The sequence below is a fragment of the Manacus candei genome, unplaced genomic scaffold (genome assembly GCF_025592945.1).
Source record: "Manacus candei isolate 608988 ecotype Guabito, Panama unplaced genomic scaffold, ASM2559294v1 h1tg000028l, whole genome shotgun sequence".
Taxonomy (NCBI): Eukaryota; Metazoa; Chordata; class Aves; order Passeriformes; family Pipridae; genus Manacus; species Manacus candei.
In genome coordinates, this window is record NW_026138076.1 from 34,656,821 (window position 1) to 34,800,999 (window position 144,179).

The 144,179-nt window shown below is 39.3% G+C and overlaps 1 long non-coding RNA gene across 1 annotated transcript; it reads right to left on the bottom strand.

Annotated features, from left to right (window-relative positions):
* Positions 1–23,934: 23,934 nt before the first annotated feature.
* Positions 23,935–115,144, bottom strand: LOC127472120 (uncharacterized). Its single transcript, XR_007904879.1, has 4 exons — positions 115,027–115,144; positions 114,345–114,494; positions 25,447–25,518; positions 23,935–24,485 (listed from the first exon to the last, which is right to left on the bottom strand). It is a non-coding gene; the product is annotated as an uncharacterized LOC127472120 (long non-coding RNA).
* Positions 115,145–144,179: the final 29,035 nt, after the last annotated feature.

Consider the following 144,179-nt stretch of genomic DNA (forward strand, 5'->3'; position numbering starts at 1 on the left):
GTATGTTCTGTTTAACAATCCCACTTTGTGCTTATTTTGTCTTCGCATTTAGTCCTTATCAGCTTCCAGCTTCCAACAACCCTGCTTCACGTGTGGCTTTATCAATTTTCCCAAAACGTTGTCACTGGAAATCTTTGAAGACCTATATCTTCCAAGTTCTCTGCATCCATGTTTTGTTACCCTATTAAAACAAATCTAGTTTCTGTCACAGCAACATAGCCCTTTTAGAAAAGCAGTCAAAAGTTCCAGAAGATAGGCTGAAATCAATGATTACAACAGAAAAGAATTCAATAGTGTTTATGTGATTAATAGCACCATGTGAAATATGGTAACCTAGATAGGGGAGTAAGAAGGCAGATAATTTGAGCATTAGAAACAGCACATCAAAACAGTGAAGTCCAGAGAGGTTACATTCAGGGACCTGTTAGCTCCAGTCAGGCCTGTAGATATCGGAATTTTTTTAACGTCAACTTTGGTGGCATTTATACTGGTATAAAATTGTGTAAGGGAAATATTCAGTGTCTGGTTTCTAGAGATTAAAGGAAATATACTATACAGTAGTCTCCTGTGCCATTTCTAAATGCAGGTCTAGCATGTGCACTGCTCCAAATATCCACAACTGAGCTCACACACATACAACTTGGGAGGGTGGGAGGTCACCCTTTTTGCAAAGCCTCTTACTGAGGGGATCTCGTTAATCCTAATAGCCTGGTTCAAACTAATTAGGATGGATATGGACACTGTAAAGAGAAAAATAGACCGCCCGTCCTTGAGAAATCCCTGGGGACATGGAAGTGGAGAGAGAGCTGTGCGATTGCTGACTCTGAGGTAAGATCTGCAACAGACTGCACAGAGCATTGTTTCTGGCACCTTCTGGCATACCTGATGAAAAGCAATGGCTCTCGACTTTTAGAGGTGAACTGCAAGAGCAAAACAAAAATTAAACCTAATTAAGCACTGGTTTCTCTGCTGAGCTCTTCCTCTGAAGAGGCAATATGGGACAGACAGAAGAGAAAGGTATGATAAGCCCTTTATTTGAAACTTTTTTGATGCCCTTCTGTGGCTTCTGCTTGCTTCCCTAACAGGTGTATTCAACAACATTAGTACAGTTTTGGGCTTCGTTTTAAATTTCAGTGAGTATGGACAGTAATCTTGATTTTTTAATTTTTTTCAAAAATAAATTTATCTTTTTTTTTTTTTCCACTTAGGAAGAGGAAAGGAGACACTGCAGTTTATCTAGTTTATCTTTCCCTGAATTCTTCTGAGCAGAGGAGAGTTTGATCCAAGATTTTCAATATGAAAGGAAAATTTAATGAAACTTGTATAATTCTCTGAGGGAAGAGGTATTTTCCATAGTTCCTAAGCTCTCATTAGCCAGTTCTTGATGATGTGGTCTTGCAAAGAAAACTAAAAAATCCCTAATACCTCAAAGCCACACCTCAATATAAAAAAGAAAATAGAGAATACCTGCACTCTCTAAATCACTCTAAACATGGGTCTACAGGGTAAAATACACAACTTTTTTTCTTCATTTGTTTTTGGTTTTGTTTCTGATGGTTTTGTTTGTTTGTTTTTTAATGGGACCATGTCTAAGCAGCTTTTGAATATCCCCAGAAAGGGAGATTCTAGAACCTCTCCGGGCAACCTGTCTCAGGTCACCCTGAAAGTGAAAAAGAGTTTCATGATGTTCAGAGGGAACCTCTGAGAGGTGGTAGATGCTCAACTCCTGGAAACATTTAAACATCCTGTGTTTCAGTTTGAGCCCACTGCCCCTTGTCCTGTCAATTCAAAAGGGTGTCATAGTCTACAGTGAACAAAGCAAATGAAAATTAGTGTATGCATTTTGTTCTAGTGACAAACAGAAGTTTGTAGCATGAGACTGTCCCTGGGAATATCTTTGGTTCAATTCTGAGAAAACCAGATGTGAGTCTGGCAGTCCATGTTGAAACATCTTCAGCACTGGTAGCCACTTGTGGATAGAGAGTTTGGCACTGGACATGTCTCTTATTCCAAAGATGTGAAATATTACCTTCAGTCAACTCAAAAAGCATTTTTCTTCCTGAATTTAGCCTTCAAGCCCACAAATCTCAACAGCAAGTACCATGCAAATATTTAAAACTAGGCAGTGAGTAGGATCTGTTGCTTTTAATTCCCTTTTAACCACTGCTGAGCTGCTGTTCTTTAAATTGCTGCTCCGACTATTTAACTTGCAGGCTCAGTATTATCAGTTACTGGGTGTTATTCTCCCCTTTTAACTTTTTTTTTCCTCTTTTTCTCTTTCTTCTTCTTATTTTTTTTAAATTTTTTTGTTTGTTTCTTCTCATTCGGGCAGCAGAAGATAACAGCTGTGTCACACCAGTGCAGCACTGACAGCCCTTATGATGTGTTAGAGAGGGCTGCTGACAGTTTCTAGTACTAGCTCTGATCATGTTGTTGGCTATGTCACAGGAGGCTGGTGGCAGGATGGATGTCCTTGGCCCAGGATGAATGTCTCCTGGCTGTCAGGGAGATGTGGGATGGACATCCTTGATCTGAGGCTAGGAGAGTTTTGTTTCCCCCGGTTTTGTCAGCCTCAGCTCTGGACAAGGACACAACCAGATCATGGCATGCTCCTGTTCTCACCCATCTCCACCACTCAGCCAGAGAGTGTCGCAGCTTTCTACAGGGATATTGACCTAAGGATAAGAAAACACACATAGCCCCACTCTGTACCATGCCACAGTCCTACAGGCACCTGGAACATCCCCACGTTCCAGTTGTGAACAAAGGAAGCTCCACACCACCCACCTTCTCTGCAGCCTGTCAGTGTTTCATGAAATAAACAAACAAAAAAAATCTCAACTGGGAAAGAAAACTGTACAATTCAAATGAAATTGATATTTTAAGTTTTTCACTTTTGTGCAAAGAGTGACCTGGCTTTCTAAGGCTGCACAGAGGTATATTAAATATTCTGAGTGGTTCAGCACTTTTCTGAAGTTCGGGGCCTTATGCTGTGTTGCTGATGAGAAACATAAATTCATTGGTCACCTTTGGAAATCGTGGTTGAAACCTGAAGAACTTTTAAAAAGGGTTATAACTTGAAATTTATTTTCTTCTTTTATAGTTCTGTCCTTCCTTATGTTAGTATTTCCCTTAAGAAGTACTTCAAAGAACATGAGAAAAGATGCGTGGGGAATCATGCAAATCACCCCTGCAGGTTACAGGTATAAATTTTTTCTGAACCACCTTCACCTGCCCTTTGGGCTCCTCCATTGCTCTAATCTCAGTAGCCCTGGTGAATCCATGCTGTCTTGACCCCCAAGTGATATAATTTTCATAAGTCCTTTAAACTCATTGCCATTATATGTTGTTTGGGCCATAAGGGCTTGTGAGCAAGTTATCCAGTGACACTCTCACAAGTTGTCTTTTAGTCACTAATGTATAGGAGCTAATTATTATGTGAGTGCAGATCATTTGATCAATGCCATGGTGCTATGTAGTAGCAGTCAATAAAACCAGTGTACCAAAGATCAGCACAAACCAAAAGAAATGAAGAAGGCTAGTTTTGCAGAAATAATGCTTTTCATATGCAAAGTAGCACATGTTGTCTAATAAAAGCTCAGACAGAGACAAGGAGTGGAAGAATATTAGATTTATACATTTTATATCCAGATGAGTATGTAGGAAATGTGACTTCATATGAGATTTTTCTTCAAAATCTTACAAGTAATTATTCTGTGTTTTACATAAGCAAATTCTTGGATATTATGCAAAATGCCACTGCTCATCTTTGCTGAAGTGTTGATGAAATGCAAACACAACAATGTGATTTGAAATCTGAAGTACAAACAGATGTTTCTTTTGAATGAGCTTCCATTGCTTAACCACTGGCTCTAGTTATTGCCATCTAAAGAGGAAGATGAAGCAACTTCACATGCTGTGGATGCCGGCTGTAAATGTTCAGCATGCAAATGAAATTGTAGCTAATCCCTAAAAGGCAGTGCCTCTAAACACAATGGGTGGGCTCAATTTTTAAATGCAATTTGGCTGCATAGGATATTATACCAACTTCGCATGCTAAAAACAAAAAACATAAGGGGGGATATATACTTTAACACAGCTCACTGTTGTACTGTGATTTCTTGATATAACTGCCCCAGAAATAATACATTTCTTTGCCCATACTGTTTCCTTATTACCAGATAGAGCCCTGCACTTGCATTGCTCTTACACATGCCTGCAGCTGGCCAGGGCAGTTTGGCCGTGCAACAAGACTGTGGTGGGTTGACCTCGGGTTGAGGTGAGGACAGGGAGGGATCACTCACCAGTTACTGTCATGAGCAAAATAAACTTGACCTGGGGAAAATTGAATGAGTATATTGTCAATCAAATTGGAGTAGGATAATAGGAAGTAAACCCAAATCTTAAAAACACCTTCTTCCCACCTCTCCCTCCTTCCTGAGCTTTACTTAATTCCTAGTTCTCTACCTCCTCTCCCCCACTGGCACAGGAAGACAGGGATTGGAGGTTACAGTCAGCTCATTACATGTTGTTTCTGCCTCTGCTTCCTCCTAAGGGAGAGAAGTCCTTCCCCTTTTTCAACATGATGTTCCTCCCATGGGATAAAATCCTCTATGAACTTCTCTAATGTGAGTCCTTCCCATGAGCTACAGCTCTTCACAAACTGCTCCAGCACGGGTCCCTTTCCCAGGGTGCAGTCCTTCAGGAACAGATTGCTCCAGTGTGAGTCCCCATGGGGTCACAAGGCCTGGAAGCAAACCTGTTCCAGCATGGGCTCCTCTCCCATGGATCCACATGTCCTGCTGGGACCCTGCTCCAGCATGGGCTTCCCACGTAGTCACAGCCTCCTTCAGGACGTCTATGAAGGTCCTCCACCATGGACCTCTATGGACTGCAGGGGTATAGCTTGCCTCACCATCATCTTCACCACAGACAGCAGGGAAATCTCTGCTCTGGCACCTGGAGCACCTCTTCTCCCTCCCTCTCCACTGACCTTGGTGTCTGCAGTGTTTTTCCTCTCACATATTCTCACTCCTCACTTCTCTGGCTGCAATTTGCTTCTGTGCAATACTATCATTTTTTTCTTCTTAAGTACATTATCCCAGAGGAACTGCCACCATTGCTGATGGGCTTGGCCTTGGCCAGTGACAGGTCTGTCTTGGAACCAGCTAGCATTGCCTCTAATGGACATGAGGAAGCTCCTACCAGCTTCTCACAGAAGTCAGCCCTGTAGCCCTCCCACTACCAGAAGTTTTGATTTGCCACACAAACCAAATAGAAAGCCCTAATTCAGAAAGTGTAAAAGTACATGGTGAGAAGATGGAGTGGCTTGAGTGCTGCTGAAATGGCAAAATCTTTGCTTAGAGTAATTGTTTTCTGAAGGCTGTTGCAGACATATCTAAAACTTTAAATTATGCCGAGATGTGGGAGCTCTCAAAGATTACTTTAAGCTGACTTTTTCCTTATTTTACTGCCCTTCTACTGTGTCAGCAGATCTGGGGTGTAACCAGTCATCTGACCTAAAGTACTTTTTTGTAATTAGGTGTCAAAATAAAATGATAACAGCAGTCTAATTCCAGTGGGTCTGTGTACCTGAAATGCAAATCTCTCTCCATTTGAGTAATTAAGTAATTTAGAGTGCTCAAGGTTTTGATGTTTCGAAGTAATTAGCAATATGGGGAAAGATACTGTTTTCTGCAAGTACCAACAGCTGATTTGTAATAAAATCAATGTACTTGCTTTTCTGTTATTAACGAAGTTGTATTATTCATTATTTACCAGTGTTTTCCCAGCTGCCAGCATTTGTAAAAATGTTTGTATGGCCCAAATGCACTGGAAAGATGAGCACAAACTCTTCAAGTCATTAATTACCATTTACATGAATGTAGCGTGTAGGAATTGATAGTTGTCATGCAACAGAGCCCTATCATGCAGGAAGCTGTACAAACCAAAACAAAATTTTTACAAGTTTAATAGCAGGCAGTACTGAAAAATGAAAAAAACCCAAATATTCAGTAAATAATTTTAAATGTTAAATACTCTATTTGTATTTTTATGGGACTACTGTGTTAAAATGCTGCCTGTTTAGAATCATATGAAGACTTGCATACACTCAGTGACTGCTAGGTAATTTAGAAGCTGTTGTACATTGTATTTCTGGCCTCATGCACAAAGCATTTGGGGGAAACACATTGGTTTCCTTCACTGGACATTGAAGTGGTAGACAGGGTCTGCTGAATACTAGGCAGAGAGAAAGGGAGCAGAGGTGGTGAGTCTGGAATGAGAGCATGTCCAGATTTGGGGGCATCATGGTTTGTAGTGAATAAGATACAGGAGAGGATTAACCCAGATGCAGGATTGTGTTCCTTGTTGGGAGTTTTACATTTAAATGCTTTGCATAAAAAATATGCCTTTATCCAGAACAAGTGATCTCTGTGTTGTGTTTTTTCAGGTGCCTCTGGCAATGATGAGGATCTGTGAGCAGCCACATGCACTATCCCTACAGCTCCAATGTGTGCTCCAGCAGGGGTCTTTGAAAGATTTTTCATCATACCAGCTGGACTGGTGTGCTTAATGCTCATGTGGGGTTGTGGGAACTGCTGGTTTAACCTCAGACTTGCCACACTTTCATCTGGAGATCTTCTACAAGCTCATCTGGAAAACTAACTCGCCTGAGAACATACATTTCTTACTTGTGTTTTCATTCACTTAAATTATTTGTTGCTCGTGAAAGTAGAAATATTTCATTGAATTGGTTGTATCTTTTTATTATTCTGATTATTTTATAAGCAGCTTCCAGCAATCACAGGCTGTTAGCAGTCTGCAGGGTAACAAGGGAGCAATACCAAGTTCAGTTCAGCTCTTGCAAAGGCAGCATGTCAGCCATCCCTGCCTGGTCTTTGTCTGGTCTTAAAATCCTGCAAAAACAGACCTTCCACATCTTCTCTGGGGGACCTGTCTGGTATTTAGCTACTGCCATAAACTGAGGATAGTAGGCTTATGTAAATGCTGAACAAAAACCAAACTATTGTAACCACCAGAGGGTGGTTGGGCACAGTAACAGGCTCCCTGGGGAAGTGGTCACATCACCAGAGTTCAAGAAGCATTTGGACAACACTCCCAGGTACATAGTGTGACTCTTGGAGGGGTCCCATGCAGGGCCAGGAGTTGGACTTTGATGATCCTTGTGGGTCCCTTCCAACTTGGGATATTCTCTGATTCTATGAAAATATTTGGCAAGGTTACTGAGGAGTGAAAAGCACTGTTATTTTATCAGTATTATGAAATTATAAACCAATTTGAAAAGAGGTTTAAAAGTATTCTGAGCTGTTTACCACATGTTTAAGCTTTGTTGTGATTGATCAGTCGTATTTCACTGGCCCAAATCCCTATCTAAACATTCTCCTTTCAGTATGATCCACAGGAGCATCAACATTCAACTTAATTAATTTACAAAACACAACAAAGCTTAAACTTGTTTGTGAAAAAGACGAATTGAGGCTGTTTATAATTTTTATTCATAAATGCTAGGTATGGATCAGATTTAAGTCACTTTTACAACAACTTATGTACCTTATATATTATGCACTTTTTTGCATTATTATCAGAAAATTCCAGTTTCGCAGTTTCTCTAGTAGAAATGGTATTTTAATTAGCAGTCTAGTGAACTGATTCTGGGGCTAGCATCTGCCCTTTTAGTGTGGATAGGTAGGTTTGAGGGATAAGGGAGTACTGTTTACAGCACAGATCTTTCTAGAGATCACATGGTCCTTACTGTGAGCATGAAAGATGGCTGATGGTGATGTCAAATGCTTAAGTCAAGCAGGTGTACAAATCTTTCAACATCTGTAAATCTAATGGATCAAAATATTCTCTATTAGAGTATTTCAATCCTGAAATATCTGCAGAATACCATGATACATTTTTGATATCATACATCATGTGCATACAACACCACTGTGAGATACAAATGGTGCTGGCACTGCACTGTTACAGTACTAGTTACCTTGTGGGATTGCTGGTAACATGGATGGGAACAGAATAACAGGCTTGGAGATGCTTCATAGGATGACATATAATGAGAAAAGTTTAGAGGGAAGTTTCTGGATGATAACTAAATCACAATTCCTTAACTTCCTCCCCCTTCTCTGTACCCCAGGGTCAAGCTTTTTTTAGAGTTTTTTTCACGGGGGTTTTTTGTTTGTTTGTTTGTCTGTTTTTAATTAAAATAACACATTCATACATAGGCAAAGGTATTGCACACCTGAAACAGTGTTTCTGATTATACCTGCAGGTGCAACATTAGTGCATAAAGATGGCTATTTGCATACCCAGCTCCAGAGATACAGATGCAAATTAAGCTCAATTTATTTGCACACATTCAATTATCTTCCTTATTTCATTATCCTCCTTCAGTTCATGGACCAGGCTCTGTAAACACTATGACATCTACAGTACTCACTCCTCTGGTGGTTTCTTCCAAGCTGAATGTCTGTCTCCCTGGTACATGTGATTGGAGCACAATGAAATTCCAAAAGAATCAAACCAGTTCGAGAACTGCTGATGAGATACTGGAGGCAAATAACAACCTTTCATATGATATTTTGCTGCCATTGAGGTGAGATTTAATTAGTTTACTTTTGCAACAAAACGAGTTTTTTCTTTTCTGTCCAAAACCAAAGCTGCTATCTATGCTGTGGGCAAAGCTCTTGCATGTAGTCTGAGTTTATTTTCAGAGTTGTAAATCTATGGTTTAGATGGGTGATGTGTTAAAAGATACTAGGTGGCCCATGAATCCTCCAAGTAGGGAGGAGGCACTTGAGAGGTTTTAAACTCCTAGATGATAAAGAAGATGTATAAATAGTGGCTTGTAGTAGTATTAAAAAGCTTCACCTACATAGGAACTGGAGCAATATTTACTGCAAGTAATAAATATTTGTAATTGTTATGTGGTGCTTTTCAAATGATATTTCATGTCTAGTTTTATTTTGAGTTATTTTTTAAAACTTCAGTTCCTCATGAAAACAAGTTGTATAGCTTAGGGTATTACTTCAGCAAAATGATTTCCATAAATACAGCAAGAGGCAATAGTAGGGAACATATATAAAGATTAATGCATCAGACTTTTAGGCCTACACTGACTAACAATAATTTCTGAGACTAAAGTTATTGGGAAGGAAATCTCTCATATGGAAACAGGCAACAAATCCAAAACTACCTGAGCAGCATAGGCAATTTACTTTCCTTCCACTTAAAGAATTGTGTTTTTATAGCCATTTTCCCCGAGCTTATTGATTTTGTATGCAATTTTCTCCAAAGACAGAAAGCAGCTAGATTTAGCACACAAATGGATGTAGACAGCAATTAATGCTTGTGCTGTTTGTCAGCCTAATGCATCTGGTGAGTACTGCTGAGGGCTTCCCTGTACAGTACAGGAAGGGGAGTGCTCCTCTACCACAAACCTGCTTGGAGAGGTGACCAGGAAGCTGTGGAGTGGGGGCACTGGGGGGGGCAATGGCAGATCATAGAACCATGTCAAGATAAGAGGTGCATCTGCAAAGACAGACCATTAATATTTCCTTCTTTAAAAAGAGAAAGTCACAGTCAGATGCAACTGGAAAATTATACCTTACCTTCTGTTGCTTTCATATTAATTTCCACTGAATTCAGTGTAGAACAAATAAGCGAAGCAAATGTCAGAGAATGTAAAGTCAATTTGCTAATTAAAGGCAGTTAACAACCTTGCCATTAAGTCCTAGATGCTGAGGGAAAAAAAAAAGCAAAAAGCAACCAAAAAATCTAACATAGGCTGATTTCCAATTAACATCTGTAGGATGTAGATACTAAATACCATCAGTTTCTTTTAGAAATTTCAGTTTCATTTCTTAATATGGTGAAAATGACAACACTGTTCATTAGGAATCATGTCAGACTTGCTTTAGATAGAAATACATGCAGAATAGGGCCCTAAATTATGAATGTATTGTTAGGTCATACTCGAATAATGTAAAGATCACAGAATAATAATCTATAATAATATCAGAAAAACAAAATTAAAACATTCATTAGAATCTTTCTGTAAAAACCAAGAAAAACATTGATTCAGGTCTTGGAAAAATGTACCTCAATTTTTATTTGATTTGAGCTTACTTTTGTTACAAAAGTTTTAAACAACCTGTAAAGGAAGATTTGATGCGTTTGAAAGGTACTGACAGTTAATGAACTGATGGAGTTTTATCATCTAAGGTGCATGTTATCAGTAGAGCGGATCTAGAAAATGCTTTGCTACAAACTCATTACATATGATACAAACTATAAATTGCTGAGATTCTGTTACTGTACCTAGAATAACAAAGATGTCAATGCTATAGTTCTGCAGAGTGGAAAATGCTAATTATTTAATGACATCCAGTGACAGGGTATGAGCCAGTAATGATCATTCTCTTTTGTTTTCCATCTAAAAACATATTTGGTATAGTTGGAAATCATCAAAACAAGAAAGAATCAAAACTGACATCTCAAACTTCCAGTTATGAACAATTACACACATTTTAAAGCAGCTGTCTGGAAATACTGGACACCAGGTGCAACCTTTCACCCTTCTGATCTACCTACTTTAAATCCTTTCTTGATTTCTGCTGCTTTGCCATTTCCTCTGTCACTGTATGGTTATATCTTTCAACAGGTAATAATCCAGTGTATTGTATCTCACAGGCTAAAGAATCATAGTAGGTTGGATATGTAAAGTTGCCACACCAAATACCTTATTAACTTCAAATGAAACCAACAGGGCAAATTGATGATCAGAAATCCTTACCATAGTGCCTGATTAGAAATATACCATGAAGGAGGATCAGAAAATTCAGCTATTCACTGTGAATTTCAACACTGTAAAAACACACAAATTCAGAACTGATGGGGAAGATGCCTTGACATTCTCAGGAACCTGATATAATTTTTGCTCTCTTTATTTCTGCCACAGCTGCTTTGTATCTTCTGTTATTTTGCAGCGAGGTCTTTGGGTTTATTTTTTTTTTTTCCGAAGGATTTCCGGAAGCCTTCATCTGTGGCTCACATCTTGTACAGCCTCTGTTTACAATTTGCAGGTGAAAACATCACCATTTTTCAGCACAGAACTTTGGTTCATATTGCCTTACAACAAAAACACTCTGTACAGTGCGTAATGACACCATCAGCTTTGGCTGGCACATGGCGTCACAGAGCACCGTTCTACAGGCAGCCGAGTGCCTGCTCTGAGCCACTGAATCCCTGAGCACGTTGCAGAACTCAGCCTCTAATGAGGCTTGCCTTTTGCACACTTCTTCAGAGTAAATTACTGTTTGCAAAGCATAAGGCAGGATTCAGACATGGTGCAATTAGAGAACATTTTTGAAACGTGTGTCTTGTGTTGCGAGCAGTTCTTTCCAGAAAGTACAGCACTCCAAGCTCTGACTTTTACAGGGCATCAGTGCAAGGGGCAGAGTGCGGGTAGCTCTTGCTGCTTGAACTGCCTCTAGGTGCCCTAAGGCTCTTCTAATTTATTCAAGGCTCTGTGCTGCTAGCTCTGCCTTCTTGTGCCCCTTCCACACACTCAGGAACCCACAGTTCCCGAAATGATTAAAGTCTCTGTATGTGGAAGGTGACTCTTTGGCCTTGCACCTGCCCAGAATTGCCAAAGCAGCACTGGTGAGCAGCTCTATGAGACAGAGCATGTGCCAGCAAAAATCGCAGCAATGAGGGAATGCAACAGCTCTGAAGCAAGGCACAGGAAGGTTTTAGTTTGCAGTGGAGTCTGGCAGAGAAAAGCATTCTTCTGGCATGGACTAAAGAGGCAATTCCTGTTATGGGCCAGTGGGTACACTTGATAGAAAATGCCTTGTCTAGCAAGGCAACAATATACAGTGTTTCCTGCAAAAACTAGGACTTCTATGAGAAAACATTACTAGATTTGGGACTTCCTTGTATAGAAATATCAAAACCAGTTTGAGTGAAGGGTTTTTGTTCTCATCTGGATGGGGATATGAAAAGAGAGAGTGTTTTTAATTTGAACTCGTATCTAATACTGCTGTTTCAATATTTCATATTTGTGTATATGCAGTTTTCTTCTAATGAAGGAAACTAAATATATATTGACTCTTTGAAATGCATGTTGCCCTGATATGAAGGCTCTTGTAACTATGCTAAAGGATGCTTGAAATACTTCACATGTGATGTCTATCAGAATAATAAATTCTGAGGTTTTAATACCCACAATCCTTTTCTAGAAGAAATCGGAGAGCTTTTGCAATTTTTCTGTGATAAAGCTCATCAATCATACTGGTATCAACTGTTTAATCTCTCATTATTGCATTGTGAATTTATTTCCTATAGCTCCATTGCTTCTTAGTGTTCTGCACATGCACTCTCTGTCCCTAAAAGATTTATGCACTTTGGTCTTGACCTTCACAGTAGTTTAATAGGTATTTAAATAAAATTATTTTAAGTAAACAATAGCAGTCACTATGTGCCATTTATCGATTGTGAGTCAGAAAAGGCAAGAGTTCAAGGGTTGTAAATTGTACATATGAGCAGTTCACCTATGTGAGCATCAGACAAATCCCCTGACCAAGTAGGAGAAGAGCATACCTGTGCTATGTCTTACAGTTAGGGTTAGCAAAAATTAGGATTCTTCACAAATTCTGGCTTCTTTTAGGCCCAGTTTCACTTCTTTGTTCCCACTTTTCTACCTTCCCCTAGCCAACAGCACAGTGAGATGTACAATGGGCAGTTGTGGTCAGCCCCGGATAGTTCCTTTTCGCTGATGCTTCCTCGTCACACTGTTCCTCTTCTCTGGCTTGGGTCCTCAATGGGCAGCGATCCTTCAGGATAAACCTGCTCCAGCATGGGCTTTTTCTTTTCAGGGAATACTCACCTGGGTACTCCTTGGTCAGCAGTGTGGATATCTGCTCCAGTATGGTTTCTGCTGCGGTTGCAAGGGAATCTCTGATGCAGAGATTTATGTTATTGGGAGCTGCACTTTTACACAGGGTTTCACAGGAGACGTGGAAGGAGTCACTGTACCTTTTCAGGGATCGTCATGGCAGAGCCGTGGGAGCTCAGGTGCATAAGGATGTATTTCAGGATCACTCCTGCCTCAGTAGAGGTTGATGTTTCTCTGCCTACAGCACATTCTTTCCAGTTACTTGTTCAAGTTAATTTTGCTACTGCTGCTGAGCTGTTTTCAGATTGGCTTGTGGGGCTATGTTGGACACCCTACCATAAACAGCCTTGCCTTAAAGCTCATTGCAAACATTACCAGCCTGTCTAAAAATGTGTTCAGCCCTCATGCACAAATCCATTGTGCTGGTCAAAAGGCTGCTTTTGGCATTAGTGTCTGTTTTTTTCCTCTTCCTTTTTCATGTCCTCTTAAGTCACTTTACCCCAAAGTACTCCTTCATCCTCAGTGATGCCATCTTTAATTAAAAGCAATTATTGATGTACTTTTGAACTCTGTAGTTCAGATGATTAAGTAGCATATTCCTAAACTCACGTTTCCCTTACAAGGCAGCGGTGTTTATACTTGCTTACGGACAAAGGGCCAGATATGGAAACCCTCTCTATGAAGCCATATATCTTTATTTGTAGACAGTTTGTAAGATTAAATTACATATCAATATTTTCTTACTCTGCCACTTGATTAATGCATTGCAAGCAGATTTAGAATCTTATTTTGTATAGGTTTTTCAAGAGCTGCTTAATATGTTTACTTTTGGAAGTACTTGCCCATTAGATTGAATGTATACAAAATAAATCATCCAAACAGTGATTAAAAATAAAACCTATTTGACCATCATATCGTTTTATTAAGACCAAATATTTCTGTAGAACTGCTGGACTATGGCAGATGAAAAGAGAAATTCCTACCTTAACAGCTCACCAAAGTGCAATCACTGCAGTGAAAGATCAGATGGATATCACGTAGGTAATGTGCCTTGTCAGTAGCTGTGATGTACTGTGTAATGGAGGTGGTTTCAAGAGGTTCTCAATCTTTTTATGCTACTACAAATGCATTGAAGTGATCCTTTCTCAGAAATGATGAAGGGACACCTAAAACCAGCCTGCTGCTGAGTAGCTCTTCATGGTTCCCAAGGACATTACATATAGTGGGACATACCAAGATCTTGATAGGTTTACATGCAAGATTCAGGGAGAATAAACTTTTCTGGATGAAAATATCCTGAATGTGTCTGCCTTGTAGATCAGAATATCAGTAGTCTTTGAGAAATGCTCATTTGTTCCCTGGTGCTCTAATGACAGAGTCCCAAAAAATTTTGCAATTTTTCTTCAATTTTCTTCTTTCCCTTACTTCATGGCTTTCACTGTTTATTTTTCACGCCATATTCTCTGTTGCTTACAATTTTTTGAAGGTGTTTTGTATCTGTAAGTCAACTAAAAAATGGTCAACCTATATAACTTTTGAACCTAGTTCTGTGAAGACAGCATTTCAACTCATTTTTGTGTGATCTGAGGTAGGTTGTGAAACTTATTTGATATTTCTGTCAATGTGTAGGCCTACATTATGCCTCAGCCCCTGCAGAGGACTTTTGCCCTCCTAAGTCATACTGACCTGCTGGAGAAGAAGGGCTATGTTTAGATCTTAATTGACTGAAGGGATAAATATAAATTACTTTAATTCTTCCTAGCCTAATAAATTACAATAAACCTTCAAGAACTACATCAAGTTGAAAATCATATTCTCCCACCTACCTCCTATATGATATCTCTCTTTTTTTGTACAGTAAGTGGCCAACATTGGACAACTGAAGAATTGGCATTACCTTTAACCAAATAAATCACAGGTAATAATTAATAATATTTCTGTGTATCCATTTTACTTTATCCTCTCTTTCTGCAGCTGCCCTGAAGGCTTCTCTGTGAGAATTAGGAACAACGCATGGCTCTTGCTTCTTCTTTTCAGATGAGTCCTTGGTAATTACTTGTAATGACTGGTGTGCCAGGGTTTTGCTGGCATAGTGCAAGATGGTAGCAATGGACCAAGTGCTGGGATCACAGAGCAAGAAGATTTCAGTTTAGATGGGATAAACAGGAAAATTTATAGATGTAATGAATGGACAGTGCTCTGCAAATAGAGCCTTAAGGTGGCATCCACAGATGGTTCACATCCTTTTTTCTCCATTCATTATACTTCACCCTTTCAGTTCTTTCTCCAAAATAAATATATTCAGTGTCCAACTTGAAAAGTAACTTTATCTATCTATCTATCTATCTATCTATCTATCTATCTATCTATCTATCTATCTATCTCCTCTGTATATACCTGAAATAGTAGGGCTCTATAAATAATAACCTATGTCTCTACCTCAGCATTTCAGTTCATTTAATGAAACACGTGTAACAGTCCCACATGCTTTACAGAGCATGTCAGCTCAGCAAAAGTATCTGCGTCTTCCAGCATATGAGCCTGCTCGGCCTGGCAGTATTTCAAAGACTGGAACCTGGGAAAAGATTGTGCTTCTAAACAAAACACACCTGAAACAATCACCTCTTTTGAGGTTCTCTTGAGTCATGTTGTACTGTCACATCAAGCTACTGACAAAACTTGTTACATCAAATAACATCTGATATGACTGAAAAACAACCTTACATGACATATGCTAACAGAAATGGATTCAGAGGGTTTTTTCTTTTCTTTTTTTTTTTTTTTTCCCCAAAAAGAATGTGCGGTCTTCAAGACTGCTGTGTGCTTACTTGCCTAGCCTTCATTTATCTGTAAAACACTGACTCAGAGTAGTCACACATTCTCAAGGATGCTGGCCTTCTGTTTTGTTTATTTATCCTTTCATTTTGAGCATCTACTCTTGTTTTCTTTTCTTTTTTTTCTTTTTAAAGCTTTTATTAAGTAGCAGTATCAAAGACCTATGGCTGAAAGATGACAAATCCTCTGAGAATGTACGAGACAGCTATTGTAAGGTATTTGCAGCGTGAAGCTGACAGAGTATCTCTCCAGCATGCATTGTGAATGGCACATAGGGCTGGCACTCATATTCTGTGGGGATTTTTTAAAGTTGGGGAAGAACAATGACAGGCATCTAATTCCACTGTTTGCACAACACAATTCAAAACACCTTTAATATTTTCATATCCAAAAGTCTGAATAAACTTTTTTTTCCATTGTAAATATTTGTGCAACTTAAAGACTCCAAGTAATGGAGCAACACATCTATACACTCTATTCCTATGTACCTCTCATATTCATTTAAAACTATTGTGCATTTAATTCCCAGTTTAATATCCCCATTGCCAACATCATGCATAAACAAGGTGTGGATATATTTTCATTCTTATTCTATACTTTAGACTTCAGTGTTCATAGTTTAAATGTGTTTTGTGTGCAGCCACTGAGGGATAGAAATCAATTTTATTTTTTTTAGTGGAAACATTGATGCTAGGAATGAAATAATTACAGCAGTTGGAGGCTTTATAAAAAATCCCTAAATCATGAGACATTAAAGGTGAAAATAATCACATCAATTAAAGTCACTGAAATTTATGTAGCTTCTGTTCCCATACACTGGTAACATCTTGCAGTGTCTTCTTTTGTTAGCTTGACGAAACGCCTGGTGTTCATTTTTTTTTCCTCCCTCTAAGTATTCTTAAAACCGAATGAATCATTTTGTAATCTTCTTTGGATAAACTAACTAAATCCAGGATCTCTGATTTCTAGACTTGTCACTTGGCTGGTATTAAGCAGTAGCTGCATTCAGAATCACTGTAAAGCTCTTGTGTGTGTGCAATTGCCCCAGCAGTCCCAGGAAACACAAGGACAAATGCAATGACACCCAAACTGCACGGGCACAGGAACTCAACACTTCCTGGCTGCCCTCACCTGCCTCAGGTCACTTGGACAGGGCTAGTAACTTGGCAACACCCTGTTTCGACAGATTTTAGAGAAACTCTTCACATGATCTGGCAAGATAAAGTACAGCCCAATGAGCAGCCCATTTTATGATTCATCTGTTATGGGTGTTAACCACAAGCAGCCTAGCTCCTTTCTTGCTGAGGGAGCCATCACTTCCTGTAAAGTAAGTACACTTTTAATGAAACCCAGCACAGTACATTCAGTAGTTTTAGTAGTCTTTCATGTAATTCATCAGTCTTTCATGTAATCCATTAGGTTCAGTTGAATTTATCATACCAGGTGTCTTGCACAGGATTCTAGTTTCAGTGTGAAAGCATTCTTTCAGCATGGGATAAAATTTTGCTATGCTTCAAAATTCTGTTGCAACAGTGGGTAATCATGTAATCATTTTGTGCCTTAGGTCTTCATCTGTAAGATGGTAATAATTTTGCTGCTACGGGATGGGAGGGAGCACTGTGAGGATAAACCCATAAGTACTTGGAATGTAAAGGGATATTGCAATTAGAAATGGTAAGAAAGTGTAGAATTCTTGCTGGAGATGCAAAAATTAGAAGGTCTGAATTCAGATTTTAACAGGACAATGCATAACAGCTTTGAAAAGTAGCATGTTTTTTTGTTTCTTTCTGCTGTGAAAAACTGCATACACTGTAAGGAATGAATGGGTCATAGCAATGTTGTGCACTTCTATCTCTTTAGACACTGAGCTTGGACAAGGCAGTTTAAGGCAGCAAGCACAGCTTTAGCCTATGTTAAAATTTTGAATAATGCACAGATTTGTTGAAAGTTTCAATGAATTTGTTTCTTTACTAAATTTTTCATTAGTTAAATCAATAGATCAAATCACAAATGCAGTTTGTGCAGTACGTCAGTGAGACTTGTGCCTGGTTGTATGGCAGAATTGTCAAATTCATGTTATAAGAAGGTTCCAGATTAGCAATGGCAGACATTAAAAGAAATTGCAGTAAAATATCCTGTACTAGGAAAAGTGAAATAAAATGTTCTGGTTCAGGATTTAGCCAGGATGGAATGCACCACATTTGTCAGTAAATTATATATGAGGCAGAGTTGAAATGTCCCAAATATATTTTATTACTCTTTGAAACTGTCTTTGTTTAAAGTTTCTAATATGTGCATAAATGTTTTGTTTCAGAGAGAAAATGAGAAGATGGGAAATGATGTGACAGGATTAATTATATTTAAGAGAATACAGAGGAGATCAAAGCCAAAGAGATAAAAGCTGCAACTACTGTATGGGCTGGAAATTTCTTCTGAATTGTAAACACCCTTAAGTGTAGTGCTTCAGACGCAGCCACCCTGAATCCAGGACAGAGTCACAGCTGAAATGGAAATTACAGTGTTTTATGACCTGTATTGGCTGCTGGTGGCGAGCCCTGTACTTACACAGGCACCAAAATGTCTGGGAGCATTCACGAGAAAACAGTAAACCAAACAGTGCCACCTAAGTCAGCGGCTCTAAAATAACCCCCCCATGGGTTGTGTTGCTGTGAGCTGTTTGCAGAGATGGCAGTTGAATGTGGGCCAAGAAAAATCAATCTTGTATCAACAGATGTAATCAGAACCCCTATGGTGGTAATGACTCTGTCACAGTTTTCATTAGCTGGGAATGCTTTAGCTTTTGGAGGAATGGGCTTCTCCCACCACTATCTTTTTATTGGTGCTGTATGATCTATTACTGAACCAAAGTTATCAAGCTGCCGCATCTCCTTTCTGAAAGCAAATACTTAATAAAGGGACTCAAGCCAAAGCAAGGTGCTGTCGATATTTTAAGCAAAGGTGCATCTCTGCAGTTTTTGCTTCTGTTGGTTTACTCTAAATCCACTAATCCTATGCTCTGCTTTCCTCAAAACAATGCTGCTGTATCCACCATCTTCAGAGAAAAAATTCCAGAACCCCCATGCTGCTTCCTGGGAAACTGCTCACCTCCCTGTTCCCCTGGCCTCTGCAGCCTGATCCTCTAGACCCAAAACTCCCCCAGATCCTGCACCTCCAACTCAAGTTTCTAATGAAAATTCATTCTCTTATTGAAGAAGGGCATGGCATGGCATGGTGGTCTCTGCTTCAGAAAAAAGGCATTAAGTTGCCTTAGACTTGGGGGCATTTGATTGAATGGAAAGAGCAAGTCCTTCTTGGAGAGTAGAAGTCAGGTACCCAGTGTGATCTTTTTGCTTTTAGAGGAGGTGGTATCTATTGTTGGTGCATGTGAGTGAGTAAAGCTGCTGTTAGAAACAAGGTAGTATTCAACATTGCGGAAGGATTGCTGGAAGTAACTCACCTCTGAGCTCCTCTCCAGGATATTTCTCTTCTCCTCTTCCATTTTTCAGACATGGGGTAATAAATAGCTTAGCCATTTCTCTGCACATCTCAAAAGCCCAATCAAGAGGATGAAATAGAAATGCTCATAATTCTCTTAGTTCAGTCCCAAACTTCTAAAAGTCAACACACTAGAAAGCAGGGGCGCATGTATTTTATTTTTCTCTCTGTTCCTGCAGATGTTTATACATATATATGTAGACAATGATTAGAAGGATGGAACACCTTTTCTATGAGAAAAGGCTGAAAGTGTTGAGGTTGTTCAGCCTGGAGAAGAGAAGGCTTTGGAGTGACCTAACTGCAGCCTTCCAGTGCCTGAAGGAAGCCTAAAAGAAAGCTGGAGAGGGACTGTTTACAAGAGTGTACAGTGATAGAACAAGGAGGAATGGCTTAAAACTGAAAGAGGGCAGGTTTAGATTGGATATTGGGAAGAAATTCCTTACTGTGAGGGTGGTGAGACACTGGAACAGGTTGCCCAGAGACACTGTGGATACCCCATCCCTGAAAGTGTTTAAAGCCAAGTTGGATGGGACCCTGACCAGCCTGGTCTGCTGGAAGATGTTCCTGCCTGTGGTGAGGGTTAGTTGGAACTAGGTGACCTTTAAGGTGTCTTCCAAATCAAACCATTATGTGATTCTATGATAATGTAAGTGTTCATGTCTGGTAAGTGATACCACCATGTCCATACTGTTCACGCAGTCACTTGAAATCTACACACCAAGACTTAATGTCTTTTCTTTTCGAACAGCAGGCTACACTCAACAGGAGTAATGGCATTGCTGCTGAAGGTATTCTTTATCCCTTACTGGGCACTGGGGACTTGTAACTAGCCGTTTAAAAATTCTGGATGCTTCTTGGAATTATTTGCATGCATGGGCAGTAAGAAAAGAGTGTCAGACACACGGAGCACACCAGTGCACAGAGGTACACCAGCTCACATAAACTGCCACATCAAGGCTACTGCACGTAGGATTATTGATCTGTTATTACAGATTAGAACAGCTCATCTGAAGTGTAATGAAACTGTGTTGCCTTGAAGGATAAGGTTGCAAATACATTCATAGTGGTGCCACTGGGGTCTGTGTCAGAATCCACCTCCTGTCTGCTCAGAAAGCAGTAAACCAACTTCATCACAAACTGGCTAGGGAAAACCCTGGGTAGACTAGATGACCATAGGTGTTATGATCTTGCACTCTTTTCACATAGGAGAGAGTGATTTAATAGGTATAAATTTTGGTTAAGATTTGTCTAACTCCCTGCAGAATTTGGTGCTCATACATAGTGTTCTATGCTGCTTCTCAAAGGTTTTTTTGCTATTCATGTTTATGCCCAGGGGAACTATCTAATCATTTGAACATAGACAACTTGGCAGAAAAAAGGGATCAATCTATGTGATGTATTTAGTAGTACTTATTTACTGCAGTCATCCTAGAGATAGGTGGTTATATGGTATATCAATACCACTAGTAGTGAAGAATGTGAAGGTGTGTGAAAACGAAATATAGGAATTTTATGAAGTAGAACTGATAGGGATCACTTCCAGTATCAGACAATAACATTTTTTACACATGATATTGGAAAACATTGAAAAGATCTTCAGAAGCCTGTGGTACTTTTAATGTAGCTTTTTCACACACTACTAGATAAAAAGTTGTGTGCCCACACTATAGGAGGCAAAATATATACTGCAATCATATCATAGATAAAAAGTGTGTGTGTGTAAACAAACTCAATATATCAAACCACTTTGTTTTCACAGGGAGATTGCCCACATATATTTAAGAGGATTTTTTTTTTGATTACTTGTATCTGATCAACTGAAAAAAGCAGACAGTCTTATGAATAGCGTAGAGCACACTTCAGACACTCAGCATACTTTGCTGTGTACATCTAGATCATACACATTGAATAACTTCTGCAGCTCCAAATTTACACAGCAATGTTACTAAAGCCATTAGACATGGCTTACAACTTCAAACCAACATTTTAACATCTCTGAAGCACACACAATTTTTCTTAAAGCTGTGTGAAAACCTGCATTTTCACAGTCCCTTTGGGGTTAACCTTCTGTAATCAATACAAGCTTTTTCCCTGCTTCTCTACTCACTGACAGCACCAAGAAGGCTAAGGCTTTGGCTTTGTGTCAAATTTAGGAAAGACTTATTCTTTTTTTTTTTTTTTCCAGAAGGTGTCAGAGGAGGTAAAACGATATTTCCAAGTTTTTTTCAGTGCCAGAAATTCCCTTTCTCATCTGCCTTACTGGCCACAGAGTGGGAGATAAGAGAAAGCCTGGAGTGTGGGGCTTCAGAGTAAGTGCCAGCAGAAGGCTCCATGGGACTGCCTGTGATCGGCATTTGTCGTTCCGAAGTCCACCGGGGCATATAGCCCAGTATTAAATCTAAAGCCCTTAAACCTCCTTAAGACTGCCCAGCTGTTTTGCAGGCATAGTCTCAAAGACTTAAAAGTCATGGTGTACACTGGGGATTTTACAGCAAAACTGAGATCCACGCCAAGCCTTTGGTGACTTGAATGCATGGATATGCTACAGGAGATTTCTAAGAAGCAACACATGCTGCAGAAAACTCTCCTGAATACCAGCAGATAGGAATTAAATCTGTGCATTGTTGCATACTTTTTCACATCCATTATAAGGGATCCATCAATCACGCTTCCTAAAACCAAAGGGAGCACATAGATTTATTATTTCCTCATAAAGGCAAGAACTTCTGAAATAAAGTGTCACAGCCACAGTCCATTTACTGCCAGTGGTAAAAATTCTAGTAAACCTTTTTCTTTCACTCTATCCTCCCATTTTACATAATGGAGCCCTAGTCCTAATTGTTTAAAATTCATACTCCAAAGGAGCTGAACAAATGAATGTCTGGAAGTGTTAAAAATACTTTTTTTCCACATAAAACAATGGTGTAAAAAAGGTATTATATATTTAAGAAAATTATTTTCATTCAATGGCATTTATCACAAAAAATTTTTTTAATAAAAATTTCCCAGTCACTGCAAAGAATAGGTGAATTCTTAAATAAAAGGGCGACTCCTCCAATTAACCAGTGGAATTAACATTAAAGCAAGAAAACCTTTCTTTAAATAATGCTGTCAGAGCAAAAGATCATCACCTATAAACCACAGTACCTTTTTATTTGCAAAGTTTTCTACTAGGTGAAGGGGATGGTGTGTGTGTGTAGGAAAGACAATACCAGCTTCAGGACTAAATCAAAAAACCTACAGATTTTATATAAAAAATATATATATATATATATGATAGATGCATAATTTTCAGAAGAGAATGAAATGGTAGTACAGCATCAGATCATCACCTTTATGCAGATTGGAAGGTGCAGTTATAGCAATGCTGTGAATTCTTGGCTAGGTAATGTAATGTAATGTCATGCAGAAATACCATAGATTTTGTTATTGGCGGTGAATGGTGCTACATCCAGTTGGTAGCTGGTCATCAGTGGGGTTCCCCAGGCTCAGTATTGTAACCAGTCCTGTTTAATATCTTTATTGATGTGCAGGGATACCCATCACATGGACAAAACTACAATTCCCTGGTGGTTAATGAGGGTGTAAGGATTGATGTGTAGTCCTCTTATAAGCAAATGTCCAGCACACCATGTATCTTAAATTTTGCTATTGGAAATAATCACTTCTGGTACTTGTAGTGTGCAAGCACTGAGGCAGAGATGCTGGTTTATGTTGACAGCCATGCTCTCTGCTCTACTTGATTATGGAGTTTCGGAGTAGTAACTCTTACAGTCACACGTAGGTTCACTCAGAGATAACACTTGTGCTAGTAAACAGTGTAAATGATAGATGTGCCCCTTGATGACTTTTTGGCAACTATATTAATGCCAGTTTAACAAAGAAAAAATGACAAAACCAGAATGCAGCGCAGAGCAAGAAGCTATTTACTACCTTTCCCAGGAAAATGAGCTTTATCCTGCATGCTCTGTTGGAACTTTGAGAAACTACACAAAGCACTCCTGGTAAATCCCGACAAGCTTGTTTAGGCTTTTGAAAGGTCTCTTTCTCCAATCAGGAAGCCAACAGTTATCACAGTTCTGATGTGTGTATAGCACAGAAGAAAAAGAGTCTTTGCTGTACCTAAGGTCCTTCAGATAAAAAGTATTTGCAGAAATCACAGAAAAATGAAGTCTGGCAGCAAGCAGACTATTTGTGGCTTTTTCAGAGTGATTGGGGTCCCTTCTTTAGATGCTTAGAGCATCTGGGCAGCTTTAGGAATACATACTAGTTAAGACAGAGGGTAGCCACTGCAGGCTACTGAATAATATTAATTCTGTTTTAAAATACTGGTGTTTTTATCATGTGAGCCAAACATTTAGAACTGCTGCTAGACTAGGAACGATACATTAGTGACTGCATGAGGTGGGTCATGACTGAGGGGACAGTATATGTTTGGGGCATTTCAACACCGTGCTGCATTCCAAGTGCACTGTATATAAGCTGAACATCTATCTAAAGCAAATTATCCATTATCAGGGTATCATGATTTTAATGAAATACTTAAATCTTCTTTGTACGATTATAGTAAAGCATTATTCATTACAAACACACATAATAGATTCACAGATTTATTTGTGAATGTCAGAATTTTCTTTTTTTTTCTTTAGAAATCTCTTCTTTGACAGTCCTAACATCCTCCATGGTTTAATTTTTAAGGCAATTCTCTCTGTAGTTCTCCTGTTGTAGCTGTAACAATGCAAAGTAGTGATTAAACATACATCTCCTGCTGGCTAAGACTCCTCTGTGATATGTTCTGGATTGAATGCCATTCTATTTTTAAATGTTGGGCAATTACATAGCAATAAGTTAAATCTGAGAAATGAAGTAATGCTAAAATGAAAAAAAATACAATTTTTTCACCGAAGTAGAACAGGTAAAGCAAAAGGGAATTTTTGCACTGTGCAGCAAAAAATTCATGGTGTTTAATATGAGAGAAAAATAATGGATTTTGAAGCAGATGATAAGAATCTACAGTTAGGTTTTTGTAGTGGACACAGAAAGACACCTTTGTGATATTATTCATAGTTCTAGAAATTTCCTTGAAAAATGTTTTATTTCTTTAGCTATTTTTAAAGCAATATTGTTAAAAGAGTGAATCACTACTTGCACAAAAATGTCTGTAGGAATAGCTGATAAACCCAGTTATCTCATTAGCAGTCAGATAACAGTTCCAGATGAAGAGGAGGCACTGGAGCTACAACAAGAACAAAAATTATTATTTATAAGAACATGTCACAAAGTAATCCTTAAAAGTGCTGAAAATTCAGAAAACTTCTAGACATATATGACCTAGAAGTATCAGCCATGTTACAAATGTATGTAAGTTTTGGATAATACGATGGGAGATTTGACTGTTGAGTCAGCCCTAACAAAGATGTAAAACATATTCAGGGGGCCCTTCACTTCTCCTAGTGCTGCTGATGTGTCATCTTGGCAGGTTTGCATTGACAAGAAATATTAGGTTTCTTATTTCATGTCCCAGCATTGCTAGAATGAGAAAATTTATCTGTGTACATCTGTTTATACAGAAAAATATATAAATATATATAAAAGAATTAACTCCCTGGAAGAAAATAATATTAGAGTTTTTTGCTCTCACAGTGTTACCCAAGTAATCAGATAGTTCAGTAGCAATACTGAAATTTCTTTCACCTCATCATTAGCCCTTCTCATTTGACATCCCCAGCAATTAACCTCTGTGCCCTGAGACAAAGTGTCACAGTGGGTAACAGAGACATTGCTGCCAGCCCTAAAGCTACTTCTGCCAAAGACTGGGGTCTGAACATCGTGATGGTCAGGGCTCAGGATCCTGGCTCTGTTGTTAACCTGTAATATGATGGTTCTGCTTCCTGTACTGCCCTCACCTTTCCCACTTGTGTCTGCCTTGTCCATGACAGCTGGTTTGTTCATGGACACACTCATCTTGCTGTATCAGCAGGTAGGCACTCTACTATACTACTACACTATCCTCCTATCCTCCTTCCTTGTCAGGACCTGCAGCTGGTAATGCAACATGAAGAAAGAAGTCATGACACCCTTTTCTGAGCTCTACTTTCATCTTCTGAATTATTTAAATTTAGTTATACATCTGTAAATAGAGGAACATCTAGAATACAATGCAATAAAGAAGAAAGAAGTGAATTGTTCACTGATACCTGAAGCTTGGTTGTTCTCCAGGCTGGGCAGCTAGCACCTTCCAGCTAGTGCTGGTGCAGTTGGGCACTTCCCTGGGTAGTTAGACAAGGAGAGGTATGTTGTTCATTAATTCGTGAAAAGTGTTTGCTTGTTAGTTTCACAACTTGGGAAGCAAGCATTTAAAGAATCTGCAACTAAGGATTTGTGAAGGACATGTACTCAACACATACTCAAGCTCAATTTGAATGTTGTAGCGAGGTCTAGGGACAATTAGGCAAGGTTTCTCTGTTGTCACAACAGCAACTTGAGCGTGGTCAGAGACAGCAGCAGATGTTCAGCCTTCTCTGCTTACTGATGTGCATGGCAAAGCCTCATTCAGTCCTGTAATATGCCTGCTGCAGTGCTTCCAAAGAAAGTACTGTCTCAGAGAACTATTCCTAATGTTTTGCCTTCCCAAGAACCTTACTTTGATTTGTTATAGTTAGATTTTATGTTATTATTTAATTATTTTTATAAGAGCTCACTGGCTTAAAGGTTGGTAAATAAGAAGATTACAGATAATGGGAAAATAATTGCTTTTTCACCTGATTACCATGAAGGTAAATAAACTGAATGCAGACTATGAAGTACCTGGAATACTGACTCTGATTTTTCATCTCGTGCCCATTAATGCCAACAACAAGTGAAGGCTTAGAACTTGCTCTGGGGCAGCAATGCTAATAATACAAATTACCTCATATTAGTAAAGAGCACAACTAATGAAAGTTAGCCATGGTTACTGTTGTTTTGTTAGTGAGCTTTCTTCATTTACAATTCATTTACAATTCTTCATTTACAATTCTTCATTTATTTTCTGCTTTCAGTTACATTGTGAACTTGCGTTTTCCTTTTTTTTAATAGATATTCCTGTATTTGTAGTGTTCTAAGGACTCCCACTGATAAATGCTTACATTATTTCTCATAAAGTTCTTAAAACAGAGTGCCCTTTTCTGTTTGACTTTTAACAAGGTTGAATGTCAATTTAGTTTTTCCTCTGTTTCATAAATACATCCCATTTTATTGAAGGTTCCTGGCAAAAAAGAGAAACTCAAGCCAAAGTCTTTAGTGAATGTTGCATTCCTCAGATGCAGATTTTGCTTGGTTAACTGTGACAAATTTGCCATGCTAAGCTATTGCTCTCTACCTTAATGCACAATAGGCAAGATTAAAACAAAGTAAAATAATGTAAGATAAAGTAAAAAAGTTTGCAACATTGACAAATTTTAGCACTGCTTAACAGAATCATTTTGGTTTTGTGAGGTTTTACTGCACTGTGGGGAAAGTTGCCTACTTGAACCCTGAGCATATAAATTATCATCATTAAGCCTACCTTAGACATTCACATTGAGGTTAAGGCATTAAAGGGATGGACAGCCACAAAGATGTGGCTGCTCTTACACTTTTTCTGTTTTTACTGACCTTGAATTTGATTGTCTTTTAGGGCATCTGAAACCCTTAATGGGAAGGTTTTTGCCACTATTCATATTCTCAGCAAAATGGCAGAAATGTATAAGCAGGTCCAGATGGATATGTAATTATCCATGACAATCCAGAATGTATTTCTGATACTTGAGCCCATTATCACTAAACAACATGATAGAAGGCAGAGCAGTGACTCATAACAGTGGCAAACTGCATCCTCATACTGAAGAGGTGGTTTGGTTAGAAACAGAACTCACTCTTTGGTCCAGTATGTCCTCTGAACCTGTCGTGCAATTTCTCCCTGGAGGAGAAGGAATAAAGTGCTTGTTCTTTTTTGGAGGGCTTTTTATTGCCTTTTGCTGAATGGTTTGAGGATAGCTAATAGTTTGCAAACATGTGGGATCTAGGTTTTAGGAGTGACAACTAATTTTGTGGAGCAGCCTTCTAGTGACGAGAGAAGAAAGCTAAGACGTAGTGAGTGTTAAAATGATTCTTGATGCATTTATGCATGTTATATATATCTAGTTGTGTTAGGAGAGACCTGGGTTCAAGCAGAAAATTGTTGAGTTTTTGTATTGAAATTGTTTCCTTGACCATAAATTTTGTATATTTTCACTGTTATTTCTCTGCCGTACTTTTTGATAAGAAGTAGAAGGAGGAACATAAGGACATACAGGCTAAGTTGTTATCAATTACAATTTCAAATTAAAGTACGGATACCTGAAAGTTCAGGACATTTACTGATGCAGGAATATAGCTAAATCTCACCACCTAAAGCTCACAGGAAAAAACTATTCTCAGAACCTTAACATAAGCCATATCCTTCAGATTTGCATCTCTTCTCAAAGAAAATTCATACGACATTTGGAACATCTTTTAAGCTTTTGGAGTATTATCTGACATGAGGGTTGGAATGAGCTGAGAAATAGGAGTCACGAATCTTTTCCCTGCCCTTGCACTGACTTGTTGTATGACCTTGAGCAAGTGGCTCAGGCAAACACTTTAGGAGTTCTCTCAGATTTTATGTTCTCTGACTGGTATTTGTTCACTGGTTTATTTAGAAAATTTGCTTTTCAGGTCTAAGTTACAAAAGGAAAGGACAAGGAAACCATTGGAGTTTAACATCATTGGCAGCCAAAAGGCATGGTACTCCAACCAGCATTATTTTAAAAGTGTTGCATTAAATTCTGTGCCTCAGTTATGCCATCTCTGAAAGTGGAAAAATAAGGTGGATAATAAACTGCTCATGGTTTGAAAAAACATCACCACAGTAATGCAAAACACTATTTTATTTTAGGGTTTCTGACTGCTGTGCATAACTCAGGGAATCTTCACATTCTCCTGAACGAAAAAAATCTATCTTCTATTTTGCCTCCTACAAAAGGGAAAACTTTGGCATGCTCAAGTATGCCTTAAAGGCAATGCTGCCTTTGGGATCTCACATTAACATAATGATAAATGTGCTGCGTATTGCTTGAAAATGCTATGTGCCAACGTGTCAGAATATGTTTTCCCTGCACACCTCTCGATTAGCATCCTATTTACATACTGGCAGGAAAGGGATTATGAGAAAGACCTACGAAATAAAGTATGTGTTAATATGGTCTTCTCTAAGGCCACAGTATTAGTTCCAAAATCAGCTCTCTGGTGGCATGTCCTTCCAAGCTAGTGGGAATGTGTTACATGTTTTGAAGTACCAAATCCATGTGTGTTTTGGCAAGTAGTAGTAGTGGTGACACGCTTTTCCATCTTATACTAGTGCTGTATTTACCGTATAATTAAGACTCAATACATACCTTGGACAAAACCACTTTCCCACATTCCCTGGTGTATCACAGGACAAAATATCTAACTTCAGTGGAATTTTCACTGGTTTCATCCATTCGAGTATTATGGAAATAAGGAAGAAAATAGTGGAAGCATCTGATATCATTAGTAATTTGTTTTTTGTTGCTTTTGCTTATGTCTTTGTATATTGATTATTCTTTGCTTTGGTTTTATTTGTGTGTTTGTTTTAAAATAATTTCCTGAATTTCCAGTAACTCACACTATTCAGAAGCCCTAAGCTCTAGATACCTATTGTAGCAGGGGCAAACATGAAAATACATATGCAGTAAAAAAACTCACTGAAAAGATAGTTGCTATTCCTTCTTTGTAAATTAAAGATACTGTTGACATTGTAATTTATACTTATGCAGTGCTTATAAATCCTTTTTATTAGAAAACCTTCAGGTTAGGGACTTTATGGGCGTATCACTCTATCCTATTGAATTGAGTCAAAATTAATTTCAAGACACAATTTACAAATAATATAAACATGTAGGAATCTGCAAAGAATACGTGGCCAAAATTTGTATGAAAATCATACCACATTAACAGACTAAACAATTTTGTAGCATCATGGCAAAATGAGCGTATATTTACACCTCTGAGAATAGATGTGAAAGAATTAATGAAGTAGCCTTAGCAAGATGCCTTTCAGGAAGTAGCCTTTCAGGAAGATGCTGTTTATGTAAGATATCCTTTATCAAATCCAGCGAAAAGAATGTTGTAACTCTTGAGATGTGAAATGATCAGAGCAGGTGAGCCATTTAGGGAAGCAACAAACATCTTATTTTAGAGCTGCTATTGTGGTTTAGGGACAAAAAAAATCCTAAACCCTTCTCTGAAGCAGACATAGCCTGGATGCCATGCATGGAGATGCCAGAGTGGAAAAGTTCATGAGAGGAAGGAGAGAGGTATCAGTCACCATCTCCTGGAAAGGGCATAGCAGAGTTTGAAGAAGAAGATTAGATAATCCAATTTGTTCTTTCTGACTTTTATATGAAAACTATAAAAAAGTGAGGTCAGTGGCACAAATTGAAATTGCAATTTAGAGGAAAGATAGCTCAAAAAAGGAGATACAGATTTATGAATATTTAGAATAGAGTTAGTAGATTAATTCATGCTTTCATTGACTTTTACAAATGGCTCTGAGCAAAGAATTGGTTCAGGCTATGATAAATATTATTTTGAATGTTACAATAGAATGCACAGTAAACTAATATCCCCTCAAGCAACAAATGTAAATACAGTTGTTGGTATTATATTTCCAGAGGTTATGTTATTTTAATCAGCTCTAGAGAGGACTATCTCTGGGAAGTGCTGCTCTGATGTTGAATGTTACTGGCTCCTACTGGTGACCATGATGTCTGAAACTAGAATAGTAAAGCTCAGAAAATCTGGAGAGCTGCCAGATCCAGCTGAACTCAGTGGATCAAATTCTGATGGTTTTACACATGTGCAGCTGTGTTGACTTCATTAGGGTCTCGTGCGTATAACAAAATACTTTCTTCTAATATGATTATATCAGGAAGCTGGGATTCAGCTGTATCTGATTTATTATTGCATTAGATATCAGTTTGCCCACATCATATTTGTCAATAACATGTCAAATGAAAAAAAAAGAAGTAATAACACCTGGAAAGAATATAACTTTAGTAGATGGTTTTAGAAAATGAAATAGATTAAATAGACAAAAGAAGAAAAAACTGATAAAACTGTCAAAGCAAAGAACCAAGGCCAGACAGTGTGGCTTAACATCTCTGCTGCCCTCTCAATGATGGCCTGACTTAACAGCATGCTGAAGAATTTAAAATGCAGTAATAGCTGAAACAGGGTCATTACAGACAGTGGGTGGGATTTTTCAAGCACAAGTTGAGCACTCTCTCAAGTCCTTGATGTTTTAGCTTTGGTTTTTAGTAGGTGCACAGGTGGGCCGACCCTTGTATTTCTGAACTGACTCTCAGAAGCTGAAGCTGGATGTATGTTCAAGCCACAAAGATGTGTTTTCTACCTCATGTTGTGCTTCTGTAGTTTTCAGGCAAGCTTACTTTAGACAGCCAGTCTACATAGATGGATTCTCATCTTGCATGATTAACAGGGCTGAGAACTCAACTTCAAGGAGTTCTTGAGAGAGCTGTTTTAAATTGATTATTTTGCTGTTCAGAGGCTCTAGTTACATAGCACTCATTAGTGACAACTAAGGCACTGAATAAAGCAGACCTGTCAGACGTCCTGCCTTTGAAAAGACAGATAAATTAGTCTGGGCAGAGTGCCACACTGGTCTGGTTATATTACTTGCAGTAGCTGAACTAGCTCAGAGAGAGCTAGCTCAGGTATCCCTTCACAAGAGGATAGTGTGCTGTCTGGATGCCACTCATGCAGACAAACAGTTAATACCATTTTGAATAGGCTTGCCTGCTCTGTTTCAGTTAAAGTATTCAGGTAACTCAAAATAATAGGCTAAAAGTGACAAGTTTTGCTTTTTTGAGGGGGACTGTGCTCTAAGGGAGACCAGTGGTGTTAACCTACTGTGTTACAAATGGTGGGTGGCCTTTCACCTTTCCAGCTCACTCTGCTATCACTCAGTCAGGTTCCTCTCAAGATGCTCTCATTTGTCTTCTGGCCCTGGGGGCTAGTGCGAGTGCAGTGCTGTCTCAGGGGAGCTCAGGCTGGGGGCTGTGGACCCAGCCTGTGTCAGCTAATGCAGAGCATGACATTGAGGTAAGAGGAGAAAGGGCAGAGTTTTTTTGCTGCCCTCTCTCTCTGTGCCAGACTACAGCTGGACTCAGAAAGGGACCATCGAGTTGAGTTGATGTAAAAGCCGTATGATGCTCATGAGCATTTGCTCATCTTTTCAATGATGCTGTATCTCCAGAAATGTTATAAAAATGTAAGCAACAGGTTAGTCATCATTTATTAATTCACCTAGATAACTCTAAGACAACCAAGTGAAATTTGAACTGGAAATACAGTTTCTCAGAAATTGTTTTCCCTTCCCATCTGTACTTTATTATATATTTTGTCATATCCAATGTCAAGACACAATCAAAAGATTTCACAGTGATATCTTCTCTTACTCCCTCCTCCTCCCAAATATGAGTCAAAAAAGAATCAGAAAGAAGGACAGACTGCCTAGGAACTCCAGTAAATTCAGCCAGTGGTTTGGATCAGCACAAATTTGCACCAAGGCAGATAAATAACAGCTACTTTATACAGGGCAGAACATCCCCAAAAGGAGAGACCTGTTCCCTTCATAGGCAGTCAGACAGGAGTCTGGCTTTGAAAGCTTAGGCTCAGTCCAATAGTAGGAGAACTTGAAAATTTGTTTCCCATTTCTCAAGAAAATGCTCATCCTGTGCATGTGTTTCAGCTGATCAGCTGGCATTTTCTGGCAATGACTGACGGTCATGGTTTAACCCCAGCCAGCAATCAAGTCCCACACAGCCACTCACTCACCCACCAGAGAGAATGGGAAGTGAATCAGAGGGGAAAAGCCAGAAAACTCATGGATTGAGATAGAGACAGTTTAATGGGGAAAGCAAAAACTGCATGCACAGGCAAAGCAAGGAATTAATTCAGTTCCCCACGGGCAGGCAGGTGCTCAGCCATCTCCAGGAGAGCAGGGCCTCATCACGCATAACAGTTACTTGGGAAGACAAACACCATCACTTCAAACATCGTGCCCCTTCTTCCTTCTTCACCCCACTTTATGTACTTAGCATAGTGTCATATGGTGTGGAATATCCCTTTGGTCAGTTTAGGCCACCTGTCCCAGCTGTGTGTCCTCCCAACTTCCCATGCATCCCCAACTTCCTTGCCAGTGTGGCAGTATGAAAAGGTTTGGCTCTGTGTAAGTTCTGCTGAGCAATAACAAAAACATCTCTATATTATCAACCCTGTGTTCAGCACAAATCCTAAACACACTCCCATACCAGCCACTGGGAAGAAAATTAACTCAATCCCAGCTGAAACCAGCACACTGACATGTTTGGAAATACCTCAGTGAAGCTATAGGAAGCATGACAAAACATCATCCAGTAACCTTTTACTCTTGATATACATAAGTAATGTGCACACCACTGGAGAAATAAATGAAGAAGCATAGGTAAAATTGACATTAGCCCTCTGTAGCTTCCTGGATTGCTGGTCAAACTGGCCTGTACCAAACAATGTTTAAGGCACACATTTGACCTCACTGATAATCAGTGAAGCAAGTTTAGGGGCTTCTGGTAAACACTGATTTAACAGAATAAAACAAAATTCTGTCATATTTAAGTATCCAGCTATTTTAGTTTGTAGATAAAGCTGGAGAATTTTAGAAAGTTGGGCAATTTTGCCCAGGAGTCCTTGACCAGGTACTCACATGGCTGCTCTGTGTGGTTGGAGAAGAAGGGTGTTAGAGAACACAGCAGGGTTAATGCAACCTCTCACAACAATATTCACCCAAGAAGGAATCAAAAGTCAACTCTCAGTTAAAGCGGACTCTTTACACTCCTAATGACTCAGTGGAGACTTGCAAGACTCTTACCAAATGCTGTTAAATAAAATTTTCCACTTCAGCAACTTATTCAACCAGAGGGAATTCTGTCTGCAGTACAATTGAAAGTATTCTTGTTCGGAAAATAGACATCACTGATTACCCTGCATTTGTGAAGGCATTGTTCTTGATGCTACCCATTGGTCTGTGCTTTGAATAATCCTTCATGATTGCTACTGAATAAGTCAATGTTTTTAGAGCATCAAACCGGGAATGGATTATTATTATTATAATAACCATTTTGTCAGATGCAGTTGTTGCCACAAAGGCTGGCTAGAAACAACTAAGACTCCCTTTTAAAATTATACCATGTGCATTGATCTAGAAATTGGGGGGATTAACTAGTCAGCATTTGGGGTGCTCTTAATAAGCAATACATTCCCATTTATGAGTGATATGTATAAAGACAGAAAAAACCTCAGTAAAGGAAAAAATACTCAAGGACAGCTTATAAAAACACTTGACAATATATCTGTGAAAGGAAAAAAACAACCCTCTGTTTCAGGACAAACTAATGTTTCAACACAGTGCAAATATCCAAATGTTCCATCACCACTGTCCTGATCCTTCCTCCCTTTCAGAAAATCCTTCCATGTTTCAGTTTCAGTGGACAGCATGACCCCATAATGGAGGCATCCCTTCAGCACCTGGTCCCATCTGTTTGCTCATTCTGCTATAGGTATTTTAGGTAGTAAGGTCCCATCATATTTTATTCTGCTTATCTTCCATGATGCAAGGTTATCTGCAATGGCTTTTTTCTGGGAAATACTCTGTCAATATCACCTCACACAGTGAAGTTCACAGCATAGTATTCCTGTTATTTGTATTGCCATAGCTCTTTCGAGCCCCAGAAAGGGTCTCCACAAACATCCCTTGAGTATTTTCTTTATTACAGAATAAGTATCCTTCCCCTGGCTGCCATTTCGTTCATGGCAGAGAGAATTTTAAGTTCACATACGTTAAGTTTGGTCCTAAAGCATCATTGAGAAATTCTAAATAGAAAGCTTCCGCCAATTAAGTTTTTTCTATCACTAAATTCCCCATGGCCCCTAACACCTGAGTGGCTCCTTCATCTCCATTTATCTGTAACTATTTCATGCATGCAGCTAAAGAAGCTGTGACCATTCCTTGCTCTCGTTACCTTAGGAAGGATCAAACAACTTCTTACCTTCTCAGAGTCTTATGTTATTATTCTTATTTACATTACAGCCTTATCTAGACCCTCAGGTCAATAAGGCACTATTGGCCAAAGCATTAGGCAAATACAATGCCCCACCCTGAAAAAACTATAGCCCAGGACGTGTGACATAGAGAAGGAGGGAAGACAAGGCTGAAGTCAAAGTCATTATACATGTTATACTAATTTAAAACTTTTCTGCACGCTATAAATTCACAGAAAAAGTGTTGAAACTCGCCATCTGTGCCTTAAGCTATTAGACAGGGTCTGAGGATATATCTGTAAGGTGGCTGGTGATTGTGGTTGTCCTCTGCTTTCAGAATATTCCTGGAAGACTTTACAGAGAAGGCAAAGGCAGATGTAGCCTGAAAAAACTCAGCCTTCCTCAAAATATTCAGGTAAGAATTCAGTTTTGAAAAGGTTATCTGAAGAGAAGCCTCAGAGTTTCTCTGACTAGCTTCTGTCCAATAATATACATGTATTTTTTTCAGTTTGTCTTCAAAGAATGTGTTGTTCTTACAGAGAGGATTTCAGCACAAAGACAAAAGAGATCAAGGTATCACAGCCTGATACTCTCCCTTCCAAATGAAAGCTTTTTTGCTAGGGAGGTGGACGTCTAAGACAGGTACATAGCAAAATATTGCAAGCACTGCAATTCAGTCTTAAGATAGTCACACATTCAACAATAGGTGGTTTAACAATTGCATGAAATTAGATGTCCCTGTTAGGTTTTTTTACTGTAATTCGCAGAAGCTGCACTGAACAAGACAGAACAAAGCACAAGCTAAGAGATTAAAATGCCGTAATGTACAAAGATCCCACTTCATGCCATTTTTATGCTGGTGTTACATATTATGCTGGATGGTGTTGTATGTCATGCTGGATGCCATGCAGTGTGTCTAACTGTTGTTATCTACCCTATAACTTAAAATAATGGTTCAGTGTTAGTCTCAAAAATGGTAGGCTAATCAAGGGCCTTTTATTTTGCAGTCTGTTGTCTCACAGCAGTTCTCATTTTTACTCTTAGTAGCAAATACATTCTGCCTCAGAGGATCTGCAACTACTAAGTGGCAAAAATGGTAAGCTTGGTTGTAAATGAAACGTGGGATACACTGTCAATACAAGCTGTACAAAACATAATGAGAGCATTTAAATATTTTATGATTTTTTCCAATGTTCTATCAGAGATTGAACACTGGAATGAGTCTTAAGTGAGAGCAACTTACCAGATGAAGAGCATAGAATGCTCTTCATAAATGAATGTCTTTCATAAAAATTAATATTTAAACAATGTAGTTAGTTGTATTATAATTGTTCAACCTCAGTACAATCATGATGTTTCACTACTATTTCCTCTAGTATAACTCTGATCTGAATATTGTATACATAAACTGCACTGAATAGGAATTCATCAGGCATGGAATCATCTCTTAGAAATGCAACTCTTTGGTTGACTAGGATGGTTAATGCAGCCTCATTTTGAAGATACTGAATGTGCGTGTGTGTATACACATACATATGTGTGTGTATGTGTTTTAATCTAATTTACTATAATAAAATAACATATATGTGTTTTAGTCCCAAATCCACAGAAATCAGTGTAAAACTCCTATTTCCTTCAGTGAACATTGGCTCTTATGCCCCCAAGACATTTTACAAGAATGAAAGAATGCTGACTCTTTTGAGAGCTGAATATTACTATCACCCTACCTTGGCTGAATATTTTAACACAGACAAGATTTTGCATACTAAGCCAATAGAGCAGTAAGAAACTGTTGAGGCAAACTTATCAAGAGGATATTATCAGTAGGCTACTCCAGCATGGACCTGTACCTGCTCTTTCCTTCAAGCTCCCGCCCCATTTCACTAATGAAAAAAAATCACATTCAGTGAATGTGGTCATGCAAATCCATACATACACATGCATACACTTATGGAAAGTCTGTTGCAGGCAATAGAAACACTGATACGAACTTCAGTGAAGACGGACTGGGGAAGTAAATCGGTGTGTAAGGTCATCTGGAACATTTAGCAGCAAATTTAGTAACCAAAACACTCCTTTTGAGTATCAGCTGCCTTCCTGTTCCCATTCTGCAAAACTTTTGCAGTCATTTGTTAGACCAGCAGCATATTTATCCTCCTGTATTGTATTAACTCTTTTTTTGAGGACCACCTCGTTCAAACAGTTTTTGCAGTTAGCGGTCTCAGTGCTTGAGTCAGAAGGCAGCTCCGAAATCTGTGTTTGTGCATGGTAAGTGTGAATCCTCTCTGTATGCAGGAAGGATACCAATGTGGGATACCCCTCCAATCGGTGTGGAAGGCCAAATGAGTGGGAATAGAGCAACTATGTCAGAAACTGCTGTTCTGACCACCAGAAGAAATACAGTAGCTCAGTACATCTGGGCTCCTCCACCTCCTACCTGCCCAGAAGGGAACAATCATCACAATATCCTTAACTGTATCATGAGATATCATTAAGTTTATAATGAGATTTAACATTTTGAATGCAGAAATACACTGGACACTATATCTGTCCAGTGTTGGTTAGCAAGGCATATTGAGGGAGATGGATGAAAAAAACAGAATGGAATTTTTTTTTGATAAGGCTTCATTTCATTTGCATGAAGTAATCTAAGCAAGTTTTTGGAAGGAAGATAGAGTAGGATTTTCTTATTTTGAAGCTGGTTAGTTTTGAAAGAATTCTATTGCACTTGATCCACATTTACTAGAAGCATGCTGCATGTCCTTGAAACCTCTCCTATATTTCCCTCTCTACATTTTCAAGATTTTAATGTAATTTAAAGGATTACAATTTCCCTCTGCATTAGCACATGAATTTCTCATTTGGTGAATGCAGAAGTAGGTGGGGAGAGGAACACACAAGTGGAACACTTAGATTAACTGAAACACATCTAAAAATATGTAAGCCAGTCAAGACAAAAAAATATACAAAATCCCCCTAGTCTATCAGATTTTCTTCTCGGAAAATCTTTACTGCAATGAAATCTCTGCAAGCACTAATCCTTGGTAGATGGCATTTTATTTCATTTAATTGATTTTCTTTATTGCAGCCAAGTAGATAAAAGATTGAAAATCTTCTATTGTACGTGTGTAAATACCTTAGGAATCCTTTTTAATATGCACACCAATTAGCTTATTAGCAAATTCAGACTAGGAATCACACTTTGAGATGCAATTCCAGCTATTTGCATAACAACTAATCACCTCAACCCATGTGCTGAAGAAAGGGGCAAGATTATTGGCACATCTGTGTACATTTGTAGTGCTTCTACTGCCATGGTTATGTGTAATTTAGTTTTATTTATGACTGAACAAGAGAGCATTTCCATTGCTGTAGCATGGCATCAGAGAAACTAGCAAAATCTAGGTCTCTCTAGAGAATTTTCCATTTTTATCTCTTAACTGCTGTGTTGCCAAGGTTCTTCCTATGTTTACAATGGTTTTGCCTTGAACAAGGCAGCATCATAAAACCTGGGGGCCCCTACGAGGCAAGAGTAACGTTTCATAAAGTCATTCTTATGAAATACTCTTTGGCTTCTCCATAAATTTCATTATGTGCTCCTGCAGAGCATTCAGAGCCTTTCAGCTTCCTGTAGCCTCAGCGAAGGATGAGAATTTCTCAGCTCTCAGAAGGATTATGCTCATGTGGACCCTGCATTCAGGAAACTCCTCTGCTTCACTAGTGCATTTAATTGCCCCCAGACATAGTTTTTACTCTCTGCCATGAATACAGTCCCTCAAATGCATTTGACAGCAGGCAGCGAGAAAAGCCTTTTTTATTCCCATGCATTAAAAGTGACTGAGTGAGTAACACATGATTGGAAGAATGAAGCATTACCGTGTGTAAACAGTGAGGAGATATACAGCAAAAAGCAAGAGTGAATTTTGGGACAGATTGAAAGAGAGATGTGATCAAGATAAGTAGTGTCAAGAGAGAACAGAGGTGGAAAGTTAAAGGACATAATAGAATCTCTACAAAAAACACTCAATGGAAACTGAAGTACATGCCTAAAGGAGCTAACAGATGAGAAAAAAATGACCATCTGCAACCATCAACGGAACACCAAACAGGCAGCTACAGAAATCCCTGTAGGCAGGACACCTAGGATGAATGAAGGACGGCTGCAGCAATTATAATATGAATTTATTATTGATTTATGAAGTTGTATATATGTAGCTGTGAGTAAAGCTTTTGATTAGATCCTTATCTTGTAAAGGTAAATATACTCAATTTTAGCCAAGGACATTCTTCTCTACTTTCTCTTATATTATCTAAGGTAGAGACAGCCCGAAAGCATGCTAAATAAATAAAAGAGTTATTTTTTTCAGATACTGTAATTACTTGTCTGCTTGAGTAGATCAAGTTAGAATTCACTAGATAGTAGAAACAAATTCTTGTTGGGTTCACATTTAACACTTCAAGTCTGATTCTTCCACCTGAATTCTTACAGAATGTAATTTTGGACTTGAACTAACTGCTTTTACATTCCCAAGTCCTCCAGCTCTTGTTTCACTGAATAGTTCTTACTGTCTAGTCATATTGACAATAATTTTAATAACCATCCTTTTCATCTATAGTATCAAAGTTGCATTTTCATGTCAAATTACCTTATTTCATCAAGGAATTAAGATTTACAATTACTTATGTAACATGGGTCTTAATTTTTTACTGTTTCTACAGGTTTTATTTTTATAGATATTTGGATTTATACTTGAGTCAAATCCTCAGTAAATGTAGGCTGCTATGGGTCCAGGGAAGCTACAGGGATGAATGAATTTAAACCACTTAAGAATCTGGCCTTTATTTCTGTGTTTTAACATAATTGGCTTCACTAGCATACATCAGCTAACACACACACACACACAGACACACACACAAACAAATACTTCGTGTGTGTTCACAGTGCAAGGCTGATGTGCTCTAACAGAATAATTCTTAAGAATTACACACATGTAACTGTGGCTCAAATCCAGCCCTGTCCCTGCTCCTGTTTGAAATCTCAGGATTTTTTATCTTTGGTATAACCTACAGGACTAGTGACAACAAAGCATGAGGAAGAGCTTAACAAACAAACAATTAAAAACCACACCAAGAACCAGCATGTGCACAAATACCAAAAGAATAATTAATTTAAAGGGACTCTGTGTCTATTTTGACAGCCATATCCACTAGCATTTGGGGATGAGGAGTTCAAATTTCAACAGATGCCCTGAAAAGCAGGGAGACCAAGATATTATTTGAATTTAAAGTACAGCAACAGGATGCGGTTGTACTAAATAGCCATCAAGGTAACTTATTACAAAGTGAGCTGCAAGGCACAAACAACTTTCAAGTGTTATGAGAGACAGATATCAGAGAAACACCTCCGTGTCACGGACATCTTCTTCTACCACCCTCAATGGCCCTTCTAAGTACACCTCCAGACCTAAAACGGGTCAGTGTCAGGCAGTGACACCTCTCTTCATCTGAGTGCAAAGTTGTTCATAGTCTGTATTTGTGCTACATAGTCTGTATTGGTCCCCCAAATTATGTGGCACACCTGGCCTAGCTAACATCAGAACAGGTCTTCCAGTGCAAGCCTACAATTCAGGAAAAATCACTCCTTTAATTCCAAATGCAGTTCAAGGGTAAAGGCAAAGGATTACCTTCCCGGGGCCCAAGAGACAGGACCAATTAATTTTACTTTTGATGTCTGAAAACAGAACTGACGCAAGCAATCTGATACAAGTATGACTGTGTCATATTACCCTGAGTGACAATATCCACACACAGGTAGCATTTCTGTACACATACACCTGCAGCATACTCTGACCACGAAACTGAGTTTTGTAGGTTTGGTCATATGATGAATCTTACCATGATTCTTTATGGCCCCATCAAATAGGCAAAGCAGGATCATGTTTGTATTGCATCTGTATAGCTCATTTTATACCAACTTTATTAAGACTATGCTACCATATCTTCTCTTTTTTTTTTTGCCTGCTGTCACCTAACAGTACCAGTTTCCATAATCATAAATTCAAACCAACAAACTACTTAAAAACTTTTAGAAGATAAAAGCAGAGAAGCAGGCATAAAGCCTGGCACTTATTTTTTTCCCAATATTATTTGCCTATGTTTTCAGAAAACCTGACTAAAAGGTTTCCTTAAGAATGCACTTGAATTTACAAATCAACACCAGAGTCTATCCTGTAAGTTTAAAAATGGAGCCTACTATATTACTGTCTGCACAAATCTGTACATTACAGTGTGTACAAAACATGCAATCCCTTGGCACGTTTCCAATGCAGACCTTGATGCCACTTTTTGGAAACGTGCTGTATGCGTGTTTGAGAGTGCAGGAGCCAGCTGTGGACGCAGATCCACTCCCACCTAGGAGTCACCTGCTGGGCCTTATGTCTTGTTACTCCCCCAAATAAAACGTCCTGCAATATGCTACCAAGGAGCATCATCACTAACGTGTAGACAGCGCTTGCCTAATTGCCTGTTTTCTACATATTTTGTTTTTTCTGCTCATACAGGAGAAGTAATTGCAGCAGTTTTGGTGGTATAGGATGAGGTGCAGGAATGAGACCCTCTCTCCAGAGTCATTCGTGCTGGTTACTGAATAGACATCAGAAGGCAACATCATTTGGCTATTTCAGACCTGCTATTTACAACCCTTTTTATGCCATTATTCATCTCCTGAGCCATCTGGCCCCTGTTGCAGGATACCTGCAGATGTATTAATAAACCCATCTAATAGAGCTGTACATATTAAATATACAGCAGAAGCAGCTGGTTGGTGTTTGTTGTGAGCTTTCTATTTTTCCCTAATGTTTCAGCCACTGTAATTTAAAGTCCTAAGCCAGCTCCTTCAAGGAAAAGAACAGGGTTTTTTCCTTATCTTCCCAGGAAACAAAATAAATTTATCTTTCATAAAAGAAGCTTGTCATTGAAAAGCAGCATAAATATAATTTTTCTCCCTGGACTAGAAACTTTAGGTTTAGCCTTTGAACAGTATTGTCAGTTCATCTAATATACCCCCCTGACAGCTCTCATATTAATTGCACCAGATTGCCTGCAGTGTGCTCATTTGTTTGTTTGTTTATTCTTAGCTAAGAATGACTTTCAGAAAACTTTACTTCCTTTCAGATACAGGTGGGGTTAGAGGGAAACAAAACCGTCTTAAAAGACTTCAAATTGTAGACTATTAATTTTAATGATCAAACTAGTGTTCTTTGGGATAGTGCTTATAAATTTCTCAAAATGGGCCTACAGATGTAAAGCTATGTAAAACAACAGACAACAAAATATATTTATACACAAATAAATAGAATAAACAATATTTTTTTCTACCATTAAAAAAAAAAACAGCACTACCCTTAGGGTACACCTGAAAAGTATCTTTGTGGAAAAAAAAGGGAAAGAAAAAACCCAACACATCATACAACCCCCTCAGCTAGGTTTTTTTCATCTTGATTAAATGGCTTGTTTCAACTTTCCTCACCTGGTAGCTACTGATCTAATTATGACAGCATTCAAAACACAATTTAAAGATTAGGAGAAAAGGGCAGATGTGGGATCAAAAAAAAAAGTGAGAGTGAATTGCTAACACCAGCAATTAAAGTCTGAAAAGCTGAAACCCAAGTATGCCAGTTGTGGTAATTCAGGGTGTTAGAGTGGGAAATAAAAACTCTCTGTGGAAAAAAACAAAAGAAAAAGAAAAAAAAAAAGAAAAAACCTCTAAATGAAAGCTAAAATGCTACCTCGGGCAGGTAGCAAGTATTTGAAGATATTTAAAGCAGAAAAATATCACCCCCCTCTCCCTTTATATGTTCAACTGCACTTCTTTAAGTTCACAGAACATGAACTTAGTTTTCAAAATGACTTCCAGAAGTGTCTCAACTGGACCTACATAAAGGTACTAGAAAAAAACCCTAAAGTACTTGGATTGGACCACTTTACTTTTTGCTAAAACCCATGAAAGATCATAAAGAACTGGTAGATGAGTTGTGGAGTAAACAGCAATAATTCTACATGTCCAAGGAAACCCTGTTTATCACAGCCATTAGTGTTCGTGCTTTGAACATTCCCCATAAATTTTCAGGGTGAAAACCTGCAGCTGTCCCAAGAGCCCCAAGTATATCAAAGATCTCCTTTTTTGCTCCCTCCATCTCAGTTCTGAACTCCTTTTTCTCTTTTGAAGTACCTTTAATTTAAATTAATCAGAATCCACACTGTGATCCTCAGAAGCAACACAGAGAAAAGAATGTGTAGGGTCAGTACAATCCCCTTTGACTTCAGATGTTGCAATGTGGGACAGGAAGCCCTGTACCTACCCACTGCTCCATGTTCCTCTGAAAATATGTGCCAGCCCAATTGGTGAGTTTTCTGAAAACCTGCTTATTTCTTCTTCTTTCTTGTACGCATACTGGTGTCCCCCTGAAAAATGTGCTCAATGTGGTTTCTATTACTGATGTATATTTTGTCTTCTATATCTAGTGAGTTCAAATTGCTACAAACCATCCTCATAACTGTTCAGATTTATGCCCACCCAAGCCTCATCTCCATCTGCTTCAGTGATTGCACTTAAGAGGGTTGAGTTGGATGTGAGCCATTATCCCAGAGGTGGAAAACCAAGGCTTTACACACTAAATCTATTATCATCTCCATCCCAATGTAGTGGACAAAAGGATACAAGCCAGACAATTGTAAGAAGTATTCCCTAGAGATATGTAGGATCCTATTTGGTAAATAGGTGAATTGCACTTTTGATACCTGCCAATAATGGGACGTATCCATCTAGTGAAATGAATTTTTATTTTTATCAAACAAGAAAAGCACTTCAAACTAACTTCTGAAGTGTACAAGGATGAAGTGAAAAAGTAAAACCTATAATATAATCTGTATACATATTAAAGAGACATGAATGATGTAAAGAAGTGCCTCTCTTCTCTGACAGAGGTAACAAGGATACACCTTTACTGAACAGTACAGTTGTTATGAACTTTATTTTTTTTCAGTCTAAACCATTGTAGAATTGTCTGTCCAGTTCTGGAAAAAAAAGAGACAGAGAAGAGCCACGGCTGGACACCGACAGGAGAATGCCCTCCACTGTATGCAGATGTATCCCCTTTTCTGCATGAAACAAGCCCTTAAGCATTTGTTGGTAATGAAATACAAATTAGTTGTCTAGCAGCCAGTGTAGAAAAGCATTATTATCTCTTATCTGTAGGGAGAAACTACCCATAGGTAATGATTTGTTCAGGTTCATCAACTAACCAGGGGCTGAACCTCAGAGAGGAGGGTGCTCTTCCAGTCCTGGGCTATTGCATGTAAGCTTCTCCATCACAGCTGCCTAGTCAAGAAGTGTTATTGAGAAAGAGAAAAGTAAAAGGCCAAAAGGCCACTGGATATGAAAAAGAAATCAATCTTTTTTCTGCTGTCACAACTAGAGAACTATTGAGTTTTGTGTTCTTTTTTCCATGCATGTATGACCTATATGCACTGGAACTCATTAATGGCAATTGAGTTAAGCCAATTTGTTATGCAAATAATGCTTAAGTAACAGTGTCCTAAAAATTAAAATGCATCCTGCTGCTCCAGTGCATCTTTGGAAACCAGCTGAGGAGAGATATTGCAATATACAACTTTCTCCTGAGGGGAAGAGGAGGGGCAGGCACTGATCTCTTCTCTGTGGTGACCAGAGACAGCACCAGAGGGAATGGCCTGAAGTTGTATCAGAACAGATTTAGGTTAGATATTAGAAAAAGATTCTTCACCCAGAGGGCAGTTGGGCACATGGAACAGGCTCCCCAGGGAAGTGGTCACAGCACCAAGCCTGACAGAGTTCAAGGAGTGTTTGGATGATAATCTCAGGCACATGGTGTGACTCTTGGGTATGGTCCTGTGGAGGGCCAGAAGCTGAACTCAGTGATCCTTGTGGGTCCCTTTCAACTCGGTATATTCTGTGATTCTGTGATTCCTCCCCAGTAGTGCTACTAGAGGTGGACACAAACACTTCACAAAGCAAGGTACAATTACCTTTTTGTTCTTAGTAACACAGGGGATATGAGCTGACAGACCATTTGATGTGCTTCCAAGGTCATGTCAGAGAATTAGGAGAAGCCTGTGTGGGGATGGGGCATATCGAGCAAGTGGCTCCTTAATATGGCACATTCCATTAGTATTTAACAGTTGATTGAAGTCGATACCATTGGTATTCCTTGGATCAATTTTCTTTTCTATTGGACATCATTGCATTTTATACGTATATTACCATGAAATGTTTCAAAGAAGATAAGCAGTGTAGAAAGGAAATATAATTTGCATTTCTCTTCAGATCAATTCAATCACTGATTCAAATTTTCTAGAAACTGTAGATGTTTACCAAAAGTAAGTTTCCCATGATTTTTTGTTTAACTATTTCAAAGCACTTTAACATGGAAGGCAAAGATTCCTTTCTTTAGTTAGCAAAAGTCTGAGAAACCTAGATATCAGCTTCCCCATGATCACAGTCTTCCAAGCTGAAGGAAATCTTGGAATGTAAGGAAGTAGCTTAGTTTGAAGGTTATGAAATAATTTTATTTTTTTTTTGGTATCCCAATACAGCTTAGAAAGTCCATCAAAGCCCTTGAAAGTCAAGGCCAAAGCCAGTGTTACAAGTAACCTAGAAACACTAGAGTTCACTAGTTCACTAAAGTGAACTTTTCGCCAGAAGCAAATATCAATTTTGAAATGTGGATTGTTATTAAGAAACTGTCTCCCACAGAACCATATGTACACAGTACTTGCATCTTTGCTGATAAAGGACACTTCAGGTTTTTTTCCCCCTTTTTCTCCCCAGTATGAAAGATTGAGCTCTGCAAAACTGAAGCACAGATGCAAGCCCCTCTCACCCATGCAAACAAATTCAGCCTGGGGTTTCTAAATCAAGCCTGTGGCAAGAGGAGTCTGGCTTTGAGTCACAGTATGAATATGATAAAACTCTCTGGAGAAATGTTATCGGCTCTGACCCCGAAACCTAAACTTTCATCGTATTTGTGTCATTGAAATTCAAGGCCAACAAAACCAGCATATTCTGAAAAATCATTAACCTTAATTTAATTGCTTGCCTGTACTAATTTGCATTGTTCTCCTTCACAGGATTACAATGTAAACAGTCAGTGCAATCTTATACGTGCTGAAATTCTGTCCTATGAGTAAAATTTTTTAAAACAACAATTCATTTGGGTTTTTTTTTTGAATCAGGGATTAATAACACACTGTAGCACAGTCCACTCCAACTGATGTGATTACAGAAAAGTCAAGTTCCTTATCCTCACTCTGTGTTTAGTGTTACTCATAGTCCTGATCAGAAAAAAAATCTAGTAACATTTAAATTTGATTTTAAAAGACAGAAGTTCAAACACCTCCAAAAATTTGAGGAAACATGGAGCTGCATTGGATCTAGGCATTCCATCTCATAAGCAGCACTGAGGTTAATATTTCTTATCAGAAGTGCCATGCAGGTCTAAACCTAAACAGAGATGCCATTAGATTATTTACACAATGGGTTTCTTTGTTAACACTTCAAATGGCTGAAAAGAATATTAGGTATGAGCAGTACATTTTCTTTATCATTGAGCAAACAGAGGCCAAGATATGCACACAACCTCACTTAGACCTGTGTTCAAAGTGTTACATAGCTCTGTTATGCCATAATCCATGAGTTACCTACCTCTGAAGCAATAATTACTATTTCAAGTTCCAAAATTGCCATTTTAAGTTCCAAAATGTTCTTGCACTGAAAGTCACTCACAGCATTGCAGTTAAAGAGATAATTGACTATTTCTTTGTTATTGCAATTCAGGATAAGAAAGACCACCTAACCATTAGAGAAAAAATAAATCCTGAAATATATACGGTTGAATTATTTTTGTTTTGTTTCTCTATGAACATCTGATACATTAGCATTGAACATCTTGGAAGAGGTTTCTTTCCCTCATAAGTTTTCTTGGAAATGAAATGCAGTCAGAAGGACAGATGGTTGTGTGCGTGTACGTCTGCATGTATGTTAGAGGAAAGTGTGTGGAGGTTAATGGATAGCAAAGGAGTGGAAAGGAATAGGACATGGCTTGTCTCCTAGTCTTTGATTTGAGCCTTGTTCATCCAATGGATCAGTGGTCCACAGCAAGCAGCCGCAGCCGGCACTGCTTGGCAGCACGCGCCCTGCAGGCGCTGGCTCAGCAGGGCTTCTGAGCCACTTGCCTTTGTCTAGTCACTCACTCTACACACTTAACACCTACTGTCACTCATTCCCCTTTCTCTTATTTAAACAAGTGTTTTTATTACAGATACAAGCATAATCATAAATATATATTCTCTCACATATGCACATTTACACAGCGGAGGAAATCAGCGGGACCAAACTCATCCTTGATGGAAGTCTGCTTATTCAAAGCATTTAGTCCCATAGACACACAGTGGTAAAAGAGACCTGGCTATCCTTAGTAAGTTTATTCAGATGAATTGAAAAAAATCCCCTAGTCTAAAATAGAGATCTTCTATAACTCTCTTACAAGTAAGTTATCCTTGTCTGCTCAGCCACAGTGGCAAAAAGAAAGAAACAAATCAATATTTGGGAGGGTCTGGAGAACATAATTCCACAATCTGTTTTCACTTCGAAAGAAAATTACTAAACTAACCAGAATTAGTTGACTTTCAATGCCACTTTGGATTTAGTAAAGTCACAAAAAGTATAAATGTCCCAGAGATACTATGAGTGCTTGGTACAGTGTGAGAGCAAGTGAGGTGTACCTATGTCTCTTCTTAGTCTTGATCAACAGGAGGCAAAGTGCAAGACAACAGGAGAACCTGTACTTGCAGAAAGACTAAAACAATTGATGCTTATTTATTTAAAAGTCCCTTACACACACATTATAAACAAGAAGTTAGCATTCACAGTTAATATTCACGGTAAGTAATTACAAAAGATACACAGCCACAAAGTGTCAGACCCAGCAGCAGAGGGTGGTTTAAGTGGTTTAGGAATCAGTACAACAGACTGAAGGGAGGAAGCCACATCCCTGGGCTTCCAGCTGTTCATGTTGTCCCCAGCACAAGGCTGGCAAGAATAGCAGGTGCTCAAAGAAGCAAACCTGCTTCAATATCTACACTAGACTGCTGCAAAGACATGCAACTACAGAGTTGCAGGTCTGCCTTACTTACAGTGCTTGGGTTTTTTGTTGTTTTTTTTTTTTTTCCTTATTGGCATTCAGAAAAGCAAGATAAAACCACAGAATGAGCTGAACTCATCACTGGCTTGTTGATAGGCTTGTCCTGATTAGTTTCTCTAAAGCACCAAATGACCTCACCAGCATAACCTTGTTTAGTCTACACAAAGTATACTGGTTAGAAAAGGCAAATCCTAAAATATGCCTGTTCTGTCATTTCCTTTTCCTCGATATTTTGAGTTGTGTTCTCTCTACTGCTCTCAACCTTTGGCCTTTCCACTCAAGGAGCTACTAAAAATGCAATTTAGCCCTGGGTACACAACATACCTACAGCTAGTAGCAGATGCCTTTCTTTGTCTTAAGTCCCCAGAGAACATTGAAGAAGAAAATATGAAAGGATTTATTAAACCTGAAAGCAGAGCATCACTTTTTTAAGAAAGAGTAATATGTAGTACTATGGCTTGCTTCCTTAGCCATTGGTGACATACAAGACTTGGTCAGAGCAGTAACCACAGCCCTTTCTATCCTTCTTGCTTCAATATCCTCTGAGGTATCTGAGATGGGAGAAAGAGAGCAAGAGATGTAGAGATCTTTGTGGCCATTTGCCTTACCCAAACTCTCAGTAACTTTGTGGAGATAACTCCCTTACCCCTCTCTCCTAGCTATGAAGGGATCAGAAGCCACCAGGGTCTTAGGGCACTAGTTTGGTGTCTAATGGCAAGACAGATGAAAGTCAGCCATATAAAACTTTCTGAACTTGAAATAAACCAGTTTTTTATTTGAGTGCTTTTATCTTAGCTTTTGTCATAGAACTCAAGTTTCTGTTATTTTTCAATACAAAGCTTCAAATCCATAATAATCACAACTGAGCTGAAAGGTGGACAATAGGGAGCAGATAAAATTCACCCCAGAGAAGAAAAAGATCGTATTCCTGGGTATAAGAAAATATTTCAAAGAATTTGGATTCAAGGTTCCTCTTCATAGTGAACACCAACCACTTATTAATTTGGTTTGTGCCTATTTCGAAGCTAAATTGTCACACGGTAACCTTTGTGAATGATGATTTCTATCTCTGGTTGGCACAGGACTCCTATCTGATCAATAACAACATGGCTTCAGTTATTTCTTCCTTGATCATCACTCAAGTTGGATTAGAACCATACAATATACCCTTAGCACACAAACTGCTTCAAGCACATCAAGCTTTTCTTCTCTATAAAATTTTGAATCACTATATCTTGATCTTTATCTGAAATCAATATATAATAACATTTCATTCATATAACTCCCACAAAGAATTAAAAAAAAAAACAACAAATGCCCTTAAACCTTCCTGTAAACACTCCACTGTCTATACTTTTCCTCTCAGAAGACACAAAGCATCCTATAACAAATGGCTTCAAACTGAAAAAGGGTAGATTTAGACTAGATATTAGGAAGGAAATCTGCACTGTGAGGGTGGTGAGACACTGTAACTGGTTGTCCACAGAAGTTGTGGATGCCTCACTCCAGGGAGTGTTCAAGGCCCCATTGGATGGGGTTTTGAGCAACATGGTTTAGCGGAAGGTATCTCTGCCTGTGGCTGGGGGGGTGAAACTAGATGATCTCTAAAGTCCCTTTCAACCCAACCCATTGTATGATTCTGTGATTCTGTTAGGTGTTTAGACATGTTTCTTTATACTGTGCTCTTCCAATTAAGCATTATGAACAAAATTTTAAAAAACAAATCAAAATCTCTCTGCATTCTACAGCATCAGACTGATGAAGGCTCAGAGATTTAAAAAATGTACAGCATTTAAGGGCTCACTTATAAAGCCTGAAGGCTGAGGTAGAAACCCAAGAGGCTCTTTTTTTCTCTAATGTTAAACATACAAGGCTTGTGTCCTTCATTCCTCAGATAATATATGCTGATGGATTTTACTCGTGAACTATCTCTGCTTTGCAGAGGTGAGAAGGCAAGGAGAAGCAGGAGCTCAGTGGAGGCTTTTCTTGTGTTCAGAAACAGGTAGTATTGTTGTCACTGTGCAGCTACTGCAAATAAGTCACTTGTGATGAGCCAAGGGAATGATTTTCATGGTTTTGCACCAAGGAGGTCTCAGCATGGCATTGAATTCACTCATGACTTGTCACAAAAGTCTATCAGCAAATTGCTGACAATGATTTCTGAATAAGACACTTTCAATAACCTGTGGGATAATTCATGCTGGATGCACAGACCTGTGCAGCCACCCATCAGCCCTCCTCCTCCACCCTCAGGAACCAGCAACTCTCTTATTTTCTTCCTTTGCAAAGAATGAGAAGAAACAGCAGAGGTGTTAACATCGCAAATTCACACAAAATAGTAATAAAAATACATCAACATATCACAACTTTTGGACTCCTTTGAAAAGTTGTGTGTATGTACAGAATTGTGTACAGCTGTGCTGTTGTGCCAGAGCCATAGATCTCAGTTGCATACTGGGAGCTCACATGTTCCATGTCAGCAGTGGTGACTGCAAAAGGGTTGCCTGCGTGTGGCACAGTAAGCTTTGCTTCCCCATGTTGTGACATCAAGCGTGAAAGCCAATGCAACAACAGAAGATGACAGTGGGTAGTCAGAGATAAGGCCAGTCAACCTGCTGCTCTGCGAATTCTTACCCAAAAAATCACTATGGCAGAGGAACTGAATGGCCCAAGTGAGGGGTGGTAGGATACAGTTACTATTTTCTCCTTCACTAAAAATCTATTTGAAAGTCAGTAAAAAAATTTTTTAAAAGTCAAAATACTTTTGTCTTCAAGTGGACCACTTGCCATAATTGAGAATACAATATTTAAAAAAAAAAAAAAATCAAACCAAACTGCAAATGGTGAAATGAAAAGCTTAAAATATCTTCTTAATCAAATGGTATCTGATTATGACTCCTAGCCAGGTTGGCTGTTTTCTTCCTTTTTTATTAAGAAGTTTTATCTTTTGGAAACAGTGTATGTTTTTACTCAATCATGTATTAACACTGAAAATCATAAAAGTTTCCTTGAGTTATTTTGTGCGAAATGAGTTGAAATTCACTGGAGGAATATTATGGAATGTTGTAGAAAAGGTTTACAGATTAAGTCTATTGAGTCCTTACAGACCTTTGAGTCATAAAATATATTGGCTGAACCATAGCCTATGATCTGAGAAGAGTTGCTTACCACTGGTTCAGTATTGCAGGAGTAAATCAATCATAGGCTGACTTATTTTCTCTCTTTTTTTTTTTCCCCTGCATATAACTTTCAAACCTATTAGAAAGGCATACAAACTGACCTTTAAAGTAATTAGTTTTTTTCTCTAAAACTTCAAAAGTAATTTCTGTTTAAAAAATGAGGAGAAAAAAAGGAAAAAAAATTTAAAATCTCAAGGGCTGTTTTGAATAGGGACTGCAGTCCTCCAGCCATCTCTATTATGCACTAAACAAAGGAATATAGCTTGCTCTGCCATACCTATATTGATTTTGCAACTAGAAAAATATAAAAACATGATTCAAACAGATAAACTCTATGTAGAAAAAAGGATTAAATAATACCACAACATCTAGGATGCTGACTGTAGGTGTACTTTAAATTCAAAATCACCAATAAGAATTTACAAGTAAAAAAAATGCTAAGAAATTAATTAAGAACTTATAAACAATGAAATTTCTGCTGTACTGGATATTGAGGGACTGCTAGAGAACCCACCACTTATTGATGTTACTTTACTAGTGCAATATTCGACATACAGGACCCTCAAGTCCCTCATTCCCCTTTCCACTCCTTTATTTTTTCCCCCTTACTGCTAAGATACAATGCACAAACAGGCAGTCATCCAAATGGCAGTGGTTATAAAATGGAAATACACACATATATATAATTGTTAATTAGCTCTATAACTAGAACACATCTGTATGCCTGCATGGCTACCTGGGGCATCATGAGTTCCCTAAAGCTATGCAGGAGGAAGGAGGTATTTGAGACATATTTTACTTTTGGAGAATTCTCCAATTGGTTTATGCTCTCACGTATTTTGTCGTTGTACACAGCTGGGGATCTGCTTCTGAGAAAGCAGAGTCATCACACTGGGGTGGCAGAGGAGCAGATCAAAAGCAGAGTGGGGTTATCCAGAGCTTCAAAGTTCTGAGGAAACCAGGGTAAAAATGATCCAGCTTGTGATTTACAAGACTTTTTAAACTGCCTTTTTCCTTACAAATTGAGTTTTCCATAAATTGCCCTCCCCCATCCCTAGTCCTGCTGTTCATTAAGTCAGATGCTGATGAACAAAGGACCAGTCCCTATAGAAAAGAGCTTTGCTCTTGCTGGGAATACCATACAGCCTGAGTCATTGACACTCTCCAAATTGGAAGGTTGGAAGGGACCACAGTCCAACCTCCCTGGTCAAGCAGGGTCATCCTAGAGCACATGGTACAGGATTGCATTCAGACAGTTCTTGAATATCCCCAGTGAGGCAGACTCCACAACCTCTCTGGGCAATCTGTTCAGTGCTCAGTCACCTACACAGTAAAGAAGTTCTTCCTTATACTTAGGTGGAACTTTCTTTGCCTCTTATCCTATTGCTTGGCACCATTGAGAAGAGCCTGGCTCCATGCTCTTGACACCCTCCCTTCAGAAACTTACACATACTGATGAGATCTCCTCTTACTTGTCCCTTCTGGAGGCTGAACAGAACCAACTCTCTCAGCCTGTCCTTGTAAGAGATGCTCCAGTCCCTTAATAAATTTTTTTGTCCTCCACTAGACCCACTCCAGGAGCTCCATGTCTCTCTTGCACTGAGGAGCCCAGAACTGCACACAGCACTCCAGATATGACCTCACTGGGACTGAGCAGAGTGGCAGGATCATCCCCCTATAACAAACATAACAGAAAAGTCTAATGCAAATTACAGGACACAAGTCCAAATTTTGGATTTAAAATTTTTCAGATAAATGAAACTTATGCTACTTTACAGCCATAGTGCCAACACTAGCTGTCGAGTTTTCAGAGAATATGTAAGCCAGCGAACATGTGTGGCTCATGTAATGTACCCACCATTTTTATGAGGCCATTATTTCTTTTTTCCTTGCAGACCATTCTACCTTTCTGCAAACAAACAGGGACTGGCCACTTAACTACTCAATTTTTAGTATTGTTTCTTTTTTGTAGAAAGTCCATGCCAAATAACAAAAAGTGATCAGGTGCACTGCTTAGCACAGTTAACCTAGGAAAAAATTTTAGTCTACAGCCACCCAAAGCTTATATACTCATCAGCCTCAGATTACAGTTCTACTAAAATAATTCTAGTGCAAATACTTAAATAATGCATGCAAGTGGCAAGAGTGAGACTGCTGATGTATTACAGTAACAGACTGCTGTCTCTGTCAGCCAGCCAATCTCGATTCCTATCTGTTAAAAAATTTCAATGGAAATAAAAGGTAATGATGCCACTACTGCATGAGAAATTTTTAATTATTTCCAATACTTAGCCATCTTTTACAAGGTTCATGTTATGTTTGAATATGTGAATCTGCATTTGTGAATGTCAAGCAAGACTTGGGACCCAGTCTTGCAGAAGACTAGGGAGAATGAGGAACTTTTCACTCACAAGTTTTTGAAAATCTTGTCTGGAAAACTGTGTGCTGGTGGTGCCTTCAGTTTAGGTTTGTCAATCTGTTATAGACCAGACATGTGGGATCAAAGGTTACAGAAGACTGATGGCAGAACGATCAATAGTATGAAGGTGACACTAATGAGAGTATCTTCTGCAAGTATGCAGTAGTTCTTTTATGCCCATGGGTGACCAAAAATAAAGGAGAGGTAATTAATCTCTACATTAACTAGCAATTGTTTACAACACACAGAGAAGCAAAGGGGCGTCTTGTCAGCAGGAAATCATTTGCTGAGAATAATGGACTGTGATGCTGGAGATCTGGTCAGGATTGCTTGGCTAGTGTGCCCAGACCACACAGGGAGGCTTTTTAAAGTTTTGATCTCTTTGGAGAACTATTTTTCTCTCCAGTGTTGTGATGAAAAGCCTCTTCGGCTGTACTGGCTGTGAAGCTTGATTTGAAGTCTGACACGGATCCAAAGCCACACAAAGAAAGCAGGGCCAACCTTTCAACTCTCACGGTAGCTAGGAGGGAATCAAATGCCCTGGTCTTGCACCGAAAGAGAGCTGTTAGGTTGAAGGTTGAAAGCTATAGGTTGGAGGTTTTAAACTCTTGTTCTGACTGATACGCTCCTGTCTTGCCAGAAAAGACATTGTTAAATTTCTGGTGTCTGTGAATAAAAAGAATTCACATGAATAAAAAGAATTTCAGGAACAAAAAGTACATCAGTTTGTTTTATAAATGTGAAATAGATTTCAGAAGACAAGGAGGAAAAAGCGTTTCTTCATGCAAGCAAGACACATTAAAAACTGTCCTCTGAACATTAAAACTCTATATTATGCATCAACGAATCTAAATTATTAGAAGAAAATTCTGAACCCATATTCATTTTCTAAGCATGTGACCCGATTTTAAAGATATTTAGCCATTTTATTAATGTCTCTAAAAAAATTGCAGAAGTTCCAGATGGTAGTACTTGCACATCAAAAAAAGTAGTTTTCACATTCAAATAATGCATACCTGGTCTTCTGATTTTAAATATTGTTTTTTTTCAATAGCACAATTCATCACTAAAACTTTATTGAAGTATTTACAGCTGATCTCTTGTCAGACACTAAAAAGTCTGTGCTGCATTAATTTAATATTTTTTAATAGAGGTCCATGGACTGGAAAAAAAAAAAAGGTTCTTTTTTTTTCCATTCCCAGCCCACTTTTTATCAGGTTGTATATGTTTTTTGAGTAGTAATTTAGAAAATTAGTGCACACAGGCTCAACCAAAAATCCAGTCAAACTATATGAAAGATGTAGGATAGACAACCTTTTACAAAACATGGTTTCCAACTCAGTGTTTCATATGTCTGCAATGAAGAGTGGTAAGAAATATAACACTGGTCCTAAAGGTAGAATAGCTGTACTGTGAAAGGACTTGACTTTCAGAAAACTTTAAAGAGACCTAAAATTAGCTCCTTCTTTGTAACTCACAAATTCTAAGAAGGTCTTGCAAAGAATGTAAGATCCCAGCAGCCTAGTGGCTTAACAGCTCCTCCATCTTTCACTTCCTATTATAATGTTTTCCCTTTCCATGTAAGCTGTCAGTCCTGGCTTTATGCCAGGCACAAACTAGACACCTAAGGATGATTGACTTCTATACATTTGGCCATAAGTAGTTAGATGCTATTTACAGAACATATACACCTTCCTTGAAGGAAGGTGCCCAAATACTCAAGTCCATCACCCAGCTTAGGTATTCAGCCCCTGATTGCCCATGATATATAAAGTCTTATTTACAAACAATCTCAATAGCATTTACATATCTAAGTATCACTTCATTTACACCTCAAGTATCTTCTCAGTGAAACTGCATTAGCAGGTCTCAGATCACAGCCCAACCGTCTACCAGCAAGCTGGTATTGTGTCTCTTCAACTGCAACTAAAGGCATTTTCCTTTACCTAAGCTGCACATTTGACCTGAGTATTAAAGACTACTCAACCTGCAGCAGTCCAGCAGCACTGAACAGTGACTTGGTTTGTCTGGAACCGCAACAGTTTCTAAAAGATTGCCTAACCTTAAGTGACATTCTACTCTCACAACCTACAACTCACAACAATGTCAGTGCTACAACAGTCAACAACATGAAAGCCATATGGAAAATGTTGTGGGCAATCCTTCTTTAGTTGCAGTCTTTCCCTCAACTACGTAAAAAGTAGCAAATTTAAATTACAATTTTTAAAATGAGATTACTTTGAAATGTTTGTAAATATTCAGGATACCAAGATCACCAACCATACAAAATTTGAAGCATATATATTTCTATGATGCCTTTGGCAAGGACTAGTTTAAGATGACGGTAACATGAAATACATGAAGTGTATGTGTGTCTGTGACCATGGCAACACAAACTGAAGTATAAGTTTGTGAAATTTTTAAACTGTTTGACTGATTAGAAATGTCTCCCTCATTGCTACCCAGCATTCCCCTCCTGACAGCTCTTGCATCATACAACAATTACAACCCAGAAGCGTCTGAGAAGCACTCACAGGACAAAGACAGCAATTTTATCTGCCATTGCCAGCCATCAAAAACACGCTCATTTCATCAGAAGTGGCTGGGCACCAAAGAAGAGCTCACTGGTTCACTTAAAGATTGCAAGGAAAATGCTGAACACCACAAGGCAAATACCAGCCACTGAATGAGAGACAAATGTGGCACCTGTTGGGATGAGAAGGCTGGACTATAGGATGTCAGATCACCTCTCTACCATTGGTAGCAGCACCACGAGGAATACACAGCTATCCATAATCATCATGGTCTAATGGATGCCAAGAAATAAAACACAGAAAAAAACGCCTGGAAACACATGTATAGACAAAATTAAGTATCAGACATGATGCATTTTGTGTAAAAGGTGACAATTTTGACAACTACATGTTGCAGTTTTGTAAAGAAATGGAAAGCGAGGTCTTAGGTGGGATGCAGAACAGACAGGACAGATGGGACAGTGAGGCATTTGGACACCTATGCTTGTCCTTCACATATCAGGTGTCTGAAGCAGTGCATAATAACAAAAGTAGCCTGCATCAACACAGTCTACCAACTAGTCCTGAAGGCTAAGGATATGGACTCTCTGAGCAGCTTCCCTGACTGAGAAAACACTTCTGGAAATCTGAGCCCATGTGCACATTTTGTGAGTAAAGTTGCATATATGCTGTTTATTGCTCCTAGTAAAATAATTTTGTTTGCCCTTAAACAATGTACGGTGCACCACTTTTCCATTTGAAAAAGAAAAACCTCACATTACAAATGACTACTGCTTCTACACTCTTCTCAGATTTAGAGTCCATTGGCAATAATTATTAATAATAAATATTATTATCAACTATTCTTACTCTGTCTTCCTCTTCATCACACTAATACAAGCCATTTTGTCATCAGAAAATATGAATCTAGAAATGCCTAAGGAAGCATTTAAATTGCAGCTTTAAAACATATACAACATTGATTGCTATTAAGAAGGCTTCCAGCATATTGAAGAGCTACTTGTAGACTTTGGGCACTTTAACTTATAAATGAGCAGAAAAGGTGTATAAAACCAGTTAATATTAGATTAATGGTAGTAAGATTTGGAAATTTATCTGACAAAGCTTGGAAATCCATTTTAATCAAAGTTATTAATTATTACAAAGGAACGGCAAATTTGGGAAATTCTGGTTCTTGCCAAAAAGGGCATAAAGGGAGGATCAAGTGATCAGCTCCATGTAGCTGTCTTTCAAAGTGGGTCATTATGCATTTTCTGAATTAAAAATTAAAAGTAACATTTTCAGACTGTTACATACCATATAGCTGAAGCTTCTACACCTTCTGCAGCTTCATACTTCCTATTTTGTAAAAAGAGAGTTTCCAAAAATTGGCAAACATATAAAGTCTTTACTCACAGCTTGTGATGAAGTGAGAAGAAGTGACAGAATTTAGGCTTTTGAAAGCAGGTAGCTTTTCCCTTGGAGAAATGGAAAGAGTTCTTAGCTGATATAACATGGGATATCAAATTAGCATGTCACATGTAAAATAAGAATAGTAACATCAGGTTACCTATGATGTCTGAAGATTAATTAGTGAATGTTTGCACTCTTCATTGAAGATATAGGACACTGTATATGTGTTAAGCATTACTACAAAGACGAATTTTCAGGTCTTGGTAAGTTCAGTTTACATAGTAGAAATGACTTCATAGTTCTGCTAAATAATTCTCCAGTACTTTTACCAGTGTTTGCCATCATTTACCTGCAACAAATAAAACCTTAGCTATCCTAAAGGTAGGAAGTTGATGATATTTTGCAAACTATCAATAATAATGTATCACAAGGCAGAACAGCCCAAGAAAATATTAATACCTAATAATCATGATAAGGGCTCTAATTGTGTTACATTCTCTTAAACACAATTCATGCTTTTTAAGGCTTTTTAGCCATGGGAAAAACAAAAAATAAAGAGGAAAAAGAACTAAAATTTATGTTAATTTCTCTCTTTCTAAAAATCAAATAAAGGAAGTTCTGGAAAAACCTAAGCCTGATGCGTCCAGCCCTAATTCCATTTAAGTCAGAACCAAATCTCTACTGACAGCAGAGCAGAAGGGTTTCACCCAGCGCATTAAATTCTTTTTTAGCACAATTTAGTTAGTTATGCTAGACAACTGCTCACAGGCAATTTGAAAAACAGCACAAACACTGAGGTGACAGCACTGCTGATGCTCATTTGCCCAAAGTAGTAAAAAAGGAAAGCAGATTTATAAAAGTGCAGAAAGACCTCTGGCACTGACTGGAGATGAAAGGACTGGAGACACTGAATGTAGATAAAGGTAGTACCATACATGAGGGAAAACAATTCCATAGATAAAAAAAATGAGCTTGGTCCTAACAGCTCACTGTCTAGGAAAGAGATGTTGCCATTAGATAGTTCTAGGACATACCACTTGAGGGACAAAAATAAGCTGCTACAAGACGAAAAAGGACCAGAGAACACTGCATGCCCTGATACCAGCTTTAGCTCACCTGACTCCTGACAGCTTTGCCACTGGTGCTGACTACCTCCTCCACTGAAACACACAGAGGAAATGAACCAAACCAAAAGAGCAATAAGGATGCTAAGAGACATGGATCTGTATAAGAATCTAATAGAACCCCTCAGCCTAGAAAAATTCAATTCTGGAGATCACGATCATCATGGCTAGGCTTCACGAACGAAGATTTGGGAAGGCTCTATCCACATTTGCTACAGGCACGCTAGTGGCTTATGAGGCCAATACGTGACAGATATATCCCATTACATAAGGCACAGCAGAAAGACTCCTTAGATGGTGTATTCTGCAATACACGGTTCTTTCTGCGTTGCCTTTTTTCCTCGAGAGTGATCCTGTGGGTGTTCTCGAAGGAGACAGCTGCATTATAGATGGCGTGTCTCCAGGCCTCCCGATTTGAGGCCAGAGTAGACCAGTTATGGTGATCAATATGGCCAAGGTTGAGATGTTGTTTCATGATAAAAGTGTAAAAACTGCTGAGAGTCATTAGCTGCATACATGAGGAACAGAGATTCAGGAATAAATTTAATACAGCGACTGGTGGCACCAAAATTATTTAGCAGGTAAGCAGACGGCAGGGGATGCTGCTTCACATGCCACATAACCAGGCAGTGGCGTGCATTCCCACAGTCCGTCACACACATTGGTTTAAAGAGTAATAATAAGAAGGTCCATTGAGGGATGTTATAGAAAAATACTAACTTCTGGTTGAGGGAGTCCTGAGCTGCATATGTGTCTTGCTGAATTGCTTATGCATGTTTAATGGGGCAAGTACGTGTGTGTGGATGTTTATGGTGCAGCAGCACCTGCATGCCCTGGTTTGCCCCAACCCAGATGCCAGGGTGACATCAGAGTTGCCTTGACGGCACTGCCTCACTTTGAGGAAAAGAGGAGAAATACCACAAAGGGTTGCTCCTGGACAATCTGGAGGAAATGGGAATGATTGACTTAGCAGGGAATTTAGGGACACAGGTCATGAATATCAGGGAGTCCTCTAGTGGGAGGAAAAAAGGACCCACACCATCTACCCTTGTCGTGTGAATCGTCACTTACTGGCACATGTTATTCTGCTTGGGTTGCCACAAGCAGGGCTGAGAGAGGCAAGCTGTTAGAAAGGGAAAGCTGGGGATGCAAGTGGGCCCATTTCCCCACTGACCTGTCCCAGCAGGGGGGTGAGGAGCTGCAGCAAAGAGCCCCAAGGACATCCTGGTTTGCACCTCCTGCCTCTAATGCACTGTGTAGGGGCTGCTCCTTTGGGTCAGAGTGGGTCACACTAGGCCACAGTGGTTCTGGGTGTTGCTGCAACCCACAGAGGTCACAACTGGGAGCTGCTGAAGCACAAGGACTGCCTCCTGTCCAGCTGTGTTCCCTCTAAGGCTGCAAAGAAAGCCCCTACTGCTGGGTATGTTCCCAAAGAGCCACCTAGAAGGGGCAGCCTGAATTGCCAGGGCTCGCACCTCCTCATTGGGGCACGTAACTCCTGTAAGCCCCAAGGCAACCTGCAGCACATTTCCTACTCTGTACAGCCCTGCGAAAGAAGTCACAAACAGAAATCCCTCCACTGTGAATGTGGTTATCATAACAGCGCAAAGCACAGACTGCATGCTGAGGCAAAACACTTCAGTTCAGGCCCAGTAGTCTATTGAAAATGGATCATTAACTACAGCCCTGCAAGGTCTTTTCACAAGCTAACACATACCAAGATTAGGGGCACCTATATTTGAAATGATAAAAAACATATTTTGTTCCCAAATCATTATTATTTTTTCCCCTTTACTGAGTACCTAAGAAACTTCAATGAAAAGCTAAAGAGAGAGATGTGCCTAAAAATACTAGACTTGGGGCCTTCCTCTTTTATTGGAAAGGACAGAGAGGAAGGAGATACTTCTGTGGTCCTATGGTGCAGGGCCCTGTGACCTCAGGCACTATTCCAAAATAAATAAAATCCTTTTTTTTTTCTTTCTTTGTTTTTCTTTTTCCAGGACCTAACAGAGATGCTAAACTTTTCAGATTCTGGTATGTTTTACCTTACGTCTTTTCCAATACATCTTGAGTGTTTCTGCTGAGAACAGTAGAAACAATCACAGTACCAAAAAGAAAAGCCTTGGTTTAGGAATGAACAGAACTCCATAAATATGCACATATATCCTGCTGCATCACTAACTGCTTGCTTTTACTTGGACCAGTTATTAAAAAAAAATTAATGAAAAATTGGTCTGAATCTCCCTTGTGTTGGAGGATGACTGCATTATTTTCACACAGACCTTTTGTTCCATTTCTCTTTTCCTGCTGACAGGATGCCCCATTTGCAGGAAGGCAATCTGCTTTTCCACTGCTGCTCTCCTTGGAGGAGGTATGGCATGGTGGCTGTGAGGTGACCTCCTTGTGTGTCTGCAGCTGTCCACAGGAATCACCAATGTATGGTGGAGCACAAAAGGGAGAGGGAGAATTGTAGGTGAATTTCTGGTTTCCTTCTGCCTAATTGTGTTTTAATGATTTGACGAGTAGTTGTCTTGCCCATCAACTGCCCTCCACAGCAAAACAGGCCCCATGAATCAGGCACATCATCTCAGCAGGGCACGGTTGTTTATTAAACTGAAATACGTAATTTAATAATACTTCAGGCCAGATCCTCAGCTGATGTGGACATGGATAGTCTCATTGAAGTCAGTCAGTCTATTCTGATTGGCTTTGGGCAAGGCTATCTGTTCACAAGCATTGTAGAAAAGAGTCTTAATTCATACACTATGTAAGGGCAGGAAAATCCCACACTCCACTGCACTGTCTCACCGCACGCCAGAGTTTCTCAGAGCTCTGAGCTAATTTGAGAAAACACGATTAGAGAGAGTGTCAGAGCTGCCAAAGGGTCTGTAATTCATCACCTGCAAAACAAGGGTAGTCAACACTGAAAAATGCATGAACTTTTCTGAGTTTTTGAGCCACTGGAGTAGCAGATCACAGCAGCATGCATCCCAGCTCTCTTCCCTTTCTCCCAGGTTAGCAGAACCAGGCTGTGAGCAGAACTCTTTCTCTGCAGAGACTCTGCATCCTTTCTGAATCCTTCACGCAATAGCAAAGTTTTCCCAGCAATCTTAATGGAACCTATTTACAGTATTTTAATGTCCAGGTCAGTAGCTTGAAAGGTGACACATGGAGGTGTTTATAATCATTGTGCAGGAAATACACTGGACTAGGATCACCATCTTCCTGATTTGGTAATTCCTAGTTCCAGTCTCCCCTCAGAAGCCTTTGAAGGCTACTCACTCAACTGAGTCAATCAATCCACAGGCACACTTGGGCCCTTCCTACTAGGATGAGCTCCACAGGGACTAAAGTCTGCAAACCAGCTCATTTGCACACACCATTGGTGCTGCAAGTGAGAGTCTGGCCTAGATTGCTGAGACAATGCCTAGAAGCAAACTCAGGCACACAAGGAACTGCAAAGTGCAAAACCAAGTCCCTCCTCAGATGCCCAAATGCTCCAGACGCCAACTGAGCAAACAGACCTCAGGATAACAATTAAGACATAGGTTTCAAAATCCATTTTTTGGTTTTTTTTTGACAATGGAAATTATTAGTAGTTTAGACCTGAATCATTACATATGTTTAGATGCCCAGCTCTGGAAATTTTTTCTAAACTCAACCTATTCTTAGAACTACATATTCTAAGCACTTTTAACCTGTTTTTTTGTTGCTAAGCTAACAGTATGGCAGAAAGCCTACATGAGAATAGTTTCTGAGCAGGTACTTCAAAATGAGATAATGCCATGTCGGCTGCAATTGCTGTAAGAAAGAGACTTTGGGGAGAAGTTATTAACTGAGAAGAAGCACACCTGTGACATTAGGGCTTTTGTGTTAGGTTTGGGGTTTTTTGGTCTTTGGACAGGTTATGCTGTCATCATTTCAAGCGTGTGTTCAAAGCAGGGATTACATTTTTAAGCAGAATAAGTCAAAACCAAGGAGAAAGTGGGTTGCAGGAAATACTATGTGCTCTAATGCCATCTCCTTGGACTTACTGCAGTACAGCAAGCCGTGCTGTCAGTTAATGGGATCAATGTGACAGTGTGCCCTGGGGCATGCCACATCTGGTGGGTGTTCTGAGGACAATCTGATTCTCTCTCAGTATTGTGTATGGCTCCACAGATCTGCTTATGAAAGCTCAAGGCTCAGTTTATTACATTATTAAACCCCAAAATATCTTCTTACATGTGGCATGCACAAAACACTGTGAGAGAAAGCTTAGGAAATAATCAATGAGGAAAGAGCTCAAAGCAGAAACCCTACAAATCAACAACAGTCAAAATCTCCCAAGCCCTGGCAATACAGAGGAAAGAATCTGAAGAGAAAATAAGGTTGCATGTTCCTTGACGACCGTAGAAGTGATGCATTTCTTAGGTTGGATATACATGACAGGTGATGTGGTAATGAGACAAATGCATCCTGTTTTAAGAAACGTGATTGGTATAGATGGTGAACATGAGCCGGCAATTATAAGTAGTGAAGGTTTTTTTCTTCTGGTGTAAGTTTGAAGAGATTTTGAGAGAAAGCTTTCACCACCACATTAATATGTACACCATTAGATTCAATTGAGTTGACTTGACTTGGGGCAGCAGCTGTGAGAGTCAGAAGAAACATGTCCTGAATCAATGTAGTAGGAAAGTTGAACCTGGTAGTCAATGTGAGGTGTTGGATGAAACTACATGTACTCAGAAACACTTTTTATGGTACTGATAGTACCTCTTTTGAACCACAGCTTAGCTGACGTTTGAAGTAAAGCTAATGACACCTTTCTGACATAAGGAAGTATCTATGTCAGTGATGCTGCATCTATTTTTGTCAATATTAATAGGTAAACATGAAAGCTTTCCAGCTTTTAAAGATGATTTTGATTTAACACAGATTTTTCACTAGTGTCTAGAAAGGTGTTAAAACAGTCCTAAGTGTTCTCATTTTTAAAGTAGGTATTTTGTGGTAAGCAGTCCCATTTAAATGAAAGCCATAAATTGTGCATGTGCTCCTGCTGGCTATTAGCTTCTAGTTAGTAGACTCTGAATTACCTTCCCAGAGTGAAATGCTTATGTGAGCCGGAGTTCATAATATTGCTTATTCAGCTACACCTCTGTAATTTGAACTAATTGAGTTAAGTAATAGTGTCACAGGACTTCAGTGCAGACAGTTTCTGCTCTGGCTGTAGCTCCTTATCATCAATTATCAACTCACACTAATCACTATTACTGTCAAAACTGACATGGTAGTATTTATCTTACTCCTGGTTCTTGTTCCAGAAGGTTCATTTAAATATAGCATCTATTATCTGCATTTATACCTTATTCCCACTATTTGCAATGTTCTCACCCACCGCCCGCATTTTATCCTTTCTTCTTTCCTTTATTAGCCATAGCCCTTTTTCATTATTATTTTTTAATTTATAGTATCAATCCCATTATTTTCAGCACTGAACCATAAATGTGGGCTCTCTAGCTGTCTGCTTTCCTGTCCTCCTTCTAATTAGTCATAATCATAAACAGGCTTCTTGTTGTTCTGATTGCCAACTTTGCATATTTTTCCAAAGAAGGTGCTGGAGAGTCTCAAGAGCCCTCAGCAGAGGAGCACTGATCTGCTGAAGTCCAAGGGATCAGCAATGGCTGATTGTGACATTGCCTTGCACTACTCTGCTGAAGCCTTTAAATTTACTTGCAGTTGCTGCTGATGATACTGTATTGGAGAAGATTTTACAGTACAAGTTTATTGATGCCATAAATAAGATCAAACACTATTCCTGTTAACAGTGAGGCTTAATAAGGAGGGAAACATAAAAAAATCTTTCAAATCCCTATAGTGTTTCTACAGTTTGTTTATTCTCTTACTTTCAACAGCTCTCTTCAATATTTCGTTTCTCTTATTATTCTTTGTTATGACTTTGATTCACTTAGATATCTGGCTTTCTTCTAGGCCTTATTTTGTTTCAGACTTAAGTTTCTCCTTCCCATGCCATATTAACGTTATTAGTTTTCTCATCCCTTTCCTGTTCTTTATTCTTTCAACATCTTGTTTTTTTCTGCTTCTGCCTTGCTGCACGTCCCTCTAAAGATGTATGATTCTTGCTTCCTTCTAGTGCCTGCTTATCTGTTTTTCTTCCTTTGCATTTCTCTTCCCAGCCTTCATTCTACTCCTAGCTCTTTTTGCTCCAAATGTCTTTTCCTTATTGATTTGTTCAACCTATGATAATTTACTAACTCTATTATTATTATTAGACCTTTGTGCTAAGCAAAATAATTTATACTGATATTTAAGTAGAATACAGATTGAGATCCAGGTGCAAAACCAAACATATTTTCTACAAGATTAACAAGGTTACACTGCATTTGGCATTGCTGTGACTGCTTCACTACATGCCAGTACAAGCACGTAGTATTTTTCTGTTACTGAAGGCCATCCAAGTTCTCATACTAAATCAGTGCAAAATTTTTTGCTTACTTTTACACAAATTAGGCTTCCTTGTGAAAGTTCCAGGAGAACTTTATTGAGTTTAACCTTTCTGTTAAAAGCCACTGCAGATATTATGTAAACAGTTTGATTTATTTGGAAAATATGCCATCACTTTAGGAAGTGTTGTAAGAGGAATATTCATCAATGCTTATTTTCACAATGCAAAAGAGAGGAAGCAGTAATAAGTCCCAGAATTTTCACTTTGAAGGTAAACTTTCTGGTTCTGTCAAACAGAAGGGCACAGCTACAAAAAGATGGCATATTGGGGGGAAAATTGCACTGATAGGGAAAAGCAAACATAATATGTTATTTCAGAGCTGAGAGCTGACTTCACATGTTTGGGTCCTTCCTACGCAAGGTTTTCCTGTATTTCATTTAGATTACTTATTTCAAACACATGCATAATAACCATAACTTAAACTTCCCTCTCATGAGGATTTCATAAGGGGCAAGAATTTGTTTGACTGAATTTAGAGAAGACAATTAGTTAGCCCTATTATGCAGAGATAAAATACAATCAAAAAAAATTAAGAATTATTTAAAGACGAAGATCATCAGATATGTCACCTGGACTGCCATTGTCTTCCATCCGAGATGCAATGCATGTTATCACAGCACTCACTGAAGAGACAGGTGCTTTGCATCTCTTGAACATCTCATTTTCATTTTACTGAAGGGCATGCCCTAAAACACTGCAGTTCATATTTTCAGGTCTGGCTTGCATCCTACACTACCGCACACCTTCACAGAAGACAGCATCTTTCCCTCCAGTCTTCCCAGTGGGCTTGGGAGGCACTCCTTCCAGCTGAACCATTTGCAATACACAAGGAGGGTCTGCTGTTGATAGGATTTTACTGTATGTGCAGAAATTTTGAGGCTTGACCTTTGCACTGGCACCTGGCTGAACTCACCCCTCCTCAGAGCCTCTGCCTGCAGGGCAGGGCAGCTCCTGAGAGCTTTTTCTCCTCCCTGCAGCAGCTGGGTAGCAACAGAAGATGCTATGGTGGTCACAAAGCACTGAAATCCTGCTTTCTGCCTGGGATTTTCAGAAGCAGGGACAGCTGAGGTATACACTAAGTATTTCACAGTGTGCTGTGAAGTTGGAAAAATAAGCTTGCAGTCAATCATGTCCTGCCTGTAACAAAGCAACTGCCTGGAACACTCACTGGCCTCCCAGCAGTATTCCCAATTTCCTTCCATACATCAATAATTCACCAGCACCCCAAAACCCATGCTGCTCCCACAAAGAGCCCCCTTGCCCTTACACAGCTTCTGCCAGACAACCTGACAGCACAGGTCTGAACTTTTCCCTACAACAGAGAAAACGTTGCCTATTCAAGCACTGCATGAAGCACCTGGCTGTGTGGTTTCCTCCCAATGCTACTCCTCCCCAGTCCCTCACAGGGAATTGCTACAAATACTATTGTTCTAGTTTCTTACCTACTTCTTGATCTTTGATTTTCTATTGTGGTGCTTTCGCAAGCAGTCAGTTTGCGAGAAACACCACTGACAGACCTCACATCAGTTCTCTCTGCGTATTGTGATTTAGAAAGCCTAGACAGAGCTGAAAGACTCAACAATAAACCATACAGTCCTGGGCACCAGACAGGGTTAGCTCTGAACTTTCCTACTATATATATATATATATAGTCAGCACTGGAAGAGGCAAACAACTTACTTTTGATATACTGAAATGCAAGAATTTTGTCCCAGTTTTCTCCAAATAAAGTAGTTACATTACACATACCAATAATTTTGTCTTTCAAAATGACCTTTACGTATCCAGCACAGCTGAGTGAAAAGGAGAGAAAATAACTTGCAACACAGATTGAAAAAAGGCTCTGGAGATTTAGCACACAGCTTCCAGTGTAAAGTGTCCTTTAGCAGCAAATCTGCCTTAAAATACTGTTGGTTTTATCACCCTTGCAGCTTGGTCCTGCATCTGTATTTCACCTAGACTGCCTCCTCCTCACTGAATTAATGCAACTTTAAGGGGCATGGTCTGAAATAATTCAGATTAGAAAAACCTTTGCAATGGGAAGTGGGCTTGAGGTGGAGAAGGCATCAAGAAAACTAGTGCAAAAATTTCATTTAGTGACTTTTTTCATTTAGTATCCTCTCTTTCTAGGGGATTATGACATGCAATTCTTGTTATTATTTAAGGATTCTGCTTGTTAAAGATTATTGTTGAGACTTAAATTCTGTGCAGACAGGTTTTTGTAAATGACTTGAGAGTTGCATGACTACTGTAAATAGGTATTCCTATTTACAGTGCATTTCCCCATATGCACACAGGGAAAAAGAGGTAATTAGGAAAGTCTCTGAACATAACAGTAGGAAGCTGTGTTGGCCTTAAGTTTTGAACTCCAGAACACACTGAATGTCACATTTGTCTTCACACCACAAGCCTGCATTTCTGTCAATTTATTTGGAAGTCCTGGAATTTCTGTCAGTCACTCAGCTCACTCCCCCGTTCACCTTCTCCTTAGATAGCTTCAGATTATACACTTTGGGCCTACCTGCCTGTTTTCCTGCTCTGTAATGAGATATAGAGACACTACTGAAACTTTCAAGCTCCTTCTCATAAGAAAAACAGCTTGCAGAAATTTGAAACATTTGTGAAATGTTTAGCAAGTGCCAAATCATTCTCTCTGGAAACAGAGGTCTCAAGGGCAAGCCTGTTATCAGTATATTGCAAAATGTTTTCATATATACTTAATAGATTTTGGCAATTTGACCAAGTGTCAGATAATTAGGACCAGTGATACAAAAAATGTTGCAGCTATAGAAGAATGTTGGTGATTTTTTTAGCAAGTTGAATGTAGAAGATTAGGCAATGTAGAACATTTTTTCCCTGTAATTACCCTTTCCTTCACTACAGCTTTATCACAACTTTATATGGCATTAGAAGGATGCTTTATTATCTGTTTCCTGTCACATACTGAACCTTGACTTACTTAAAATGTCTCTCTTCTAGAAGTGGGGAGGAGAAAAGGGTCTGCTGGAGGTTTTATAAAGATCCAGGCTGACAAGCTAGACAGAGGAAAAATAGCACCTGACTGCTAAGATTTAGGCTGCAGGAGCCTAGAGAGAGGCCATCTCAGGGAAAAAAGTGAGACACAGCACAAACACAAAACCTGTGCAAGGCAGTGAGTGACAGATAGCATTGTCAGCCTAGTCCCACATAACAGGAACAAATATTGCCACGAGGACTTTCCATGGACTTGCAGCAGCCACAGCCATGCCCATGTCTGATGGAAGTTTTTGCTTATCAAGCCTGCTATCCATTTTGTTTTTCCAGGGTGACCTCCACAGCACAGATGGTTCCAGCCTAGGCTTGAAACCATAGTTTTGATACAAAGACCTGTATAGTTAAATGACACACCATAAAAGAAGGTAATTTATAAGTGTGTAATACAAGAGAGGATTATGGATCACCATACTTCAACAGGAAATTCATGGATATACTTTCCTGACATATCAATTTGGAACCAATGCCTCCAGATGACTTTTTCCCTCCCTGTTTTTCCTCCAAGCATGTATGTCCTTTAAAGGAAGCTGTAATAAAACTAATTTCTATCATCACCAAGGGCACTGCAGATGAAAAATGAGAATACAAGTTGAAATGAACATAAATATTAGATGCTAAAATATATCACTGTTCTGAATGCAGTAGGGACTGAGCATTCTGCAGTCCTGCATATATTCTGCAGCTTGTGACAAAGTCATTTCTGTTTCTTTCAGGAAGATAAATAGGTCATAGAGTTCAACTATATAATCTGTTAACATGTATAGGGTACTGGAGAGAGTAGCATTTTCTCCTCTTAGATCAATCTTTATGGAAAAAAAATAAAGCATAAGACTTTCCAAACAATGAAATGCAAAATGAGCTCTATCTAACACCAGAATGAGCATTTAGAAACAAAGCCAACAAAATTATGTTACTAAAAAAAAAAAAGAAAGAAAACTGAAGAATAAATTTAAGAACTTGATTTTCATAATGATTCAGTATCTATAGCATGAAGTGAAGCCTTGTCAAGTTGTTATTTAGCACCTGTGAGCCTGGAGAGTCTTACAATTGCATGCAATGTGAAATGATGTCTATCAGGATTTGGTTGCTTTGGATCTAAAAATAAGGCCTATTCTTCATATTATTTTCAATTAACATTTAAGTCTGTCTATGGCAGGTATATGGGATTAGGTTCCAAAAAAACTCCAAATATAAAAAATATTGAGCTGTAATATATTAAAATGTGATACATATATATATATTAAAATATATGTATATTTTTTGCCAAGAAATATGTATATAAATTATCTAAAAGGAAAAAAATGTGCTTTTAGTCTATCTTACTGAACTCTCTGTTGCAAGTATTCTTCTTTGTCTTTTCATAACATAATTTGGAAAGAACAATGAAGAGCATAAAAAGAACATCTAAACCTACTATTTGACTCATAATGGATCATATTAGTTTTTTATTATTTAAATTTACTTAATGTTTTCTGTAGTATAGCAACATACACAAGAGATTAGAAAAACGAAAGTTTGGAATAAGGATAAGAATAGCAAAAATTTCCCATTACCAAATTCACTACAGCATGAAGAAAAATATTATATTTTTTATTTGTTTATATAAAGTTACTCTGGTAACTTTCTCATGTAGGAGAAAATACAAGGATAAATATGTTTAGAATGAAGAATACAGAATTTGCAGTATCATTTTCCTTGTAATTAATTTAGTTCATTTCACTATCACTGAAAAGTTCTAGAAAAGGAAAGGGAGCTGAAGATCTGTGCCTGCATCCTCAGATTATCGTAGGAAAAAAAATGTGGGGGGTAACACACTTAGAGGAGTGGTCATGCAGTTCAGTAAGACTAGTGATGGGTCTGCCTTAGGGCAGATTTTTTGAATGTATCTGGACTCAGAAACAGGCCCAAGTCCTTAGGTTTTAGTGGTCTGAATCCTTTGGTAATAAACATATTTAAGAAATCTAGTCTTTTGCATGAAGCAACTAAACTCTGTCACTCTTTCCTGTGCTGGGTAGCACTTCATATATTTTGGAAGTAGAGAGAATTATCAGAATAAAGAGTATAACTTAGAACAGTCATAGTAGTGTGAAAAAAGGTGCAGATTCTGGCCCATATTTATATTTTTAATAAGACTGCATGACACATTCAGATGAAATAGGAGCTGACAAACCTTCACTCAAAATTTGTTCTGCTGCCTTGTGCACCTTTGCTTGTGTAGGTGATGACTGCAGCCTCAGACCCTGTCAAGCTCTGCCAGGTCCAAAATTCTTTAAAAATTAGAAGCCTACTTGAGCAGAAATTGAGCAAAATGTTTTTAACTTCTTTTATCTGTAAAAGATTTTCTGAACCAAATTGTCTAACCCTACTCTCCAGGGAGCGTGAGAACCAGAGGGAAAAAAGTGTTCAGTAAGGCCTGGGTGAGCCCACTTTCACACAAAGTAACACCCAGTGTTAAAAGTAGAAATGGTAAATTAGGCTAAAAGCGAAATGTGGTAATGGACAATGATAAATTATGTGACAAAATATAACTATAAATGTGCATAAATTTAGGCGTGTAAAATAAACCAACCTTAAACCCCTGACATTTTGCTGAAAACTTCATTGAATCAATTAATGGATAGTATGTGAACCTGATCTTTCAGTTTTTAAACCTGTTCCTCACTGTAACAAAAATGTATCACAAGACTTAAATGGAAAAATGACTCATATGCTGGTAGTCCATAAGGGAATTTAAATGGAGTGTGGTTTGCGAAGGTAAATTATATGTTGTTTGACTTTTTATAGCAAGAAGAATTCAATTAAATTAATAAGTACCCTCAAATTTCTTTTGAATGGAGGAAATACATTTTGTCATAACAAGTCATAACAAATTGTACTCACAATATGTATAGCAAGTTGTTCTTGGAAACATATGCTGCAGCTATGGCAGATGATAAAAAAACTTCATTATTGCTATTCATCTATAAACAAATAACAGCCAGCTCCCTTGAAATAAAGAAGTATTTAGAATTCATCATTCTTCACTAACTCTCATCAATCCAGGTGACTGATAACTGAGATTATCTCTAACTGTGTCCAAGGTATAATTACTTGTAAGGTCTTGAGCTGTGATAGTGCCTTGCTCTTCAAATAACCTCATAAAATGGCAATTTAAACTGGGCTTGGGAGCGGAAAGAGCTCCAGGCACAGCAACAGTCTTTGTGGGCATAGATAGGGAACAAATGAGTGTGTTCATACCTCTGAATCCAAAGTCTAAGCAGCAATCTCCAAGTATCAGCCAAATAGGGTTGCAGGAGTATGGAGGGAAACTCTTGAGGAGTTCTGCTGCCTGTTTTCTGGGTGCCCTCATTGAGCCTCACCAGGTCACAGCTGTGGCATTTCTCAGGTGGCTGCAGACACAAATTCACATTGACACTGGGATACCCCAGCAGGGTATCCTGACAGGAACATAACAACAAAGAAAACCATGACTTTTACACCTCGGTTCAATAATAAAGATGCTATCTATGCTTCCTTCAGCCTTCCCCTTTATTGCAATAACATGAAAAATTTAGCATTCTTGCTCTACATCCATGGATGTTTTTCAGCTCACATTGTCAAAGCAGAGACTAAACAGTAACAAAGGATGTTTGCATAATTAATAACAATAATAATAAAATCTAGATCAAGCTGTACTGCAGATTTCATATAGGCATTGCAAATCCCTCTTGCTCAAAAACTGTCAGGGGTTGGAAATAGGACTAAAATGAAAAATAGGATGCAAAAGGAAGGTCGCTGGCTACCACTATATCTCCCTAAAAAAAAAATCAAACAACCAAAAAACCAATACTGATGTGTGTGAGAGTGGATATCATGAGAGTTGTAACTGAATTATAGTTGCGGGTAAGAGAAGGGAGAGAGGTCCTCAGGACCAAGGTAATTTGCATACAACATGAATACTGAAACACAATGTTTTCCTCTTGATGCTACTCACATATTGCTCACACTGTTTTCCCTTCAAGCACCTGAACCTTATCAAGCAAATATTTATCAGTATTGACTGATAAGTGGCTCTAAGTAAGAAGCACTTGTATTTTTGAAGACCAACCCTTGGAGTACATTTTCATATCATTCAATCTTTGTGTAAGAGCAATGAATGTTGAGAGTACCCTGGTACTCAGGAGGTCTAAGGTATGAAAAAACCCACAGCAAACTGGCATCTGGGAAAAATTATCTTTTGGTAACTCAAGCAAAGGGACACACAGGAAATACACAGATTTTCAGAGTAGTACAGATTTTCAGAGTCCTCATTTACAACTTAGGCTGTCAAGACTTCTCAGTTTTGAATAGTTAGGATTTTTGCCAAAACTTTAACAAAGACTGAAAACCAATTATTTATATTCTGTTGTGTGTTTAGATATATCCATTTTACTGACACAGATGCCTTCAGCTTGTTATGCAAGTAATATGCAAATTAATTTGCCATTGTTTGGATTTACAATAATTTCTTTGCACTAAATGGTGTGAGGAATAGAAGAATATAGCATAACACATTTCTCATGCCTGCAACAACATGTCAATGTGACAATGTCACTCATTCACATACACAGTAATTGGTTTGTATATTCCTAAGTTAACTACTTTCATATCTAACTAGAATTTTAATTTGTATATTTGTTTATTATTTTTATTATCTCTATTTTTAGGACACTCTCCCATCATATGTTACAGAGTTTTATTATGTTAATTTAAAAAAAAAAAATTAAACTTTGTATTTTTAGTCTGCCACTAAAAGAATCACAGTTGTTCTACATATGAGACTCACAGGGTTGCAATGGAAAATACAACAGAAGAGAAATAAATTGATTATTTATATTCAGGACGTCACACAAAAAGAAATTCTTTAGAAGAAAGTAATTTGGTTGTCTTTTTAAAGCTCTACTTAACTCTTCTTCACAAGACCTTACTGAAAAATTTACAGGTTCACTGTATTTCAGAAACCAACTAGTTTTCTAACCAACCACATCAGACAAGGTAAACACATTATTACTATTTACAATCCAGTATTCTTGAGAGTCTCAATCTTGATGAGTCCTTCAGTCTGCACTTCCTATCTGGGTAGTAATAGTTCATCAACAGAAGAGTGACTGATATAAATAAATAAGACAGAAAAAAATGTGCCTAAAAAGAGGGTCCATTCTCTCAGTCTTGAATCTGTGAGAACTGAGTGATAGAGAGGTGGACACAACTAAAGATCTAGCATTGCAAGGACAGGTTACAAAGGGCACTTGTCTCTCAGTCCAAAACTGCAATTCAAAACCAGGCACCAGCTACCACTTCAACCTGAAGGTCCCTATGCTGTCCTGAACCTTGAATCCCCTAAGCATCGAGGCTCACACCAGTGTGCATCTGCTGCTGCTGCTCTCCTCAAACAGAGTAGTGAACCCTGCTCAGTCCTTCATTACCAAAAGAGGAAACAAAAAAAAGATTTTGGTGGTATCCTTCAGGCTGTGGACCCCAGCTGGACAAAGGTGCCTCTGCAATCCCAGGTGGATCTCCAAACCAACAGAGTACTTATCCACCACTGATGGGGTTTTTCCTCACCCCCTCCATAGCAGATCTCCCTGTTTACAGTTTAGCTGGTTAGGATTCAACTCTGAGTTGCCCCACTCCTCTCACACTTTCTTCAGGAAGTCAAGGCACTCAGCGTATGATTCTTCCCTCAGAATCAAGACCTGAAAATGTTGAAGTCAAGGGCGTTTTTTAATCCTTAAAACAAAACCCCACGTTGGATGCAATTTCCAAATTCCTAATAAGATTTTTTATTAGTATCTTCTTCATAATATGACCTTCTTTTATCTCAGGTCATTTTAAGCCTGCTTTTTTTGCTGAAAACCTTGGGAATGGTTAGTTTTTAGTAAGAGAGATGCTTAAAATATTTTTTTAACAGCAACATTATTTTTCAAGAATTTTCTGCTCACCTCCATCCAGCTTTACGTGTTGTTCTGAGCAAAAAATACAAGGACAAAGATGGAATCCATTCTTGATTTAATTTAGGTAATAAATCATTTTATCACAGTTAAACAGTGAGAACATGCAGGGTGAGAAGGCAGTACAGTCGTATTTTAATAAAATAAAAGTCCTATTTTTGAGTTCCTGCCAGGGCTCAGAAACAAGGTGAACATCAGAGTCTTGTTCCCATGTCTTCCATGCTACTGGTAGTCTCATATTTCAGAGTTTGTGCATGGTTACAGTACACAGAGAAATTATTTGCTCTAGTAGCATCTTCCCTGAGTGCAGCAGTTACAGAAGTAAGAGTGTCATCGATAAGACAGGAGAGACATATGTCCAAGGACTGGACTGAAGCTGAAAAGCGAACTTGTGTCCTTGGCTGGGCACGGAGTGATTTCCCAGAGGACAGGTACTGCAGCATAATAAAAATAACAGTTTCATGAGGGATCCTTAAACTCAGGAAAAAAATTATTGGCAAGACAAAAAAAAAGATGGAAACAATATTGAAATTATACCTGTGGTAAGAGGACTAATTTTGAATTCATTACATGACAGTGGATGGTGCCCTGTGGCCTGGCCTGTTTTGAAGCAAATAGAGCACTGTTTTACCTGCTGTTCTAAGCTCGCTCTGATGACATCTACCCACTTGCAAGAGTCAAGTGGCTCTGCTTGTCCTTCAGGCAGCAAACAGTATGCATGCTATTCAGAGATCAGACATTGCTGAAATCCAATGAATTAACAGTTTAATTCTGCCAAACTGCCCTTGAAGAGACTTTCATTTCACGGAGGAATTTAAAAGGGGTTTGCTGCTTTTGAAATATTTTGTTTGGTTAAGAAAAAAGCACTTGCTTTTAAACATGCTTTGCAGTACCAGGACACTTAGCAGCTTTTCCAGTGGGTCTTTACCCTCTGTCCAGAAATCATATAGCTATCAAACTTTAATGTTTTTGTTTTGTTTGTATTGAATTTTTGGCTTACACTGAGCACTGTTGTATGCTGTAACAACAGTCATTTTGAACTAAGTATTACTGCAGTTCATTACATATATATACAGTGTTCTCTCCTGTTTTCTTTAAAGCAAATTAAAATATTTCATTCCAATTGAAATATGTATTTTCTTTTCACTCTTCAAGGGAAAAAAATATAGCTCTATGATAGCCTTCCATTTACAATAAATTAATTTATTTTGTGGTGCAATATGTGTCTGAATCATGGTGTCATGGTTTAACCTGATGGAGTGGCATTAAACTGCATCAGGGAAGGTTTAGGTTGAATATTAGGAAAAGGTTTTTCACCTTGAGGGCAGTCAGGCACTGGAAAAGGCTCCCTAAGGAAGTTGTCACAGCACCAAGCCTGCCAGAGCTCAAGAAGTGTTTGGACAACATTCTTAGGTACATGGTGTGACTTTTGGGGGATGATCCTGTGCAGGGCTAGGAGTTGGACTTTGATGATGTTTGTGGGTCCCTTCCAACTCAGGATATTCTATGATTCTGTGATAACCCCAGCTGGCAACTAAGCTCACTCACTCCCTCCACAGTGAGATGGGGGAGAGAATCGAAAAAGTGAAAAAACTCATGGATTGGGATAAAGACAGCTTGACAAGTACAGCAAAAGCCACACACACAAGCCAAACAGAACAAGGAGTTCACTCATCACTTCTTATGGGCAGGCAGGTGTTCAGCCACCCCCAGAAAAGTAGGGCTTCATCATGTATAATGGTGACTTGGGAAGACAAACCCCATCACTCCAGTTAATTTTCATGCAAAGAAGACTCATTACAATGTCTAGGCAGATTGAACTTGAAAAGTAGTACTCTGAAGCTTTCTGAAAAAGTATTTAATTTATGTCATTGCTCTTCTGCTTCACAGAGAGGTAGATGAGCCCATAAACAGAAATTTTTAAAAAGAACCAAACCAAAACATGGTCTGGAGGATGGACTTCTAGAATACAGGTGACTTGCAGCCTGTAAAGCCATCTAGGCAGCCTGCAAAACTACTTTTCAAACGTTCTTGTGCTCCTGGCCATCAGTATTGCAACAGGTATAAACCACAGCACAGTGTCCACCCCAGAAGCAGCCTTTCCTCAACAAATTTTGAGCACAAAAGCTGAGGAGGAACTGAGAGCTAATCTCAAAAGCAAAGGCTACTTTTCACCACGGGTAGAGAGTTAGAGGAGAATTGTCAGGCAAAAACCAGTTCAATTCAGAGCAAAAGAGTTTTGCCAGATTGACTTACCAGATCTGTGAGGCATACAACAACTATCTTAGAGAAATATGGGGCATTTATGCAATTTGCATATACATGCAGAAATCTTAATTCCTGTCAAGATGAATTCAAATTAAACAAGTCCTAACAAACGCAGACACATGGCAGCTATAGCTCACAACACTACATCAAAATGGGAAATGGGGGCCTGATTTTCCTAGGTTTTGGACAGTTATTAATGCTGTTATATATTTATATAGTATTTAATATAAGCCCACTATGATCCTAGAGTCAAGCATGATTGATTATTGTGAATTATGTATTAATAATGATTAATTGCAATGATTAACTACTGCTGCTCAAGTCAGTGACAACTACAGTTGTCATTGTTATGTTAATTTGCAACAGTGTAAAAATGATGATGAATTAAATTGACTTCATTTACTTTAACATAACCTATACTCTGTTTTAATTATTGTAAAATCTGTTCAAACAGTTCTATAAATACCTCACTGGAAATCATGTCAGACCCCATTCTCCTTATTCCCATATTACTAGTAGAGCGTATTTAAATCAAGGTCAAAAAATACGTATTTCTAAGATAATTTATACATAACAATATATTACCCTGCTTTTCTATAATTTAGGAGGTTGAAAGGAAACACAGTTTAATTCAAAATCCTTGAATAGGCCCATCACCAGGAATTACTCATATTACCTGCCTGGATGAGAACTACCCATGCTTGCAACCCAGAGGGAGTGTGATGACTCCTGTAAAAGTCAGGTGCAAGAGCAAATGAGCCAGTTACCAAAAACTTGAAGGTCTCACTCTGGTAGATGGTTGCCATTTAGACAAACAAAATCATGCATCTTACCTGTATCTGCTGAAGGATTCAGAAGGTCCTGGGGCATTAAGGAAAGGGCTCATGCACATAGAAGTAGAGTGCTTGGGGACAGGGAGCACTAGTGGTGGGAGGTTAAATAGTATTGTGTCACCTTATGTTTCTGTAAGCCTTCACCTGCAGAGTGGGCAAGATACTTAGTTTATCTGCAGAGTAGGCATTTCCTGGGAGCAGGAGTGGAACACTGATCATCCCTGCTCTCCTCCAAATCATCTGTCTCTCATGGTCCCATACCCTGTTCCCCAGTCACAGTGGTGGCACTGGAGGTGACCCTGGCTGCACTGATGTATTGCATCTTCCTCCTAGAGTCTGCCATGGTAGCACCTTGTCCCAGGGCCACTGCAGATCCAACCCATAGCTTATTTAATGGAAAAGGGGCTGCTCCTACTGTGTAAGGGTGCTCAATCTGAAGCACAACCTCTCCTTCCCTCAGCTCCCAGTCTGAAAAATGAGATGGACCTGTTTCCCTGCTTTGCTGGATAGTGAGGGGAAGCACCACACAGGTGCTGAGTGTCTGGTCAGAGGGGCTGTGTGAGCGCTCTGGCTCCCACTGGCCTCGACAGCTGCTTGCATCTGATCAGCCTTTTCTTACTACACTGACCTATTTCACCTTTTATGTTTTTTTGTCCCCAAATTATACCAATTGCTCTGATGGAAATAAGAGCTGAGGTCTCTCAAAAACCCAATACAGAGCGCAGCAATGAAATTTAGAGATATAGAACAATCATTAAAAAAAACAAACAAACCTCTCAGCAGTTAGAAAGTTAAAAAAAAATAATTTCTAAATAACATTCAGTAAGAAAACAAGAATGAAAGAATGACAGTAATTCCTTCTATTAGCTTTTGTTTATTATGCACCTAGAGTTTGGACTGCAGCAACATATCTCATTAGCTAAAATCAAAATAATTAAGGACCATCTGAAGATTCATTTCCCAATAACTACAAACTGAAAAATAAAATGTAATCATAGAGCTATAAATTAAAAATATAGGCCTATTAACCATATGTTTCAAAACTGTTAGGTTTCTGCCCTTCTGATTTGTACTTAGAAGAGAGATCTATGGTCTGATTTAAATACCCCTAGCTATATGACTGTAAAAAGCCAACTTTAATATTCCATATACAACTAATCACAGGTAAAATAAAATAAAAATATTAAGTTATTCACATTCCTTGAAAATCATAACCCACATTCAACATTTGGCTGGTTACAAAATGTAGCTTTTATGGATTTCACCGTATTTCCTAATTACAATCAATTCAGTGAAGGTCACCAACAAAATTTGAGAATACTGCAATTACACTTTCCAAAGACATTTTTTAAAAATGTGATTGTATGTGTCCCAAACACTGATCAACCAATTTTAGTGGAGGTTTTATTACATGCATGTAACACGACTGATTGTTAGTTTTCAGTGGGAATGGGTGGATTCATAGCTTTTTTCCACATTAGGAAAGGTCATGTGTGGTCATATGTAAAAGTGTCAGATGCTTTGTGTAGCCAGGGCTATTAGACCACACAGTCACCCTTTCAAAATTGGAATATAGAAAATGCAGAAACTTCTGTTTGCTCCCAAACAGCCCAAAGCAATGAGGTCAGCTGTCCAGCCCAGTGTCAAGCCTACAGGCCTACAGCTTACTTCTCATATTTCTTTGATGCCCCAAATTTGGATCTTTCTTTGTAAAGGAATTATTTTTTTCCTATTGTGCCTTCAGGAGGAAACTGCACAGTTCTCAGCTATAATATCTAGCACTTTTGTTTCTTTAGTCTCCTGCTTTTATGATGCCTCTTTTGCAGGTTGAATTTTTTTCTCGTTTCATTTCTAACACAGTGATGGTGCTATTTTTATACAATTATCTGAACTAAGATAGCTCAGCTCTACAGATTATTAATGTTCAGAGCATTTTTCCTAAAGTACACTAAAAGCTATTGCCATGCTAAAGCACTGACTACACATATACACAAAACTGTAATTTGAAATCATTGTTGATCCCAGGACACTCATTTACAAAGGATTCCCATTTGCTCTCATTTTCTGCAGTTATAACTTTTCCTCTCAGCCTCTATTAATCAACAGTCCCATGGAGATCAAATATCAAAGGCTGACTACCCTGTCTAAGGCGAACTATCATGTAAATCAGTGGTGTTAAAAAAAATAAAACAGGATAGGGTTAAGCCAGTCAGATGCCTCAAGATTAGGCTTACTAAATTCAGCAGTGCCAGAAGGACAAAGGTCGAAAAGGGACCTTACATCTCCCTAAGTTTTACAAAATTTACATATTTTATTGTGCTTGAAATGTGAGATATTGGGGTTTTTGGTGGCTTCCAAAATCAGCAAACATCAATATTTTGGGAGTTGTGAGCCCTACTACATTTATTATTTATTTCTACTTCTGTCACTGTAGCTTGTGAGAGCTCAAGTGCTGAACCATCATTGTGCTGCCCTAGGATTTGTTAAGACATAATAAAAAACAGAGCTCCTGGACACAAGGTACCATGGTTAACAAAATCAAGTGCTTTTCTGATTTGCCACAATTAGGAAGAAATTTCATCGGTAAAATGGTTCATATCTTCTACAAACCTTGTTTCCCAGTCAAACCTGATGCACCTAGTAAGGCCTTTGTGTAGCTTCAGGAGGTGACACTGTACGAACAAACAGGACAGAATGGGACAGAAAATGGCTCTGGAATGATTTGCTGCTCTTTACTTAATGCAATAGGTAAATCTAGCCAGCATTACCAGTACCTGCAGCTAGAAGGCCACCTCTCTGGCAGTGTAAAATAGTGGGCATACTTAAGCTACAAGACTGACTTTGACTCTTCCCACCTACCGCCACTGGGGTTGGTGTGCCATGAAGCAGGCTGTGCCACGTGCCAGGGTAAGGCTTGTCACCACTGTGACGCTTGCCCTGTGCTCCATCCCTCAGTACTTGTACTGGGGTGTCCAACTTGCTGCTCCCAGTGAGTACCCACACTGCACAGGGTGGGGGGATACTGCAAAAGCCAGGTCCCAAACTGCTCCTTCAGCTACACAGAGAATTTTTCCTGAGATGAGTTTGTACTAATGACACCATTGAGGATCCCGAGGATACAAAACATCATTAGCCTTTGTTTCTAAAACGTAGACTGCAGGAAGCATTTCTAGCAGTTCGGAGATTATTAGCAGCTGAAGAATGTTATTGTTTTGCCACTTGGATATTTTTTGCCCTCTTAATAATCTCTCCTTTTTAAGAGTTCCTTGAATTTGTATTTTCAAAACAGACGATAACAGAGAAGTAATAAAATGCATTGTCCAGAGCATTTTTAATGTCCAGAGACACTATTAGCCTGATTTCCTAAAGAATGTTCAGACATGTACTACAAATTGCAATGAATTATATATTAAAACAATTAATAATGAACATTAGAGAGTCAAAGCATTTCAGAAAGGAGACACCTTATCCAGCAAGCTTGTTATTACTTGAATTAGGTTGAAATGAATAACAAACTGTCTGAGGTCTCCTATGAACTCTAAAATAAAATATTTAAAAGTAATCTCTTTCATTGGTAGGTATTTAAAATACCATAAGACTCTTCAGAAGCTAGTTTGCAATACTTCATTAAAAAACTTTTTACATTACTTTTATATATTTATTTATTAAATGCTTTTATAGTTCTTTGCTATATTAAACAGTCATCTGTTCCCTGTCTTTAACATATACAAATGTGCACCATGACTGAAGGAGAAAGGATTCTCCTCTCTATGCATGTATATGTATACCGAGGAAGTGCTATACAGGTAACCTTCCTTCCGTGGTGTATCATAAATTACATATTTATCCCTAAGATTCAAGATTTATTTAGTCATTATTCTCTTGTTCCAGGCTTTTTTCCAAGGTGAAAATGATTCTTGACATTTGGTGACCATTAACACAGTGGTGGCACTGCTGACTAGCAGGAAACTAGAGGCCTGAGGTTTGCAGTAGTCTTGGTTTATTCTATAAAGCTAAAAGCATTAAAAAGGTAGATTTACCCTATTACTCTCACTGATCAAATGCTGTTTAGCCTGTGGTTTGGCACAGTGAAAATTATGGAAGCCTTTGAACCTAATTTTTTTGTGAAGTCCTCCATTTACCCCAGACAAAGGACACAATCAGGACTTACTTCCAGACACAAAGAAGGCACTTGCCTGAAGCCTGAGCATGGTGTGGTGCAAAAACACAGCCTTCCATGGGAAGAAACCTCTCTTTGGACAACTGTGTGTGGACAAAGAGTGGGACAATTGCACCCTTAATGCCACCTCTTCTCTATCACTAACCTGGCCTCACTCTGTTGATCAGAGCAGAGATGGAGCAAGGACATGGTGATTTCAGACTAGGTGATACTCTGGAAAGAGAAAAGAATGAATTATCTCATGAACCTAATCCATTCATTTAGGAAAGTAGATGACTTGCTTTAATCCATTGTGAAAAGCCAGTAGTAGTCCAGAAAGCACTTATACAACTAACAATCTCTCTGATTTCACCCGTTTCTAACTAGAGCACCTTCTAATTCAGAACAGTTTTCTTAGTCTCTGTGATCCCTTTTGTGCTTTCTTGTAGGCAGGTATCAGTATTGCTGATGAAATGCATTGCAAATAACTGTTGGTAAAAAATTTTGAAGAAACTGAACCAATGCTGTTCAGTAATTGAGTTATTTTAGAGACAGTCACTTATTTTCTCCATATTAGTTTTTGAGAGTAGTTGAATTAACTCTTTCACTCAAAGGTACTTCCATAATCGAAGACCAAGATAAAGGATTGTTAAATATAAATGGAAGACCTAGACTTGGTCTAGGGAAAGTTGTTCCTGCCCATGGCAGGGGGAACTAGATTATCTTTAAGGTCTCTTCCAACTCAAGCTGTTCTATAATTTTATGAAATCGCAGCATGTCCAATTTCATAAGCTCATATTCTAAAAATTTTAAGTTATTCTCCTGTTAGCATGTCTATATTGAGTCTCATCTATATATCATTACTGGGCTTCAGAATTTCTCAGTAAATGACTGTGAATTTCCAGTGAGATCTAAAGGATGCCACTATTACCCTTAGTGAGATGTCAGTAGTCAGCCACAAGGAATAGCACATCTATGTAAGGTGCTACAGTTCTGAGGGGGCACCAACCTTCCTTCAGTCTCTATGCTCTTCACCTCAACATCACAGACTGGTAGTGCAGATTTTCAGTAGTTAGAAAACAGGCACTTAGGTGTTACATATCCCCAGCTCCTGCTAGTATTTCATTATCTTCTAAAGCATAGTAGTTAAATGCAAGAAAGAAAAAGAAAATGTAAAGAAAATTACCTGATTTGGCAATTTCAAATTCAAATAAACTTCCTGGAAGGGGAAAACAAAACAAAACAAAACAAAACAAAACAAAACAAAAAAAAAAAAAAAAGAAAAAACCTACACATACCTTTTATTCTTCAAAGGCAGGAATGGCTGCTTTACATTGTGTCTAATAATCTGTCCTGATGAGTGGTAAGGAATATTGTTTATATTTGTTTAACTTCTGAAATAAGCAGAAGCACCAAAACGATACAGCCATTGGTACTAAGTTCTAACATTTGAAAACAGCTGAGTCAATTAAATCAATGGTAAAGATTTCTTCTGTAAAGCATTGTATTTCCAGAGTGTAACTAATGGGAAAGGAAATCATTGGCTTTGAATGAAGAGATAGATGCAATTCCTCTTAATTACACTTCATTACCCAAGAGGAGTCCTTGTGAGTGATACAGAGCAAAACAGTATGCAATCAGTTCAATGTTTTATAAGTAAAAAATCACCGTGGGATATGATGCATGCTAAGAGAACATAGCCTTACTGTTATCTTCTCATATATATTTAATAACTACTGGCCCTTTAAATGATGGGTTTTTCTTTTGTCTGTGTATGGATGTCCTTTGATAAGGGACTACTTAATTAGAGATCAGTGATAGCATTTTTGGTGTTTTGGATGTTGCAGTCTTAATCTCAGTCCTTTACAGCTAAAGACGAAAGGCACACTTGGATGGGTGCTATTTTCCTTTATCAGCCAAAACAAAAAGCTGGTATAAAGGAAAACTTGGATTGACCAGAAATACGATCTCAATGCAAAAGAAAAGAAAGTGTTAGAGATTTGTTTTCTAGTGAGCATACTTCAGTTAGGTCATAATGAAGTAGATTTTTGATTATTTTTAACAGTGTAAAAAATAAGTTAATGAAGATATAGGAAGACAATTTTTTAAAAGACAATAAAAACCATGGAGTTTTTTTTTAATTTTCCATACTTTAATAGATTTTCCTGATTTCTGCCTGATATAATTTTACAAATTAAATAAGGGTTTCAAAAATCCTTTTGGTTGACTCTGTGACATATTTTGTGAATTAAGTTTCAATAGAAAAAGTTCTTCCAATGGTAGGAGACATAATGGGAATTTTGCCATCAGACTAATGAGAGAAAGGTTGAGCCCTGTATCGGCTTTGTATTTGCTTTTTGGGAAAAAGCCAGCATTTGGCACCAGGTATTTTATTCTTTTGTGGACAATAAGACCTTTCACTGTTATATTAGAAGACTAACACAACATAGGAGGAAATAAACAAGTATACTTCAAGTAAAGAGCTCTTTGAATACAACAAGAAGACAGGAACAAAATTATTCTATGGTTACACCCTTCTAGTACATGATTTCCTATAATGTCTTTTCATTCATGAGGCCATTTTCTGAGTCTGAATGGATCTGATCTAACTGAGCAATTTTGATATCTTTATGCCCCTAAATGCTTACATTTAGTCATAAATCACCCATGGATTTAGTGCAATCTGAAAGTGACATGTTATTACTTCAAAGTTCTTTTGTGTTCTGGAAATGACTTGAAAAAACAGTTTAGCCTTGTCACTTATGAACCTGGGTTGCAAAACCAAAAATGAACAGAAGGTCCCAATTAAATAATTCCATTGATTTCAGTGAATATTGAACCAAGTTTCCTAAGAGGCCAGCACATCCAATTTCATTACATGAATTCTTTCATACTACTTTTGATGGATGCATTTGTGGAGGAAGAAAAGTCTTCTAATGAGACCACAGATGTGATGACTCTCACCTTGGGGCACTACAAATCTAATTTTAGTAAAACCTGTCTACCAATTTTCAAGGACCAGAATAGTAAAGAAGTGATTTCATTTTTCTTGAGTAAATGGTTGGTTCTGAGATCTTCGACAGTGTGGGTTCCATTAAAATCTTGACATATACCACATCTTGGTATATTCATTTATTGTTTTCTTTGTGAAATATACTATGATAAATACTATGATAAATTTAACAAATGTTTGTTGAATGTCAACATTTTAATGATACCCTCTGTTTTCTGAAGTGGAAGGGACGGAGCTGTCACTTGCAGTGGAGACAGGTCTGTTATTTGAGAAAGAAACAGCCATCTGAAGATATTTTTCACATGAAACCGTGCTAAACTAACAGCAAGGGACAGTCTTCGAAGCGTCAGTCCACTCTTAACTCACTCTGTAGACCTTAGATACTGTCAGAGCACAGCGTAGGATATATGACACAAAAATCTTCAAATAACATGCTGATGGGCTCAGCGTAAGAAATGGGTAAGACAGACACATATGTTTTAATGCAACACCTCAGTGCAACAGTATTTGTCACAGTTAGTTATAGCAGATATGTATGTATATATATGTATATATATATATGTGTGTATATATATATACTGTCCCCAACAGTTTTCCTTCTCTTTGTTTAACTCAAAGTCCTAATTTGAATTTAGCTTAAATATTCACAGAAATACACCTATACATGTATGTGTATATATATACAAATAAAGCACATTTTCTCTAAGAGCAGCTCCCCAAGACTGTGTAAGACATCTAAGCTTCCACATTGAGACATCTCATTGCAATAGCCTATACCATGTTATTAGCTCTTGCTTAGAAACTGAAGCCAGGGTGCTTATGGTGCACGGAGTACAATCAAGGTGCTTCCTCATGATGTTAGCTGGAAATCAGGTTCCCTCACTCAAAGGAGGAAGGCCCCACTTCTACATACCTGTGCATGTTGCAGATGTGTGCACACCCCAGGGAGAGAGGAAAGAGTCCAGGCACAGTGAAGAGCCTGTTAGAGACATAAGCACCAAAAAATCATATTCGTGGTTGGTAACTGCAGAATTTTGTTTCTTTTTGATTTTGCTCCTAGGCAGTGCTACTCAGCGACAGATTTAATTTTTCTGAATAACAAAACCTGGCAGCTCCATGACTAGACTCTTAGGAATTGCAGTGGTCTGGAAGACGGGAAACATGACATGGCCTCTGAACATCCTCTTTTTGCTTCTCCTTTACAGGAACAATAAAGCTTCCTTCTACTCTTGTGTTTCAGTAACATTGATAAGACGTCAAAAGGCAGTAAGACAAATAGTCTAGGATAAATCCCCCAGAGCTCTTAAAGGTAGAGTCCTTGAACAGTGGAATTTTACATTTCTTAGATGTCACAGTGGAATTACACTCTTCATCCTAATGGCCACTTTGTAGCTGACAGAGCTGGTCCAGGATCACTGAAGAAGTAATCAGACTCCAAGTAATCATGCCCTCTTATCTTTCATTACCAGTGCCTTCCCTAAGCTCTCTGGGAGCAGAGTCAGGAACAGCAGTAAGGGTTTAGCAGCTGTGGAGCCATTCTCTTTCTGTTTTCTTTCATGGACATACGTATAAATCAGGGAGAACTCAATTGAAAAAGTGGTGCATTTACTTAAGCATAAAAGCAATGAGAATCTGGCTTCTTATGTTCTATTTACTCAGAAAAGTAGTAAACTCTCTCCAGGCATGGAGCTGGGCCAAGCTATGCAGTCCTGGCAAGGCATTCCCGTAGAATAAGGAGGGCTAAAATTTGGCTCTAAAAATTTAATCCCAAGGAGTAATTTGATTACTTTTAAATGCAGCTTCGTTTTCAATTATTTTTCTCAGCATGCTCTCTCACCGCCTCCATCCGGAACATGAACTGTGCCATTATGTGCCTGCGCCTGGCCAGAGACAAACGCAGACCGCCGCGAGGCAGGGGGTACCAAACTCCTGTCTCCCTGCTCATATGGCACCTGATAAAGGTACTCTCATCCTGCATGGGGCCTCAGGGGGCCTTGGTTTGGCAGAGAGACAGAACAACGAACGAGCAGCCCACGAATAATTTGCAAATGTTGTCCGTGGGCTGTGAGTGCAGGGGTGGTTTCAGAACCCCACGCCGGCTACTCACAGCACAGCACAAGCAGAACCACAGAGAACTGCTGGCTCAGGCCCTAGAAACAGCGTAACTGCTTCAGTCACAGAGCAGCCGGGGCACTGCCTCCTGCTTGGAAACTTGCTCGCTCAGTGCAGTCATTACCTCACCATACTGTATTTCGTTTGACAAGCGTGTTATATATGATAGAATAAAAAAGGAATGCTGCTGATGCTCTCCTTATTGTCCCTATCAGTGTCTTAGGAAGACAGCAGGCAATTCTGTAGGCACTTGCCAGCACTCAGAAGAAACTGAAAATGCTCAGCACTTTTCCAAAACTCAGAACTTAATGCACAAGTCAAGTAAAGATGCAATTGTCTACATTTTGACACTCTAAGTAGAAAAAATATGTTAAGTAAGTGGCCCTTAACTCTTCAAATATCAGTAAAAAATGGGTCAGTCTGCAAAGTGAGAATATCAGCAATTCTTCCCTTTTCAGAGTTCAGTTAGATCAGTCCATAATGATATTCTATATATATATAATAAAAAATTAGGGTATGTAAACTAATGCAGTGTAACTAAATATTTTCATTTTCAAGTTCTAAAAAGAGATCAAGGAAAACAATATAATATTTCTTCAGAAAACTACACAAATATTAGTGGGGTTTTGATGACCTTATTTAAATAAATTTACTATTAAGGATAATGCCTGAAGTTCCAGCAGACAAAAAGGCACAAGAAATACATCAGGAAAATTCATACCCTGACCCAGAACTGGGTTGTGAATGTAAGCAAAACCAAAAAACAAACAAACAAAAAATCAAACCAAAACAAACCCACCAAAAATACCGACAACCTCACCCAAACCAACAAACAAAAATATCTCAAATAAAAACCCATCAAACCACCAAAAACCAAAACCCACCAAACCTCTGCAGGATGTTCTAGAAAGCCAATATAGTAATATTAATTTATCCATCATAATTTTACAGCTATTGAGTTGCAAACACTTACCCACACTAATTCACTCAAATCTCACATTGATCTTCACAGAAACTAGTCAAAGATGAAGTACATGCTGCTGCACTGCAACACTAAAATGCAATTATTGAACCCTCCCCCAACAGACAGCATTTCTCACGTGTGGTACAATTTTTGCTTTTGAATCCCAAGTCTTTAGCATAATTTCACTCAGTCACACAGCAGTGTAATTTGAAGACTGGCATTCACCCTCTCAGTAAGCCACAAACAATATACAGAATCTAGTCAAGATGACTTGATAGCTGGTATGGGATTTTGATCAATAATTTTGAACAATTGAAAACCAGTACAGTACATTTTTAATGGACTCAAATCAGAGGATCACCAATGATAGACTGAGTTTTTATTAGAGCTCTGCAGTGGTCAGGTTTTGGCCCTTATGTGTTCAGCAGTTTTAACAATGATCTCGAGTACCACAGAAAATCATAATCTTTACTGTTGATGATGCAGAAGTTCTAAACCACAGAAATGGCTGATGCAGCAGAAAATTACCCACTGGATTAGACAAATGAGCAAACCCTTAGTAGTGTAACACAGTTACATGTAAAGGAATACATCCAGGAATAAAATATGTAGGACACACTTACAGGAACAGGGTAGTTTACTTCAGAGACTCTAAAAGCATTTAGGAGTGATAACTACTGGTTCATGAGTGCTTCGTGTGATGCTGCATCCAAAAGAGTCAATACAGTCCCTGGAAGAATAAACAGGAGGATTTCTGTAGGCAACCAGTCTGCGGGCAAGCAGAAGGGAATTATATAAAGTCTGGATTTGGCACTAGAGCTTCACGTTTGTGAGTTTATGCCGAAATATGACGTTCGTGATTCATAAGGGATGTTGATAAATTGGAGAGGGTTCAGAGAAAATCAGTGAGAATCATTACAGGATTGGGAAGTAAGCCTTTAAACTCCAGGATGGCCATGTATTTAGTTCATCAAAGAGGTTAAGGGATAACTTGATCTGACTCTTCATGCAATAGGAAAGAAAACTTTATTAATAATATAACAATAACCAGAAGTAAAAGTCAGAAATGGAGTAGAATTGAAGTTGACATTTCTATTAATTATTGAAACAATTTTAAAATGATCTGTGTAGACTCAATTTTGAAATGTTAGCAATAGGCTTGCAAGTTACTCTAAAAGAGTTACTTTATTTAACTAAGACAGGAATTAACTCAGGAAAGGTCTGTGTGAGTACGAGGTCAGGCTACTTGATTAAAAAATGGTCTTTTCAATCATCACAGTCTAAAACTAAGTTATGAGTAAGAAGTTGAAGCCAAGGGAAACCACACATTCAAAAAGCCATCATAATCTATAATTTGGAACATTTCTGCTCCTTAACTAAGGATTTGAAACTTTAGAGGACAACCATGCTCCTTGCTATCCTCTTTCTCTGCACAACTGACTCTCAACTCCTACTGACCCGCACATTTCTTTAAAACTGAGCAATAAGACTTTAAAAACAGCCAGCCTCACAGAAAGCACAAATTTCCTGGGAGCCTAGCAGTATTGCCTTTATGACTCACATTCAGAGTGTATTCCCCAGAATGCAGGATGCAAGCTCCAAGTCATACCTCTGCCATGTACTTGAGCAGCCTGTTGGTCCCCAGTTCCCATTTGTGCAGGGAGTTCTCAGTCCTAAAAACAGCACTTTTCACTTTGAACACCATGTTATTGATTTCAGTTGTGCATCACCCTGATGGTAGTTTCACCTGGGCCATAGTTTGTTAGGCTGCTTACACGAACAACATGTGAGAATGGGCCAAAAGCCTTGAAATCACATCTCAGTACCCACTGGAGGTGCAATGCTGTTCAACAGGACCTTTTTTCAATATGATTTATTCTTAATAAACCCACACTTGCTGTATCTTATCACTGCAATCTCTCAGCACTGGAAAGTTCTTTACACTCCCTTAAGGCACAGAAAATCTAATTCCCTTTTTCCACTATTCCTCATTCCCTTTTTTTGAAAAGTAAGAATTATGTCCATCCTCTTGCAGTCTTCTGGAATTCATCCTTCCTTTCAGAATGTTAATCACTACCCAGAAGTGGCTCATCTTAATCCCTTAAATACTCCAAGGGTACATTTCAGCCAGCCTAATGACTGCAGCACACTAGCTGTATCTGTTATTTGACCTGATCTTTGACTATCGGGCCAGAGTTCTGGTCCTCTCTGGTCCTGCTGTTAATCTTATCAGAGATGCAATTACAATATCATTATGTTTTAAGATTAAAAAAAAGAAAAAACCTGGATGTTTCTGCTCCTATCTCCATTAAGCAAGAGATTGTATTTCCCTCTGTCTCCCATAAAGGAACTGTATTTACAGAAATATATTGTTCTTATGTCCATCACCAGTTGTAATTCCATTTGTTCATTAGTTTTTCTGATCTTGTCTATGCATGGCCATGTATTATTTTACACTCAGCCTCCAGAACCTTGTTTCTGCTTATGTTTTCTCTTTGATTTTCAGGTCATTCAACAGCTCCTGGTGTTCCATGTTGGTGTTTTACTACAACCACTCTATTTTATTCATATCAGAATATATAGTTTCCTGGTTGGGTTTTTGTGCTTTCTCCCCTAGAAACTTCCAACTCTCCTCCTTATGTTTGTATTTCTATCTGTGAGAACTTGCCAAAATTTTTTCTGGGTTTACTGAAGTTCTCTGCTTTATCTGCGTGTTATCATGATGTATGTAAATCCTCAGGCCATCCCTGCATCTACTCTACTGTAGGACGTGAGGCATTGATCTGCCACATCAAGCCACTGCTGGCACATCATATCCTCTCTCTCTTCCAGAAGTTCCCTTTCTGGATGCAGTTCTCTGGTAACGCATTAGTTGTTCCCTCTCACCCCTTCTCTTCCTGTGTTTTACCGTGATTCCCCACAGGTATCATCTGCATGATCTGAACACCTACCACTTCAGCTAAGTGAGGGACTATATTTGTATTAGCTCCTGGCAACAGTAATTTATTAAATTCACAAAGAACAGCCACTAGAGGGAATCTAACAATCTGCAAGCATGTTAAGCTCTCTCCCTTTGATCCCTTTCCTCTTACATAGTAGCATTTAGAATGGTTTTATGCATAATGAAAATCTACTTTTGCCACCTTTGATAGACACCAACTATTTGAAATGTCTGTTCTCTGCAATGAAAATATCCTTGCTGAACTGCAGCTGCTGTGGGTTATCTCTGAGAGTCTATTTCAGTCCTAAAATGAACACATACTAACTCCCTCTCAGTCTCTAGATGCAGTTTTGCGCTTCCTAGGGTTCAGTTGTCCAGGCATTTCTACTGAAGTGACTTATGCAAAAGCAAAAATCAAAATATATCACAGACTAGCAATTTTGCTTGGTGTGTTTCCATCCTGATGAGTTTACATCTCCTGCTACCTAAGGTAGAATGTGATAACAACTGCTGAAGAAGTGAGAGTGTCAGCAGCTGGAAAGAATGAAAAAACTTCAAATGATTTTATAAAAAAATCATCTTCCTGCTGAAGACATTAAAGGGGGGAAATAGGTGTGGGGGGGAAACATAACATAGAATGGGGATGGGACATGGATGGACAACTTTAAAAGCTCAAAGTGATTTGAACTTTTTTTTGCCTTGAAAGTGAAAAAAAAGAGTGTCCCTTTAAGTCCTACTGACATACTAGGGCTTCTAAGTAACTGCACCCTGTGGTTTGCATTACTTTTTTATGTGTTCCTGTTTTTATGGAGTGCTAAATGGCTTAATTACATTTTACTGGTTTATTCTGCTCACTTGCTCATAACCTCATTAATCTGGCACACACTATTTTTTTCCCAAAATAGAGAATACACAATCATTCTCATATAATAGTGTCTCTAGGTATTTGCAACTGTCTGACAGGTATAATGTGGTTGAATTCACTATTTATTAGGAAATTATCACCTCTGCATAAAGGTGCAAGTTATGAATAAAAAGCATAAACTGGGCAGACTAAGCTCTTTAGCAGCATGTCAAGACCCCAACTGATTTAAGTACTTGGTGGTGCTGGTGGAGGGGAAAGGATGTACTCTCCTGTCTAATTATCGTTATCTTACTTTTACATGAGGAGATAGATTGCTAGTGTTTACCTAGATAATCTTCTAGGCCCTAAATGCGTACCTTTCAAGCTTGATCCCCCTACTATTTGTCCCAAAGCAGACATTGTGGGATGTCTGGCTCTGCTAAATAAAAAGCAGAGGTGCAGGGACTGCAGAGCCTCCTCGTAACACCATTCACTGGGAGGTAGGTTTTATAAAGCAGAGGGATATTGTCTCTGGGCATGTCTAGGATGAGGCATCTTTAGGTTTTAGTGCTGCAGGTAAAGGAAACTTGACTTGTTTTTACTTATTTTGGATTATTTTGTGTGAGATATGGAATAATGACACAGACTGAAAGGTCCAGCTTCATAACGATCAAATACAAGACCAGAAGATTTGAGGATGAAATTGGATAGCTTCCTGTGCTTGCCCCCATTGCTGTCCCCTGTCCCTAAACAGCTTTCACTCATTATTTTGGTTATTTAAACCAAGTAGAAGTAGGAACTCAGTGTCTGTGAGCCAAGCAAAAAAAAAAGCAAAAACAAAACAACAACCAGTTTCTGAAAATCTCTATTCCAATTAAGTGGTCTTCTGGAGTGATAAAACAGCATTTAAATGCTGTCATGTCTCTGATTCCACCTTTGTGAAATCTTCCTGCAGGAAACATGTTGAAACCTACTGGCCATTCCTGCCAATAGAAAACTTCAGTGAGACTTCTCCAAAAGTAAAATGGTACCCAGCCAGGACTTGGGACTTGACTAGAGGTACTCTGTCAGATTTTTATGTGGCGGTTGTCCTACCTATATCCCTCTTTTTTTGCAGCAAGACGGTTTGCAGTTTACAAGCATGTAAAACACATGAACAGGGTTTCCACACTGAGTTGTGTGATAAAATTTAAAGACATTGCTGATGACTTAACATGTCCTAAAAATGTTATATATACTAATTAACCCTCAAGGCAAGTACACCTAAAAGTAATGGTAAAACTCCTTTCAAACAGTCTTGCCCTTTCCCTTATCTTTTTTTTCCCCTGTATTTTTGTCTGCAGTGAGCCAGCAGTACACTGGAAGGCAGTGCTTACCTGAAATAGCTGTCACAGAGACTTGAAATTGAAACTGGAGATGAACCAAGAAAGGCAGGGGTGAGGGCAGAGAGGAACTGGATGGGCAGCAGCATTCAAACACAAACGAGGGCAAAAGGACTATCCATTACACTAAAGAATCACACCTTCTGTTTCAGGGACCTGTCAAAAAGTCAACGTTTTTGCAGAGACACTGTAAAAAGCCCACAAAACCGAGAGTGTCCTTTTAAATCAGCCACTGAATCTCAAGTAACAGGTTTGCACTGCATGATTAAAGAGACAGAGACTACGATAATGGAAAAAATTACCAACTACAGATTTAAAAGATATACATCAGTCTTTTTAAGCTAACTTAAAATAAATAGCATCTCCTTGCTAAATTATGGGTTTCTTTTCTTATTGCTAAATTGATTTATTCTGCTTTTTTTCTTCAGCTATTTTCTTCCCTCATCTTTTTCTTTTTTTTCCCTTTTTATTTTGAAACCCTTGATGCCATTAAAACTCAGTTCCATATTTTTCTTTAATCTGATTGTATCAGAATGAAGCCTAATTTTTTATTTCTGCACATCTTGTTAGCCAAGGTCTCAATACTGCAAACTCATTTTCACAATATAGCTCGAACTGTCAGTGAGCTAAACATCCCCTGTAAAAAGACTGCTCAGTTCACCCATCTGTCTTATATATACTTCTATATATACTTTTTATTAAGATGTCTCTAAAACAGTTGCCATGCACATAGGATTGGTTATTTTCTATGGCAGTTTATCTAAAGCAATAACAATCATAGATGGTTGCTCTCATTGGCTTGGAAAAGGGTGCCTCTAGTCCTCACACAACTGATAAATTATTTAGAAATAAAAGAGAAAAGAAATATGGAAAACAATGCAATTAAATGGCTTTTTGGTCATATTTCCTCTATTTTAAAAAATATAACTCCTCTAATTTGAATTTATAACACAAGGTCAAATACAGAAAGAACATTTCTTATTTTTTTACATAAAAATATATAATATAGATGAAAGAAATTGCCATAATTCATAATTTAAAACTAAAACCCAACACATTTGTATCACTGCAGAAGCTGGTCTTCCTGCAAGACCACTCTCATACAACCAAAACTTCCTAACTCCCATCATAGAGTACTCTAAAGCAAAACACAAGAAAGCAATTAAAACAAAAAGGCTCAACATGAGAACCCTTGTTGGGTCCAAGACAAAGTTTATCTAGTACAGGATCCCATCTCAGGTACCATCCAACATTAGGTGTCCAAGGAATAGTATAAGGACAGGGAAACATGCAGTGATAGACTACTTTCTCTGCAGGTCAGAGTCTTTGTATTTAATAGTCCTTGACAAATCTCTCTACAAAGAACTTGCACAGTTAGCCCCTCGAACTTGCACAGTTGTCCCTTGGACTGATTTAAAATTTTGTTTTGATTTTGCCCTCTGACCACACAGGCTTGTGTCTTCTACTGGAAGGGATCAGTGACCAGCTGATCCTTATTTATCCTCTGTATACCCTATACGATTTAATAAACCTCTGAGACATCTTTCCTCGGTCCTCCTTCTTCCAAGACTATGAAGAGAGCACAGAAGAAAAAAAGAAGAAGAAATGCAATGTTATTTCCATGCAAAGAGGTTGCAAATGACCACCTTTCAAAGAGCCTTTTGTGCCACTTCCAGCTGGTGGTCCCATTACTGTCACTGTTGAGAATCTTGTACTTTAACCCTGGGAATGGACCTGAGAGGTATCAAAGTGTTCCTAAAAATTTAAAAGCAGCACCTTTACAACCTTGCCGATTATACAAAAAATTTTGAGAAAGTAAGTTAGGTGTATCCTACCACATTTTTATATTATTTGCTTACTCAAGGAGTACTAAAAACCTCATTTTATGACAATATGAAAGGCCTGAATACAAACACCATCACAACATAACATGTTTATGTGCAGGAGTTCAGTTCAGTACTCCTCTCTCATCATAGAATAGTTTGGAGAAAAGTCCATGGTGGAGCACATCCTCCTGGTTTCTGAAATTACCTCTGAAGCAGCCACACCAGGAGACAGTCACATATCTCCAGAGATGCTGTGTCATTAAAACTGAACCACTAATCTCTGAACCTCTCCTGTGACCAAGTGTGGCCCTTCTAGCATTTAACATTGATAGGGAATTAAAAAACATTATTGACATCACAGCTGAGTCCAGTCCACAGATTTTTTGATATATGATATATATCAAATATATATATATATTTCAATATATTTAGCTTCCCTGAGACTAAAACTCTGTCTTTTTCCGTCAACCAAACTCATTCTGTCTATTACTCTAGTTTTGATAGCAAAATTACATTTCAAGGTGAACTGAACAACTTTCAATCAGCAGTTTTACAGCCTTTGGGCACAAACAAAAGAAACAAATAATTTGCTCAGTTTGTGCTTTGTGAGTAATAATTATTATTTCACATGTGTCCTGATACTTTAGGATTATCACTTAATTAGCTAAATATAAATAGAGTAAACAATTGGTGCAAGCCCCACTGGAGACTGCCCTTGGCTCTATGATGGATCCCCAAAAGAAAGCCTGGCAACAGGAAAAAGACAGCTCTAACAGCCACCTGCTTTGGATCTGGCATGAGTAGATGGACAGAGGCTTTTCGTCTCTTTCAGGATGCTACCCTGCACAGTGGGGTATTAAAAACAGCAGCTGTGGTGTCAACATGGTTCTTTGGAGTGCTTTCAAACCTTGTTTCTTCTCCACAGAATGAGTACATTTCAGGAGCTATAGATTAATTTCAAGAATGTGCACTGTACCAAAGATTTCCTTTATACCACTTGCAGTAGAATATTATTTTCACATATGTTATGACAGAGTGCAAGCTGCAGATACATCATTCTTTTCAAAACAAAACAGGCTCCCATGTGTGCAATGCCATCAGTAGAGGTGCATCCAAAGCACTCAGCATACCAATACCACCACCACCTTTTGGGGTGTAGGAACTTGCAAACAGTCATTTGCACAGACACAGAGAAGTGGATTTTAAACAACGAACAACTAAAGTAATTTTCCCATTGACCTGTTGTAAGTGTCTCTATAAGACTAGTGGTTAGTTCATTTGAGGGTACTTCTCTGTGCTTTCCTGGTCTGTGGCAGTCTTAGGAAGCCAAGTCCTCTGACTGTCACTACCCCCTGAGCTAGCTTGAGTGGCTGAGACGTCCTAAGCAGACAACTACTTTTACTATTCATCACCAACCAAACTACGGCCAAAGACAGGTAGGAAAAAAGATAACCTGCTGTTTCTAGTTCTGTAGGCACCTCAGTCCCTGAGATATAAGGTAAACCTGGATGTAAAATGGGGCGCAGTTGAATGGGGTGAAGCTGGACCCCTCTGTTCTGCACTGTAGTGCAAACACAGTAGTGCCAAATGAGATTTGTGATTCTTTCTACTCTGTCATGACATCCAAGGTTGAAGGAATATAAGACCTGAGGATCAAAACATGTAAGAATACTTGAGGGAGACCCTGTGAAATCAGCCAGACATGTTTCTCACCATTTTATAGGATAGAAAGATAGAAGTGTACAGGAACGTAGTCACAGTAGTCCCAGAAATTTTTTTAAATCCATCTGCCTATACTAAATGGAATTTTCCATTTGAAAACTTCTTAGCACCAGAAAAGACATAAGGGTTACTGAGAACATTATGTAGAATATAGGGCCTTGCAGCGTGACCCTGAGTATGCCAGCGCTTGCAGACTTTCAATGTGGATATCTGTGCATGTGCCTGCAAAAGAGAAGTGTACACATTAGTGGGAGATCAGACATCTGCCTAGCTATGAATCGTGAATCTTTGGTCTTTCAAACCCCCATAATGTCAGCACACAACTTCCTTTGCACAAATGTTTGCAATTTAATTGCAAAAGTCTGTCCCTTGGTATTTTGTGAGTGAGGGATAAGACAGTCACAGATGTACCAATAATATTGGTGAAAGCGGAAAAAATGAAGACAGGGAAAACACTCAGTGACTACTAAGTTTTTGGCTCTAAGAGACCTTCTACAATATCTTTCTAGTCCTGTGTGAAGGAGCTGACAAGCATCATAGAAATTTTAATTGCTCTGTTCACTGTATTTTAGTAGGATAGCAATTTACTTTGTGTGCCAACTAAATGGAGTCTGAATTGAAAGGTGCCGTGACAGAAACTGCCACGGTACTAGATCATTCTGTGCAAATATAGGTATTCAAAATTAGTTCAGGACATTTTTGACACTTGCTTTATCTCAAGCAGCTAGGACAGTGCTAATAAAGAGTTTTGAAATCCTCTTTGCAGCACTGCATCTAAATCACAGAACATTATTTTAGTTTCCTTAAATGAGCAATTAATATTAGTGACCCAGGAGAGCAACACATCATAGCTCTTGCAAGTTCTCCTTCCTCTCCCATACGTCTCTGCTTTAGGCACAAAATGCACGCTAATGTACTAATGCAGCTCTAGAGGAGAAGCACGTGCACCTCTACAAATGTGCCGCACACCATTTCCCTCCTGCTGGCGCATCCTCTGCCAGGCAAATGTGAGAAGCGGATGCAGCATCAAGGTCTTCTCTGCCAGTTTCCCTCCTCCACCAGCTGGGAAGAGTGAGGGCAGGGGCAGACGGGACTGAGAGGCTGGTCTGCATCTCTCCAGCAACAAGCCTGCCACTTGGCTGATGTTCCACTTGAGTGGCCTGCCGGGACAGAGAGGAGCCTGTCCACTCTCCATGGGGGCCTGCTGGTCACCATTGTTCCACTGAACTGGCAGCCCACTTTGCTGGTGTGAAACCGAAAATTAAAATCCCAGCAAACTCTTTTCTAAATAAACTGAATTAAGTAGCAGGCGAGAGCACCTCAGAGAAGCTTCCTGTGATCAGAGCACTTAGCTGGCATCACCACTGATAAGGAGGCACAGGCAGCACTGCTTTTTATTCTCCCTTTGTAGGCTTGATCTTATTACAGAAAACAAATTTACCAAGCATGAATTATCGCTAAAATTCTTAATGCTCTGGCAGAGAAGAAAGTCTGATGCAGACAATAGTAAATATGCACGTCTGTGGGTGAGGATGCCTCTCCTCAGCACACTGCACTCTCCCAACTTTTGGCTGTGTGCTGCTGCGAGAATTATTCAAAAGACGGGCTGCAGAAAAAGGATCAATTAATCTGCTGAGCGGGTTTTCGAATCCATTCTCAATGCCGCTGACAGCCGGAGACCCCCTCCCCGCGCTTGGTAATTACCCCAATATTTCCTGCACGCTTGTTTAAACGGCTTACACTTGGGCTGCCTGTGAAGAAGAGCTCTGCCTCCGCCGATCTGAGGCAGGGGAGAAAGGCAGCTTGCCTTATCGCTCTGCTTCACTCCATCTGCAGCCAGCGGGAGGGCTGCCTAATCGCCGTCCCAGGGACAGGGACGAGCAGGCTGGGGGACGCAGATAGATGTGACACCAAAGGAAACTGGGACTTTCCTACCGTGCTGGTGCCGCAGAAAACTCATCACGCTCTCGCTGTTTCAAAGGCAAAAGAGGAGCCCCTTTAAACCAGAGGCCTGTCCCTTAATTATACAAATGCAGCGATCAAAGTTATTATCTGTCCTTACAAAGGCTGGAGCTTTAATTGAATGGTGTGTTGCTACCTTTGAGAGAAAGTGTTCAGTACTCCTGGAGAGCAAAGTGGCAGGAGGGGGAAAATGGGAAAAGAGAGAGCGGAGGAAGAGGAAAAGAGCAAGAGGAAGAGAGATGGTATTTAACAAGGAGGCTGCTTTATATGGAAATGTAATGAATACAGTTGATAAAAAGAGGGAGAGACAAAAGTTGTGAAGTTTCAAGCTGTGAAAGAACTTCAAAGTGTATTCAAATGTCACATTGATTTTTCTTCAAATCTCTAAGTAGTAAGTTTTCAAAAGAGGAATATGATCCCCTATTTTATCCACTAATGTTTTATCTATAAAAAGGGGGAGAAAAAGCACAATGTTGTCCTTTCACATGATATAATTCCTATATTGGAAGTCTTTATCTTTTTTTTCTAACCAAAGATTTTTTTCTGTGTCTTTGAAAGTGGTGATGTCTTCACCATATTTGTGCATTGTATGTTTAACTCGGGAGAATTTTGGGTCTGAGACCCTGCTTGAAATTACGTGGAGGTGAACCATATCCTGATGGGACCTCATTGCCACAGTACTCCAAGCCAGCTATAGCAAGACAATACTTCCTTTCCTGGCAGGAAACGATAGGGCAACTCTGGGGGCAATCTTCAAAGATACATGAACCAACAAGGCTTTGTATCATGGTAGTAAAATGCTGGCAAAGTAGCAGATTAAAATTATGCTAATTATTAAGGCAGCAACACAACTCAATATGAACTATTTAGTTCTAAATCAAATTTGGCAGCATGACTGTATATCATCTTCATGGGTCTACAATGGATCTAGACACCAAGAACTCATTTTACGCCCCCCCCAAATGATTATATGTCTACCACTTTATATGATAGCTTGGTAGAAATTCCAGATAGCACCTCTGAAAAGCAGAGCATAATTATTGCCAAAAATCATAGAGGGAACAAAAGCCATTTTACGATAAATTCTTAACATCTACAGCAGTTCTTATAACCTGAGCTCCTACTTAGGAGAGGCTTCCACAGCACTTACAGTATAGGGATTACTCTGTAAAAATGCAAACCTCAGGGGGAGAGGAATGCAAAGCAAAAGTAACGTCTTATAGTTTGAGAAAACATGATTTCTAAGTTGAGCTCAAAGTTTTTGGGTGAGTGGCTTAATAGCCTTCCAAAAATAGCTTTCGGTCAGAGAGGCTACTTCAGACTTTGGTGATGCTTTGGGAGCCCACTACATATCAAACAAATTCTGCTGAAGGCCACAAAATTATAATACTGGAAGGATAACATGACAAAAAATGTAAGAATCAAACTGGATCGCGATGGTCGCATCTTTGGTTTGTAGTGCACTTTTCAGTCTTGACAACAGGAGTAAACCACAGCTGCCTCCTGACCTTGTAGGGGCTGCATCCCCTTGCAGACCGGAGAGAAAGCTAGGTGTGAGCAGCATAAGGGGCACTCCAGTGCATCTCTCACTTGGGATAATCACAGCAATAATCAGGGCACTAGGACTGCATGGAGACCACAGAGCACACCTGTCTCAGGTGACTCACATGAATTGTTCCACTTGGCAAAAGAAACTGTCATTGCTTGTTTTGTTTTGTTTGTTCTTAAGATTTTGTTTAAAATCTTGTTGAGAAATCACAAAAATGGAACATATTCACTTCTTTACTATGTCCAGTTCTCACATATGGATTTTCAGTGCAAATACTACTACATCCAGGCAGAATATGCTCACATTTATGTGGGAAACAGCCCAGAATTTGGATTTCTTAATTAAAGAGATTTGCATTTGGGCATCATCTAGTAGTGGGAAGAGTGCCTCAGTCAGCTGCCTAAGATTGCTCCTTTGTGGAGGAATCCTAAACCAAAGTAATACAAGGACAGGGTCTCAACTATGCTTCTGGTTGAGACCTTGCAACCGTATCACTTTGTGGAAGGACAGGAGTTGTAAATATTGCAGTGCTATGCCAAAGTTTTTGTGAAATAAGGGCTTCTTCAGCCAGAGGAGAGATGTAAGAATCTGTCTTTCAATGAGCATTTTGAATAGTAAAAAATACTCTTGTACAATACAGAGTTTGTAGTGAGAGAAACCTGTGGATACAATTCTAGATAAGCAGATATCATTTTTTTTCCAAAGTCTTCAGTAGCAATCATTATGTGTTTGGATGGAGTCCTCCGCTCCTTCTGCTGACAGTTTTGAAGTCACCATAACCACAGTTACAATTTGTGCTATAGGAACAGCGCCAGTACTGTCTCTGCAGCAGTCTTCCAGGTTTGCTTGAGGAAAAGTTTTGGTGGGGTGAGTATTTGCAAGAATCCCTTTTTACCCAAGTCCTTTCAGCAGGAATAAAGCAGGCCTTCAGCTATATCCCCCTGGATCATCTGTAGACTATAGCTCAATCTTTCCACACAGGGATTCCTGTGTATAGTCTCTGGGGGCTTTATCTAGTGCAAATGCAGATTGGATATGTAAGCAGCCAGAGCCAGGACTGAATGCGTGATGCTTACAGAAGACAAGAGGAATGGTAGGAAGTTTTGCAGATACCCTTGATGGCTGGTCTTCCTGACGTGGATCTAGCAGGACAGAATGTATGGAGTCACCATGAATGAGAGCTAAAGTGAGGAAATCCAAACAAACCAAGTAGGCACCACAATGACACAGCAGAAAAAGAAACAAATTTACCTTTCCTTGCCCAAAGCATTCAGATGAACGAATAATTCTTTTAAAGCTGTCAGTGTTCTTTGGCTTTTTACATGACTCCCAGCAGCTTTTTGCTGTGTGTGCTTCTCTTTGTGTGTGCTTCTTTCTTTGACTGCTCTTGCTATCTCTGCTCACAATTCTGTTCCTATAACTTGCTCATGCAACACTAATCGGGGAGATTTTCTCAACAGGTGGTTCAAGCCCCAGGAATACCTGTTAAATTTCTGACATAATTTGAGATAAAATCTGAATAATAATAAGTGTAATTCTTCATCTCTATATGGAAATACCAATTTGTCTTGCTCCTGCTTTGTAATACAAACACGTGCTTCTTAAGAAAACAGAAATATGCCCTTCCTGTGCCACATTTTGAGTTACCTATGAGATAATTCACACAAACTTCCCAGGGAGAGATTTGTTTGTTATTTAAATTCAACTGATCGAATATTTATCCAAGGTAGAGCAGGATGTATTGAATTTCGTATGGTTACTGGCTAGGATAAAGATTTCTTTTAGAAGCCATGGAGAAGAAAAGGTTGCCATCAGATCTAGGGGCCATCACAAATCTTAACTCACTCATGCTCCATTTGCTAGGTGTATTTGCTTCTCTCTGTCTATTTTAATTTAAGCACACTGCATTTTAAAGTTAAATAAATACCTTATCATGACAGACATTATTGCTGCAGGTTTGGACACCTGGTGTGATAAATACTCCTTCCCTGCTGCCTCCCAAGATGTTAGGTCCTATTAGCATTGGGAGCCCTCAGTTACATCATCCAGCTTAGTAATAGCAAACTGCCTTTCCAATGAGCCACTTTTCCAGAGATTCTTTTTCAGAAGCTTTTTTAAAAATCCAGGAATGTTAGAGCCATTCAGTTATACATTTTTGTAGAATGAACTCTCCTACACAATTATGGATGTTTTTCTTCCAAAGATTTCTCTCACACCAGAGAGCCATTATTTACCCCTGTGGGAGATGCCACGGTTTGGTCTAAAATTACAATCATCTAATACTTGGCCTGTAGTTAGATTGTTCATAGATTTCCTTGAAGCTGAGATTAAGCTCATCAGGCTGCAATTCTTGAAATTGATCTTTTATTCAGTTAAAAAAGAATAATAATTTTTATTCTAAGTACAGTCTGGATTTTCCTTTTTAAAAGGAACAGCTGCTATTTTTAATGATTTATTGCCAGTATCTTCCCTCTTTCGCACTTTATTTCTTTCAGAACCCCCCCAATGAATACCATCTGGTTCAAGTGATTTACTAGGCTTGCATTTCATGAGCTGCTCTGCAACATCCCAAATTAAGACAAGGAAAATACAGTCTGAGTTTCAGGAAAATCTTTCTGACAGATCTATTAGACTACGGAGTAATCTTTCAGTGGGAGTCTCATTGTCTGAGACATTTATAGCAACACTGGACAAAGAATTGATAAAATATACTGCAGGGGACAATTCTGCATTAGCAGAAGGATAGTATAGATATATGACTCTGAAATTGAGCCAGTCAGAAAAAATTTTAAGGGAACCATTTTCCATCACAAAATACAGTTCTGACAGAACTAAAAATACTTTGGTGAACTGTGTGGATTTTGGTGAATATTACTGTAAAAAGAAAAAATAAAGTAGAGGAATTCTAATGTCAAAGTGCCATATTGGAGTCTTCTCTGAATAAAGAATTTCACTTTTTTAATGACATTTTTATTTATCCTATTTCTATACTACATTCTGAAGCAGAAATCAAAATAAATGTTAAATATTTTCAATAACCCAAATTTACCATTCTTCCCTCTTGAATTGTACTTCCTAGAGAAATACAGAAAAATGTAGGTTTTTTCCAATCAGAAATGAAAACAAAGAAATATTGTATAGCTTGACCACTGAAAATTGCCTTCTAACATGCCTCTGATAGTTTCCTATGGCAAATGACATTTCTTTATGTTCCATGTTTACAACACTTTTCTCTGCATTTGCCCTTTTTCTATGTCATTTCAGCGCTTAGTGCCTCAGTTCCTTCCAGATTAAAATCAAAATAGAAATGTGCATTTTGCTCTGAGAAGCTGGACTGAAAGGCATTTCATAACAGCTTACATTTTTATTAGTGAATCTCTTTCTCATTCCCTGTGGCTTGTCTATTTTATCGTCCTCAGGTTGTTCTGCAGTTTTGTTCTGCTTTCATTGATGTGTTTTATCCTTCCAGCTGTAATATAATTGGAAATCTTAATCACAGTTGAAATCACTCTGAAGACAGACATGGAGAAGCAGTCCAACTCTGAGGTAGATTGCACATTTTTTTCTAAAGCTTGGCTGGTCACAATAGTTTATCAAAGCCTTTCCATCCTCTTCAAGAGTAGGAGACAAAATACAGGTTCCTTTTATAAACAAACCAACTTTTGAAAGTGTCAAACCCCTCTATTTAATTTCGAAGTCCTGGGATCTGGCCAGTGTTTAATAGCATTGAAAATTACTGTCCTTAGAAAAAAGAAGTCTCTACATTTGAAGACTAATAGTTGCTTCATCTTTCTGAAGGAAGCAGCTTTCTGAAAATGTTCCGTTATTTCTTGAACTATGGATGCTACCGGTTCTTCCCCTCCTTTAATCTCTATTTGAAGCCTAGTGTCTTCCACAAACTAAAACAAGAATTGCAAAAAACAGACATGCTTGGACTCTCACCTTCTTCCCACGGTGAGTTTTTTCCCCTTTTCTCACAAAAATTCTCTCTTCTGCCGCCAGAAAATTCTCTCCTGCTCTTAGCGGCAAACTACCTTGCTGTCTTTAATGAGCCCTGCATGCTTCCCACACACATTGTGCCTCCATAGACATGATCTGAAAGACAGGAGGGTTTCCTTCCTATTTTGTGGGCTCCATCTGTGTGTCACAGAGGACTGGCAGAGTGAACATTCCTGTCCCCATCTGCAGTATCAAGCCTATAGGCAACTAAAATTGTTCAGTGATACTTAGAAACTAGAGGATCATACTTCATAAAGGTAAGGTTGCTAAGGTGCCCTTGCTACCACATGTAGTTTTGAGGATCTTCATCCACACCTATGTTTTCTCATAGTAGAAGGTGGATGAAAAAAAGGCATCTTCTAGCACTACTTTGTATGTGTATAATAAGCCTCTTCTGCTCTGTGTCAAGGGACACAGACTTTTAACAGGGTGTGGAGAAAGAAGGTGCTCGGTGGCCCTGTTTGACAGCTTTTTAACAAAGCAAAAACTGAGAAATAGCTACCTGGTAGCTTACACAGTCTTGAGAGAGAAACTTTCCTGAAGCTGAGATACAGGACAGAAAGTGGAAGGAGATCTCTTGGCTCTTTTACAGGCACTAGCTTAGAGGAATCATATCTCATGCTTCATTTGGTGAGAAGTGAGAGATAAAGGAAAATCCCAGACAGGAAGAAAGAGGTAGGAAATGTGATGGAAAGATTGAGTTTCTGGAAGATTTCTTGTCATAATTCAAATAACCACATCAGGCTGCAAGGAAAAATCTGCTGTGGGACTCAAATCACAAGGACTTATCTGTACTTATCGCAACATAAATGCACCACTCACACATTTCAACATGCCCCTGGCAATATTTGAATTCATGGTGTAGGTTATTTTCTGCATATTTTGCACGTACAGGAGAGGCAAAGCACGTTGTAAATACCAGTACGCTGTGCCTGTATATACTATTGTAAACTTTTGCATGAATACAGCTGATATTGATTTTGGTTCTTGCTAGGAAAGAAGTGATCCTTTCTGATGGCTCTCTGCTCCCAGAAGGGAGCCGTGTCTTCCCAGCTGCCAGCCCGCCCATACATAATCTCTGAGTATCAAGTGACCTGCAAGGTCCTTACTTTCTGCATCAGTGTTCATTTTGGTTGCTGGGCATTTCCCTTGCAGTTTTAAAACCTGATGTTCAGTGACCACACCAAAAGGGACTTTTTCAGTAAGGGATACAAGAAGGTCTAAGTCTCCCTGTCAGAGGCTGGGGTGAGGCAGTCCGAGAGACCACTGCCATTTCAAAGGTATGCTGCTGTGCAGAAAAGACTTTAACTCATATTCCCACATTTTGTTCAGCGCTGTGATGGTGGAGCACTGAATTTGATGCAGGGAACTGTGCTGGGTATTACTTATGCTTCCCGTTTTAACATCAAAATTAAGCAAATAATAATTAAAAAAATCTAGTCAAGAATAAATCTATAAAATACTTCGAGTACAAATAATGCAATCTGCCCATTATGAAGTAGCTGTGCATATCTGTGATAAAAATAAAGCGTCATTAATCTGCTCATTTCAAGCCCTTTGTTCGGATCTAATGCTTAATAATTACCTTTAACTGCTCCTAAGATGTTACTCTTGCTCACATGTATCCACACACTAAAATGCCTGGCATTTAGGAGCAAACACAAAAGAGATTGATCTTCTCAGTACTGAGCTCATCTGCTGCACAGACTTTTATATTGCTCTAAGGGAAGTAAAATATTTCAGATTTTAGAAGCTGTAATTAACAATATTTTGATCCTGAGTTAAGATCAAGAATTCTTTCTTAATGGACATTTAACACAAATACATACAAATGTTCAATTTTTTTTTCTAGAACATGCTAGAAAAAGGACTTTAACACTCCCAGATTAAGTATCATCATATACTGAACTGTAATGGTTTTGAGTCTAGGCCTTCCTTCCTGGCAAGCAGAAAGGAAGGAAGGAAGTATTCCACCTATTCCTTTATGTAATCAGACCTATAAATACGAGGAGAGGAGGGAGTGACGCTCTCTTCTCTTTCTGTGAGGTCTGCAGGTTTCCTGCAGCTGGTCTTTGCTCGTGTGGACTGAGGCCTGCTGTGGCCTGTTGTTTCTCCTTCCGATCTGGGAAGCGATCTGGTGGCGTGGCGTGATTTTGCCTTCTCAAGAGAAATACTGAGATTTCATTTTGCTAGGTCTTTATTTTGCTAGTTCCTGGGGTTTCAATTGTGCATATCTGTCTTGGTTTTTGTCCCTTTTTGTCCCTTTTTCCCTTCCCCTTTCCCTTTCCCTTTTTAGGGGTTGTTTGGGGTTCTTTTTTTATATGTACATAATATTTTAACTGTATATAACTGTATTATAGGTAAATATACATATATTTTAATACAATTTGGCTATTCTGGATTTTTTCAGAGTTTTTTTTCTCTTTCACTCTTTGCTGGAGGTTTTGTGCTGGGTCTTGGGGACTTGGCAGGGAGCCAAATCAAAACTGAGACATGAACTAGTAATATTTAGCAAAGAGAGTAGGCATATAAGTAACACTGGAATAAGAGAAGAAGAGTTGAAACAATGTCCAAGAAGTTTAGTCAATGGATCAGAAAGCAGATTCTTATTTCATCTTTGATTTTAAAAGCATAAATGAAATCACTTGCCACTCTACATATGCAAAAGCAAAATTAAGGCAAACATTACCAATTTCACTAGGAAGGCCAAGTCTCCCGTGAGAAGAGTGATGAAGTATAATTGACGGTGTTACCCTCCAATTTCAGGGGCTAAGTTATTAGCAGATCAAAGAGGTCAAGTTGTAAGTAACAGTAGTTATTTCAGATCCAGGGAATGCCATTAAAGTTAAAAGCAGTTGTAATGCAACTTAATGCCTTTGCCTGTTTTATTTACATCTTATTCCTAGCATGTAACAAAAAGGTTACAGAAAAAAATAGCCACCTGACGGCAGAAAAGTATTACATTATGATCTCACTTTTAATTATTTAGTGTACAATGGTTAGATTCTGACACTTTTTGACATTATTGCCTCACTCAATAAATACCTTAACTAATTTCAACAGTAGTGTGTCTTTGCCTCCATAAAATCAAAAGGATGGGTATTTGATGTTTAAAATCTGCAGGAAAAAAATCACTGCAGTTTATTCGGGATCAGATCTACTGATTGATGTTTGCTGTCCCACAGGGAACAAGACAAAATATTTCTAATTCTTCCTTTGGTTAGCATATGTCTCTTTAGATACATAGCTGATTAGATGAGTGGACACACTGTCAGTGAAGAATTATCTTTGAACATATATAATTTACGATAAAAGAAATATTTTATTAGCAAGCTAAAAAGTCATATGCCTTTTCTGCTATTCGGGAGATGTGAAAATCAAAGGAGAGCATTGCAACCTACCTGCAACTAGCTACTCTATTCACAGATCATCTGTAACACAAACAGAAAGCACAGTGCTCAACAAGTAGCCTGTACAATTCTGCCCACTTCCCTCAATTCCAACAAATTCTGTGAAGTTGCTGCCAGATTACATAAGGGAAACCTAAAATCGAAACCACTCCATTAAATACCTTCATCTGTTGAAGCCAATTAATTTGGAGTGGCAGCATACAAGTAACCTTATTTGTTTTATTTACGAGTTCCTAGTCTCAGGTCTCACCTTCTAATAGGAACTTAGGATGGTGCCTCTAAATACATGGCTTCTTGAAAGTGAATTTTAGTGCTCCTGAGAGGTACTGCAATTTGATTTCTGACTCCAGGTCACAAGACTATCAAGTGAATTTCTGTTTTCTCAGTTTTCTAGGCAAGCAGGTCAGGGGGTCTCCTGTGAGACTGATTAAAGTAGACAAAAGTGGATCCTGCTCTGGTCTGGATAAAAATCATGGTGGTAAAAGCTAACACTAGTCAAAGTAAGTCTTATAAGGGGTAGAAAAACTGAAATGTTGCTGGCTTATAAGAACATTTTAAGCACTATAAATCTGTAATTTCATCTCCACAGAAATACTATAAAATGCCTATTGGAATATTTTCATGCCACATCGAGATTCATCATCCCATTTTAAAATGCAGTGCTAAAACCAGTGCATTAGCTGAGGTCATTACAATACTGCTATCAGATAATTTCAGTTCTTACACTAATTAAAATTATGGCAATATAAAAGAAGAAACTCATCTTGTGAGGCTCAAAGGCTCAGATCCAAACTGGGCATTCCAGGCTGCTCATGGAAAGCTTTTGGGATGAATTACAGTCCCCTCGCTGCACGCTCCCTGTCATCTCCCTGAGCAGGACTACCCTTGCTGTCATGCCAGCAGCATAAGCCTGAGGGCAGAGATCCTCCCAGTCACCCAGAAAGTCGCCTAGGTGCAAGTATAAACATATTTGTAGGAGCTGGTGTCCCAGGCAATACAGAAATACGGACAACTAAATATTTGGTGTTTACTTTTTCAGGGGAAGGACAGTCTTTAGAAAAGCCACCTATTTCTTGATTTCTGCCATCTCTGCCTTGGTAGTCACTGGTAAAACCCTGTGGACCACTTCAAAACAACTAACTTTGCTGTGACCAATTTGGATGATCTTCAATACTTACTTGAAACACTTTTAGGCACTGTGTGACTTGATTTACCCCCCAGAAACAGAGTTTTCTTTTTTTCTCCTAATGTTTTTTTCCACTAGCACTGGGGTAAAATGGGGAAAAAATGCTAACACATGTTAAAAGCCATTATAAGGTTCTCCAAGGTGCCACTGTCTGCTTTTGCTACCAAAAGGAAATAAAGCAGTTCACACTAAACCAAATGATGTGCCTCTTTTAGAATGCAAAATTACTTTTGCTCCTTGCAACATAGTTAACTATAAGAAAACTCCAACTCTTATATAGCTTTAACATTTGTAAAAATAGTTATTTTCCAAATTCTTTTGACATACTGCTATCTAAAAATCTACTAGAGTTTATCCTGAATTAAGATTTATATACTAAATCTGATCGGCCGTAATAGCTAGATATTTATGATGAAATAAATATGTAAGTAAGATAAAATTAGCTTCAAATTCTTAGCTTTACGGAATAAATAATTTCATTATGGAATTCATTTTTTAAAGCTTCACAGGCAGAAAAACCAAATATGAAAAGGAAAAAGACTCATCACTTTTTAAATGTATTTTCTTCATGAGAAGTTACTGAAGCGGAACATGAACCAGCCTGTTGCTAGTTTCATGAAAAAAATAATGAAAATGTAGTTCAGACCTTCCTTTTCAAAAAGATCATGTTCTGTCTTCTACTCCTGCTTTGATATATTGTATCCAGAACATGAAAACTGTACTGGTCATGATTATAAGAGATTACATTTTTTATAGCTTCATACACAGAAAAGTGTTATGGCGCTTCCAAGCAGATTAGAGAGTATACACAGAAATGATACAATTTCAAAAGATTAAAAGTAGAATTGATTTTCATTGAGTTGAATAGAATTTTAATGAATGAGTTTATAAGTGAAATACAATATGTATCAGAATTTCATAATTTGGTATAGAAGTAAAGCCATACCTTCCTTAGGGACAAGTCTAGATGAATTTCTGATGACTGCTTAAGTAAACTTGAGTTAGGTAGGAAGCAGATTTATTTGCATTAAAAGAGAACCATGTACCCTAACATGAAGTCTAACTCTGGTGCCGCTGTATATTAAGCTGATGCAGAGTGTGGGAAATTTTTTCAGAGTGGCTTGATTTGCTTTTTTTTTTCAGCAACACATCTAATCTGATACAAATATTGCTGTGGATGCCTTAGAGCTCGTATACATGCAAACATTTTCCCACCAGCTACAGAAAGAGAGAGTCTGTTTATTCCCTCAAACCTGTGACAGTATAATTCCTCCAGATGGACTACAGCCTGTAACAAGAATTAGGTCTGAAGCAATGACTGATTAAAAAGCTCTGTTTCATAACCAAGTCTTTAATCACCCACACTCCAGAATTAGATATTTGTATTACAGAAGGTGTTAGCAGTCATGGGTCAGAGAAAAAGATGGGATTCAAAAAGAGTCATGAGTCAATTAGACATAAAGATGGTGTTGCAGATGGTGGACTCACATAAGTCTTCTGTTCAATAACAGATATCACAGAAAAGCATGGGAAAGTGCCATTGGGGTGGAAAAGGTTATAGAATGCAGGAAAGACTAGCAAAAGAGGGAAATATAATTTAACACTAAAAATTAGTGAGCTGTCATTTTGATAGGTAGAAGAGAATAAGTCAAGATCAGTGGCTGGATTGATGTGCCCGTTAACACAAGAACACTGTGGCACCAAAGTGAAGTTTTAGTCCTTCGGCTGTGGGAGGGATGAAGGGCAAGGGCTCCATGGAAGCAGAGTAGCAGAGTGCATCACTTGTATCATTTTCTTGTGGTTGGATTTTGGGGTACCTCTAGGCTCTCAGGGCACAAAAGCTCTGAGTTCTTGGCTTGGGGACACACCTCAACTGTGTCTGGACTCTGCATTCCATCAAGACATGAATCCGACTGTCCTTCCACTACAGTTAGGTGGCAAAGCCATTGAAAGGGTACCTGGGTACACACCCCAAAACAAGCCTCAGGGCATCTTATTAGGCAACTTATTTTGGACAAGGTGGTGATGAGCACCCTATGGCACGCTGTGCTCCTTGACAGCCACTGTGTGTGTTTCTAGCAAAAGACAGCAGGAAATTAAAAAAGAAACAGAGATAGCAGCTCAACTTCTGATCTTTAGTTTACCTTCTGTTGCATCCAAGACTCTCAAAGGAAAAATGAAATCTTCAAACTTTAATTCAAAGGCTGTATAGTATTCTCAAAGGCATTCAGTAAAGAGGATAATGTCAATACCAACAACATTTAGAAACACTCTGAGTAGAAATTTGTATATACTTCTGAAATAAGTGCATTACCTCAAAAGAAGTGTTTCCCCTGCCAATTTCTAAATGAAACATGCCCTAAGATTGTGAGTTTTAGACCCTTCTGAAATGGGGTGACATTTCTGTACATGTGTCTGTAAAATCATATCATTCCATTTATGGAAATGACAGCAGAGTCTGCTTTGTTTGCAAACTCTCTTAGGTATTATCTGCCAAACCTCAATTAAACATACTTTGGTCTCATATAGAAAGTATGCATATGCAACAACTAAGCAGAAGACTTAATTAACTGAAATATGCCAGCTCCATACCAAGGGATCTATGAATATTCACTGGCTCAGTTACAAAACAGGTAATCAACTATTCCCTTTATGAATTATGTCAATAGTGCCATCAGTTGCTGTGTATTTTCTCAGAAAGCAAATTTTAAAGAACATTCCAAGTGCATAGTTCAGGCTTTTTGAGAAGTATACACACACCTACATACATATATATGTATTTAGAATTGTAAATATACATACCAAAAATTATTCTGGGGCTTCCTAACACTATTACACATTTAAAAATGTGAGACCACATGTGCTTCTAGAACCATCACTGTCATACTGTACATGGGGTTATGCACCTAGGAATTTGACTTGGCAGATCACACTGATTCTTGTTCATACACTCAGGAGTCAAAGCCATGAGTACACAGCACCACATTTTTTGCAAGCCCATGGGACACTTATGCAACTAGACTCAAGGAATGCAGAGTCAGTGTTTGTGAGAAAAGATTCTGCTTCAGGCTTAAAAGGGAGTAGGAAAGTAGAGCACAGCAGAGGAAAAAGTAGTTCTAATGCAAAAGTGAAGAACTATCGAAAGTTAAAAAGAAACCAATCTAAAATTTTGCTTTGCTTGTTCTCACTCTGTATGGATAGAATTCATGCCTTTTTTCACCTTTCATTTCATGGAGTTAAGATCTACAAACAGCTGTTTTACCCTATAGCTCTGCTGAAACTTGTCATCATTTACTCCTGTATACCACTACTTAAGGCTGTTGTGCTGCACATGAAAATCACCACAACAGATGACAGAGAATGAGTCCCTACATCTCCCTAGAACTAATCCATATTTCTTTGGCATTTTCCCATGATAACATTTAGCTTCTTCCTACTCAAAGCCCTAGTGATTAGGAATTAAATTGCTTGTAAGGAGATGCCTTGCCTCACTGAACTGTTCTTATAGACAATTACTGAAAGGCCTCCAAAAATTCCCAGTAGTGGCCAGTGTATTTCTCTTCTGTGGGTATTTGTGAAACAGCTTCAGGACTGTGAGAAAAGAGAACATAGAGGAAAGTAGAAGCTGTGCCAAAACCAGAAGAAGTTACACCCAAAGGGCTGGTGGCTCATGGGCAAAAACAAGCAGGCAAAACCAAATCCCTGTCTGTATGTCAGTACAACTCGCATTGCATTGTTAGCTCTCACATAGATATATAAATGTTTCTTGCTCTTCTACAGATTAAAGTCACTTGTCTCCATAATTTCTCAACAGGTACATGATCAAATTGTGAAGGCTCATTTTTATATTCACCATTATACAGAAAATGCAGCGTTATTAGCATCTGGTTTTTAAGGTCTTCATTGGGGACTGCAGAGAAATGTCAGTGGGTCTCCCTAAACTGCAAAAATAACAGTTCTCAGGAAGGATGATAAGTCAGGGTAAATAGTATGCTCCTAAGAAAATAATATAAATATTGTATGATTTTTGGGATTCTTTCCAAATTTGTTTGAAGATTAGTTTTCCTAGTATTTCCTTATTGGCAGGAATCATTGTGTTTACAAATCCTTTTCTTGCATTGTGGCAATCAGGCTTTGTTAAATCAGTCATGATTTCCCAGGTCTTAAGGGGCAGTGAAAAAATAGCATGCAATTTTGCAACTAAAAACATTATGGCATTGTCAAGGTTGGAAAAGACCTTAAATTCATTGAGTCCAACCATTAATCTACAGGAGCGGAAATAATGCCCCAGAAGAAATTTTTAATTCTGACACCTGTTTAATTTTGAGAAACCGCTGTGTATGGGCTGGAGAGAGAAACTGAAGGGTAAGTGGCATTTCATTTACCACAGAACTCAGAAGAACCTAGCCATTCCCCTGGATCTGCTCCTCCTTCACACTGCCTGACACTAGGCTGTGACTTCACAAGGTCACAGGCAGGTTGAGGTTGGAAAGGACCTCTAGAGGTCATCCAGTCCAACTCCTCTGCTGAAGCAGGGTCACCTAGAGACAGCTGCCAAGGACCACATCCAGACAGCCTTTGAATATCTCTGAGGATAGAAACTTGCCACATGAGTGCTTACCATTGGGCTAATGCCACAACCAACAACTCCGTAATACAGTTGTAATCTTATATGTGGATCAACACTGTTAGGAAATGTGAACCATAAATATTTTATGATAGCAAATGAATGCAGAGAAACAGGAATTGGTTCTATTGCTGCTGCTCAGTAGAGGGGAGTCTAGTGAATACAGGCACTTCTGCTCATTCCCCCAGACTTTGATCTGTCTCCTTTAGGTTTACATAATTTATCCCTTGAAAATCTACAATCTATACCCAACCTTTCACAGTCCCTCAGATTCTTGCATCCAGTCTCATTTTCTCATCTCCTTCATTTTCTCATGTTCTCTTTCCATTTGCTGCTTCCTTGCTCTTAGTATACTCTGACCTTCCTTACGGCCAGACACAAATCAATCACGCTGACATTGCCATGCCCACTTACCACTGGCTTTTGGCTTTCTTTTTGCTTAGTTGTCCATCTCCTTTTCTTTTTGTGTTCATTTTCATCTTTCTGTTTTCCCAGTCTCAGCATGCCCTTGATACCCTGTATGATTCCTGTTCATTTTCTCATACCTGTATTCTCATGTGCGTTTTCCCCATTCAGCTAATTCCTGTCTTGATCAAATTTTGATCAAAAAAACACCTGTCCCAGTCTACAGTAGTTTCTCTTCCTACCTCCTTTTCCTTGAATCCAATAGCTGATTCCTTTTTTCTACTTTGTTCTTAAAAAGATCTCCACCCTGAAGTTAGAACAGATTTTTCTGATATGCAAGCTTTCAAAAGCTTATGACCTTGGCAGCTCATCCTGTACCTTAGTTCTCCATGTCCTAAGTTGTACTGACACAATTCTTCATTAAGCTACATGTTAAACCATATCACTGAAGGCTCTGAAACAGAACTGTTTGTCTGATTGTGTGCTTTGCCCGATATATTCAAAGAGAAATAAAAGTAACATAAAAAATCTCCATATTGCATAAAAATTAAAACTTAAGAGCAACTGAGAATGTTATCCTACAGTACATGATGTTGGATAGCCTTAAATAAAAGACCCCACGTGGTACTTAGTAAGACAAGGCACAATTTATAAAGTCTTCTCTTTTCTGTTCATTCAACAGCCTTGTCTTTGCTGTAAAGCAAATCCGTAGTTTAATGGTACAACCCGTAATGTTAGTAATCTGCTGAAATAACTGAGATTACTGAACCAAGGAATATCTTCAGAGTGCATGGTCTGCTGCCACTCAAGGAGTAGCATGAGACCTGTTCCCTTTACAAATATGTAATTTTTGGAGTACATGCTTGATCTCAAATGATGAGGAACAGATCATATGCATTTTCAGCCTTCCTGTTTGCACTGAGGAAAATATCTTTGAAGTAGAACACGAGCTCTAAGAATTTGTGGTGGGAGGTATTTTGTTTGCCAACCTAACAGAAATGAATTGTGCACAATAATCCCAATGGGGTTTGGTCTAGACAAAAGCTCTTAATATTAAGAGAGAATATACAGAAATAAAAAGAAATTCCAATAGAGGAATATGTAACTACTGTTTCATCATACCAAACAGATCATGTAAGCAATGTTTAAAATGCAATTTTTCCAAAAGAAAAGATCCAACAATGACTGGGTTGTTTGGGGTTTTTTGTTGATTTGTTTTTGGTTTTTTACCAACTCAGAAAAAGCCCTTAAAGACCTGAGATAGTCTACTGAATGGATGAGAATGCAAATTAATGTTTTTCTTACCAGCATCTGTAGATCATGGCAGATGAAAAAACTAACCTGTTCTCAAATGCATAGGAATGGTAAATTTATTTTCAGTTTCTGAAGATCTAAAAACTCAGCAAAACCGATCACTGGATGCAAAGATGTTCTTCTGATGTTCGTGTTTTGATCAAAACTTCTCAAAAATTCTCAGAAGATAAGCACAACCTTAAGAGGAGAACATACTGTCAATTTAATAGAAGGATATACTAACCAGCTAAGGAATATAAAGAAATAGGAATTATCTAATATTAATTTATACAGTGCAAAATTTTTAAGTGCAAAATTTTTAAGCATAAAAAACCCAAACATAAGAAAATCCACACCCCAAAAAATCAGTAAATAATTAACTCCCTTTCCTTCCACCTCAAAATTCCCACACACATGCTGGTATTTTCCAATTCATTGAAAGTAGGTGTTATAATTTAAACAGGAAGAGTAATTTTCACATAGCAATTTTGTACTTTAAAAACTTGTGTAACACTGTATGTACATTTGCAATGAACATCCTACTCATCTTCTGTGTAAGTTATGGAACAGAAGAAGAAGAACTCTACTACATCCACTGTGTGATAGAATCTTGTTTTCTATGTTTTGTCCCAGTTTCTTTGTAAACTAGTATGGTACTTCATACTTGTATTTAAATCAAAGATGGATTATGATGAAATTTGATACACAGTAGTGCAGATACATTGCATACTTCCTCTTTCATGGAGGTTCTGTCATTGGCTCTCCATAATCATGTACGTGTTCAGCCTGGTTCAATTGTTCCTCCTCAATTCTCTTTTATCAAGCCTTCTTCCACAGCTATTCATCTTGATTTCCCACTGAGCTCTCATCTCCTTATTCAAAATAATGTCCATTATTTACCCCTCTAGTTGATATTTATGCATCCTCCACATTATAGAAAAGTATTTCCTTTAGTTTGGGTTTGGGTGTGTGCAGTGGGTGTCTGGTGGTGTATGTATGCACACATGCTTGTCTGACTCACACAGCCTTTTTAGAAATATATATAGGGGTTTGAGAAAAGGTTAGGGACATAAGGACATATAATAAAAGTGTTTTCTTTAAAATATTTCAATCTGTTGTCAGTGTTATCCAGATGATCTTGTTTTGTCTAACAGCATATAGATAGCCCTGTGCTGAAAATATGTGCACATAGAAAGAGATGCTATAATCTGAAAGTCAGTTGTAAGAAAGACAACTGGATCAAAGCGGGATTAAAATTTCTGACAGATAAGGCTAGCATAATAAAATCACCAAATAGTTTCCCACCTTTTTACCTGAAGTATAGCATGTCCTTTCCTTTCCTTTCCTTTCCTTTCCTTTCCTTTCCTTTCCTTTCCTTTCCTTTCCTTTCCTTTCCTTTCCTTTCCTTTCCTTTCCTTTCCTTTCCTTTCCTTTCCTTTCCTTTCCTTTCCTTTCCTTTCCTTTCCTTTCCTTTCCTTTCCTTTTTTTTCTTTTCTTTTCTTTTTTCCCCTTGCAGCAACCCTTTAGCTATTATGCAGTATTTAACAAATAGTTCTTTACTGCCTTCTTAGAATTCAGTGGAAAAGGAGATAAATAGGTAAAGGTCTGAGAATAGACATAAACAATCTTTTCTGTACTTTGGGAACTGTAGTTCAATTGATGTATTTTTATAATACAAGCATTTTTATAATAAAAAGCCATCATACAAGTGTAGTACTGGCATCACTGTACGAATGTAAAGCAAAAGAATTTAAAGTCAAGAGAAAATATTGTTAATGAGGAAGAACATGTTTTCTTGCTGAGTTAAAAGTTGACTCTCCCATTACAGAGTATCAAAAATGTGCTGAAATGAATCCCAATTAATGCATCTCTGTGATTATTACAGTCTTTTAATTCACCCTTTCTGTCAGGTCTTTTCCTCCTATTAGGAATTATTAATAACTCACATATAATTTCACACTGCTTACCTCTTCTACAAGGTTGGCTGATCTGCATATCAGCTGCTAACTAAAATCCTTACACTGTTGAATGGAAAAATAAATTTCCTTCAAATATACAGCGACTTGTTTACAGAGTGAATATATTCTAATTAGACCCCTATGCTGAAAAATACACTTTAATATCAAGAGGTATCAAGTAAGTTTAACTTTAACCATGTAGGTACATCTAGAATATAACGTAGGGTCTGGAGTGGACTGTATAAAAAATAATGTAGTCCTATAGTGGGCTGCATTAAAAAAGAGCCTCAGGCATCTGTGCACTTAGAGTTAAATCCAGGGATATGGTTAAAGAGGAATAAAGTTGTGTAATAGTCAAATTTTGGTTTGTTTTTATTTTAATACACTTCCTAGTTACAGGCTCTAAGGATTGCTTTGGAAAGCCACACCTCTAAGTTTTACTACCTCCAAATTATAAATGGCTTGAAAGGAGGAGCTAGACAGTAGCTGAATGTTAAATTTTTATTCCCAGTCAGAATTGCCAATAAAGTACACTCAGTTTTAGAATATGCCTTAAATGGCATTCAGAAATAACGCAGTAGTAAGTAGGTTTTCAGAATATCTTTCCTGCCTAAAACTTGTTTCATATTGCACTAATTCCACCAAATGCTTGACTCAAAAAATCTGAACGTTGAAGAAAATTAGGTTGGGTCTGGGTCTTGATCCTTAAAATTTAGAAATGCTGGAATGGCAGTTTTGGGTTTTTTTCTCTAGCAGGGACAGAAAGTTGAGATGTATGGCTAAGGGGCTGGCACTGCTGGGCAACAGTTTATCAGTTGTGTAGCTTTTCCTTGTCGTGGGACAAGAGTACCGAGATTCTGACCTCTTGGATGGCATTGACTGTACATTACTGTTCAGATACAAAGCAGATGGACACAAAGATACAGGAAAGGACAGTAGGTAACATTTAGACTAGTCAGTGTATATCTTTACTGAGCCTGAAATGTGGATGAGCTCTAACAGAAACAATTGGTCCAGCAGGTATTTTGCTGTGTTGTTACTAGCAATACTCACAGGAAAGTATTATCTAAGGTTTGTGGTGATAAAGAAGATGAGTTTAATGCATAGAGGAGAATATACTCAAAACTCATAGAAAATACAGAATATCTTCTACCTCATAAAATGTGAATAGGAGTTCTATTTCCACTTAGTAGAACACAATTCATATTAATGTTCTGGCAAAAATTCAAATTTCCTGGAAAGAAGAATGAATACAGACTCTGTATATAGGCAAATGTACTTTCAGTAGCAGTAGCACATTAATTGATTCTGATATGCTTGGAAAATTCATCTTCATATGAAATTATTGTTATTGATTGTGAAAGGCACACCCAAGCTGCCTTTCTGCTCTCATTTATGTCAATGCAATGCCATTCAATTCAGCAGAGGGGAACAGAGAGCAGAATTGGGCCCCCAGTGCCCAATCCAGGAAAAGGATCCATCAATATGACATTTCTTATCCTCAGGCATTTGCATGTGATTCTGCCTGTAACTTTCGGCAAAAGAGAACTTGAAGAGAATATTTTTAAGTTTATGATTGTCTGATGCCTGAGACAACTTTGCAAAGAAGTGATTTATTTACACTATAGACATAAATTCGGGCTGGATCATTGATCAGTTTTACTAGACTCTAGATACATGATTTTGATACACAATTTTCCTGCACCTTCCACCTATGAAGTTCATTGAAAAAAAAAAAGTAATTCTGGATTATTTTGTTAGCCTGAGATGAAACCCCTGCTTCAGGGTTTCTTTTCAAAAAGCAAACATTATCCCAGAAAAGTGAGTAGGTGCAATGCAGTGATATTTTTTAATTTAGATATTAAGAATACCATACTGTAGTATCTGTGAATCGATCCTTATGTGACTAGCAGAAAACTGCAATTTTTAGCATTATGTTTTCATGTTAAGGATGTAGCTTGCTTCAGGCATGCATATAGGCTGTTTGGCATTAGCATGCTATGGCAGCACAAGCTGGCACTGATGCTGAAAGGCAGCATCCTGCTTTCACCTCGCCTGGGCCAATTACTCCTCTGCCTCTTCCTCCCTATTTCTTGTGCCATGCAAAGAACCAACGTGAGCAGCTGGCTTGGGTTAAAACTAACTCAGAAAATGACAAAAAATAGTCTTAATCCAGAGCAGCTTTTCAGCTTAATTCACAACAAAGGCTCAGGAGTTTGTCCATGTAGAGGAAGAGGGGAGCAACACCAGACACAGGTTCAGTGACTGTGCTGGTGTCTGGTGACTCAAAGTGCATGTCCATGACTCGTCCCAGCATCAGCAGAAGACATTTCCACTTTCTATTTCCATCCCTCGTGACTGCATCAAAAACTTCCAAAGGGGAACTGAGTAATTCAAGACATGTAATGATCTTTTTGAGTCTGAAAAGCAGAAAACAGCGATGAAATCTGAACTGTTTCTAGTCACCATAGTGATGTACTGCTTGAAACCCAACAAGACAATAATAATGATAACGATAGCTTATAAGACCTTGTTATAGATTAGGAAATCAGGGGAATTTTCCTTCCCCCTGCCCCACTCCAAGGGAGAAGAAACGGAGTGAGTGGGGGGAGGGAGGTTATTAGCATTACCAAAGATGTAGCCGGGTTGGGTTAACGACCGATCTTGGAGAAAGATAAGGAAGAGGCACGGAGGCGGGGCTGGTGGAGACTCTGGCTGGGAGGGGAGAGGCAGTGTGGGTGTGTGGCTGGCTCTCTGGGGTGCAGACAGGCATTTTCGTTGGGGAGGGGGACCGGAGGTCTAGCTTGTTTTGGCTGTTAATCCTGGGGGGGCTCGCCCTCCCATCCTGCTGGCTTCAACCTGTCTGACTGTCCCGCCCGCCGGAGCCGCTGTGTTTCATCGGAGAGTTTTTTGCTTGCCCGCGGGAGAGGAGGAGGAGTTTTTGGAGACACTACCACCTGAGACTGCAGTGAGTCTTCGCCACTTGAGACAGCGGTGAGTTCCCGTGGGAGTGTGCTGCCTGCCTTCCTTGTCGCCCCCACGGAGGCGAGGACCCCCCTCATCTCCTTCTCGGCTTCCCCTCGTGGTCCGGGACCTCTCTCTCCGGTCCCCTCTTCCCGCGGGTGACTGACGGAGCCCACAGCGCCCCCTGCCGACCGTGACCAGGTACTGCAGGTCCTACAGCTCCATCAGTCCTACAGCGCCCCCCTGCCGACCGTGACCAGGTACTGCAGGCCCTGCAGCTCCAGCGGCCCAACAGCGCCCCCTGCAGACCGCAATTAGGACTGTGTTAAAGGACAGAGGAGTATTCTTTTAGACTTGTTGTTGTGGTTGTTGTTGCTGGTGTTGTTTTGTTTGGTGTTACTGTTTTTTTTTCTTTTTTTTTTTTTTTTTTTTTTTTGCCAACATTCATATATTTCTTAATAAAGGGTTGTTATTTCTTCTGTTTTTCCACATTTTCCTCGAGTAAAGCCCCTTAATTTGACATTACAATTGCAGAGAGAGAGGAGTTTGGTCTACCTCACAACTCACCCTCTTTAGCAAACAGTCTAGTCTCTCCAGACTGAGACATTTTTGGCGCCCAACGTGGGGCTCGAAAGAGGAAAGGTGGAAAAAGAATAACTACCCTTTGTGTGATTGACACGCGTTTTTGAATTTGTAGGCACCATGATGTTAGGGGTTGTTGCTCTCCTCTGGCATATGACCATGCCAAGATACCTGTCCCACCTGTCAACGTGTTTCAGTTCACATACTAGTACTTACATTGCAATAAGTACTTTTGAGTTTGTGCATTGGGTATATGACACGGCAAATTCAGCACCTGTGATTTTCATCCGGAACATATCCTCAAGGATACACTACTGCTCTAGCCTAAGCTGCTTCCTCTGGGGTTTTAAGGATAATAGTACCCATTCTTATGGAGACACACAGGGGAATGCACGCGCCCAACCTTTTATTCAGTTCCCTTTTGGATACGATACAATGGCCTCTGGGAAGTTTAAATCATTTTTAGATGTCCGAGACATTTCAATTGTTGGGCTTTTCATCCTAAATTGTGCCACTATAGCATACCTGATATACCAAGCCAAGGCCAAGAATTACCGAGAAGGCGTTCAGGAGCCTGACCCAGGGGTGGAAAACCTCGAGTGGCGTGGGTTATGGGAGGACATGGGTAAATTCCTAGAAAGTTGCTCAGCTCCCATGACATGGAAACTTACCCTTGAACAACTCCTGAACCCTATAAAAATAATGAAAGCTGTGAGGGAGAGGGGTCGTGATGGATCCATGGAGAAGCAGGTGACAGCTGCATGCGGGGTCTTGGCCATTGCCTACAGGAAGTTGCTTGGTATGGTGCAGCATTCCCAGGGGAAAGGAAAAGACGAGGACAAGATGCCTAATATCAAGGTGACTCAGGATAAGGAAAAAACTAAGGGGCAGACTAAACCAACGGAGGTTGCCACTATCCACAGGAAGAAATGTAAAGCCAAATCAGTTCGCCTAGTTGACGATGATGGAGAGGCAGGGTCCTCACAAGCAGCTGCTCCAGAGACAGAAATCATCACTGAGTCTTTATCGTATAATAACCTCCGGAATCTACGGGCAGATGTTGCTCGTCGTCCGAGTGAGCCCGTTCTGGCCTGGATGATCCGAGTTTGGGACTCTACAGGTGATGCAGTAAACCTTGATGGTGGTGAAGCGAGGTTCCTGAGGTCCATTGCCCAAGATGTGGGTATTGAGGAGGTGTTTGTGAGGGAATCGAAGCCCCTGTCTCTCTGGGCACGGCTCGTGGATGGTGTGAGAGAGAGGTTCATTTACAGAGATTCCTTGCAGGCAGATCATTACACCAAGAGCTGGAAGACCATCGAAGAAGGAATCCTACGGCTGAGAGAAATGGCATTGCTAGAAGTACTGTTTGGGGGGGATGGGCAACCTACCAACGATCCTGACAAGGTTAAGTGTACACCACAGATGTGGTGGAGCTTTACACGTATGGGGCCGTCCATACATAAAGGTTACCTGACATCACTGGAGGCTGGGGAGAAGCGGGAGCCAGTGATGTCTGTAATAAATAAACTTCGGTTGTACGACAGTATGATCGGAGGACCGATACAGGCCCGTATCTCCTCTGTAGAGACAATAGTTAATGAGCTCAAGGAATTAACTACAGGGTTGAAAGAGAAGATTGAGAGAAACAATCTCCATACGGCCCCAGTGAGAACCAGACGCCCCTCAGCTAGAGAGAACAGACAGACTTCACGAACTGAGTTGTGGTACTTCCTAAGTGACCATGGAGAAGACATGAGACGATGGGACAGGAAACCTACCCGGGCCCTAGCAGCCCGAGTACAAGAGTTGAAAGAGAAAGAAAAGGGGAAGTCTGCGAAAGTGAGTGCCGTACCAGTATCCTGCGGGCAGGGATCTGACTCGGTAGAGGGCACCTCCCGTCGACGTTCACAAGAGGAAAACGATGACTGGCAGAATGAAGACGAGTGTTAGAGGGGCCCTGCCTCTAGCCAGGTAGAGGCACGGGACAACCGTGTCTATTGGACTGTGTGGATCAGATGGCCTGGCACGTCAGACCCACAGAAATATCAGGCTTTGGTTGATACTGGCGCTCAATGTACGTTAATGCCCTCAGGACATGTGGGACCAGAGACTATTTCCATTTCGGGGGTGACTGGAGGATCTCAAGAGTTGACCATAGTTGAAGCTGAAGTGAGCTTGACCGGGAAAGACTGGCAGAAACACCCCATTGTGACTGGTCCAGATGCCCCATGTATCCTGGGCATTGACTATCTCAAGAACGGGTACTTCAAGGACCCCAAGGGACATAGATGGGCTTTTGGAATAGCTGCTGTGGAGACCGAGGAGGCTAAACAGTTGAACTCGCTGCCCGGCCTCTCGGAGAGCCCTTCGGCCGTAGGGTTGCTGAAAGTCGAGGAACAGCAAGTGCCAATCGCCACTACAATAGTGCATCGCCGGCAGTACCGGACAAACCGAGACTCTGTGATCCCCATCCATAAGATGATCCGTGAGCTGGAGAGCCAAGGGGTGATCAGCAAGACCCATTCACCTTTCAACAGTCCTATCTGGCCTGTGCGTAAGTCTAACGGAGAATGGAGACTGACTGTGGACTACCGTGGCCTGAATGAAGTCACCCCACCGCTGAGTGCTGCTGTTCCAGACATGTTGGAACTCCAGTATGAACTGGAGTCCAAGACAGCGAAGTGGTATGCTACTATTGACATCGCAAACGCATTCTTCTCCATTCCCTTAGCAGCAGAGTGTAGGCCGCAGTTCGCTTTCACCTGGAGGGGCGTGCAGTACACTTGGAACCGACTGCCCCAGGGGTGGAAACACAGCCCCACCATCTGCCATGGGCTGATCCAAGCCACATTAGAGAAGGGTGAGGCTCCAGAACACCTGCAATACATTGACGACATCATCATATGGGGGGACACAGCAGAGGAGGTTTCCGAGAAAGGGAAGAAAATCATCCAGATCCTCCTGGGAGCTGGTTTTGCCATAAAGAAGAGTAAAGTTAAGGGACCTACCCGAGAAATCCAGTTCCTGGGGGTGAAATGGCAAGATGGGCGTCGTCAGATCCCGACGGAAGTCATCGATAAGATCACAGCCATGGCCCCACCAACCAGCAAGAAGGAAACGCAAGCTTTTCTGGGTGCCATAGGTTTCTGGAGGATGCATATCCCGGAGTACAGTCAAATCGTAAGCCCTCTCTATCTGGTTACCCGAAAAAAGAATGATTTCCAGTGGGGCCCTGAACAGCAACAGGCATTCGAACAGATTAAACGAGAGATTGCACATGCTGTAGCCCTTGGGCCAGTCAGGACGGGGACAGATGTGAAAAATGTACTCTATTCTGCAGCTGGGAATAAAGGTCTCTCCTGGAGCCTCTGGCAAAAGGTGTCTGGTGAGACTCGAGGTCGCCCACTTGGGTTCTGGAGCCGAAGCTACAGGGGATCTGAAGCCAATTACACCCCAACAGAGAAGGAGATCCTAGCGGCTTATGAAGGAGTACAAGCTGCCTCTGAGGTGATTGGCACAGAAGAACAGCTGCTCTTGGCACCTCGACTACCAGTGCTGAACTGGATGTTTAAAGGAAAGGCCCCCACCACACATCATGCCACTGATGCTACATGGAGTAAGTGGATCGCTCTGCTCACACAGCGTGCCCGTATTGGAAATCTGAATCGCCCTGGGATCCTAGAAGTCATCACAAATTGGCCGGAAGGCGAGAGTTTTGGTCTAGCAGATGAGGAAGCAGAAGAGCAGGCGGTACGGGCTGAAGAAGCTCCAGAATTTGATAAACTACCGAAAGAAGAAGCACGCTACGCCCTCTTCACTGACGGTTCCTGTCGCCTTGTAGGAACGAAGCGCAAATGGAAAGCAGCTGTATGGAGCCCCGCCCGACAAGTTTCAGAAGCTACTGAAGGAGAAGGAGAATCGAGTCAATTCGCAGAGCTCAAAGCAGTCCAGCTGGCATTGGACATTGCAGAACGGGAGAAGTGGCCAAAGCTGTACATCTACACTGACTCGTGGATGGTAGCCAATGCTCTGTGGGGATGGCTGGACAGATGGAAGAAGGCCAATTGGAAACGCGGGGGAAAACACATCTGGGCTGCTGATACGTGGCAAGACATCGCTACCCGAACAGAGAAGCTCACTGTGAGGGTCCGCCACGTAGATGCCCATGTGCGCAAAGGCCGAGCCAATGAGGAGCATCGCAACAATGAACAGGCAGACCGAGCCGCACGAGTCAAGGTGTCACAGGTGGACTTGGACTGGCAGCACAAAGGAGAGTTGTTCCTAGCACGGTGGGCTCATGATGCCTCAGGCCATCAGGGCAGAGATGCCACCCATATATGGGCACGAGACCGAGGGGTGGACTTAACCAAGGACATTATTTCCCAGGTTATCCATGACTGTGAGACCTGTGCTGCCATTAAACAGGCTAAGAGACTCAAGCCCCTATGGTATGGTGGACGTTGGAGTAAGTACAGGTATGGGGAGGCCTGGCAAGTCGATTACATCACACTGTCACGAACCCGCCAAGGTAAGCGCTATGTGCTTACTATGGTGGAAGCCACCACTGGATGGCTGGAGACGTACCCGGTGCCTCACGCTACTGCCCGAAATACCATCCTGGGCCTTGAAAAGCAAGTCCTGTGGCGACATGGTACCCCAGAGCGCATTGAATCAGATAACGGAACTCATTTTAAAAACAGCTTAGTTGCCACCTGGGCAGGGGAGCATGGCATCAAGTGGGTGTACCACATCCCATACCACGCAGCAGCCGCAGGGAAAGTTGAACGACATAATGGACTGTTGAAAACCACCCTGAAGGCGTTGGGTGGAGGGACAGACAAGAACTGGGACCAGCATCTAGCAAAGGCTACATGGCTAGTTAACACCAGAGGTTCCATCAACCGAGCCGGCCCTGCCCAGTCAGAGTCCCTCCACACCGTGGATGGAGATAAGGTCCCCGTGATTCACGCGAGGGGTGTGTTAGGAAAAAAGGTTTGGGTTGACCCTACCTCGAGCAAAGACAAACCCATTCGTGGGATTGTTTTTGCCCAAGGGCCCGGCTGCACCTGGTGGGTGATGCAGGAAGATGGAGAAACTCGGTGCATACCTCAGGGAAACCTTACTCTGGGGTGAGCTGGCTGTAACTGTATCTGTATGTAACCCTGCACCTGTATCTGTATGTGTATCTACCTACTAGTGGATGAGTATATAGTTGGAATACTGCATGTACGTATGAGGATCAAAGATTTAACCTAATAAGTGTGGCAGCATGGGGAAGAAAAATTAGGGGTGGATAATGTTATAGATTAGGAAATCAGGGGAATTTTCCTTCCCCCTGCCCCACTCCAAGGGAGAAGAAACGGAGTGAGTGGGGGGAGGGAGGTTATTAGCATTACCAAAGATGTAGCCGGGTTGGGTTAACGACCGATCTTGGAGAAAGATAAGGAAGAGGCACGGAGGCGGGGCTGGTGGAGACTCTGGCTGGGAGGGGAGAGGCAGTGTGGGTGTGTGGCTGGCTCTCTGGGGTGCAGACAGGCATTTTCGTTGGGGAGGGGGACCGGAGGTCTAGCTTGTTTTGGCTGTTAATCCTGGGGGGGCTCGCCCTCCCATCCTGCTGGCTTCAACCTGTCTGACTGTCCCGCCCGCCGGAGCCGCTGTGTTTCATCGGAGAGTTTTTTGCTTGCCCGCGGGAGAGGAGGAGGAGTTTTTGGAGACACTACCACCTGAGACTGCAGTGAGTCTTCGCCACTTGAGACAGCGGTGAGTTCCCGTGGGAGTGTGCTGCCTGCCTTCCTTGTCGCCCCCACGGAGGCGAGGACCCCCCTCATCTCCTTCTCGGCTTCCCCTCGTGGTCCGGGACCTCTCTCTCCGGTCCCCTCTTCCCGCGGGTGACTGACGGAGCCCACAGCGCCCCCTGCCGACCGTGACCAGGTACTGCAGGTCCTACAGCTCCATCAGTCCTACAGCGCCCCCCTGCCGACCGTGACCAGGTACTGCAGGCCCTGCAGCTCCAGCGGCCCAACAGCGCCCCCTGCAGACCGCAATTAGGACTGTGTTAAAGGACAGAGGAGTATTCTTTTAGACTTGTTGTTGTGGTTGTTGTTGCTGGTGTTGTTTTGTTTGGTGTTACTGTTTTTTTTTCTTTTTTTTTTTTTTTTTTTTTTTTGCCAACATTCATATATTTCTTAATAAAGGGTTGTTATTTCTTCTGTTTTTCCACATTTTCCTCGAGTAAAGCCCCTTAATTTGACATTACAATTGCAGAGAGAGAGGAGTTTGGTCTACCTCACAACTCACCCTCTTTAGCAAACAGTCTAGTCTCTCCAGACTGAGACAGACCTGTTCAGAAGTAACTTGTACATTTATCCCAATTCTGTGTGTCAGTTGGGTAGCCGAACACACATAGGGACAATCCAAACAATATAATCACAATCTTGATTTTCCTGCTAATTCACAACACAGCAATAGCATTATTAACACAAATTATAAGAATTAAGGAAAATTAGACAATTCTGCCAGCAAATTTTGGGGCACAGATAACGTAGAGGTAAGGTATAGATGTCTGTTGTTCTGTAAATGTCTCTGTAGTAAAAGATTCTATGATTTTTCTTGATAAATATGATTGCTCTCCTTTCAAATTCTCCCTTTCACTCTCTTATACTTGTTCTGTGCCAATCCCTCTACAAAGCCAGCCTCCTCCTCCTGTTCTCCAGACACTTCTATGCCTCCTGCAGCTTGTGCACTAAATAGCGATCTACTTTCCTCCCAGGGTCCTCGCAGGCCCTCTGTGAGCTCCCATCCCCAGAATGTGTCACTTAACTTTAGTTTGTCTCCTTTTCTTAGTTTTTTTTTTTTAGCAGTTGAAGTTAATCGGTGTTCCCCCCTACAATTTCTTAAATCCTCGTGTCTCTTAATCTCCTGAGCTCCTTCCCCATTGCACCCCAATGCACTGCTCCATCAAGGTGATGATGGAAAGTGCCCAAGGCTGCCTGGGTGATCTCCTTTCTGCTCGCTTAGTTGTCTTTCCCTCTTCCAAGGGTAAGACTTCAAGGTGAAAAAGTGCAGAGAGAAGGTGGTAGGAAGACATAAGTACCTGACAGAGCTCAGCCTGGGACATGTACTCACATCCTGTAATATAATCACTCCAACCAAGAATATCTACACTCTACACGAAATATTTCAAACCTCCTATTTTTTGTCAGTGCAGGAGTGGCAAGGAAGATCAAAAAGAGACAAAACACTAACTCTTTTGGGAAGACTCAGCACACAGACCACAAGAAAAAATGTCCTGCAGTTTATCTCTTTGCAGAATGCTTTGACAAATGTTGCTTTTTATAAACCTTGTCTAACATGTATTGCCTATAATTCTTTTGAAAATGACTCATTTTGTCTCAGCATTCAAAAAAATAAACCAAAACCAACTGCAGAGGCTATATTTTAGCAGTGCCTATTGCAATCTAGTTTTTTTTTGCTGTAGTATGAACTGTAGAGCTAAAGTTGTATGGATCTCTCAATATCCCAGACAACCCTTGACATTCTTTTTCTTTCTACTGAAATCATTTTTGCTTTTTGCATTTTTTTTAAAGGTTTTCTTTTTACATGGAAAATAAAATAGTTTCACATTCAGTCACAGAATGGTTTAGATCTCTAACAGGTCATGTAACCCATGTCCCCCTGCTCTTATAGATAATTAAAATGCACCAGGTAAACACAAATTTAATTATCTATAAGAGTTTCTGATAGCTGGATCTAACTTTCTTTTTCCCAAAGTCCTGTGATAATTTGCCTCACCCCTCTACTCAGCACAAATTGATTTTGGTTTTTTTTTTTTACTTCAAAAGTTATGAAGACAACTCTTTTCTTCTCTTTATTGTCCTTTATTTAACTATAGGGTTTTTTTTGTATTCCACAGTATTTCACTGTTCTCTTTCTTTCTTATCATGTGTTACTTTTCACTAAACTGTATCTTACAAAAAGAGATGCTGAAAGAAAGGGAGCATGGATACTGAATAAAATAACAAAAAAATAATTGAAGTTAATTACTGTTATCAATGCTTTGCATTAGTCATGACTGTAGGAAAGAAAGTATAGTTTCATCTGATTCTTTTCTCTCAGCCAGATTCTGTTATGCTTATTTTCGTGGACTATTATTTTCTTCTTCTCACAATGTCATTGAAATTAGCAGGATTATCACTGCAGCAAACATTCTGATACTGAAAAAGGTGGCAGAATCCAGTTTTGAATGATTTTCATATATCATAACCCACAGTGGTTCAGTAGATTATTTACTTCTAAACTCAAATATTTATATTAAATAGGTATTTGCTTCCCAAATTGTGGATCACCTTCAAACAACTGCCTACCTTTTATTAGCACCCTACACCAAAAAATACCATTTTTGCTCTCTATCCTATGACTCTGATGTGCAGAGACACTTTAATTGCTCTGCATTCCTGAGTAATCATTTTATGATGGGTTTATTGCCACCTCTCCCTTATCAGGGCATGGCACTGTTACAGACCCTAGTGATAAATTATCCTTCCGAGAGGGAGAAGACTGTGCCACTTTAACAAGTGCAATAAAGCACTTTTTATACTGTGAGAGTTCAGTGCATTTCCCATTCATCATACACCCTCAGTGATTTTACACAGATTTTACACTGTTGATTAGCTCATTAGTGGGGTTAATTGGATACATTAACTGGCAGAATTACAGCTTGACTATGAACCAGAGGCTGCAGCATTATAAATGACAGACAAACTACAGACACGCATGGCCAGTCTGAAAGAAGTTCTTCTCTTTGATTAACTTTCATTAGGTTTTAATTCTTCTCCTTCTACTTCTATAATTGACTCTGTCTGAGTATTTACTACAGCACAAAATGAATAAGGGGGTAGATTACATGAAACTGAATTTTCTATGGCCGTCTGTCCTGATGTTGCAAATATTCAGAAGACAACAATTAGAAAACGATCAGTAAGAAGACTGTCAATAGTTAGATCTCACAATTAAAGTGTACAGGCAGTCAAATCCTAGCTGCATTCACACATCCTGTTAGAAAACAGTGCCCACAGTTGCACATCTGGGGCCCAGCCCTGTTCCTTGCACACAGCCAGAATTTTACAGATGGATTAGTGTGACATAAAAAGATAGGAAACATTTGTTGTCTTTGGGAAACAGAATGGGGTCACTGAGAAGCTACCTGCTTAGCCTAAATTCTGCAGTGCTTCTGCAGGTGCTAGGATGATGTTATTGAAGGAGTCTGAGTTGTTAAACCTCACAGATGCCCAAGGGATTCCCCAATCATTTTGAATGCAGATTACTTTTCTATCAAGGTAATATGGCTTTGAATGATGTTGGCTAATGACTATAGAAGTTTAAAGTTTAGTGATTTATTGTAAGCAAATAAATTGGTAGCTACACTGATGCTTTTACACTGTTTTTCTCATAGTTAGCTCTGGCCATGTGAACCGAGGTTTTTCCGCTTCAGGTTTTTTATCTGTTAAGAACCCAAACTTCTTTCAGTTTGAACACCTCAGAAGGCCAAAATGGAAGAAACTCTGTCCGTTTCACCCCCATGCCTCTTCCATCCCAAACAAAACCCACTGCTTTTTCCTTCTAACAACACTGTATGAGAGCAGGTGATGGCTTGGGGCAGATGCAGCATAAAGAGCCATTCTGACCACCCTGTTTCTCTCTCACAAAAAGCTCCCCCTGAGTTTGCAGACTCTTCCCTGGTTTACAGGTAATGCCTCAAAATGCTGTTGGTTATCAAAACAAGTCCTGAACACCTACCTGAGCATTTGTTATTGGTGCCATTTTGTTTCATACACCTTATTTCTTAGGGGTAGTAGATACAATGTTTACAATGTGTACATATGAACAAGAGTTCATATGCCCAAGAGAGTATTTCAACATGCAAATATAAGAGAAAGTAATGCCTGAATCTGTTGAGCACACAGATGAAAATGTGCAGCAGGACCTTAGGCAAACTCATTTGACTACACAAGCAGGGATTACTTTTAATACCTCTCTATGCCTTTTTAGGCCAAAGCTCTTAATGGGATTTTGTTGCAGGGCTTTTGTTTTTTTTCATGTATCCTTGCAATTGTCAGCCTAAGATTACTGGTTGTTCTACTAGGATGGGTGAAAGAATATTGCAGTGAGTGAGTCTGACCTAATTAGTAATGCACAGTTGAGTTTGTGACCTTCATTTTCACTTTGGCTTGCCCATCTGTAAGGAAATATGTTCCTTCGTCTTTTTTATTGAATGAGTCTGATTTCCATCACTGTACATTACCTTAACTTTTCTCATTTCAGTAAGATAGGCTTTGGGAAGATAGTAATTTATATTTTGCTTAGCCTCTGTTTAGGACCTCTTTCATTTGCCTTTTAATTTTGGTGTTAAATAATGCTCCAAGTTTTGGACTGCTACCAGTTTCTGGATTTTTTGTGTCTCTTCTGGATAGACAGCACTTAGTTGTGAGTAGTAACAACATCAAAGCACTTTGATATATTCCCTCATAACTACCTATAAGCCATTACTTTCCACATTATGTTATTATCTACAACAAAGTAACTAAAAGCAATTTGAAAACTGAGGATGAAGTCTGTGGGTTGTAAAAGCCATGCCTACATCAGCGTGAAGTAGTTTTGTTGTTGATTTTGTTCCAGTAGCTCCAGTTTCTGAAGCTGAAACACCATCTTATTCTCAGAGACAACTGCAATTTTTTATAAAATAAAGTCCTTAATAAAGAGGATGCTAGGCTTCAGAGGTAAACAATTTATTAATTCAGCCCTGAAAGCGCAGTAGGATAAAAGTAAATCAACTTAAAGATGGACATATTTCTTCCTAGTAGGTGGTTTGTTATCTTAAAACCTACAGAGCAGCTCTCAGAAATGCCTGGGATGAGTGTTTCTTCACATAGCTCTAAGAACAATGCCATCCCCGTTTTTTCTGTCAGGAATTTGGTTCCTTTTGGTTCTGTGGCTTGTCCCTTTGGGAACAAGATTATTGTCCCATAAACCAGCAAGTGGTTAATATTATCCCTTAATTACTCGTAACAGTGTGAAGCTGAAAAGTAATATTGCGTGGCTTGTAATATGAGTGTTATTAGGCACTGCACTTACTGACAGGGAGATTGATTCTAGGTCTGTTTTAGCACCACCAGAATGGAATGGCTCGGTCTGAGGTTTGTGCCATCACACAGACATCACTACCTAGACCGATGTTTTTACTGGTCAAGTAGCACAGCTTTGCAAAGGGCCCCACAGATGTGAAAGGAAATGACAACAGAGTGAGGTAATGATACTCAGCATAAGCAAACATATTTGATCTTGGCTCAGTGTTTGCAAACTCTTCCTCTGGAAATCACGGTAGGCATCAAAGACAGAAGTAACATGGTGTGACTGCAGAAGTAGGCTTCTGGCTCCCTACACCCACAGGCACAAGAATGTGCCTTATTGCCAATGCATGAGAAGTGCCCTTCAAGCCAACAAGATTGTTCATGCACCTAACGCTAGACACTTGTGCAAGTACCTGGATTGTTTGCACAGGCATTATGCAGGCTGACGTAGTTTCAGAGCATTCCATCTGGACTTCCTAAACAAATCAAAGGGAAAGCATAAACAGACGAGCTGCTTGCCCTGGTTTCTGGTCACTTAAATGCTCCTTCTACTAAGGCAGGTTTTCCTCCCTGTTAATTAAGCTTCTTATGCTAGCAAGGTTCGGCATGACCATGTGGGCAAGAGAGTGGACACGAGGCCTGAAAAGTGTGTGTCTACAGCTGCTTGGACAGGTAATTTGGTTCCCCAGTTTGCTCCTCAGTCCCCTGACTGGCCATGCTACATCTACATTAGTTTTCTTCCCAGCTCTCTTTTGAAATGAGCCAACCAGTTAGTTATCTTTCAGGTAAATGCATATGCAATTCTGTACCTGATGCAATAACAGAAAGGCATCACTCTAGTGTAATACAGCACAATACTTGCATCATTTTAGATACTGTGAATTTAAAAACCGTTTGACAAAATTCTCTTAAAGTTATAAGGGTGCTGGGAGAGACCTGAGGAAGATGCTCAGTGTGAACAGCAATTACTAACATTATTATTTCTATTGTCATCATTATAATAATTATTATATTTCTTATTACATTATGGTTATATTATATTATTATTTTATTACTAAAATTACAGTGTGGCTTCATGCAAACTGCCTACTGAGTGTAGTCCAAACTCATGCTGAAGATGGCTCTAATAACACAATAGTCCAGATAATTCAGGTCCAGCACCTGAGAACATTACCTGGCCCTGCTTAATTCACTCCCATGGATAGACAGCATTAGGTGGATAGCTCTGAACCTCTGCCCTGTACACAGGGGCATTCAACAGGAGAGATGCCTTTAGCAACCACCTGGCTTAACGTGACTCCTTTCGAAGAAGCTTGCCCGAGTCTCTGGTGTAACCACTGGCAGATGGTCTTTGAGAGCCATTTTTGGGTTTAAAAGTTTATCAGATAGCTATATGAATAATAATTTGTATTCAGGTGGGTATACGAACAACAATTTGTATTCAGCTTAAGAACCTTGTGAATAAAAAGCCTGGAATAAAATGGTAAGTCCCAGGACTTAAAAAATTAGTAAAAGCCAGTCTTTTTTGACTGCAGTCTGATTTACATTTTGAAAGTTCCAGCAAAAACTTTCAATTCCTTTTGCCAGTGGACTTAGAATAGGGAAATAATGTGATAATATTAAGCCTTAATTCTTCCATGGTTGTTGGTTTGGGAGAACTAATTTATGATTTTACCATGAAAACAAACAGCGTGAAAGGTATAAAACTGGCTAGAATCTGTTGCTAAAAGGAAGGAAAGAATTTGCAGGGAAAGGCTCCACACATAACTGGATGAATAATTACATGAAATAAGACACTGGGAGTCAACAGAGTATCTAAAGATGAGAATGAAAAAAAAAAAAAAAGAAGTGATTGGCAAAAAGAAACTGCTTCTTTAGGGACAAAATGCTGAAGAATTTAGTGAGAATTACAAAAATGCAGGCTGAACTGAGGTAATCAAGTAGATTAAAAGTACCCTCAAAATGTCCTTCAGACACACGCTAAAAATTAGGGAGGAAAAGTGGGTTCTTGTGTAATGAGATATAGAGTAGAAATTAAGGATAGTGCAGCCATGAATGAAAAAAAACAGACTTAAACATCTCACCTCAGTTTTCTAAAATGACAGTGACACAGTCTACTAGAGCCAATTCAGGGTGACTCTGAATTGTGAAGCCCTGCCAAAACAAGGATAATATTACCTTGCTTAGATAACAAAGAAAGAGCCATTATTTCAGAAAAGAAAGAAAGAAAATAACCAACTTTGTTGGCCAAAGTTAACTTTTCAAAATTTTGCAAAGCTGAAGAACCACTTATGAGGGAAAAACTGAAAAGTAGTTAAATAGAATATGTATTTACTAAAGGTAGTCTCATACTAATCTGACACCTTTTTTGACATGATAGATGATCTTCCAGGAAAGGGAAGCACAGTACAAGTTAGCATCAGTGTATGCAGCCAAAGTTGATGACTTTTAAAAATCATTTGTTTCTTGAATGTAATAGTTTCTATATACTTATTTATTCTTTCCTGTAAGATCTGAATTATATTTTGTTGGTAAAAAAAAAATCTAGGAATAGATAATTTGTTCAACAGCAGAATCCTTGTAAGGTGTCCAGTCTTTTGGTTGTTGCTGCTGCTTCCTTACATATTTTGCTTTCTAGCTACTCTATGATTCATATTCCATAATGCAATTTTGGCCACTTTCCTTCCCCCTGAATTGATGTTTCTTTCCATTGCTGTTAGCTAACATCTTATTCAAATTCAAAACATTATTATATTTCTCCCTCTCTGGCTCGCTCATTCTTCTTTTTAAAGATCAAACCTTATTAATATCCTGGCTCCAATTGCTCCTATTTTTCACCATGCACACAGTATGACTTTGAGTTTTAAAATGGAAAAAAAAAGACTTCCCACACACATAATTTAATTTATCAGGGAAATTTAGTTTCCAAACTTTCTGCCTTTCCCTCTTCAGTATCCAAGTTTTTACACCTCATTAATAATATGCAAAGACACACACACACACGCAAATGCTCTGTGTCTAGACTAAGACACAGACACGTGCAGCTACTCTCCTCCACCTCATGATTGTACTCTGTTATTTTATTACTTTAGAAGTTTAGTAGAATTCCCTTGAGATTTTGGTGTCTTCCAAACTGACCCATTCCGTGACCGTTATAAGGTATCGTTATAAGGTATTCTCAAATCTTAGTTCGCGAAGCCTAGCCACGATAAGGTATCATTCCATAGCCAGCTTTTAAAAGCTATTTTAATGAACTAATACAGTGCGAGTGGCTGGAAATGGGAGCCAGGATTATAAATCAGTTGACAAAGTAACTTTTTGTGTCAAAAAGAATGGCTTTTATAAGTCTTGGTCCTTGCAAAAATATAGGTTCCACTTTCAGAAAATATCAACAGTCTGATGATTTTAAAATACTGACCTTACTACTATGGGCAGGTTTTTGTTTGTTTTTTTTAAGAACTGAAGCTATTCTACTTTATAATAAGGTTAAGAAATTTATAACCCAGCCTCAATTAGCCATCAAAAGGAATTCTTTAGAATGAAAGAGTTACAAGGTATATTCCCCATTAGCTTCACACGTCAAGGTTAAGTAGTTTAGATGGATGGTGAAAAGAATATGCAGAAATTTGTCAACAGCCATGTAGCTATTATTTATGATCTATGGAAGAGTGCTCCCAGCAGCAGCACATATGTGGAGCCAGGCATCACAGGCACAGTTGTACAGAGCAGTCCGGTTCCATTTAGCCCAGCTGGGCAATACCACACCACACCACCTCTCAGCTTGCTGCCTTCTCTGAAGTTTCAGAGTGGACAGTGTGGTACTACCCAGCAAGTCCTCAGTTTCTTCTCACTGTGCTGGCCTGTGACCTCAGTAAGAATGGCTGGAGGCCACTTGTTTTTTCACATAGAGTGTCCTTGGCCATAGATCAGCTTTTACTACTTCTGTTGTGAGATCTGTCATGTCTGTTTTCTTGTTATTTTGACCCATTTGAATTTCAAATCATCATCATCATGGCTGGGCTTCGTGAACGAAGATTTGGGAAGGGCACTATCCACGTTTGTTGCAAGCGTGTTGGTGGCTAAAAGGGCCAATACGAGATAGATAGACAGGTCTGGTTGCAATGACCCATTTGAATTTCAAATAATCCTTCCTTAAACTACAACTACAGATAATAGAAAAAAGGTAAGTACAAAGTGAACCAACATGATTGCAACAACTAAATTTAAATCTATCTGTGCATGTACTTCTTAAAAGTCTTGGCTAACATGATATCTGTCACATCTCCTCAGCCAAATCCCAACCCCTTCAAGTCTCAGGTGAAAACTGGGGGAATACCAGAATAATGCAATGACACCCAAAATCATCAGCTCTGAGACACAGAGCTCCTCTTTTGGAAATGCAGCAGCTGCCACTGACAAGCCTTGAGGTCAGCTTCCTTCCTCCCTTGGCAAGCCATGGAGGTGACTCCACCTGGGACAGCATCCCAAGGGACAGAAGTGATCTCTCAAATGGACAGAAATGTCACTGACAAAAACATGCTTCCCTGCTTCTGAGACCTTAGTGTGAAAAGGAGGTGTGACCCATCTGGCCTGGTGTGAAAGCCCAGACAGGAGAGAAATGAAAAGTGACTGAAAGAGGGCAGAGTTGCATGGTTGTTTTTCCTGATTACAAGCTGGTTCTTGTTTTGCTGGAACATTTCCCTCTTAAGTCTACTCAACAGAGCAGAGTTGGTCAGAGGTGAATGACAAACCTTTTAACAGGGATCAGTCTCTTCCAGAGGAGGGCAATGTGCAGGGGAAGCCAATGAACAGGGCAACCTGTTGTCTCTGCATCATGACTTGCAGGTTTGTTTTTCTGCATGTTACCAGAGATACTCTAAGGAAGAACCTCTGCAAGACATGAATGTGAGTAGTTTTGAATGCCAGGCACTCATATACTCACTCCAAAGCACTGTCATACCTGAACATTAAGCAGTTCCATCTCTCTCTCAAGTCATTATCAGATCATACCCCTTTAGCAGGGCTTATGCAAGACCCTGAAGTCCAGACTGTGTGTCCCTAGCAGTCACTGTTCCCCCAGCTTTTGAAAATGTCCTCTGGATAGCTTTTACCAATGGTTTCCTCCTGGAGTTGCAAATGGAACACCATGTTCCCAAATGGACTCCTAGGGGAGCCAACAGCAGTTACTCCATGTACCTTCTCCTTAAAAACTGCTGTTCTCAATTATTCATATTCTCTCAGGTTTAAACAAGTGCACATGCATACAAATATACGGACAGAGGATGCCTGAGCCCATAAATCTGACTCGCCGCATGTTAATACAGGGAATAACAAGTTCTTAACAGGAATATATCTGTGCTTTTCCTTCTCAAATGTGTTGTTCAGAAAAGAGATTCGAGTTCAGTTTCATTAAAATATCCAATCAGCCATGTTTAAAAATCAAGAATTGTACTGCAGTGAATACAGTTATATCACTGAAACTAAATACTGGTAAAAACCTGCATAACTTCTCCTCCTTCAGAACTCTGCAGATGTGAGAGACTGAAATTTTAAGGGTTAATGACTCAAACAAGCAGCCATTTGCAAAAGCAGTGGGCACTTTGCTGACAATATGAAAAGTAACAGACCAGGTGCAGAGGGGTGTGCACCCACCACCAGAGGCTACAAGGTGGGTTTTGAACCAGATAGGGGAGAAGGCTGATAAGAAGCAGGCCCTGCGGAGGTGGGATAGTGTTTATCATGCCAATGTCCTTCCTCACAGAACTGACTCAGTAGTAAAACTTCCTCCTTCTCCCCATGGGAGATATTGGGACATTAGCACATAGTCCTGAAGGTACTCATCCTTTCTGATGGGGCATAACTGGCTCATCTACACTGATGTGAGAGGCAGCTGTCATAAACCATCGAAGACCCCCAAAGTGCTCACAGACTCATTTCTGGGACCTCCCACCAGAGGACTCCACCAGATCCATAGTGGTGCAACAGACAGTGTAAAATTGCTTCACCCTTCCAGGGGAGGTACCTGGGCACTCTCACATAAAGCTAAGTGTATATTAACCCACAGAGCTTTGTGTTTCATGGCTTACCCCACCCCTGATGGATCAAGACGGCAACCATCACTTCGACCAAGGGACATGGAAATTGCAACAATCAAGTCTCATTGCTGGATCCATGGGTGGTGATATCTTTCTACTCTTACCATTTTTTTCTTCTTTCTTTTCCTTATACATTTTCTTAAGTGTTATTTTTATGCTTTTATATTGCCATATTACTATAGATAATAACAAAAACGGCCACATACCTGCTTTCCTTTGCAACCAAATTGTTCTAAAATAAACCCTATATATATAAACACCAGTCAGTCAGTGTCATTTCACTCTATTCCACACAAAGGGATCTATTATTAACAAGAACATCAGTCACCCTTGCCTTCAGGGGTGGGTTGTAACAGCAGAGAACAAGTAAGAAACTGCCTTTCACAGGAGCAAGGTACTAGATAGGGAAAGGGACTTGTCTTCCCTTCTGCTAAGCTGCCATTTAGCACTGAAAACCCTTATTTGCAACTTCACACAAAGTGCTCAGTGATGAGTGCTTGCCCACTGCTATCCAGATTTTGTCAGACCCTCACTTATGGTGACAATTATCTGGCTCTACCTACTTGCATCGCTGATGTCAGTGGAACCACTGATGGAAGACCCTGAGTCTGTGCCTTCTGTTATCTGATGGCCCTGTGCCTTCTATTGTCAATACTTACATTATGATTCTTACACTGCTAATAGACAAAGTTATTTCAATTATTTTGGGGCATGCTTTCTCTACTTTGTATTTTACACACAGGGTTTTGCACTCACAATCTATGCAAAGTGTGTCTTTTTGTAGTTAAAAGAAAAAGCAATTCCCTTGAAGATCTTACAGTGTTTGCGTATGACAGGGGAGATTTACAGACAAATTATATTTTAGTACATTCTCACTAAAACTGTGCTGTTAAGAAATTCAGAAACACTGGGAATATATATCCAGCAATATGTGGCATGTTGCCAGATTTAGAAACAATCCAATAATTTCATATTTTGGAGGTAAGATAGTTCTGGTCTAGCAGCATCTTAAAGCTCATAGCTCACATTACTAAGTTCATATTTCATGAATGTTACACAGATATAGATTTCAGTTTTGCTACAAATCTGATGAATTACAAAAGGAGATGTCACACCAGAACATAAACACAAACAGAGAAAATATGTTGCAGTGTTACTTTTCCTATAGAATTCCAAGCATCAGCTGGAATGCAATGCAAAATTACACTGCAATAGGCACTGTGCTTGATACAGGACACCTGCTTATACTGCTTCAAATGTAAAACTTTGGGTTATTCACTCTTTCAGTAACCTGAACTCGTTTCACTTGCCTTCTGAAACTATATATAAGCCTAGGATTTAGCTGGTATTCAATATACTTCCACTAAATTAAGTAAAAACTACACAGGAAGCTACATACAATGGCAACAATGCATTGTCAGACGCTCACTAGACCATGATGTGACACCAGGCCATGTAGGTGGACAACCTTAGTAATTACATTACTCTTCTCTAGCAGTACAAATCATCCAGGAAAGTATCTCGATGTAGAATATCCTGTGATGTTGGCCAGTTTTATGACATTTATCCTTTCCCCTCTCCAGTCAGTTCTAAATATATTCCACAACAAAAATAAAGATGAAGGAAAGCCAAATTGAATACTGCTCTCTAACTAGAGGTCACAACGATAAAACAGTGCCTTAATGGTCTCTGACATGGGAAAGAGTTCCGTGCTAGAACTTGTATTTAAGTTGTAAGAATATAAATATATATTTAAAGTTAGAGCAAATTGTAGGAGGTACAAAGGTACAATACTTTTTTTTTTACCAAGTACTGTAACTTATTGTAATTCTGGATGTGCTAAGCACTTTTTATCCATGATATTTTTTACTCAAAAATCAAATGCAGAACAACATAACTTCTTCACAATGATTCACATGTATAATTCTTCCCTGAAAGACCTGCCTTCTTTCACCAACGTTTAGTGTCAGATGTAAACTGGCACTGCTTTATCAAAAACAGAGTAGCGGTGCTGATTTACACCAGCTAAGTACAGATATTCAACTAGAATCAATTAAATATCACAACTTTTGCAACTAGGAAAGGGAAACATTTCTGCTGAGGAGGCAAGCTCATGCTAATGCTGCCTTAGGCAGAGCAGAAAGGTTCTTGGTTTTGAAAGTCTGAAATATTTAAAAACAAAGCAAACTGCAGCACCACAGATTTTGCTGACAACATTTCTAGTAGAGGAATTGAGTTTGTCTGCAAGATTGTTGCAAATACTCAAGTATCTATGCAGCAATGTGATTTGCTACTCATTAGTTTAAAGAGGTTTTTTTGGACGGAGCCTGTAAATGTGATATCCCACAACACAATCTCCACAATGAACCAAGACATATTTGTCTGACATAAAGAAGATCAAAAAAAGCACCAGTGTATGAGAGAGAATGGAGGTTTAATATTGCTAGAAAGACTGTCTGAATGAACTTCTTATTAGAGGAAGAGATTGAATCTTTCCATTATAAAAAAGTACAGATTACTACATCTCAGTGAGTCTAGTTTATTATGGGATTCTTGCATAATAGGAGGGAGTAACAGTGTTATCTTCTTTTTTCAGGATTTTGGTATGGGGAAGAGATATGTTTTTCAGAGCCTCTCAGTCAAAGATGCATGGCAGTGACTTCCACTGTGGCTCTCATATCCACCACCTACTTTTTTCTGTTACTCATCCAACATGCAATGTTACAAGACAGCTACAAAGGGCACTTCTGCATCAGAAGCCCTACATTAAAATTAATTTGGCTTATGGTTTTAAAACTTATTATCTAAAATTCCCCTTTATTACTCAATAAGCTGTTTGCAATTCAAGTCTATGCCTTCCTGAAGCCATATTCTTAAATCCTAAAAATAAAAAACCACACTCTGCATTTCATCCTGCTGGCCACACACTTGAAGGTTGGGTTGAATTCCCTTCTACCTTGGACACCAGGATTTAGTTAAGGGAGTCTTAACTGAGTGTCTGGCTGCTGAATTGTTTCAGTGGTGAGGAATCCTGTCCAAGTAGCTTTCCAAGTAGTTAATGGTAAAATTAAAATTCAAGCTAGTAAACCCTCTGTAGCTAGTGATGCTGTATTTAAATTCTGTCTTTATCAACACTCCTTTTAGATGATTTCTCATATGTGTACGCATTCACAGACACAGTCACACACAAGTGCACAATGTCTGATTACACTTGCACATGGCACAGGGGCAGGATTTAAGGCACTGATGCTGAGGGCCCAGCAGCAAGAGTTCTGTCTTGAGAGTGCAGACAGGTGGAAGGGCATGTTTTCTGAATGGCTGCCTATGGCTACAACAACCCATTCATCTTTCATGGGATTTGGGGTCTCAAGTGCCACAGGACTTATTGTTACCCTGCTGCTAAAGTAGCAGTCAGTTCTGACACAGAATCAGGGTCTCTTAAGCAACAGGAGTTATTGCTGCCCCCAGGGTGCAGAGGTCACAGCCCCAACCTGCCAGTGTTTTGCTAAGTATTGGAGAGAAGTCTTCCTCCCTTCTCCCACATCGTACCTTCAGGGCTCAGCATGCCTAGCTGGAGAGTGCACAGGGTTGACAATCTGGCCTTTAAGGTGAGACTATCGAGTTTATTATTCCTTCATACAGCAGGCATCACTTTTCCACATGTCAAATATGTGCCTATGCTGTGGTCACTGCTTAGAAAGACTGGCTTCAAAAATAAAATAGAACCTATTGTTCTGTTACAGAACAGGGAAATCAGGACTCCAGTGAAATACTAAGGCACAATTTATATCACACCTTCAGTTCACAATGGGTTAAATGGTACTACATTTGATTTGCAAATTTTTATTGCTTCTATAGTATTCTCAGACTATTTTAATGGGGGCAGAATATTGACAAGGAAAACCACATCTATTCATTCCACCAAATTTACAGGTTCTGTTGAAACATCCATCATTTCACTGTGTGATTTTCTTCTGTAAGTGAAATGTCAACTATCTTCTTTCTACCACTGAAAAATATAAAAAACTACACTGCCCACCAACTCAACTGCAATTTTTTTCTGAGATGTGAGTAAAGGATCAGGCTTATTAGTTGCAAAATTCCTGTTCCAATGATATTTAATCACATATCTGTTATGCAACAGCGATGTATCCAGTTTTCAGTTACAGAATGCAAGTCATACAAAATATAGAATGGCTTTCATTTGGAATATCATCTGGATACAGATATCTAATTAAGTAGATTTCATATTAATTCATTATGATGACATGTCAGTAGACATTATCCTCCCATTTGGTTGGAATGGCTATTACCAGTATAACCAGTCTATTATTGCTGTAAAACACAGGATTTAGCATTAGGTTTGGCTCTTATGTTCTACCTTTCTTTAAAGATAAGAGATCATAAGGTGTATCTGATGATGACTCTGAAGGTCTAAAAAATACATGTCAGAATGTTAACATTAACAATATCATAAAAAATGCATGCAATAAATTAATTTTAAACCTTCAGGGAGAAAAGCGCTTTTTGTGTATTCAGGTGATGATACTGCAGAGTTTTTAACACCTTGTACTGAAAAATATAAAACACAGAAAAGCAATAGTGCCATGGAGAATTGCCTTAATTGCTTTGACCCTAAGGGTAAGATGTTAGAGCTATATATTCAGTACAAACAATGGTGCCCTCAAGCAGAAAGCAGCCTTTTCACTCTGTTGCTTTGATTTTGACCAATGTCTTCAGTGTAATCAACTATGGCAATGCTTAATCTTGCATTTTTACAAATCATCTTTACAAACAGAGGAAGATTTGCAACTAATAACACATTCCTTATACTAGACACAGGTAAGAACAATTTTGTACTGCACTCCATAGTTCAAAAAACATACTGTAAGAATGAAATATCTATTTAGATTATAACAAATAAAAACAAATTAATAAATGTGCTCAACAAATGTCAGGAGTGGTTCTAATCTTGATTTCAAAAATATGTAACACTTAGCTCTTATTACCTACGGAAGGTGACAATGTGACAGACATTCATAGTAACGTAAACTTGGTGCACTGGATGCATGTTTGTCCATAATTTATTTTATACTTGCATATATGTCATGAGTCAGAGCATATAAAACGTGTATTTCATTAATTTATTCAACTTCCTCTGCCATATCAATCTGTTCCAACTTTCTTTTTATACCAATTTTTGTGTGTTTTAAAGATGGGCTCATATCTGGCTCTCAGAGGTCATCTTAAATGCCTCATGTATCTTATTTGGTTTTTCAATTTTGATATGCGCTCTTCTGTCCTTTAAAGCTTTTGTTACATGCTGTTTATCTTTTGTGTATCATTTCAGTCTACACTTACTAAGGAACAGAAGTCTCAGACTGGAGCGTTTCTGCATGTTTGCAGCTAGAGAGCTTCTGATGCTATTTTGTCACAGAAAATAGCAAGCCCCTGAGTATTTTGAGTCACTGGGTTCAAACAGCACTGTCACAAATCTTCCTAATGTGAACACAGACCTGCAGTCCTGCTCTCCAAATTCCTTAGGCTTTTCATTGTGTTATTATAAATGAATAATAACAAAAACAGTAGTGTGAGCTCACCATAGAAATTACAAGTTTGAAACTGTTTTCAGGGTTTTGTATAAGCATGGACAAACTGGGCTGTGACAAAGTGCTCAGTGTCCCAGGATGAATGAAGGTTTTTTCTGTGTAGATGACTGCAGTAAATGCACACAAGACTGCTCTGCATGGGTGGGATATAAATTAACCTTGAATCCACACTTGGCCCCTCTTCTGTTTCTTGTCTGTGTAATGGATGAGGAGAAGAGGGAAAGAAAATATCATCCCAAATAAAAACTTCTTCATCATCTCTGCAGAAACTGGGATATTCCCCTCCTTCTCTAGAAGGCTTACTGAGGAGTTCCCATTCTCCTTACATTCACAGGCTGGCTACCTGATATGCTTCTCTTAAAGAGAAGACCACCCCCAGTTTTGGCTGTGAGTGTGGATGACCTGACAGTCAACAGTGTCAATGTATATTCCCTCACGATCATGGAAGTACCAAGCCCGTGGGATCACTCTGCAGTTGGCATAATGTGGATTCACCTTCTGTTTTGTGCATCATATGGGCAATTGTGGTTAAATAGTATACCTATTTGGCAATTGCTGGCACCTCAGAGCATAGCGTCGCTAATTCAGAAATCATTTTGGTTTGTATAAAAGCAACTCGGGCAGGCTGTCACACGCTGTGAAGATAAATAACCAGTTCTGGTGGCATACAAAACCTTTTTGTTCATGTAACTATGTGGAGAATATGTGGTATGCCAAAGAACATCACAGTATCTTAGAGTTTTCAGAAAGGTGCTCATTTTTTTCTGAAGGTCTTGATACACCTTATAGAGGAAGTCGTTCCCATTTACAGATAAGGAAACAGAATCACAGGGAAGTGAATTAACTCTCTGAAATCACTCATGGTGGACCAGGAGAAAACTTGAAAAAGAAGGTACTATCTCCTTCACATATTGATTTAAGCAAAATACAACTAGAAATTATTTGGATGAAAGAAATTCTTCGAGAAGGCTGAAGAAGAAAGGCTAATATGAATTAATTAAATGCCCTTCTCCAGTGTTCAATGGCCTATTCCCACCTCTATGGGAAAGGACAGGGCTGCTCTGATCAGTTGAGTTCTTAGCTGCATATATTTTCTTTTTGGCAAGGATCTTCTCTGATGCAAGAAAGCAAAGCTCACTGCAGCTGGCAAAAGACCAAAGGCAGGACATGCTGTTCAGCCTTCTAGATTAAAAAATGGTATCAAAGTGAAATGAGTCACCAGGATAACACAGACTGTACAAATTTAAGTGGCACTCACAGAATGGGAAAGCAGTACCCTGAGTATTCATCATAGTTGTGTCAAATCTAATGTGCAACAAAATTATGATGAATTCTGGGTGACAGATGACAAATCTTTGTGAGTGAATGTTTCCCTGGGGGCAACAATGAACAGAGTGAACAGGCCACAGAAAAGAAAATACATAAATGCATGTTTCTGAATGCTAGGAGTTAAGACTGCTGCCAATAACCCCCACAAAAATATATCCAGCTGGAAATATTCCTGTGCTATGGGTTATGCTGACCTGAACATAAGCAGGTTATTTCTGCC